Below are 144,179 nucleotides of genomic sequence, written 5' to 3'. Positions count from 1 at the left end.
CCACCTTATGAGGAAGTTGCCTGCTTCCCCTTCTCCTTACACCATGATTGTTAGTTTCCTGAGGTCTCTCAGCCATGTGGAACTGTGAGTCAATTAAACTTCTTTTCTTTGTAAGTTACCCAGTATCAGGTAGTATCTTTAATGGCAGTGTGAGAACAGAATAATAAAGAGAATTGGTACTAGCAGAGTGGGATACTGCTATAAAGATAAACTGAAAATGTGGAAGTAACTTTGGAACTGGGTAACAGGCACGGTTTGGAACAGTTTGGAAGGTTCAGAAGAAGACAGGAAGATGTGGGAAAGTTTGGAACTTTCTAGAGACTTGTAGAACAGTTTCGACCAAAATGCTGATAGTGATATGGACCATGAAGTCCAAGCTGACATGGTCTCTGATGTAGATGAGCAACTAATTGGGAACTGAAGTAAAAGTTACTCAAGCTATGCATTAGCAAAGAGACTGGCAGCATTTTGGCCCTGCCCTGGATGTCTGTGGAACTTTGAATTTGAGAGGGATGATTTAGGGTATCAGGTGGAGGAAATTTCTAAGCAGCAAAGCATTCAAGACATAACGTGACTTACTCTGAAAGCATCCAATTATTTGTGTTCACAAGGAGATGGCTTGAATTTGGAACACAGCAAAGCATAAAGGTTTGAAAAATTTTCAGCCTGACTATGTGGTAGAAAAGAAAAATCCATTTTCTGGGGAGGAATTCAAGTTTGCTGCAGAAGTTTGGATAAGTAACAACTTATCCAAAATTGGAATGAAATGGGGAAAATGTCTGCAACACATGACAAAGACCTTCACAGCAACCCCATCCATCACAGGCACAGAGGTCTATGAAGGACAAAGGGCTTCATGGGACAGGCCCAGGACCCCACTGCCTTGTGGAGCTTTGGGGCATGGTACCCAGTGTCCTAGCCACTCCAGCCCCATCCAGTGCTAAAAGGGGCCCAACTACAGCTTGGGCCATTGCTTCAAAAAGTGCAAGTCTCAAGCATTGGTGACTTCCACCTGGTGTTGTGCCTGCAGGTGTGCAGAAGACAAGAGTTGAGCTTTGGGAACCTCCATCTAGATTTCAGAGGATGTATGGACATGTCTGGATGTCCAGGCAGAAGTCTGCTGCAGGGAGAGAGCCCTCATGAAGAACATCTGCTAGGGCAATGCAGAAAGGAACTGTGGGTTTGGAGCCCCTACAGAGATTCCCCACTGGGGCACACCCTAGTGGAGCTGTGAGAAGAGGGCCACCCTCCTCCAAACACCAGAATGGTAGATCCACTGACAGCTTGCACCATGCACCTGCAAAAGCCACAGGCACTCAATTTCTGCCCATGAAAGCAGCGGTGGGTGCCCAAACCACCCCTTGCATCAGCATGGCCTGGATGTGAGACATGGAGTCATTAGGATTTAATGACTTGCATGCAGCCTGTGGCCCTTTGTTTTGGCTGACTTCTCCCATTTGAAATGGGAATATTTACCCAATGCTTGTACCCCCATTATATCTTGGAAGTAACTAACTTGTTTTTGATTTTGCAGTATCATAGGCCAAAGGGACTTGCTTTGTCTCAGGTAAGACTTTGGGCTTGATTTTTGGGGTAATGCTGAAATGAGTTAAGACTTTAGGGAACTGTTGGGAAGGCATGACTGGTTTTGAAATGTGAAAGGACATGAAATTTGGGAGGGGCTGGGGCATAATAATAAGCTTTGGCTCTGTGCCCCCATCCAAATCTCATCTCAAATTGTAATCCCCACATGTAGAGGGAGAGACCTGGTGGAAGGTAATTGAATAATGGAGGTGGTTTACCCCATGCTGTTCTCTTGATAAAAAATTCTCATGATATTTGATGGTTTTAAAAGTGGCAGTTTCCCCTGCAGGCTCTCTCTCTACTACCGTCTTGTGTGGAAGGTGCCTGCTTTCCTTTTGCCTTCCACCATGATTGTAAATTTCCTGAGGCCTCACAGCCATGCAGAACTGTGAGTCAATTAAACCTCTTTTCTTTATAAATTACCCAGTCTCAGGTAGTATCTTCATAGCAATGTGAGAATGAGCTAATACACTAGCAAACACCAGTCTATCCTTTGCTTCTAAGTTTGAACAATTTAGATAACTCCTATAAGTGTATCTAAGTGGTATAAGTGTATCTAAATACACTTATAGGAGGTATCTAAAATTGTCATACTCCTATAAGTATAATGGTTATACTCCTATAAGTGTATCTAAATCATGAAGAATTTGTCCTCCTCTGTCTTATTTAACTTAAAATAATGTCCCCCAGTGTCACTCATGTTGCAAATGTGTATATATGTACATACATATATACACATACATACATATATATACACACACAGTATATATATACACACACACATGCCACATTTTCCTTATTGATTTATCTGTAGATAAACATTTGGGTTGTTCTCATATTTTGTTATTATGAATAATGCTAAAATGAATATAGGAACACAGATATTTCTTTAAGATCTTGATTTTTTCTTTTTCTTTCAGATACGAATCTCCACAGTGTTTTTCATAGTGCTTGCACCATTTTACATTCCCACCAACAGTGTTTAAGAGTTCCAATTTCTTGTGCTTTTTATTCTGCACTCGACCAACATTTTCATTGTTTATGCCAAATTATGTTTAATTTAACTTACATAGTTACACAAATGCAAGACATAAAAATTGTATTAATGAGGCAATATGTGCCACAGATATTCAATTATTATTGGATCTTTTGGGTCATAAGGCCGAAGGAAGGGATAGTGGGCTCTACAGCATACACCTTTGCCACAGAGCCCTCTCCTGCTAGAACCCACTCAAAGTTTATTATGTGTTACTTAGTGAACAGGTCAGGGCAGTACACTGACATGTGGCCTATATTACTGCCAAAATCCAAAGAGGCTCAACAGGAGTTGTTCTTTGTGCATGGATGAGTTGCATATTACATAGAAATTTGCCTTTTACTTTAAAGAGTACTCTGGCATGCCCCAGACTTCCTGGACTCAAGGATCATGACAGATATGAACATCTTCCAAATTTTATGGAGTAATTTTTCTCTCATTCTCTAGCATTCATGTTGTACTAACCATTTGGGTACTACCTATTTCAGGATTACTAAATCCAATGGATCTGGGATGTAAATAAAATATAGAAAAACCAGCATATTGTCTAGTGCTACTCTAATGGAAAAAAAAAACAAAAACAAAAACAAAAAGTAAAAGGGGGATGTTATGGTGTTGACTTGACTACAACAGAAGGAGATCAGCAATGAGTTTGAAAATTTATTCTAATTGATTTCCTAAATAAGCCAGAATGAATATTGTCTAGTTTTCAATAAAAAAAATAACTTCAGCACTGATGAACTGGCTCCACTCAAATATTTTACCATTTTTCTAGACAATGGAAATCAGTAGATAATGCCTATAGCTAATTTACGTCTTTCAAATTTATGGTAGGTTGAAAAGAACTAAAGGCACATCTGATGGGTTGGTTCTGATCTAAGATACATTTATCTTACAATGTTTGGTAATTCTTAAATGTGTGACAATATTCCTTAGTAAGTTTTCCCCAGTTCTTCCCCTCAAGCAATGTGTAGCACAAATTAGTAGAATATGATGGAAACTTTAATTCAATAAATTAAATAAAATGTTGTACTTTCTTCCTTACTCTTTTCTTTTTTGAGGTCTTTGGGAGCTTTCTTAGTTCAAGCTGGCATGCAGTTCAAAGTCACCAGACTAATATTTCATAGTGCTATTTAGACTGTAAAAATATGGTTACAATTTCAATTACATTTTCATTATATGTGAAGTTTAACAATAAGCTCATTCTTTACCACTCATAAATTTGGATCTTAAAAACAGTTACAAAAAGGTGCTCTAACATATTTAAAATATACCATTATTTACATAAATTCATATCACCAATAGTGATTATTTTTGAAGTTAAAACTCAAAGTGGCTATTTTATTTTAGGGTAAGAAGTCTTACGATCTCATCTTCTCACTTAATCTACTTCTCTAAGAACAATATTCAGAATCACAAAAAAACCACATATGATTGTTGAAGGAGTCCAATAATGCTTATAATTAGGTGAGTTACAAAGATTTACTGGAAAACTGGCTCTCTTTTAAACGTATATATGTATATATACCTATTCAGGTATATAGGTATATATACCTATATACATACTATAAAATGGAGACTATATGTACATATAGTTATATGTATATACAGAATATACATATACACATATATGTATGTATTTAATGTATATGCTCCATTCATAGTTTTTCCAATACATATGAAGTATAAAATCCAATTAAATGAAGTAAATTATAGCTCCACTCACTGGATTCGAATGAGTAGCACTTTTATAAAATATAATCATTTCATCATAAACTAGAATCTAAAAATAACATGAAAAATCTGTCCAAATATATTTTTAATGTGATACATCATTTACATAAATACATACAAATAATTTAAATTTTTATAAATTATATCCTAATAAAACATAAAAATTTTAGAACATTTCTCAGGTAAATAAATATACTTCTATTAAATAGATGTAAGAGTAACTCATAGTATCCATGATGTGGATGTAAGGGTAACTCATGGTATCCATTTTGTAAACTAAATGTTGCAAGAAGCACATTTAATTATATATGTAGAATGTAATCTATAAAGAAAATAAGATTTAAAAAATTCAAATAAACTTTTCAACAAACAACCATGAACATTATGCAGGAATTGCCCATTCTGTTATTTTTTTTTTACCATTTTAACTTTTAGTTTGTGAGTTAGCAGGACTCTATTTTGAGCTGACCAAAGATATCTTTGAATTATATATAGAATAAGCAGGCATATGACTTAAATGAGATGTTTCTTCTCTATAGAATAAGCTGTGCCATTTATAGTACTTCATAAGATCAACTTCCTTTATATATTTAACAAAATTGTTGAACAAATATACAGATGAATCTAGAACACATAATAGCATATTAAAAAGGACATGTGAGGACAAAAATAACAACTGGAACAAAATATGTTTGTGGTGTCTTTAAAAACATTCCTCGAAAAGTGAATTTTACCAGGTAAGTTTGCAACATCAGGTTTGCCAATTAATCTACTGAATAATAATTAGTTTAGTTTTTCAATATGAAATCAAAGTATAAAATAAATTTTTTTGAGAAAACTATATAAAATTTTTAAAACTTAGAAAGTAAAAATATATAAACGTTTAGATAAATCTGAGACAGATTATCTTATACCATTAAAGTAATTAATTTGAAATAGTAAATATAAAGCTATTTTAAGCTTGATGAGAGCAGGGACTAGTTCTGTTTCACTTGCTTGTACATACTTATTGTCCCACGGAATACATGACATCTTGTGGGAGTTAAATAGATCTCAATATCACTTGCAATATTAACATCTCATACTTTAAGATGCCATAATATAGATATTAAAAAAACAACTTCCGACAAATAAATAAACAAAGGAAACTGAGATAAATCACCATCAATAATCTTCCATATAAAGAGTTTCCATGGGATGAACATCAGGAAGAAGGAAAATAGTCTAAGTAAATAAGATTTGGAAAGTACAATGATAAACACAGTTTTAGCATTCTGCATAAAATAATGATTATAATATCTAATTTAAAGAGTTAAAATAGAATTAAATGAAAAAATAGGGCCAGGTGCGGTGGCTCACGCCTGTAATCCCAGCACTTTGGGAGGCCGAGGCGGGCGGATCACAAGGTCAGGAGATCGAGACCACGGTGAAACCCCGTCTCTACTAAAAATACAAAAAAAAATTAGCCGGGCGCGGTTGTGGGCGCCTGTAGTCCCAGCTACTCAGGAGGCTGAGGCAGGAGAATGGCGTGAACCCGGGAGGCGGAGCTTGCAGTGAGCCGAGATCGCGCCACTGCACTCCAGCCTGGGCGACAGAGCGAGACTCCGTCTCAAAAAAAAAAAAAAAAAAAAAAAAGAAAAAATAGAATAGGTGTAAATGATATGATTAGAGGTAAATTACTCTAAAATCCTTATGTTGTTTCAGAGGACAATGATGTTGATTAAATTAAACTTTTTGAAGTTAAGCATGCATGTCAAAATTCTAGGTAACTTTTGAATAAATACTTCTAATATAGTACAAGGAAAATGAGGAAAACCCCCTATTTAAAACATTTGCTAACATTCAGCATTACTCCATAATAAAAGCCCTCAACAAACTAGGCAAAGAAGGAACATACCTCAGAATATGCCATCTATGACAAACCCATATTCAACATCATTCCAAATATGCAAATGTTGGAACCATTCCCCCTGAGAAATGGAAAAAGACAAGGATGCCCACTTTCACTATTCTTATTCACCATATTGCTGGAAGTACTAGCCAGAGCAATCATGCAACAGAAAGAAATAAAAAACATCCAAATTGGAAAAGAGGAAGTCGAATTATTGGTTAGCTCGTGACATGATCTTATACTTAGAAAACCATAAAGACTCCTCAAAAGACTCCTAGATTTGATAAATGAATTCAGTAATATTTTAAGATACAAAATCAACGTTCAGAAATAACAATCTATATACCAATAACAATCAAGATGAGAACAAAATCAGGACATCAATTCCATTTACAATAGCTACAAAAATTACCTAGAAGTATATTTAACCAAAAGGTAAAATATATTTACAAGGAAAACTACAAAACATTGATAAATGAAATTTTAGATGACACAACAAATGGAAACCTATCCCATGCTCATAGATTAGAGTAATCAATATGGTTAAAATGACCATACTATGCAAAGCAAACTAGAGACCCAATGCAATCCCTACTGAAATACCAACACCATTTTTCACAGAATTAGAAAAAGTAATCCTAAAATTCATACGGTAACAAAAAAGAACTCAAAGAGCCAAAGCACACTTAATCAAAAAGAACCAGAGCTGGAGGCATCACATTACTTGACTCTAAATTATACTACAAGACTACAATAACCAAAACATGACACTGATATAAAAATAAACATATGGGTCAATGGAACAGATGAGAGAACCCAGTAATAAAGACGCATATCTGCAGACAAATGATCTTTGACAAAGTCAACAAAAACATACACTAGGGAAAGGACACCCTTTTCAATAAATGCTTCTGGGAAAACTGAATTGCCATATGCAGAAGAATAAAACTGAACTCCTATCTTTCACTATATACAAAAATCTACTCCAGATGAAACAAAGACTTAAATGTAAGATCTGAAACTATAAAAATACCAAAAGAAAACCTAGGGGAAAGTCTTTTAGACCTTGCTTCAAACCAAGAATTTAGGACTAAGACCTCAAAAAAATAGAAACAAAAAATAGACAAATGGGATTTAAACTAAAAAACTTCTAATCAGCAAAAAGTAATAATAATAATCAATGGAGTGAACAGACAACCTGCAGAATGGGAGAAAATATTTGTAAGCTATGCGTTCAACAGGTGACTGATATCACTATACTACAAGGCTCTAGTAATCAGAATTTACAAGGAATTCAACCACCACCGCCACCACTACAAAGCAAATAACTTCATTAATAAGTGGACAAATGACATGAATAGACATTTCTCAAAAGAAAACATACAAATGGCCTATAAGTATATATAAAAATGCTCAACATTACCAATCATCAGAGAAATACAAATTAAAACCACAATGAGATATCATCCAGTCAGAGTGGCTATTATTAAAAAGTCAAAAAACAACAGATGTTGAGGACAATGTGGAGAAAAGGGAATGCTTATACACTGTTGGTGGGCATATAAATTAGTGCAACCTCTGTGGAAAACAGTATGAAGATTTCTCAAAGAACTAAAAATAAAACCACCATTTAATCCAACAAACCCTCTACTCTATAACTACCCAAAATAAAAGAAATACCTTTATCAAAAGATACCTACAGTTATACGTTTATTGCAGTATTATTCACAATAGCAAAGATATGAAATCAGGCTAGGTGTCCATCAGCGGGTGATTGTCTAAAGAAAATGTTATATATATATATCCCACAGGGGAATACTCATTCGACCTTAAAAAGACTGAATTCATGTCTTTTGCAGCAACAGAGGTTGAACTGGAGGCCATTATCATAAGTGAAACAACTCAGAAAATCAAATGCCATGTGTTCTCACTTAGAATTGGAAGCTAAATCATTTGTACATATGGACATAAAGAGAGTAATAAGTAGACACTGGAGACTCAGAATGGTGGGAGTGTGGGAGGGGGTTGATGAATGAGAAATTACTTAGTGAGTATATGTTATTTAAGTGATGGTTACACCAAAAACCCAGACTTCACCACTGTGTGATATATCGACATAACAAAATTGCACTTGTACACTTTAAATTTATACAAATAAAAAATTTAAAACACCATGGGACTGTCTGTGATCTCCAGTGAAAAATGTGTAGACAGAAAAGAGGAGAGAATTAAAACTGAACTCCACAATGTCAAGAGTTAAAGACAAGTAGGAAATGGCAAAGGCGATGAGAAGGATATTAGTGAGATAGGAAGAAAACCAATAAAATGTGTTGTTTCAAAGCCAATAGAAGCAAATATAATGGGAAGAAAAGAGTGATGAGTTGTGTTTATTGTTGCTAATAGGTCAAACAAAATGAGAACTGAGACTAAATCACTGGATTTGTCATCGTGGTCATTAGTGAACTACAAAAGAGCAGTTTCAGTAGAGTATTTGGGGATAACCTGATTGGAGTGGTTTTAAGAGACCAAGTAAATTGGAGACAGCAAGTATATACAAATGCTCTGGTAAGTTTTCCTGCAAAGGAGAAGAAGAGTGGCATGGGAGATAATAAGGCAAAAAATGCTCTCTGATAAAAGAAACAAAATATTTGTACACTGATTTACACAAAGTAGAAAAAATGATATTGGAAAGAGGAGGATTCCTGGTACAATGAAATCCAGTATATAACAGGAGATACGATTTAGTTCCAACAGAGTGGCTGTTTTTAAAGAGAATATCTATTTATATATTTATATTTTATATTTAAATATAATTTAATATATATTATACATATTATATATTTATATATTAACATATTAATATAGTAAACCTTAATTTAAAGCTTTATTGTTGAATGAAAGGCTGACTTAATATATTATTTTTGGACCTTATTTTTAAGTAATATTAAATAAAACTCTACACGACTTTGTAAATTAATGTCCACCCCCAAAATGTATGTGTTAAATTTTTATATATAAATATATTAATATTTATAATTTAGAGATAAATATAAATATATTTATATTTATAATTTAGAGATAAATGTAAATATATTTAATTTATAATTTAGAGATAAATGTAAATATATTTATATTTATAATTTAGAGATAAATATAAATATATATTATATATAATTTTTGTATATTTAAATATATATAATTCTTAGTGTTTCTATTTATATTAATATATATATATATATATAGTTGGTATGAATGTAGTAACATTGGTAAGTTAGCAGAGGTGGTAATGTCTTTCTGTGAAAGTTTGCTCTTGATTGCTACAATTTTTCCAATGAAGTATTCCAACTCATGAATTTAAAGTAAGACAAGTTAGTATAATTTTGCTTTTATTCCCAGCCTTATGTTGCATGGTATAAGCCTGGTATAGGATAATAATGTAATTAAATAAGATCTGTGTTTTATACAAAGGGAGTGAGATAAAAGTAGCTTAAAGGAAAGGGAGTAGAGAGGATATACAAGGATTAAAATCAGAGACTATGATTTTAAGCTCGATGTAAGAAAAACCATATCGGGAAGGTGAAGGACAGTGAAATAATGGCCATTGAATGGAGCAAACGTACTGGTTAGATTGAATAAGACTTGAAGTCTGGGCACTTGAGGTGATTTAAAAAAAAAAAAAAAAAAACAGGAAGATGAGCTTAGAGAGCAGACTACATGCATTAAAATTTGGAATGATTGGCCGGGCGCAGTGGCTCACGCCTGTAATCCCTGCACTTTGGGAGGCCGAGGCGGGCGGATCACGAGGTCAGTAGATCGAGACCATCCTGGCTAACACGGTGAAACCCTGTCTCTACTAAAATACAAAAAATTAGCCGGGCGCGGTGGCGGTCGCCTGTAGTCCCAGCTACTCCGGAGGCTGAGGCAGGAGAATGGCGCGAACCCGGGAGGCGGAGCTTGCAGTGAGCCGAGATGGTGCCACTGCACTCCAGCCTGGGTGACAGAGTGAAGACTCCGCCTCAAAAAAAAAAAAAAAAATTTGGAATGATTATAATTATGGACATAATTTCTAGGATATTTCCATGTAAATGAGTGGCTGAGGTAAGATGAAAGACAAGATCAATGGAGGAGAGGAGGTCAAAGTCAGAGATGCTAAGGTGTTGGAGATATTCTTTTTTTTTTTTTTATTGCTAAGGAAGAAGGCTTTTTTTTTATATATATACTTTAAGTTCTAGGGTACATGTGCATAACGTGCAGGTTTGTTACATATGTATACTTGTGCCATGTTGGTGTGCTGCAACCATCAACTCGTCAGCACCTATCAACTTGTCATTTACATCAGGTATAACTCCCAATGCCATCCCTCCCCCCTCCCCCCTCCCTATAATAGGCCCTGGTGTGTGATGTTCTCCTTCCCGAGTCCGAGTGATCTCATTGTTCAGTTCCCACCTATGAGTGAGAACATGCGGTGTTGGGTTTCCTGTTCTTGTGATACTTTGCTGAGAATGATGGTTTCCAGTTGCATCCATGTCCCTACAAAGGACACAAACTCATCCTTTTTTATGGCTGCATAGTATTCCATGGTGTATATGTGCCACATTTTCTTAATCCAGTCTCACTGATAGACATTTGGGTTGATTCCAAGTCTTTGCTATTGTGAATAATGCCGCAATGAACATACGTGTGCATGTGTCTTTATAGCAGCATGATTTATAATCCTTTTGGTATATACCCAGTAATGGGATGGCTGGGTCATATGGTACTTCTAGCTCTAGATCCTTGAGGAATCGCCATACTGTTTTCCATAATGGTTGAACTAGTTTACAATCCCACCAACAGTGTAAAAGTGTTCCTATTTCTCCACATCCTCTCCAGCACTTGTTGTTTCCTGACTTTTTAATGATTGCCATTCTAAATGGTGTGAGATGGTATCTCATTGTGGTTTTGATTTGCATTTCTCTGATGGCCAGTGATGATGAGCATTTTTTCATGTGTCTGTTGGCTGTATGCATGTCTTCTTTTGAGAAATGTCTGTTCATATCCTTTGGCCACTTTTGGATGGGGTTGTTTGTTTTTTTTCTTGTAAATTTGTTTGAGTTCTTTGTAGGTTCTGGATAGTAGCCCTTTGTCAGATGAGTAGATTGCAAAAATTTTGTCCCATTCGGTAGGTTGCCTGTTCACTCTGATGGTAGTTTCTTTTGCTGTGCAGAAGCTCTTTAGTTTAATGAGATCCCATTTGTCAATTTTGGCTTTTGTTGCCATTGCTTTTGGTGTTTTAGACATGAAGTCCTTGCCCATGCCTATGTCCTGAATGGTATTGCCTAGGTTTTCTTCTAGGGTTTTTATGGTATTAGGTCTAACATTTAAGTCTCTAATCCATCTTGAATTAATTTTCGTATAAGGAGTAAGGAAAGGATCCAGTTTCAGCTTTCTAGTTATGGCTAGCCAATTTTCCCAGCACCATTTATTAAATAGGGAATCCTTTCCCCATTTCTTGTTTTTCTCAGGTTTGTCAAAAATCAGATGGCTGTAGATGTGTGGTATTATTTCTGAGGACTCTGTTCTGTTCCATTGGTCTATATCTCTGTTTTGGTACCAGTACCATGCTGTTTTGGTTACTGTAGCCTTGTAGCATAGTTTGAAGTCAGGTAGCGTGATGCCTACAGCTTTTTTTTTTTTGACTTAGGATTGTCTTGGCAATGCAGGCTCTTTTTTGGTTCCATATGAACTTTAAAGCAGTTGTTTCCAATTCTGTGAAGAAACTCATTGGTAGCTTGATGGGGATGGCATTGAATCTATAAATAACCTTGGGCAGTATGGCCATTTTCATGATATTGATTCTTCCTATCTGTGAGCATGGTATGTTCTTCCATTTGTTTGTGTCCTCTTTTATTTCACTGAGCAGTGGTTTGTAGTTCTCCTTGAAGAGGTCCTTTATATCCCTTGTAAGTTGGATTCCTAGGTATTTTATCTCTTTGAAGCAATTGTGAATGGGAGTTCATTCATGATTTGACTCTCTGTTTGTCTATTACTGGTGTATAAGAATGCTTGTGATTTTTGCACATTAATTTTGTATCCTGAGACTTTGCTGAAGTTGCTTATCAGCTTAAGGAGATTTTGGGCTGAGATGATGGAGTTTTCTAAATATACAATCATGTCATCTGCAAAGAGGGACAATTTGACTTCTTCTTTTCCTAACTGAATACCCTTGATTTCTTTCTCTTGCCTGATTGCCCTAGCCAGAACTTCCAACACTATGTTGAATAGGAGTGGTGAGAGTGGGCATCCCATCTTGTGCCAGTTTTCAAAGGGAATGCTTCCAGTTTTTGCCCATTCAGTATGATATTGGCTGTGGGTTTGTCATAAATAACTCTTATTATTTTGAGATACGTTCCATCAATACTGAATTTATTGAGAGTTTTTAGCATTACATGTATATTTAAATTGCTCCAAGTTAAGTCACAAAAGAGGATCTGCGAAACAGGAGTTAACATTCTCGAGAAATAGGTGTCATCTCTACCATTACAGGTTCTATCTAATAAAGAAACTAGTTGATGTAAAATTTGTGTTTCCCAATTTTAGCTTAATTTAAAGCTTTACTGTTGAATGAAAGGCTGACTTAATAGATTATTTATGGACCTTATTTTTAAGTAATATTAAATAAAACTCTATGCAACTTCCACCCCCAAAAGGTATATGTTAAATTTATAGTAAGCATTGGGAACTGAAATGAAGCAGGAAGTCTCCATGTTATAAATGGAGCCAGAGGAGGGTGCTGTCATTTGAATATTTGCCCTCTGCAAAACTCATGTTGAAATTTAATTGCTACTGTAACAGCATTCTTAAATAGGTGACACCTATAAGAGGTGTTTAGTTCATGATGGCTCCACCCTTATGAATGGACTAATGAAACTATTGTGAGAGTGGGTTCACCCTCTCTTCCTCTCTCTCTCTTTGCCCTTCTGTCATGTGATACGTTTGCTCCTTGCCAAATGTTTGCACCTTGAGCTTGAACTTCCTAGCCTCTGGAAATATGAGAACAAAAATGTATATTCATTATAAATTACCTTGGCTTAGTTTATTGAGCATCACAAAATAAGCTAAGACAGCGGGAAAACTCTTTTCCAGTAGATGAGATCAGAGCATCTTCTCAAAAGACTGATAGATACACATATTTCAGGCAGTGATGTAACTAGGTATCAGATGTACCAATATAAGCAAGACAATTGTTAATTTATTTTCTTAGAGACAGGTCTCACTCTGTCACCCAGGCTAGAGGGCAGTGTCATAATCATAGCTCAATGCAGTCTCAAACACCTGGGCTCAAGGTCTCCTCTGACCTTAGCCTCCCTAGTACTTGGGATTACAGGCACAAGCAACAGCACCTGACTTATTAATTGTGAGAGTCTTAAACATATAGAGGTTCCCTTTAATGGTAATTAGTAAAGTTATATGACAGCATTCCACTAAGACAATAAAGTCAGAGAAGATAAAAAGGTGAGCTGAAAGAGAAAAATAGTGGCATGGAGAACCACGTGTGACCTCTCTTAGGAGCAGAAGAAAGTATGAGAATTATAGCAATGTAATTTGCTGATGTAACAATATGTGACAATCAGAATAACAAAATTAATGTACTCCAACAATATATTGTGATAAAAATGTTAACAAATTTTAAATCATTCAAGGTTACCCTGATCTGAATGTTCGTGTCAGCCCCAATATTCATATGTTGAAACCCTAACACCGCAGGCCATGGTATTCTTATATTAAGAGTTGGGGCCTTTGGGAGGTAATTAGGTCATGAAGGCAGAACCCTCATGAATGAGATTAGTGCCCTTTTAAAGGAGAACCTAGAGGGGTCTCTGGCTGCTTCCATCATGTGAGCTTGCAGTGAAAGGATGGTCGTCTAGGAATCAGGTCTTCAGCAGACACTGAATCTACTGATGTTTTGATTTTGAACTTCCCAGCCTCTAGCACTATGAAAAATACATTTCCATTGTTTATAAACCACCTAGTCTATGGTATTTTGTTATAGCAGCCTGAACAGACTAAGACAAGGGTCCACAGGGATTCTAGAGAGAAATAATGTGTGTTAGGTTAAGTAAGACTGGCTAGATTAGGCTTTGGTAACAATCTTCAAATTTTAGTAGACAAGACAATAAAAGTTTATTTCTTCCTCATACTCGATGTCCATTGCAGGGCAGCAGAGTGGATGTTCACTGTGGTTGCTCTAGGACCCAGGCTGATAGAGTCTTCATCCCACACTAGCACGATAACATCTAGAAGTTATACCTATCACATCTGTTCACAATTTGTTAGCCAAAGCAATAAAGAGAAAGAGAATATTTATGAATAGCCATAATGACCACAAGATGATAATAAAATAAACCAATTAAGTTGCAAAAAGGGTTTTGAAAAAATAAATATGCATAATAAGTATTTGAGAAGTAAAAAGACTTAATTCGGCTAAGTAGTTGAAAATCTATAACACTAGGTCATGACTTCACCCTCTGTAAAACCTAGAAACTTTTACCACATAGTTATACCCTTTAGCTCATAATTCTCAGGGGATGAATATCATCCCTTGTATAAAACTGATTGTAAATTCAACATATTGAGTCCTCCTAGTCGGGTGAGAGGGACAAAATTGGGCATCTAGGCCAGTGTTTTTCTTGGAAAAATTTTAGAAACATTCTCCCTGACCCTGCACTTCCATTTTTATTTTTTCTGTCATATGACTCTTAAAATTTCTTTTCAGATGTAATCTCATGGTTTCACAATTTGAGATACAGAACTTAAAAAGAAGTATCTAGTCACAGTGATAAGAACTAGATATGATTTCAGAAAGGAGAAACTGAGATCTTCCTGCAAAACATTCAAAATCTTCATTATTTTTCTGTGAGAAAGACTGTTTAGCTTTTGCTGTGTAAGGACAAACAAAAAGTGTACATGGAAGTATTTTGGTTATGCGTTACGCACAGCTGCACGCAGGCAAGGTTAGCAGAATGTTTTTATGAAGGAAGATAATGTGGGTCAACATTTCCAAAGAGTCATGATTACTTCTTTAGAAGGAAGTTTACTCCCAGAAGAGTTAATATATCACTAAAAGATTTTTGTTTTAAAGGGAGTGACAAGTAGAGTAGAAGAGAAGCCAGAAAGAAGAACCCAAAAGGTATTCCAGTGTCACACAGCTGAGGCACGCAATGCCAAGAGAGACAGAAAGTCAATTTCCAGTTGGATCTGCAAAGAACGGGAAGTTTGATGCCATAACCTCAGATATGTAAGGTAAATATAGCACTCTCTGCAAAGCTGTCAGGATGGCTCCAAAGAAATTATATTTCTTTCTTTTTTTTTTTTTTTTTTTTTTTTTTTTTTTGAGACGGAGTCTCACTCTGTTGCCAGGCTGGAGTGCAGTGGTGCAATCTTGGCTCACTGCAACCTCCACGTCCCGGGTTCAAGAGATTCTCCTGACTCAGCCTCCCAAGTAGCTGGGATTATAGGCATGTGCCACCACGCCCAGCTAATTTTTGTATTTTTAGTAGAGATGGGGTTTCACCATGTTGGCCAGGATCAATCTCTTGACCTCGTGATCCACCCTCCTCGGCCTCCCAAAGTGCTGGGATTACAGGTGTAAGCCACCGCACCCGGCTAGGAAGTGATATTTCTTAGAGTTCTGTTGGAGAAATTAGGAAAAACAGCAATATAGAGCGTGGAGAGTAATTCACAGAGACACACAAGGAAACATAAAGGGAAAATTATGTCGTAATATAAACTTTCTTTAGAAACTATATGATGGGCTGGGTGTGGTGGCTCACGCCTGTAATTCCAGCACTTTGGGAGGCTGAGGCAGGCAGATCACTTGAGGTCAGGAGTTCAAGACCAGCCTGGCCAACATGGTGAAACTCCGTCTCTACTAAAAGTACAAAACTTAGCCTGGCATGTGGTGCATGCCTGTAATTCCAGCTACCAAGGAGGCTGAAGCACGAGAATCACTTGAAACCTAGGAGGCAGGAGTTGCAGTGAGCCGAGATCATGCCACTGCACTCCAGTCTGGGTGACAGAGCAAAACCCTGTCTCAAAAGAAGAAATAAATAAAATAAAGTAAAATAAATAATAAAATAAAAACAAACTATATAATGTATGTAAAGGTAATATTTTCAGATTCATAGCATAAAAGTAGTTATTAACTATTGATGGCAATATAGGAGAATCTGTAGGATCATGATTCTTGAGTCATGCTATTTGAAATAAAACCCAGACTTTGCTATTTATATGCTATGTGAATTTTCACAGGTTAATTATCTTTCTGTGATTCAATTTCTTCATCTATAAAATGGGATAAAATTAGTAGGTTTATATTATTATTGTTAAATAAGTTAATATATGCAACTCATTTAGAAGATGGCATGGTAGACAGTAAGCACTCAATTAACTTCATTTATTACTGTTATTATTCACACGAAGAATATCTTATTTGAATAATATGCCCCCTACAGGAATCTGGTAGAGTATTAAAATAAACTGCAGTTAATGTTAAATTATTCTCAGTAAATTGATTATAAGGAGAAACTTGCTACTAACAGTAAAATACTTAAATGCATTCATTAGAAATATGGCCACTAGCACATCTTAAATTAACACCTGTATATAAAGCATATTATTTAAAAATAATTATCATGATATACCCATAGTTTGCTTTAAAATAAACTCCTTTTGAAATGAGTAGATATACACAGACACACACACTACAGACACACACACACATACACACACACACTTATAAGTAAATAGAACACTTAGGAAAAGTATTGAACAGAAAAGTGAAGAACACTTCAGAAAATCTATTCATGATGATTACCTCTGAGGAAGGGGACATTGTAAGTATGTAATGGGAAGAGACTTGATTTTTACTGTATCATCTTTCATGTTATAATTTTTTTAACTAGAGGTTCTAATAGCACTTCAGTATAATAATATATAAAAAGAGTTCCCTTTCCCATATAGAGTTATTTGTTTTGAATTATCATATGTATTTTCTGTTTCAATGAAATTGTTTTTTCTTGCTACAGCAAGCATAATTAGGAATAAGAAGACATGTTGAATTGTGTGTGAAAGTTAAGGGAGCTTTTTAATTTTGGCATTAGCTGCACTTTGTTGTGAGGTAGTGCAGGGAAGCACCCTATTCATTGACAACCTGCCAGAACAAGATGAAAATCAGTGCACTTTACCAAAAGGAGTATTCTCTATTTTAGATTATTTTAAAGTATATAGTTTTACAAATCAGAAAGCTATATTGGGAAGCCTTTACCATTTTATCTATGACATCAATGAGTCAAAGTATGTTTGGTACAAATGCAAGTGACTTATCACTAGGTTAAGGTAGCAGGGGACCTCAGAACAAAGAGTACAGTTTTATTCACAGGAGAAAGAAAACAAAAAATAGCAGTGTATTCTAGTGCCATTTCCAGGAAAGTTGTGAAATAGGTTTCTTTTTATGGTGTTAAAACTGTTGTCAATGTATATTTTAAAAACACACTTTTATCTTTTATTTTTAACATATTTGCATCAACCATTATCTAATTTTAAACTTGTCATGCAAAGTTTCTTCAGAGATAGCTATTTTAAATTGTTAGTGTTAGCACTAATAATGGGGGATATTTTTACTTTTAGTTGTCTTCTATAAAAAGTAGCTTAAGAAATATAAATTACTATTTTGTTAAATTCGTTATCCTAAATATTTTACAGAAACTGTGCAGAATTAATTGCTTTTTCTCTCTCAGACCATTCAAGCCATATTTGTTTATTAAAACTAAAGTAAATTATTTCAGTAATTTTATAACTATGCCAATGCTGGACAAAGATGCTCTCTTCTGATTGAACCAAAAATTAAATGGTCTAGTTCATATTTTTCTACACTTCTAAAGATATGAAATTTACTTTGAAATAAACTACTTTTTAATATTGTATTTTATTTTTAATTGACACACAATAATTGTAAATATGGGATACATATTGATGTTTCAATACTTATAATGGATAGTGTTCAGCTCAGGTGAATTGACATATCCGTCATCTCAAATATTCATCATTTATTTGTGTTGGGAACATTCCATATCCTCCCTCTAGCTATTTGAAGTTATGTAATATATTACTGTTAACTATCATCCAACAGTGGTAGAGAACATTAGAAGTTATTTCCCCTATCTAGATGTAATTTTGTGTTCTTTAACAAACCACTCCCTACCTTGACCTTCCCCTTCACTTCTCAGTCTCTAGTATTCTCTATTGTACTTTGTACTTCTATGAGATCAACTTTTTTATATACATATTTTAACATTTGCTTAAGAGTGAGAACATGTGGTATTTAACTTTCTGTTCCTGGCTTATTTCACTTAATACAATGTCCTCCAGTTCCATTCATGTTGTCACAAATGACAGGATTTCATTCTTTTTATGGCTGAATAGTATTCCATTATGTACATATACCATATTTTCTTCATTCATTAATCTGTTGGTACATACCTACACTGATTCCATATCTTGGCTATTGTGAAGAGTGCTACAATAAACATGGGAGTGCAGACATCTCTTTGACTTAATGATTTTCTTTCCTTTGAATAATTTCCCAGTAGTGGAATTGCCGAATCATATGTTAGTTCTATTTGTTGTATTTTCAGGAACATGCATACTGTTCTCCGTAGTGGTTGTACTAGTGTACATTGCTACCAACAGTGTCTAAGAGTGCCCTTTTCTCCACATTCTTACCAGCATTTGTTACTTTGTTTTGTTTTGCTTTTGATAACAGCCATCTTAACTTGAGTGAAATGATATCTTATTCTTGTTTTGACTTTCATTTCCCTGATGATTAATGACAAGCTACTTTCTAATATGTAAAATATAATGGGTCAGCTATAATATTTTCCTTCCTCTAAAAACTGTGGTCATGAATAACTCATATCTAACAATAGTATTTAAAATACAACTTCTAAAATATTATTTATTTAAACACTATCTTTTTCTAACATGGCAATGGTAGAATAATTATTAATAATATAAAGTGTAAAAATTTTATATCTTTTCATTTTCAGTTAGCTTTTAAATAAATTCTCTTTTCAAGGAATCAAAGTAAGACCTACTGTTGTATTATTTTTAATATGACAGAGGATTCAAAACAAAGTAATATAGACACACAGTTTTCAAAGCCAAGTAAATACAATTGGAATGGCAACATTATCTTTTTTATTCATCAGTAGTTCAGCACATGATCACCAAGAAAGCAGACTGTAATTCCCCATATATATGATAAATTATAATCAGTTGGATATTGGGAGAATGGGGTAAGGAATATTAGAAACTTAGGCTCCTTTAACTCCATTTACTGCCTCCTGCCTTTCTTCGCTTCATGAATTTTATTTCTCTATATGTTTTCAGTCTCACAAGGTATTACTTGCAATTTACTGATTAATTTTTTCAGGATTTGTTTTTTTTTTTTGAAACATCTTTATTTCACTTTTATATTTAAATGATATCCTAACTGATTATAAATATTCTAGGTTGACGGTTATTTGCTTTAAGCACTTTAAAGATATGATCCCATTGTCATTTGGCCTCCAATGTTACTGCTGAGAAATCAGCTGAATTTATAATTGTTCCTTATTTAAAAGCAATCTTTTTCTTTGGCTACTTTTAAAATGCTTTTTCATATAGGTTTTGGAGAAATTTTACAACGATATGCCTAGCCGTAGTTATATTTTTATTTACTCTGCCTGTGGTTGGTTAATAGAGCTTTTTGAATCTGTGGCTTGATATTTTTTATCAGTATAATGTTTCCAAAAATGTTTTCACAATTATCTCTTCAAATGTGATATCTACTTCCATTCTGTTTTTTTTTTTTCTCATTCTGATACTCTAAATTCAAGTATTTTAGATGTATTCCATGTATGTTTTCGTATCTTTTCTGTACTTTACGTCTTTTTATCTTAGTACTTTAGGCTAAATATTTTCTTCTACATTTCAGTTAATTCACTTTTCAACCATGTCTAAATCATTTAAACCCATCCATTGATATCTAAATTTCAATTATTATATTTTTATTACTAAGATTTTATTTTTGTTTTCCTTCATCTGATGAAAGTTTCATATCGTCACCTAAAAAGTCATTTTAAACTCTGTGGGTTAACTCCTATATCTAGTTCTTCTGTCTATCTGTTTTTTGATCTATTTTCCTCTTGATTTTCATTTAAGGCTTGTTCTTTCGCATGAGTTACATTGACTAAACGCTAAAATTAAAATTGTAGAAATAATTTGAAACTCTTGATGATGTCATGTTCTTTCAGAAAGGTTTTCTGTTTGTTTTTGGCAGTCACTTAGCGTGCAAAATATTTGAGGTGCCTTGTACCACATTATCTTGGACCACCTGACTTCAGTACAGCTGAGGTTTACAATTGCATATATAATGTCAGTATTCACTTTAACTATAAACATCAGCATTTTGGTGCCTCTTTACCTAAAATCTTTCTTCAATGCCATAGACACCTGCTCCAAAACTATGCATAGCCATGGTCTTGAACTGCAGTGGAAGTAGTGTTTTGGGGAATAATCTTTAATCAACAATGGATAGCTGTCAGTAAATAAATGCTCCAGCTTTCACATCATTCAGTAAGGGATAATTCTGAAGTAATTTTTGCATGGTTCCTCGGAGAATTACCTGTTGGTTTGAGACCCAATTGCCTTCAGTAGTAACGAGATCAATAAAATACTCCTTATTGATTTTTGCCTCCTCCTCTGATATTGTCTCTCCATTATCTCTTTCTGCTTCCAGAATAATGTCTAAAGCAGACTATTTACATCCAGATTTTTGTATCAATCTTTGCTTTTATATTAAACTAAGACAAGGTGGATCGTCTTAATCTAATCATGAATTGAATAGATTTGAAACTAGGCTTTAACCTTTGGAGAGCTACTCAATTTCCAGTTCACTCTTTTCTCTAGAATGAAGGTCTCTGGAAGACTAAAATTGCCTGAACTAGTTTCCCATTTTCCTAGCTGCTGCTTAGTGTTCAGCATCTCGACTTCTGCTCTTGAACTAATAAACTTCTCAGTTCCTCTCCAATGCCTTTAAATAGATGTATTTGTCTGTGTCTCTGTTTCCTCATCAGTAAAGTGGATTTACCTGTTTGCTATTGTTCAACCTTTCTAGTCTTACTGAGAAAGTTAGTGTAAATTTATTTCCACTTAAAAAAATTTATTCAAAGCTAATGTAGTTAAGTATGTTGCTCAGTATAGCTTCTTGAACCTGAATTGTATAAACTTTTCAATAGTATTTAAGAGTAACAAAATATTGATTATTTTTTGAAAACTATAATGCATAATCATAAGACAATATCATGATACATTTTCAAAGTCAACCCAAAATTTCCTTTACACCAATTATGGGATTTGTAGTACATATTACAATATATTTTCTAGGGATAGGAATTAAGTATCTTTAAAATCATAATATGTTAAAATTAGTACCATTTTGTATTGTACATGCTATTTTGTAGACTACAAGATATAAGGCATGAAATTATTATATGTTAAGGCCTCTGAACAATTGCTTCTAGATGAAAGTCATTGGTATTACACAAGAAATCTCACAGCACTGTGCAATGTAAGTTCACATTTAGCTCTGACTGCAAGCACATTTAATTCTTCTTTCCAAAAGAGGTTTAAATAACCCTTTAATCATCAGTGTCTTCATAATGCTGACCACTAGGGAGAAAATAATTATGTCAGAGGGGAAAAATAGTTACTAAGTGTTCTTATAAGATGTTGACATATTGTGCAGCCATTTGAGATAACAAGTAAAGTAATTACTATTTTTGCATAGACTATTGGAAGCATATCACACTTTTATAAAGTCTGTGAACTTTGAGCATTTGTTGCAAGAAAAACAGAAAAGGTACTAAATTTAGGGAAATAGCTCCTCCATGGTGTTCTGATTACCTTGTACATATCCATATAGCCAAAGACTTGATTCACAGCTTATTTGAGTCTTGGCAGAACATCTTATGATAATCGATAATCTTACAGTAGGGAGGGGAAAAGAGGCCTGAAAAGAGCTATTATGAGGCCATCATCTACTCATCTCCCTGTCTTCCCTGGGAGGCTGTCATGAGAAAGTTTCTCAGCACCGCTGTGTTTTGATAAGTTATGAAGCTTTCTGCCCCACTCCCTTCAGAATTAGAGTGTCAGAATATAAAAATACTTAGGTGCAGGCTATATTTTGTTGCAGGAAGTCAGGGACCCCAAACGGAGGGACTGGCTGAAGCCGTGGCAGAAGAACATAAATTGTGAAGATTTCGTGGACATTTATTCCTTCCCCAATCAATACTCTTGTGATTTCCTATGCCTGTCTTTACTTTAACCTCTTAATCCTGTCATCTTCATAAACTGAGGATGAATGTCACCTCAGGACCCTGTGATGATTGCATTAACTGCACAAATTGTTTGTAGAGCATGTGTATTTGAACAATATGAAATCTGGGCACCTTAAGAACAGGATAACGGCGATTTTCAGGGAACAAGGGAGATAACATTAAAGTCTGGTGCCCTGGGGGCTGGGCAGGACAGAGCTATATTTCTCTTATTACCAAAAACGGGTAAGAGATGTATTGCTGAATTCTTTCCCCAGTAAGGAATATTAATAATTAACAGCCATGAGAAAAGAATGCATTCCCAGAGGAGGCCTCTGAAATGGCCACTCTGGGGGTGTCTGCCTTATGCAGATGTAGATAGGGATGAAACACGCCCTAGTCTCCTGCAGTGTCCCCAGGATTGCTAGGATTAGGAAATTCCAGCCTGGTGAATTCTAGTCAGACCAGTTCTCTGCTCTTGAAACCTGACTATGTGTGCACAGTGGGACATGGAAGTTCATTAGTGATTCTAGTTTCGCCCTGACCTTCTGCCTTGTGATCTTCTGTCACCCTTGAAGCATGTGATCTCTGTGAACCACACCCTATTCATGGACTCCCTCTCCTTTGAAAATTGCTAATAAAAAGTTGCTGGTTTTACAACTTAGGGGGCATCACGGAACCTGCTGACATGTGATGTCTCCACTGGACACCCAGCTTCAAAATTTCTCTCTTTTGTACTCTTTCCCTTTATTTCTCAGACCAGCTGACATTTAGGGAAAATAGAAAAGGACTCACTTTGAATATCGGGAGTGGGTTTCCCCTGACAATATTTGGCTCCTTAGCAATGATGCATCCCACAGATGGCATTGCACTCATCTGGCTCCTGTTGTTTGAATTTAGCCTTTTCAGTGCATGGGACAAGAAACTGGTACCTTGGCCTAATCTTGTTTTCACTGACTATATAAGAAACAAACTGTCTAAATCTAAAAGTGTCTTATTGTATCTTTACCAAATAATTCGAGCCTTGGGTTTGGCCTTGCCTGTCTTGTATGTTTGCTTTAGTAACAGTATCTACAAATTGAGTGTGCTACATGAGATAGCATGGAGCATATAGAAAGAGTCCAGGAGACCTGAAACAATAAACAAATTAAGGTAGTTTGAATGGAGATCTGTTGGTGGTAATATAATCCATCTTAGTTGATTATAATCATTACTTTTAAATAATAAAATGGGAACTGAACAGATAATTAGAATATAATAGTATTATTATAGGAAAAAAATCATTAGTATATAATAGAGCTAAGCTAAAAATAGTTGTTTTGTGAAAGTTATATTTTGGTTATTTATACACATATCCCTCAGTATCAGTTAACTATATATGGTCACAATAATGTTGTATTTAAAAAATGAAAACATTGAATGTCAGCTACATAGAACCATAAGATTTTAATTAGCTCACAAGTTGGTGGGTAGTCTAGGATTTGTTCATTCCAGTCTACACTTAGCTGAGTCTCAACCAAACTCGCTGCCTCTGCTAATCTCAACTAGCTTTATTCAGTGGACTATCTGCAGTCAATTTGGCTGGCTGGGTTGGATTTGATCCACACATCTGTGATTCTCCTCCTGGGAACTGACCAGAGTGCTGGCCTTGCATGTTCTTCTCATGTCAATGTAGAGGCCAGGAAAGAAGACTCAATTACACAAATGCTTTTCAAGCCTTGGTTTACATTACACTTGCTAATATCTAGCCAAAGCAAGATCCTTTTAAACCTAGAACCAAGTGATGGAGAGATACAGTCATCCCAATAGTAGGAGGGCACCACAAAGATAGATGGCAAAGAGTGTGGATGTATAATCCTACTACTGGAGGGGGAGTAAAGAGTTGGAACAATAATGCACTCTGCCACATCCACCCTAGCTGAAGTCATTCCATCTGAAGACATGTTTCAATTGAGTGCAATCATGTGTACTCAAAAGTCTATATCCAAATCAAAAAGCAGGACAATGAATCTATATGTATGAGGAAGCAAAAACACTTAAATTGCCTGTGAGTCTGGAAAGAAAATCTAAAATTAACTTGTCATTACATATCAACTTTTCTTCCAACAGAATCATATTTTGTGCACCTATCATTTAAGTGTATTGTGTATTATGATTATTACCTTTCCTACATTATTACCTACATTATTAAGTAAAAAAAAATAGGTAAAAGGCTTTGAAGAAGGTAATTGAACTTAAAACCCCTAGAAAAGCCCATGTATTACAAAAGTTAAAAGTTATAAACTGTATATATAGAAGAAAGCACATAAAAGTTGTAAATTTAGATATACATATGAACAAGAAAATGAGCAAAAAATAATTTTTTTGTTTAAAAAATGTGTATTCAATTCTGGAAAGTTTTACCGTATTATCAAAGTACAATGTAATCTTTTAAAAATAACTAGAGAATACCTTGTGCCATAGATCAATGGCTATCAATTAGCATAGAATGCCATTAAGCATCAAGTTACTGTAACAGAATATGTTGAATATGTTAAAAAATCTGAAGAAGATAATAGAGAAGGGAGTTTAGTGGGTAAAGAATGTGAGTTTCAGTGGAAACACTGGATTGATAAAATGTTCTAAGAAATGTGCAAATGTATATAACTGGAATATCAGATAAAGTGTATTCCATGGATAGTGAGGCAGGGGAGATTTTTGCCAATGGATTGCAATAAACTTTGATAAAGTAGTTGTAGTGTAAAATTTATTTTAATGCTTGTTACTAAGGTACTCAGTCTACTTAATTTTCACTGTTGATATAAAGAACCAGCTATACTTGCTATCAAATCTTAAAGGAAAAAAATATTTTAAAGAGAAAATCATGCATTACCATGACATAACCTGGACACTTACTTTCAAAAATGCAATTACAGATACCTTCTATTTATCAAGACCTGCATCTAATGAGCAAAGGAGTCTTAACAAGAAATTTATTTTAAGTTTTGAAAATCATGTTCCTTTGCTAAGGTTTAATATGATGGCTGATACGTAGACATTCTCTTAAAAGAATTTTGAGACCCAGGAAAAAAGACTGTCCACCGGATTTTTGAATTCAGTCACAGACAAACCTCTGGCACTTACTATTTTTTCTAATTTTCTATTTTATTTTTATTATATTTTTTATTTACTATTTTTTTTACTATTACTTGCTCATTTACTAGCTCATTCTTGTTCACCACTCATCAGTGCCAATGATTAGAAGCTCTATCTCCATCCTCTCACCATCAAGCCCTACCTCCCCTCAATTGATAAGGAGCTGTAATTTTTAACTAGCCTTTAAAATTTTATTTTGCTAAATGTATTTATCTTCATTATGAATCTTTAAAATGCTATTTCATTAATCATTTATTTATTTATATTACATTATGCTATAAATCCTTTGCAGTAAAAAGGGATAATGTAATTTGTGCCTACTACCAGCTAGTACCATTGAATTTCTCCCCAAAATATACCTACAAATGACTTAATTAAATATTCTATAAATAATTAAATTTTAAATCATTGGTCTTTTAATTTTTTATATTATACAGAAACTCAGTAGAATTTTAAAAATTTATTTGAGTTGTTCTAATATAATATTTAGAAAAATTTTAAGGGATTTGAATAGCCTCCCATTATTTATATACAAATGCAAAGATAACAGAAACATTTGGTTTGTCAGAGTCAAGGAAGAGTGGAACACAAAGGTTTTCTAAAATATATTTCTCATGTAAGTTTAAAACCATATTTCCACTGAAAATTATGTAAGTCTGCATAATTCTTTAGCTTTCCTCACACACGTTAGGCACTAGATGACTAATAAATTATAAAAGTAAAGACTTCTGGCCAATTTTACGGAGTACCTCCATAAAGGCAAGGGGCCTTTGAGGTCCCTAACTATTCACATAACTATGCAATTGTACAATAGCCGTAACAAAATTGCTCTATTAACCTTGGAAATCACTCTATTTTTGTGATTTTTTACAAAAGAAATAAAGACAATTAAGGTTCATTTATCCATGTTTTCTCAAATGTCGTCTTCTTTGTAACCAAACTTTCACAGTCTACTCAGCTGCTTCCTAAAATCGCTTTTTACCAACTTGTTAAATGTTTCCAAATCTTTCGTCAGCCTAATACAGGGCATATATGGTGTTAGACTGACTTTAGGCTAAGGCTGCCTCCTTACATATTTAAAGCTTATCCTAAAGATTTATCCATACATAGTGAATCGAACTGGATGCATAAACAGACTTCAACCTACTCTTGTACCATCACCAAGTTTCTGCCAACCAAAGGTGGCCAACTGTTCGAACTGTGTTCAAATAAGGCAAATACTGAGTTGTAACCAGTCTCACTGTTTCTGTACCTTCCTTTCATCTTCTGCACCGTCACTTTCCTTTTTCTGTCCATAAATCTTCCTCTGACAAATGGCTGTACAGGAATCACTGAGCCTACTCTGGTTCAGAAGATTGGCTCATGCATGGATCATTCTTCACTCAATTAAACTCTTAAATTTAATTTGTCTAAGGTTTTTCTTTTAACAGTAGGTACCTAAAAGTAGAGTAAACACACTGGTATTTAGCAGGTATTTTAAAAATCCTACAAAGTACATAAAATTTACTCAGGATATAAAGTTCTTTTTCTGCTTTTGTTCAATAATTTGGAATTTGCGTGTTAGTTTCTTGCAGCTTGGTTAGGCTTTAGAAACTCGTGCTCATGCAGAAAGTAAAGATCTTCAATAGTCTGAGATTTAAATCAGTTCTAGCAGAATCTCAGCAATGGATAGCAATAGTTAAGGTGCAGAGATCAACAAGCACATTTTTTTTTTCTCTCTGGCTATGAAAAGAAGAAGCACTACTTTTTTCTCTCTGGCTATGAAAAGAAGTAACCTTAAAAATTGCTATGAATAAAAATTGCAAGCATCTGAAATATTCATTCACATTCCCCCAAGATAATTTCACTTAGAGCATAATTTGTACTTGACCATCTGCCTCTGAGGAGTTCTACTTATAGCTTACTCACTGATAATCAACTTGCAGCAAGCTGAAGGTATTGTGTGCCTTATTGGCAATTATTTCATTTTTAATAAATCCCTAATAAATATTTTTCTGTAGTTGAAGACATTGTTTAAACTCACCCAAGACTCAAGCTTATACAACAGAATTTTTCCGTATTTTATCTATTGATATATAGTTGATACCTAAAAAATTGCACACATTGATTGTGCAATTGATGAATTAGGACATATGCGTATACCCATGAAACCATGACCGTAACAAAGGTAGTAAATATATCTATCACCTCCAAAACTTTTCTGTGTCCTTTTGTGGGTTTTGTTTTTGCTTCTTTTTTTTTTTGTTTCTTTTTCAAAAGAATGAAACATGAGATCTACCATCTTAATATATTTTAAAATACACAATACTGTATTGTTAACTATAGATACTATGTTATTTACCAAATCTCTATAACTTATCCATGTTTGCAAAAGAAACTCTATACCCATTAAAAAAACAAAACAAAACAAACAAACAAAAAAAACCTCCATTTCTCTCTCATTCCCCACCAAGCCCCTGGCAGCCACCATCCTATCCTCTGCTTCTCTTGAGTTTGGCTATTTTAAATACCTCCTATAAGCGGATCATGTAGTATTGGTCCTTTTGTGACTGGTTTATTTCATTTAGCAAAATATTCTCCAGGTCCATTCATGTTGTCACAATGACAGAATTTCTTTCTTTTATAAAGCTGAGTAATATTCTTGTATGTATATAACACAGTTGCTTTATTCTTACATACATGGACATTTGCATTGTTTCCATATATTTACTAGTATGAATATTGCTCCAATGAACATGGGGTACAGATACTTCTTCAAGATCTTTATTTTAATTATTTCACAAGGGTATGAAACTAGAAACCAATAACAGGAGGAAAACTGGAAAATTCACAAATACGTGGAAATTAAACAACATACTCCTAAAGAAACAATGGGTCAAAAAGAAATCCAAAGAGAAATTAAGATGTATCTTGAGCCGACTGAAAATGAAAACATAACAGACCCAAACTTATGGGATATAGCAAAAGCAATACCAAGAAGGAAGTTTATGGCCATAAATGCTTACACTTAGAAAGAAGAAAAATTTTCAAATAAACAACTAAACATTATACGTCAAGGAACCAGAAAAAGAACAAACTAAGTCCAAAGCTAATAAAAGGAAGGAAATAAAGATTGGAACAGAAATAAATGAAATAGAGACTAGAAAAACAATAGAAAGTGTCAACAAAACTGGAATGTGGCTTTCTGAAAAGATAAAATTGGCAACCTTGTTTTTTTAGAAAAAAGAAAAGAGTTAAATAAATGAAATTGGAAATGAAACAGAAGACACTACAACTGATACCAGAGAAATACAAAGAATCATAAAAAATATCATGAATATTTATATATCAACAAACTGGATAACCTAGGAGATATTGATACATTCAAGAAACAAACCACCTACCAAGACTGTATTTTGAAGGAAAGGAAAATATGAACAGAACCAGTAATGAGTAAGGACATTAAATTGGTAATCAAAAACCTTCCAGCAAAGAAAAGCCCAGGACCAGATAACTTTAGTGGTGAATTCCAACAACAATTCAAATAATTAATGTCAATCCTTCTCAAATTTTTTATATGTAAGAATTTTAGATTTAAAGCTCATCTCCAATAAAAAAATCCAAAAGTTAGTCTTAAAATCATAGTTTATTTTAGGACTGTTTTAGAGGACCAAAAAAAATAAGTCCCATTCCTAGTTCAGAAATAACCTGTCCCCAAACTATATAGAAGCCAGTTATATATATTTATATATGTACATTTATATACATATTTATATATAGTAAATATATATATTTGTCTCTTATTTGCAAAAAGGTATTCACATTTCATCTCTCAAAGCACTCAAAAGATATGTATTTAAAGATATGTCTCCTTCATTTAAATAGAGGTAACTACTATAGTTGTAATATTCCATTAGTTAATGTAGTATATGCCAATGAGCTGTGCTATGTTGTTTTTCTGGCTGAATAAAGCTGGGCAGAATCAAACAAATGGTGTAGTGCTGTACACAGGTATTAATGCTTATAAAATTTATTGCAAATTCAATACCACAGAGAAGAAGACCTCTGTGTATACAGAATACTTACCAATAAACTGTTATTTTCTGTTCCACCAGAGAGAGCTAATGAAACAATCTGGATTGGAATTTGATTCTTCCCACTTTTTGCAGGGGATGACATTTTGCTTTCATCAACTTCAAAAAATAGAATATTCTTTCTTGAAGGATATACTAACTCTACACAATGTATCAGATAGCATATTCCATAATATATTGAAGTTATCCCTATCTGAGACAATAAGATGTTTGATTAGCCTCAGAACTTTGCACAGTGCTGGCCATAAGTAGCATTCAATGAATGTTAGTGAAACTGAAACTTATGCACTACAACATATCTCATTACATTTTTAGAGCAAGATCATGATATAGAAAAAAAACGGCAAGATTTAGAGTCAGCATGCCCAAGTTTGAGTGCAAACTCTGATATTTACCAGTGTGATGTTGTCAGAAAAGTCACTTAACCTCACTAAGTCTCAATTTTCTCTTATATAAAAGAAGAGTTAAAATAACTTTCTAACAAATTGTTGGGAGAATAAAAAATACAGAGAATATGAAGGTGTTTTGTAAAATGCAATATCCAAATACTCTTGAAACATAGATAAATAGAAATAAAACATCAAAAAAATTAACCCAGCAAGATGATGCAAAAATTCTAATTAGTGTTACTGTACCATAGATGTTTGTCATCTATTGTTCTCTGGAATAAGCATTACTTCAAATTAACAGTTTAACTTAGTTTAAATAACTGAGTAATACTGGCAAGGCAAGAATGCACCAAAATTAAATAACATAGAAATATTCCTAGATTAATCATTCATCCACTCACTGCAATTAATTCATTTGTTTCCCCTTTTTCTTATTGGCAATTCTTCTGTTCACTTTCATTTCTTGGACATTAATGTATATTAAGACAAAAGGTTTCCATTCGTTAATGAATATGTACTATTTTATGGTGATATCATGTTTTGATAATATTATGTTTAATTCTAATCTAATGTTGATCTTGTACATTTCCCTACCCATTGGAATGACAGGAGAATCTGACAGAAAAAAGAAAATGTTAATGCAACAATATGGAAAGATCCAAGGTTAGATAGCAAAGTGAAAATGAATAATAAATAAGATAAAAAGATTATGGGTAGTACTAATGTCATACAGCAGCAATAATACATGATAGCAATGTAACACATATTTTAATAATTATTATATCACATTCTACCTTTCAGGTAAATGTTTATAGAAGCAATTAATTAGGTTTGAACTAGCCACGCCTACTGTGTAGAATGAAGGACTGCTGGTTTCCTGAGAGTCTTTATCTAAAAGCCTATTGTTTGTAAATAAAACTAGGTGTGGAGCAATTGTGGCACTTCAAAAATCTCAAACAGTCCTTACATGTTGATCATATCTGAAGGCTATCTTAATGTATGATGTGTTTTCTAGAAATTACCTTTAAATACTGTTTATAAAATACTACATTTCCACTATATAGCAACAGGAAATAACACCTATAATTATAATCATCTTTGCATTTATTATGCTTCAATATATTCTTCAAAAAATCATGGCTTCAGATTACATATGGCTGGTCCCCCATTTTTAGTCTCTGCACTCCTGAACCTCTGCATTGATTCAATTCCAGGGTCTTACCAGTTCCACCTCCAGTATTTTTCTATTCATCCACTTAACTGGGCTCTCTGCTTCTGATTATATCACCTTCCCTAACCCAATGCATCCTCCAAAGTGCAGCTAAAGTAAAATATTGTCTCTTCTATCCACATCTGACTATCTCATTCCACCCTAAAGTTTTCCTGCAGCTGCCCACTGTCTTTAAGACTTTAAAACATACTAACGTGTAACCGAATTTGCGCTTCCTTCAAAGAATGTGTAGGGTCTCTCAAAATGGAAAAATCGCACTGTAGCAGAGTGTTGAAAATGAATGTTTTCAAGTACATACATTTCTTGTTTATTCCTTCATCTGTTTATTCTCCACATTTTCTCTAATTGTATCATAAGAACAAGAGTTATATCCATTTTATTCACTAATATACCTCCAGTTTCTCAAATAGTACATGCTGCTTGGCAAATATTCCCTAAATATCTATTAATATTATATGAATAAAGGAATGAATGAATGAAATATAACCCTAGGGATGTCCTGTCAACTGCTTCTCACTTTTTCACAGATCCCGTTCTTCTACAAATTGAGGGTCTAAGAGTAATTATCCAAGGGGCCAAACAGTGCTTAACAGACCAATCTCAACTATATGATGTTAGATACAGTTAAAGGATTGCCTGGTTCAAGTAATTATTATATCTATATATTAAGGAAAATGAATCTGGGATCAACAAGAAACACTGAATATTAGAAGATTGTGATCTTAGTATTGACTGTCCCTAGCAAGCTGTGAGATCATGAGCAGGTAACTCAATGAGCTGGATTTTGTATTTCCTCATCTGTAAGAGAAGTAGGGCTACAGAGTGTAACAAACCTGCACATTATGCACATGTACCCTAGAACTTAAAGTATAATAATAATAAAAAATTTAAAAAAAAGAAAAAAAAAAAAAAGAAAGTTGGTCTCTCAGATCACCCTGTCAATTTAACTTTGATGACTCTAGAAATTATATTGTTGATTTGTTTTCCTTTTCTAGAAGACTGGAATATATTTTTCTCTACTGGTTATCTACCCAGAGGAAAAGAAGTCTTTATATGAAAAACAACAACAACAACAACAAAAAAAAAAAACCTTTGCACACATCTGTTTATAGCAGCACAATTAACAATTGCAAAAATATGAAACCAGCCTAAATGCCCTTCAACCAAGGAGTGGATAAGAAAAACATGGTATTTATACACCATGGAATACTACTCAGCCATAATAAAGAATAAAATAATGGCATTCATAGCAATTTGGATGGAGTTGGAGACAATTATTTTAAGTGAAGTAACTCAGGAATGAAAACCAAATATCATATGTTCTCACTTATAAGTGGGAGCTAAGTTATGAGGACAAAAAGGCATCAGAATGGTATAATGGACTTTCGGGGCTTGAGGAGAAGGGTAGGAGGGCTATGATGGATAAAAAACTACAAATTGGGTACAATGTAAACTGCTCAGGTGACAGGTGCTCCAAAATCTCAGAAATTACCACTAAAGAATTTATCCATGTAACCAAAAACCACCTGTTCCCCAAAAAGCTACTGACATAAAATAGAGATTAAAAGCATAATAGAAATTTTCAAAGAAAGGAGAGTGGGATATTTTCATTTAGCCTATAATTTAACATATAAGTGCTTTATGAAATAATACTTATTTTTATCTTTATTTTTATTTATGGCATATAACAATAAAAATATATCATATGTAAATATAAAATATAGAAGTAGAAAATATTACTGTAGAAAATATGCCCTAAATGGAATTGCACTGACTGAAATAACTTTTCTTTTTTCCTGAGTATGAGTTTTAGGTGAATGTTTTTGTAATTTCCATCCAAAAAAAGTGCTCCGTAACCAAACTGCTCAAGACAGTCCAATTTACCTTAAAGATGAATTAAGTAGTGTTTATTATACAGCAAGGAATCAAGATATTTTCTATATACCTAAGGGAATTGAATAATACATTCATTTCTATGGGCAAAGAGTTTAATTCTTGTTATTAAATTGTTAAATTGCCAACATTTAAAGACCTTAGTATTCAGTTTTCTTAAACTAATTAAAAACACACAGAAGTTATTTTGTTTCCACAGTCTTTATAAAATTCCCCAGTTAACATGCCAGATGCCACTGCTCTTCAAGCCTGATGAAGGCTCCCCGGAGTTCGTGTCCTTTGATCAGCTGTTGCCAAAGAACTGAAGCAGATTGTGCAAGTCTGCATAATCATATGATTTCACTCCCATTGGGGAATTACTGCTATTAAGAAAAGTCAACTGCCTTGACAAAAAAATTTACAATTATAAAATATCCAGATAATGACAAATTTTAAATGCAGGTCAGTGATATGGTATTCCATGACATTCTAGTTATAAAGCCTCCATCTCAATTCCTTCTCATGCATTTTATTGTCATGGAAGTAAAATGCTTTACCACAGCCAGGCTGAAAGGAGAGATGCTTTGACTGGTACAGCTTGTGTTTGAGGATATTATTACATAAAAATGGAAGATAAGGAAAATTATAAATTGCTTGAGTCATCTTATTGTTTTATTTTTATTTTTATTTTTATTTTTGAGATAGGGTCTCACTTTGTCACCAGGCTGGAGTGCAGTGGTGCCAGCACGGTTCACTGTAGCCTTGAGCCCCCAGGCTCAAACAATCCTCTTGCCTCAGCCCCACAAATAGTTGGAACTATAGACATGTTCCACCACACCCAGCTAATTTTTGCATTTTTTGTAGAGACAACGTTTTACTAGGTTTCCCATGCTGGTCTGAAACTCCTGAGCTCAAGCGATCCGCCCTCCTTGACCTCCCAAAGTGTTGAGATTACAAGTATAAGCCACTATGCCCAGCAAGCCACTTTATTTTTAAATTTAATTCTCACATCCCTTTAGGTTACGTATTCACTAATTAAGGTTATCATAAACAATCATGGACATCAGTCAGTCAATGAAGCAGCACGTTTATACCTAAGTACAGACAGTTAGAGCAACCTATTACACTGTACCACTTGGACTGAAATGGACAACTGTAGACAATACTGTTAATTCCCTTGCAATATCTACTCTCTTTGTATTCTTTGCTAAGAGAATCATAATTTAAATTAGGGAAACACTGTGACCTCCTAGTGATGGATCATGATAATGAATCATGACCATGCCTTTCCTTGATTTCCCAGTATCCCTTGAAGTTGGGGTATCTATGACCACTGGTTCTGGTCAAAAAGACTTAAGAGAGAGTCTGCTGAAGGGGCTTCTGGGAAATCTTTTTGTTTCCCCAGTAAAAAGGGACATGTGTACCTAAGGACCATTATCCTTCTGCCATTATTTTGCGTCAATTTATTTTCTTCATTACAGCAAAAGATTTCCGAAAGAACTACAAAGGCACTTGTCCTTACAACTCATAGAACCAACTTCAGCCACCATCTAGTTATAGAACATTTGTTATGTGGAAAAAAAAGAAAAAAACAACCCTGATAATGTACCACTGCAAATAGGGCTTTCTACTACTTGCAGCCCAAGATCTTGCTAAAAATATATGGCAACTCTTCAGACTTCTATCCATCCTAACCATTCTTGTTAACAAACTAGCACTTCTTGTCTAGATTAGCCATCTGATTAGCTTTATTACCTCCAATTTAACCCATGTGCTATCAGATTATCTTTCTATAATCCAATACTCATCAATTAATATCCTCTTTAAAATCTTTCAGTGGCTCCCAAATCTGTCATAATAAAGTCACCTGGATAATGGGCACATCGATTGCCTCTTCAGCTTCATTAATTCATTTATTAATTTAAAGATTATTTATTCATTGTACATGTATAGAGGATTTAGTAAATATGGGGCCAACAGAATTCTATCTATAGTGTCATTTTCTTTTGAAAGAAACAAATGACCTATTATTTGAATGACAAGTATGAACCTTGCCCTTCATCCTATCTTAGAAACTTTATCAGTAAGCTGATTAAGCTCTAGTCTTAACTCATTATGTATAGAAAATAATAAAAAATAAATTATTGATCTTCTCTATCATGTAAGTCAAAATAATTTCAAAAAGACTTATTCTTGTTTTATAAATATTTCTATGACCTATAAAGATATTGAGATTTAATCTGTGGCTTATTGAACTTACACAAGTGAGTACTGAGGGCCAGTCTCCAAACCTCCATTCTCAGGCTTCTTACTTAAATCTAAATTTCTCTATAAGAAACCCAAAGGTTGCAAGTAGAATTATTCAGTAGTTTACTCACATAACTGTAAACGTAAGTTACAAAACTTTGTCAGTAAATGTAGCTGCTTTTAGAGCTGACATTAGGAAAGCAGTAGGACAAATAACACCAACAATATAGTCAGCTAAGAGGAACAATTGCAATTCTACTCTGATATCAACTGAATCAAAATAATTGTGATATTAATTGAAGCAAACCATTCACAAAATGCACATCATAATGCCTCAGCTAACATTAAGCATTAACAAAATAATATATATATTTAAAAAAATTGCATATAAGATAAAGCAACCAACATTGACATTAACACATGCTTTCAGCAATTTAAAATAACTATTTCATCCACATTCTTGTACTTCAGATGATGCATGGCGGTAACACATGACTTGAAGAATTTTTTTTCTCACAAAGCTTATATAGAAGTCAAAAATAGATTCTCAATGCAAAAAAATAAGTGCATGTAAGTGTCTTAGTCAGTTTGTACTGCTGTAACAAATATACCATAGACTGGATAACTTAAACAATAAACCTTTACTTTTCAAAGTTCTGGAAGATGGAAAGCCCAAGATCAAGGTGTCAGCAGATACAATGTCTGATGAGGGCCAAATTCCTGGTTAACAGATGGCTATATTCTCCTCGTATACTAACATGGAAGAAAGGAGAACAAGAATTACCTTTCTTCCACTTTGCATGTGGGTCACTAATGTCATCGTGGGGGCTCCATATTAATAATCTATCTCCCTAAAGTCCCACCACCTAACATCATCCCATTGAAGGTTAGGGTTTCAAAATATGAATTTTGATGGACACAAACATGCCATCCACAATAATCAGATCTATGGTATAGAAACATTTTTAAATCCATGCTCTCTTATAAAAATATATAGACTATTAAAAAATGTATTAAGACTTGTTTTGCATACAGAAGGATAAAACTCCACTCCTGTCCAGCAGCTTTATTCTTGAGCAAATGCATATTTAGCATCCACTGCAAGATCTATAAAAATTAGACCAAGTCTTAGATTCTACATGGTGCTTTACAGTTGTGAAAGCTTTGTTTGCTCTTGCTTTCTCATTTTATCCTCGCATCAAATCTGTCTACATATATATATACACACACATATATAAATGTATATATATGCACACATATAAATGTATATATAGACACACACACACACACACACACACACACACATATATATATAAATTTAGGATCAATTCCCCAAACATTTTAACATTTTAACAGAGGCTCCAATTAAACTGGAGATTAGTATCTCTACATTATGGACTTAAGTCTTTGATAGATTTATTTAGCAGCTTTGTGTAATATAAAATCACAGTCACTGGAATCAAACAGACCCATATTTGCATTCTGGCTGTAAAATGTTTTAGTTGCATAATGTCATCTAAGTAAAAAGGAATTTGCGAAGATTTGTTGACATTGTTGACAAGATTAAATTGGTTGCCATATGTAAAGTGCCTAGCACAAGGCCTGGAATATAGCAAGCACCCAATATGCTCCCTTGCAATTCCTCTTTCATCTTCTCTCTTCTTCCCTTCCTTCCTTAAAGTCATATGCATGGATTTAAGAGAAAGGAAAGCTGAAAAAATAAGATGACAAGTAGTTTCTACTTCAAAGAAAAATGGCAAGTCTGTGCAAGTTTTCCTGCATTTGCCTTAAGAATAGATTTTAGTTATTGAAAATTTATTGTACTGAATCCCTGGCCTAGTTTGTAAAACCAAAGGACAAAATTGAATACTTTGCAGACATTTTAGTTATCTACTGCTGTATAGCAAAAGACCCTCAAATTTAGCAGCTTAAATTAACAAACATTTATTATCTCACAAGACAATTGATGAGGGTCAGACATCAAACAGGGCTTAGCTGAGTGGTTCTGGCTCAGAATCCCTCATGAGTTGCAGTCAAGCCAGCCAGGGCTGCAGTAGTCTAAAGGGGCTGAAAATCCATGTCCAAGTTCACTGAAGTTCTTCCCTCCATGGGCCTCTCCACAGAGCTACCCAGACGACATGATGACTTTCACTAGAACAAGTGATTCAAGAGAGCCAGATATCAAGACGGAAGCTGCAGTCTTTTAGAACCTACTCTCGGAGTTACACAAGAAGACCACTTCTTTCATTTGCTCACACTTCTGCCATTTGATCATACAGACAATCCCCTGGCACAATGTCGGAGGGCACTACACAAACGTGTGTAAATACGACTAAGCTGGGGAACCCCCAAGTGTATCTAGACTTAAATAGACATGATACAAATAGAGTTTTGCTTAAATATTTATTTAATTGGTAATGTGTGAAAAGATTGGGGCAATACTGGCATTTTGTGGTATTCCACTCCTTCCACGTCACAACAGTGATGTTTTCAAATACCTGCTACTGTTTTGCTCTATAATCTTGGCTTAGCATAAAATCTACACTTCTAGAATTTTCTTCTTACTCAGCACACATTGCCTGGGTCAGCGGGATAAGTAGGGTTTAGTTTCACAAGGTGTATACTGGCAGTGCCTGTTTGATAGCCAACCTCCACAAGGGCACAAGGAAACATTTAAGCAAACTTCTTATACTGTCCCATGTCTGCTTAAGTCTAAATACTTTGGGGGTTCTCCAGTTTAGTCATACTTATCCTCTAAAAGAAACATCCTTTCCCTCCCTACCTTTGAAGGCTCTGAGCTACAGAATTCATTGCAGTTGTACAGCGAAATTTACAAATCAACCTGTGGAATTTTCATTTCAATGACATAATTTGATGTAACTCTCTAGCTCACATTTCTAAATAATATTATACTTATATTGTTTCAAATAATTGACAGTAATGGACACACAGTGATTGGTACATAATAGGTATTATAAATACTTATTGATAAAATACACTATTTTTTATCACTCTTTATGCAAAATGCCTGTGATATGTTAGATACTTGTGCAAATATTTCAAGGGTCAGTAGGCATTAGAGAAAACTAAAAATCCATGAATGTCCAAAATCTTAAGCACATATAAGAGAAGCAAAATATTTCTGCTAGACTGGAAAGTTGGATTTCCAAATGACAGTAATTTGAAGAAAAAAAAAATGAGAGTTTTTTGCATCTTTTCAAAAGGTCAAAAAGTATTCATAACAACAAAATCCTCTTGCCTTTATTATAGTATATGTATGTAGTTTCAATGAAAATTATATTAGGACTCAAAAACTGAAATTAGGGTAATTTAAAACCACTTCAAATATGTCATGAACTACCTCTTTTCCACTCTTGTCTCATAGGTACTTCTATACTATAATTTATAATTCATGATTCTGGCAAGAAAATGAGAAAGTGACTGAGAAATCATTTTAAAGGCAATTTTAAGCTGATAAATTGTTCTAAGATATGACTGAGGAACTTAAATATTGATAAACGTTCTCTATGCTTTATTTTTCTATGTTATAGTAACCTATACTTTAATAATAATCTGAGCTATCAAACACAATGAATAGAAAGCTAAGAGGGTGGTTAACTGATTTCTTTAAATATTAGTTTGTGAACTTATTGTATTTAAAATAATGGAAAGAGGGAAAGGAGGTTTGTTAAAAACATTGGTAGGTAATGGTTAAACTAAGTCTTTCCAGTTGCTAAACATTTATTTTAAAAATTAAAACATTATCTTTAGAACATAATTGCTACGAACAGTTTAAGTGGCCAGAACAATAAAGTTTCTCAAAATTTTTCATAATTTAAAACTAAAAAATAAAACCATTTTTGAAGTTAATTATTTCATTTACTCTGCTTTTCTCTTATTTATCTTCATAACAATTACCACCCCTTAACCTGTTACATATTTTTTGTTTTATTCGTGTGCTGTCTGTATCCTCCCGATAGAATATGAACTCCATGACAGGACCCTATAATATATGCTATTTTATATCTGGATCTTAGAACAGCCCCAGGTTCATACTAGGGGTTTTATAATATTTACTGAGTGAATAAATGAATGGTTATCATGTGCCATGAACTAGGTGCTGAAGATGCAGTAATGAACAATATAGACCTGGTCCCTACATGACAGAGTCTATAGTTAACTGAAGGCACAGGCAAGCAAGCAGAAAAGACCAATGTCACAAATACTGTGAGAGAGAGCAAAGCAGCAGTAGCTAATTCTGGAATTCAAAGAAAGCTTTCTGAAATTGAAACTCAGACCTGAAAGATGTCTGGAGATTAGCCAAGTTTTTGAGAGGCAAGCATAAAGGAATGAAAACTTCTCAACGTAAGGAGAACTGTATGTGCAAAGGCCCAGGAATGAGAGAAAGAATGTCCTGAAAGAAATTCTATGCAATTCTATTTTAGAGTTAAAAACGATGGAGGAGGGGTGTAAGTTGAGATGTTTTCAGGAGATATTTTCAGCACCACGTAACAGAAAATCACCTCTAAATCCTGAGCTGAGCTGGTTGTGCAAACACTCAGGCCAAGGCCTAGTTTATTCTTTCCTTTTCTCAGATCCATTTTTTAGCCACTGTATTCTTGGTATCCCAGCCTCCACAATGATGGTCTGAAAGTGACTGTCAGCAGCTTTCAGGCTTATTTCCTTCTCTTTCTCACCCAGCATAGGAAAAAAAAAAAAAAAAAAAAAAAAAAAAGGAAGATGATTCCTACTTATAGCAAAAAGTCTAAGATTTACTTCAAATGACTCAAAAACTACATGAAAGGTAGGTATTGGAATGGCCTAGCCCAGGTCTCCTGCTCAATCTCGTGAGCCTAGATGGAATTAGCTTTCCTGAAACCACGGGGAGCTAATAGAAACCAGGGACCCTTGGTAATGGGAAAAGGAAAAATAAATGCATGGTAACTGGACTGTTGTATTTGCCATGTAACCTTAGATTGTATCATAAAAGCAATGAGGAGTCATGGAATTAAGCAAAGGGATAACCCACTAAAACTTCTGTGTTAGAAATATTCTTTCCGCAATGTGAAAAACAGAGTCAGCAGAATCAATATTAGAAACAAGGAAACTGTTTAAGAGGCTGCTGCAAGTTGCTGACAGGATAGGTAGACTGAAAACAAATGATTCAAGGGATATTTAATGGTTACAGTTAGCGTAAACAGCCATTGGCAAAGATTCGGATTTAGAAAATGAAAGAAAGAGCAAAAGCAATGGTGATTCCTATGTGTTACGACTGGTCATGTATGGTTATATCACAGAAATCAAGGAGGAAAATACCCTGTGATTGGAAAAGAGGAATTGGTTCTGGATATGAATTTGATAAGTCTCCAGATTAATACCCTGAATTTGTTTCAGTCCTTAGGGTCTTTCCATTTCAAAAGATGTGAAAGATGTCATGTAATTCTAAAATAGAAGAAAAAATAGAAAATTAGACATAACATTTATAAATTATTAGCAAAGTACCAATTTTATTTGTGTGGTTAAACTTTATTTTTTTAATAATTGCTAAATCCTGATGCTATTTGACAAAGCCAAAGGTTAGAAAGTAAAACAAAGATACCAGGAGCATATAATAAATCTTGTGTGCTTTTCCTTAACAAGAAATATAAACACATATTAAATACCACCCACTATGGTGGTATGAAAATAGAATAAGAGTAAGATGCGTCCTGATTCAGTAAACAAAGAAGCAAGCATTGCATTGGATAACACCAAAGTCAAATAGTGACACACGCAGAGAGAAAATAGAACAAGATTATAAAAGACATCTATCAAGATAAAAAAAAAATAGTGCAACACATTTAGTCTAGATGCTTGTTAACAAGGTAGCATTTTTGTGTAGGATAATGCCTACCTGATACATCATTTGGAAGAGGGCTAGGCAATAAAATTAGCAGCTGCAGTATGAAACTGATTCAGCAGCAGATGTGAGACAAAACTTCTTGTTTCCAAATTTGCTAGAGGGATAGAACCTTATTAAGGAGGAAGCTGAATCCCAGTTATAAAATAATGAAGTAGATAAAAGGCATAGCTAAACTGTACTGCATAACAAATCAATGAGAATTTCATGGTGGAATAGTGGAGAATAAAAGGGGAGAAGAAAAGGGAAGAAGAAGAAGGGGAGAAAGAGAGGAAGAGGTAGAAGGAGGAGCGAAGAAGGGAGGGACAGGAAGACAGACAGAGACACACACACACAGAGAACATGTCAACAAGGTAACCAGAGGGTAACTTTCTTCTGTTCCAGTGGCTAAAGAGAATGCTTTAGAATAAGGAACATTTAATATTTAATTCTAAGTTATTTTTATTGGTATAATATTAACCTCTATTATCTCCCTACATTTTCAGGAGAGTCCGATACACTGAAATGTTATCCTATGATGATATTGAGAAGAAAAAGAAAAGGAGTGGTGACAAGATGTAGCGTCTTCCTTGTAATTCACTCTTTCCACCAATTTGAGTTCCTCTTCAGAATAACTTGGACAGGAGTTTCCAGTTCCATTTGTCATTACAGATTCCCTTGGGATTAGGTTTTATTAGAAACAATTTCAAAGTGAAACTATCTTTATATAACATTATTCATTCGTGTATTCAGTGAATGCAACCAATAGCAAACTGAAAGGTTGCCCAGAGCATAAACGAGAGTGTTTCAAGGAAGCACCTACAGCGTAGAACTGACCTAAGGGGCAAGCCTGACATTTTTGTTATACTAGAATATTTTCATACAAAATATACCAAGTTTTAAGAGCCATTTTTTCATCATTCACCAATATTTAACATATATTTTAAGGACATAGGACAAAGGTTCTAATCCTAACTCTACTATTCTGTGTTTTGAGCAAGTCATGTGATGTAGCGAGAGCTCAATTCCCTCACCTATCCCTTGGGGAGTTTTGATTGAATGATTGCTCAAGTTCTTCTTAGCCCAACAACCTGTGGTTCTGATGCCAATTATATTATAGCCTTTTTCTAATGTGTGGTATTTCAATTATGGTTGTGGCTTTTTAAAAGGATTTCTATTAAGTCATTTTTTAAAATAAGACAAAATTCAATATAAGATGTGCCAACCAACTAATGACCTTTCTGAAAAAAACAAACAAAGAACAAAAAAAAAGCTATGCAAGTTTCTTTCTAGAAAAGAAAGTCCAAAATGGCCTATTGAAAACAATGATCTTTGGCAGTCAATAATGTCTTTTGCGATCATCCTTCTCATTTATCAGATTCTTAGGATACTTTCCCAAATTTAAGTGTTCTATTAGACAAGTTGAGAAAATATAATTATTTCTAATTTCCATGACAAGTTTCTATGTGATATAGAATTATCATAAAATTACCCTTGGGAAATATATTAATTTACATTTATTATTAAATTACCGGGAGTAAGATCTGGTTTTAAGCCTGAGCATAAGCCTAACACACTCACTGAGTCAAGGGAGCTTATAAACAAGATCTAAACATCCAAATAATAGAAAATATTTTAAAGGAAAATGGCAGGCAAGCATAGAAAAAATAACAGGGCTATACTGATTGTATTATCACATCTCTATAAGGTGATAATAATACCTGGTATAGACAGTAGTTGTAGGCATCAAATAAGATAATGTTTGCAGAGCATTTGGCAGATACAATTTTTCAGTAAATTATTTCACTGAATCATCCCCATAAGACTACATATCCTAGTTTTATAGATGAGAAAACTGAGGCCAAAATCATAGAGCTAGCAAAAATGATGGAGTTGCTATTCAGACCCATCAATATGATTCCAGAGGCAGTAGACTTAACTCACATACTATAACACCTTCCACATCTACCATGCCTGTAACTTCTTGTGCATGGCAAAAAAAAAAAAAAAAAAGAGAGAGAGTTTTTATTAAATCTAAACTATTGGATGACACATGGAAAGAGAGTACAGACTTTGAACATATACATTGCTGAGTGATAGCGTAATGTCAGCACTACAGTGAACATGGTGATTTTAAATTCTTTGCAGCAGATGGTGAATCTTAAGGACTCATGCCTTATACCAGGTATGGAATGTAGGCACTTAGATGCCAAAAACAGGAAAGGAATTAGACATATTCAGTGAAGCAGGGCAAGCCCATTACAGGCAGTCATCAGAAGCACAGTCAAGCTGGTAGAGTATTCAAATAGTACAGATAGGTGGCAATTCAGGGAGGTAATGCCTATGTAAGAGGTAAGAACAGGCATCCTTAAAGGCAAGAAAAGAAACAGAAGCAGTAAGCCCAGTGGCAGGAAAAATGAAATAGTAACAGGAATTCGAATACAGCAAGTACAGTGAAAGTTCACCATACTTCTCTACATGAGATTCAAAAAACCTGTAGTATGTGCAGTTACAAAATAAATTAACAAAATCACTGGGATAAGGCTGCTACAGAGAATGGGAGCCAAATTGTTAATCACATTCTATCTAAATTTGCATTATTTCAAGGTACATTATCTCAGTGTTTCACTGTGCCAACCACACATCCAGAAAACCTCTAAGTGCTTTGTCTATTATGGTAACTTATTTAATCATCACCAATAACACTACAGGTAGTATTGTTATCCTCATTTGCACAAACAACTGAAGTACAATGAGATTAGTAATTTGCCCAAGATCAAACAACCAACACAAAGCAGAGTTAGAATAAAAGTCCATACTGCCCAGCTCTGAAGCCCAGCCTTATAACCACTAGGTAACCCTGCTATGGTTTGAAGGTTTGTGTCATCTCCAAAACTCATGTTGAAATGTAATCTTCAATGCAACACTATTAAGGGGTGTGGCCTTTGGAAGGTGGTGAGGTCATGAAAAGGATTAGAGACCTTTATATAAAAGGGCTGAAGAGAACTAGCTAGGCCCCTTTTTCACTGTTCTACTTTCCACTATGTGAGGGAATGTTATTTACCCTTTCTGTCATGTGAGAATGCAGCAACAAGGTGCCACCTTGGAAGCAGAGATAGGGCCCTCATGAGACACAAAACCTGCCGATGCCGTGATCTTGAACTTCCAGCCTCTAGAACTGTGAGAAATAAATTTCTGTTCCTTATAAAATATGCAGTCTCAGAGATTTTGTTACAGCAGCAGTAACAAACTAAGAGAAATTCTGTGTCTGCAAAGTCAGATGACAGCAGAGAATCTGGCAGTAGAAAGCAGGACTCATGTCACAAGTTTGGGATTTGAGATATGGGGTCAGAGGTCTCTTCTTTATGGCACAATAGATGTGAAGCAACTAGAACAGTGTCTGGCATATAATAAGCAACCAATAAATGTTAGTTACGAAAGTAATAACAATTGTTCTTGCTGTTGTGACAGGAAGAAGAGCTGGAAAGTGTTATGAGTTGAATGTAGTCCACCCAAAATTCATGTGTTGAACTCCTAACCCTCAGTACCTCAGGTGTGACTATATTTGCAGACAGGGTCTTTAAAGAGGTAAAGTTAAAATAAAGTCATTAGGGTGGACCCTAATCCAATATGACTGGTGTCCTTATAAGAAAAAAATATTAAAACACAGATGTTTACAGAGGGAAGACCATGTGAAGACACAGAAAAAAGATGGCCATCTGCAAGCCAAGGAAGAAGGCCTCAGAAGAAACTCATCCTGCCATCATTTTGGTCTCAGACCTCTAGCCTTTAGCATTGTTGTCAAATAAATGTCTGTGTTTAACCTATCCAGTCTTAAACTGGATACTTTGTTATGGCAGCCCTAGCTAACTAATACAAGGACCAAAAGGTGGGAAACCACAAGACCAGAAGATTTTATATAAGAATTATGTTAAATTTGATATAAAAGGAACCGGGGCAAGAGCTGAGACAGAGCCCCACACAATGGAGATAGATTCTTCGGAAGATCTCAATTATTGGATCTGGGGCAAAGATCAAAGCATGACTACTAGTAAAACCAGATACATGCTAAGTTGCTACTCAAAGGTTATAAAATATCCTCTGCTAAGGAGAGGACGGCAGCTCGAGGAAGGGACAGAATACCAGGGTTATGTTAAACATGTACAGATATAACTGAACAGGCATCAAAGTAGAGACCCACCTAATTCTCACACCTGCCAATGTCCGATGCAAAAAGGCAATCTTACTTTCTAAATCCTTATAAATTGAACCTCAATATATGTTAGGCCTAAACTAGGTCACAGTAGCTGAATTTTGTGTATAATTTTGCTTGTTTCTATGATAAACGCCTCAAAATAATGGAGAACATTTCCTAAAAATAATATAGTCCGGAAACCTGTAGGTCATATAGGCTTCCAATACCTGCTTAGAACTTTCTTGTCATCTAGTAATCTGCTTTAAATAGACACTAATTTTTTCTGCTATTCACTGATACTTATTTTTTTTTTTGTAAATGCCTATATATTTTTAACCATAGTTATGTCTAGATGTGGGTAACATGAATTGGGTTGAATTGATGAAATTATTCCAGAAGAATGGCATCAACAATAACAGTTTTCTTTACGGATTTAACTGCCACACACAAACCTACTGCATTTAAAAGCAATGGAACTCAAAAAGTAAGATCTGCTAATGAGATCATTGCTTTGCATTCTTCATTGATAATGTAGACCACATGCACATAGTGTCAAAATAGCTGAAATGAGCACAAATAAACTAAAAGTCAGTTAATGAGATTACAACCAGTTACAATTCCAAGATACAACAAAAGCATACAGCATAGAGCAATTGACAATTGCAAACATTTTAAATGTAGAGACTTTCTATCAGAATTCAATTAAAACAAGAAAAGTGGGCAAAAAGAGTTAAAGCAAACCCTCCCTCACCCTTTGGGTATAGTCTGCCTTTATCAGATCAGTCCGTGCATGATATTTTGATATTTTTCACAAGTTTGATGGTGAGACCCTGCAGAAACAAATCCTGTTCACCAAGTGTTCTCCATTCAGGACCAACAAAATCTGAAACAGATGAACATTATAACAATCCAAAGCATACGGGCAGTTACCACTACTTTAGGATTTCTAAGTAATGTATGCTTCAGGAGATTACTTTAAAAAAAAAAACAACTATGGTTTAAATGGTGATTTTAAATTAGTAGATCAGGAATTGCTATTTATTTGTCATCACTAACGAAGGAAATTGTAGCTGTTGTTCAACTATGTATCCTTGATAATGAAACTTTCATTTCACATCTGTTTACACTCCATTTTTCCTTAGAAAAGGAAACAAAATAGACACTCTAATATCCACCATACTATGCCAATTAGCCTGATGTTCATTTTCAGGTTGAATAATGGTGATACATTGAAGAAAATCATGACATCCTCTGGAGAGGACACTCAGCTAGAAAGAGCAAGTTTCACACTTATTATTGAAGTTGACAGCATCTTTGTGGGTAGCTGGGAATACAATGGAGATTATCAGACTCCTAAATTTATTTCAGAAGATCATGCTGACAGCTGCCATCCTAATCCAGTCGTATACAAGGTGAGAAACATGTGGCTGGAGTTTTGATTCAGTACTGTGCCTTTACATACCAATAGCATTTTAAATACAAAAAAAAAAAAAAAAGAGTACACATTTTGGTCATTTTCACCTCAAGTTCAAATAAGATTATATATTTTCTTTTATTCTCTTCTGGAATATGCTAAACCTCTGCAGAGCTATTTATAGCTTTTAGCTACCAAGGAATTATACATTTTTTCAAGCAGTGGTTATTATTTTAAAACAAAATATTCCAGAGACGGAAGGTTTTATATGTGTATAAAAGAATATTTTTATCCTCAAAGATTTTCCAAGGTAAGCTACAATATGAAAAGGAATTATCAGTATATTTATTTTAATATGAGTTAGAATCTCATAGATAAATTAAGCATACAGTATTTTACTGCTTGTTATAGGATATACATAACTTCCGAAAAAAAGATTATTTTTTACATGTTTCAAAATACTTGTTATGATTTCTCTAACTTTGAGCCTGAGAGTGCTTTTTTAAGTAGATGAAAGAAATGGAAACAACTACAAAGAAATTCACTGCTTAGGTCTTTTAATGGGAATCCAGATGTTCATCAGAATTCAAGTCCTCTACACACTTAGGGAAGATTAAAAATCCTAGGAACTACTATTCAGACCTTGGCAAGCTCTAAGATTAGGGTACGACCAATAAAACCAGTTAGTTTGACTATCTCAGTAAAATCAATCAAATTCTCCACAAATTTATTAAGTATCTATTGCGTGTAGACACGAAGCTAGATACTAGTGCCTGAAACTCCAGAGGTGCTATTCTGCAGGGAAGAAAGAAAACAAGAAAAAAGTACAGGAGATGAAATCTATATATTATCCAGCAGACCAACCAGACAGAGTCAGAATCTACCATTTCTAAAATTAACTTTTTAAATCATGATAGAGTCATAAACCATAAAATTAAATAATAAACTAAAGGTTTGCCAACAAAAAACAAACAAACAAACAAAAAACCACATTTTTTATTCAATGATTCATTCATTCATTCATTTTCTCAACAAATATATGTTAAGGGCATCTCTGAGTCAGACACTCATGTAAGCACTTAATATAATTTATCACATTAACACTTTAAAAAATCTTATGAGAAAATTGTGATATACAGATGCTACCCAACTTATGAGGAAAACATCAAAATTAGTAATTAGTTGAAGATGTTTTAAGTTGAAAATGCATTTAATATACACCTAACCTATAGAACATCATGGCTTAGCCTAGCCTACCTTAAACATGCTCAGAACACTTACATTAACCTACAGTTGGGCAAAATCATCTGGCGGCTCAGTAAATTGCTGAGTATTGACTGCTGGCACTCGAGATTGTGTGGCTGGCTGCGGCTGGCTGGTGCTGCCCAGCATTGCGAGAGAGTATCGTATGGCATACTGCTAGCCCAGAATGTTGATCTTTTGATTGCAAGATCAAAATTCAAAATTCGAAGTACGGTTTCTTCTGAATGTGTATCACTGTCACACCATTGAAAAGTCCAAAAATTGTATGTGGAACTAGAGTAAATTGTAGATCATCTGTATGCTTTAAATTTGAGGAAGAGGAACACCCAGAAGTTAAATTTCTGTTACAATTGACTAATTTGTCATGTTCGTGGCAGCCAAGTTCCAATCCACTCATGTTTCCAGTATTTATTCAGTATTTGGTAGTGGTAAACAGACTCATTCCTGTCCTCTTGGAGCTCATAGTAGACCAGTAACTCCCTTAGATCCAGGCAGTCTCTGCTCTTCACAGTGCCCTAAATATTGAAAGGCCGTCTTCAAAATTGTCAATCTCTTTCCTGTGCCTGGGAATAACTGAGACCAGCAGTACTATCCAAGAAGAGAGTCTCAGACTCAGACTGGGATTCCTGTGGCCCCTTTGCCTGTGTCTTTCTTGCAGGCACTTTCCAAATTTGAATCATGTGCATGGAGTTAAATAAAGGCTCCACAGATTCCAGGATTCATGTATATGAGGTCATCCTAGGACTCTGTGGCTGGGCCTTGCTTCCTAGAGGGTGACCTGGAGAGAGTTTCTCCCTTCAAGCCAGTGCCTTATTTGTTCACAACTACATACAATTAGTCTTTCAGAAAACCTGGCAACCTGGTTGTATGCGATGCTCACTCAGTTCAGGCACAGGGCGAGTTCAGGACTCTAGGCTACCATTAGCACACTGCCTACCATACGGCTTGGGCTCAGGTGTTGGGTCTTATGTTGAAATCATGTGTCAAATCTCATATATCTGTGTTCTGACCACAGTGCTGCCGCTGGTCTCCAGTATCTGAGGGTGATGAGAAGCAAACTTTCCTTTGTGAGCTCCCTATTACTTGCACCCCTTGTAGGCTCGAGGTCACATGAGAAGGACTGTTCTAGGGTAGTTGCACCCATCTCATCCAAAAGCTTTTGAGATTGTTGCACCAAAGAAACCACAGGGCCCTTCTGATCAATGCCCTTGTTTGCCTCTCATAAATATGGTGATGAATGATGTCATGCTCTTCCAGGTCAGTCTTAACCATGTTGAACAAGGGACAGAAACTCTTTGCTCAAGTGGTACCACTCTTCTCATTTTGCCCATGGCTCCTCTTCTAGTCTTCCTGCTGTTGGCAATATGGGAAAGGCAAGAGTATGCTCAACACTGAAAGATATCATATATCAGACTTAAATTAAGCTTAAAGAGTTTAAGAGAAGACATGGTTAGAAAGTGTGTTGTCTTACTTTTATGCTCTAAGACTCCTAATTTAATATTTTCAGAAAACAAATTATCTTTCACACTTTTCTGCATAATCTATGTAAGATCACCATTTGTGAATATCACTAGCAGAGCACAGTAACAACACCTAAAAGGGTCATTGGAAGCAAGTATTCACAGTAGCACAATGGATGATATATACAAAATATTCAGTGATGATCTACTTCACGTTAAATAAATGGTATTCGGAAATTGCAGAAGCAAGCTGATTTTGACCGGCCATTGCATTATGAGTAATGGCAGTGTTGCTATCTTATTCTCATGGCAAAAATTAAGAACGAGAAAAGATGGTGACTAGCCACTACAAAGAATTCCCACTTGTACTAAGGTTTGACAATAATGAATAAGCACTTTATTTCTACCCATTATTTTAAATTTTTTACTGATAAATCCCTGCATCACAAAAAGGCCCAAGACTTTTGTAATATATATTCTAACCAAAATGCTTACATAGGTTCAGGACTTACAAACTAAAACATTTTTCCAGAGTTCTGTACATTACAGATATGGTCTGGGTAGAGACAAATGCTTCTCACAAAGTAGATTACAATATTGTGATATATGATAAGAAGGAAAACCATAGAAGCATTAGAATTTTCTGGTATCTGCTGGAGTATGGGTCTCTGAATCATGTTTGACCTGAGAGTTGAAAGGTAAATGGGATTTTATCCAGCAAAGAAGAGAAAAAATGAGAACCATATATGCAATGCTGTAAATACAGGAGTGTGGAGAGGCCAGTGTGCATGAAAGGCAAGAAGTGAGAGAGAGAGAGTGATTTTGGCAGCTGGGCAGTGGCCAGGGCAGACAAGGACTTGAGGACCATGTTAAACAGTTAACACATATCCTAAGAGCAATACAAATCTACTGGAAGGTCAAATTTGTGTTTTTAAGATTTAAAAGATTCTGTTTTCAGATTGTAAAACAGATTGTACACAAGAAAGAATGTATTTAGGGAAGATGATTAAAAGGCTATTGGGAGTAACTGAGATAATAGATGATTGATGCTCAGATTGGAGTAGTTATGATATAGAGAGAATGGAACTTAGTTCTTATAATATAGAGAGAATGGAACTAAGATACATTTCGGTAACATTTGTTAATGGACTCCATAGCAGATGGGAAGGAAAGAAAGGCAATAGGGAAATTCCCAGATGTATAGTTTGTATATTTGGTTGGATTGTGATATCATTCATTGAGATATGAACACTGAAAGAGGAGTGGATTTCAGGTGAAGACCACGAGTTTAGTATTGGACAGTTTAAATTTGAGGAGTTTTAAGGTATCTAAGATATAAAAAAAGGCAATGGTATATATCACATAGTATGACTCCAAATCCTAGTATATCTGACTTGAAATTAAATGATTGTATTAATTTGTTCTCACACTGCTATAAATACCTGCCTGAGACTAGGTAATTTGTAATGGAAAGAGGTTTAATTGACTCACAGTTATGCATAGCTGGAGAGGCATAAGGAAACTTACAATCATGATGGAAGGGGAAGTAAACATGTCCTTCTTCACCTGGCAGCAGGAGAGAGACGTGCAGAGCAACGTGGGGAAAATCCCCATAAAAACCCATCGGATCTCATGGTAACTCACTCGCTATCATGAGAATGGTATGGGGGAACCACCCCCATGATCTAATCACCTCCCACAAGGTCCCTCTGCCAACACATGGGGATTATACTCAGATTCAGGATGAGATTTTGGGTGGGGACACAACTGAACTATATCATTCTCCCTTGGCCACTTCCAAATCTCATGTCCTCACATTTCAAAATACAATCACGCCTTTCCAACAGTCCCTCAAGCTCTTAACTCATTCCAGCATTAACCCAAAAATTTAAGTACAAAGTCTCATCTGAGAGGAGGCAAGTCCCTTCTTCCTATGAGCCTGTAAAATCGAAAGCAAGTTAGTTACTTCCTAGATACAGTGGGGGTACGGGCACTGGGTAAATATACCCAAAATGGGAGAAATGGACACAAACCAAGAGGCCATAGGCCCCATGTAAGTCTGAAATCCAATAGAACAGTCATTAAACTTTAAAGTTCCAAAATAATCTCCTTCAACTCCATGTATCACATCCAGGTCACACTGATGCAAGAGGTGGGCTCCCATGCCCTTGGGCAGTTCCGTCCCTATGGCTCTGCAGAGCATAGCCCCCACGACTGCTTTCATGGGCTGGCATTGAGTGCCTGTGACATTGGCAGATGCACAGTGCAAGTTATCAGTGGATCTACCATTCTGGGGTCTGGAGGATAGTACTCCTCTTCTCACAGTTCCACTAGGCAGTGCCCCAGTGGGGACTCTGTGTGGGGGCTCCAACCCCACATTTCCCCTCTGCACTGCCCTAGCAGAGGCTCTCCATGAGGCCTCTGCCCCTGCAGCAAACTTCTGTCTGGACATCCAGGCATTCCCATACATCTTCTGAAATTTAAGCAGAGATTTCCGAGCCTCAATTCTTGACTTCTGTGTACCCACAGGATCAACAACACGTGGAAGCCATGAAGGCTTGGGGTTTGCACCCTCTGAAGTAATGTCCTGAGCTCTACCTTGATCCCTTTTAGCCACAGCTGGAGTTGAAGCAGCTGGGATGCAGGGCACTATGTCCCGAGGCTGCACAGAGCAGGGGGAGCCCTGGGCCCAGCCCACAGAGTGATTTATTTCCTCCTAGGCTTGGCCTGTGATGGGAGGGACTGCTGTGAAAGTCTCTGATGTTCCCTGGAGACATTTCCCCCATTGTCTTGGTGATTAACATTTAGTTCCTTATTTCCTGTGGAAATTTCTGCAGCAGACTTGAATTTCTTCTTAGAAAATGGATTTTTCTTTTCTGCTGCATCATCAAATTTTCCAAACTTTTATGTTCTGCTTCCTCTTGAAGGCTTTGCCACTAAGAAATTTCTTCTTCCAGATACCCTAAATCATCTCTCTCAAGTTCAAAGTTCCACAGATCTCTAGGGCAGGGGCAAAATGCTACCAGTATCTTTTCATAGCAACGATGACCCTTACTCCAGTTCCCAACAAGTTCGTCATCTCAATCTGAGACTGCCTCATCCTGGACTTCATTGTCCATATGATGATCAGCATTTTGGCCAAAACCATTCAACAAGTCCAGGAAGTTTCAAACTTTCTCACATCTTCCTGTCTTCTTCTGAGCCCTCCAAACTGTTCCAATCTCTGCCCATTACCCAGTTCTAATGTTTCCACATTTTCAGGTACCTTTTCAACAGTACCCTACTCTACTCGGTACTGGTACCCAGCCTCCAATTTTGTGTATTAGTTCATTTTCATTCTGCTATAAAGGACTACCTGAGACTGGGTAATTTATAAAGGACAGACATTTAATTGATTCACAGTTTCACATGACTGGGAAAGCCTCAGGAAAGTTACAATCATGGTGGGAGGCGAAGGGGAAGCAAGGCATGTCTTACATGGCATCAAGGGGAGAGAGAGAGAGAGTGAAGAAGAAAGTACCACACTTTTAAACCATCAGATCTCCTGAGAACTTACATGGTATCATGAGCACAACAGGGGGAAACCACTCCCATGATCCAATCACCTCCGACCAAGTCTCTGCTCTGACACATGGGGATTACAATTTGACGTGAGATTTGGGTGGGGACACAGAACGCTGGGGTAGATGTTCTTGTAGTAAATCACTTTTGGTTCCATGTCACTTTCTTCAGGGAACTATTTTCCAAATAACTGTGGACTTTGTTTTTACAGAGGTTTTGGTGGCCAGAGTTAAAACACCGAAATAAAGTTACAGTTTTAAAGAAACTACATAGCAAATGTCATTCATTCACTCAACAAGTATTTCTTGAGCACTGAATATATGCCAAGCACTGTTTTAGGTGCCAAGGATAGAATAGTGAACAAAATAGACACATTCCTTCCTCCCATGAAGCTTTTATTTCAAGTCAGGGTCAGGGAATGGAGGGTGGAAATCAGAGATATCACACGTAAGTTAAACATTTAGTATTTTAAGACGGTACTTAAGAAAGTGGCAAGTAATAAGGAGAATGAAACAGAGAAGGGACACTTAGATGAGACTATGAAACTTAGGGTTAATACTGGAATAATTAAGACTTTGCGAGTTAGAGTAGAATGAATGTATTTTGCATGCAAGTAGGACATTAATTTGGAAAGAGCCAGGGGCAGAGTCCTATGGACTGAATGTGTCTTTCCCAAATCCGTATGTTAAAATCCAACCCATAATGTGAGGGTATTAGGAAATGGGGCCTTTGGGAGGTAATTAGGTCATGATGGTGGATCTCTCTTGAATTAGATTACTACCTTTATAAAAGAGACCGCAGATAATTTTCTTGCCCCTTTTTCCACCTTATAAAGACACAAGGAGAGGTAGGCAGTCTGCGACCTCACATGACCCTGACAATGCTGGCACACTGAGCTTGGATACCAGCCTCCGGAACTATAAGAAATACATTTATGTTATCTGTCAGCCACCAAGTCTATTGCGGTCTATGTTATTTATAAGCCACCCAGCCCAAACCAAGGCAGTCATCATGTCTCCATAGGCTCCTCTTGTTTGTGATGGGATTTCAAACATTCCTGTTTTTAGTGACCTTGATTTTGTGAGACTTTCCTTCTTTTGATGGCATTGACGGGTTTGAGGATTACCCTCCAATGGATTTGTTCATATTGTTTTCTCATAATTAGACTGTGGTTATGGATAGAAAATCATGGGGTTAAAGTGTCATTTTCATCACATTATAACAAAGGCATCTGATATCAACATGATTTGTCACTGTTGACATTGACCTTGATAACCTGATTAAAAAGTATTGTTTATAAGGCTTCTCACCATAAAGGTGCTATCTCCCAATCACTTTCTATATTGTACTCTTTTTAATGAAGTCACTATGCACAGCACATAGTTAAGGAGTATGGAATTATGTTCTACTTCTTAACGGCAGTGTTTTGAAAAAAATTACTTGGAATTCTTTTGCATGGAATATTAATGTCTTCTCCCTCCATTGTGGGTTTATTTAATTATTTATTTATATCAATATGAGCTTTTGTATATTTATTTCATACTTTGTGTTATAACTTATTACTACTTTATTTTGTTGTTGGCTTTGGCTATTGGTTGCCAAAACTTATTTTTTTTCTGGTTTTGGCTATTGGATGCACTTTCAGTTGACTTTTGTACCTCTTTGACATACCTATATTAAAATGGTTTTGTTTGTTTAGCACTTTCTGACTTTCTAAGCACTATAAGATGCTTCATGCTCATCTTATCTCTTCCTTGCTCCAGTCCTTGAATAAGCCATTCCTCCAAGGAGCTTAGCTCCTGGTGTTGGAGAATGGCATTAGAAACCAAGATCTGAATGCTAGGTGTGCTTCTTGCTACTGGATACCATTGATTTCAGACTCTCTAGCTGACACAGTGAGGAAATAGACATGTATATATTAAACCATGTATATGTACATATCTATACATGCTTTTATATGTGACCATATGCAACTATATTCTTATCTAATTAAACTCATCTCACTAAACAGGAGTTCATATTGATATCTCCAGTTCTAACCCATTCCCACATGGAATATCCTGGCCACTTCTCCTTGCTTTTCTGTAAACTCACACTCCAACAGGGAGAAATATGGCTCCCAGGGGTGGTGCTTTTTACTTAATCTCTGTGAAGGTAAATAAACTACACAATTTCTAGCTCTCCACTGTATACTATACATACCTACACTATACCTTATACCCCACACCTTTATACTCCAAATTCACCATTCTATATGACATATAGAATGGAATTCAGTGATGTAATCGTAGCTCCCCATGGGATGGTGATGTAATCATAGCGTCCCATCCACTTGGGATGCTAGGGCTGAGACTATACAAATTACATTTCCCAGATGCCTTTGTCAGTTGGATTTCTGTTAGGTTCTGCTATAAGGAGCAGTGAAAAGATGTTGAAAAGTGTGTGCAAGGGAGAACGACCTTGCACCACCTTTTATTCAATTTCATCAGCATTGCTTCAACAGCAGCAAGTTGATGGCTGTCACCTGGAGCTTATTTTTTTACTTCCAACATTAGCCTCACCACATTCACTCAGTGATTTGAATATAAACCTGGACTTGCTTCCTTCATGTGATGGGAGTAATAGGTATGGCTTTCTTACCCTTTGGGCTGTAAACTATCCAAGTATTTACAGCCCATGATTCCTTGATGGTCTGAACATCTTCCAGGTATTCCCCTTCCACAGAGGTCTAACACCAGCTGAGCAGAGCTTCCCCAGAGAAGTGCAAACTCCAGCACGAAAGGGTAACTCCTCCCATCTTCCATGATCTAACTCCATCTATGCCTTTTTTTTTTTCAGCTTTAGGAATGGTAGTTTCTGCCTGCCTTTATTTATTTTTTTTATATGTTCCTAGCATCTCCTGTTTGCTCTATCTGGCTTCCATTATCATTTTATTCTGTCTTTCATACTAAGTACACTCTATTTACAATACCTACTGGTTTTGATTTCCTGAATGGGTCTTGACACGCTTTCTCTCGCTCACTTTGTTATCTGTAAATTTCAGATTTTAATTAAGCCAACCTCAAAATGTTATTGTGAAGATTGTATTAATTATTTCATGTAAATCACTTAGCACAATGCATGACACTAAAAATGTACTCAGACAGCATTGGCTATTATTTTTCTCTTCAGCTAATCCAACAGAACAGGATTTAAAGGCACCCTCCACATCAGATGACCAATGTTCTAATACAGACATGGAGCCTGGCTGGTTTCGTAATTAAAGTCTAGTTTCTCTCATTACCTTCTTTTTTCTTTGGATGTGTCCAGAGCTGTATCAAATTAGTACGTACTAGCAGGGCTGTGCCATTTTGTTAATTCATTAGAATCTCACTGCATTAAACGGTAAATACCCTAGTACTGAGTTCTTAGTGCCTTCTCACTGCTCAAGCTATTTTTTTCCCTTCCCAGGACCCACTGAACCTCCTCAGTTACATGTCAGTTAAAAAAAAAAAAATGTTTCCAGCATTCTGCTGCTGTGCTAGGGTCAGTGTCTTTCCTAATTGGTTTACATGCAAACCAAACATACAGATATTTTGCGTATCACACTGAACACATGTATTGTTCCTCCTCTACTCAAGGATATTGCTGAAGTTACCTTTTTTTTTTTTTTTTTTTTTCACTGCAACCTGCCCTTCCCCATCTCAAGGGGTCTGCTCACTTCAGCCTCCTGAGTAGCTGGGAACACAGGTGCCTGCCACCATGCCCAGCTAATTTTTTTTTTTGTATTTTTGGTACAGAAGGGGTTCTGCTATGTTGCCCAGTCTGGTCTCGCACTCCTGGACTCAAAAATCTGCCTGCCTCGGCCTCTCAAAGTGCTGAGATTACAGGCTTGAGCCACCACCCCTGGCCAAAGTTAACATTTTTGAGGTGCTTACTGTGTGTCACACAAAAATATGGTGAGATATTTACTATTGTTATTTCCTTTCTTCTTTAGATAAAAAGCTAGTCACAGAGTAATTTTAAAACTTTCCTGAAGTCACACAGCTATTAAACAATGAAGCCAGGATTCACATCAGGTATTTTGACTCTAGAGCCTGGGTTCTTGATTGAGTTACTAGTCTGAGAACATGAAATAAGTTTAGTGTGGACAGGGAAGAAAAACATTTAAATTAAGCTTTTACCTGAATGTGAATCCAGGAGAAAGGATTACAGGAGATAATAAAAATTCAACCAGTAGGGCCAGGTGGGGTGGCTCACACCTGTAACCCCAGCACTTTGGGAGGTGGAGGTGGAAGGATCACTTGAGGTCAGGAGTTTGAGACTAGCCTGGGCAACATAGATAGACCCTGTCTCGACAAAAAAATTTTACACAAAATTAGGCAAGTGGTGGTTCATACCTTTAGTTCTAGTTATTTGGGAGGCTGAGGTGAGAAGATTCCCTGAGCCCAGCAGTTGGAAGCTGTAGGGAGCTATGATCACACCACTGCATTCCAGCCTGGGTGGCCAAGCAAGACCCTGTCTCAAATTAAAACAAACAAACAAACAAACAAAACCCTGAAAACTGAAAGAACATGGCTTATTTAAGCACATCTGACTCCTGTAATTGTGTGTTGCTCTCATTGTGTAATCTTACAATAAAACAGAGTGTTCTTAGAGAAAGCATAATCTTCGAAGTCAGACCTAGATTCACATGTCAGTTCTACTTATTATTAACTGTTTGATATTTGGTCAATCTGAACAAAGTATTTATTTATTATTTATTTATTTATTTAACTTTATATTTTTAATTGACAAATAATTATACATATTCATGGGGTACATATTGATGTTTCCATACATATAATGTATACTGATCAGATCAGGGTTAGAACCATATTCATCATTTCAAACATTTATAATTTCTTTGTGTGGGGAACATAGAATATCTTCCTTCTAGCTATTTGAAACTATATAATATTATTAACTGTAATCATCCTATAGTGGTATAGAACACTAGAACGCATTCCTCCTACCTAGCTGTAATTTTGTAACCTTTAACAAATATCTCCCTATTTCTCTGTTCCCCTTATCCTTCTCATCCTCTGGTATCCTCTGTTCTACTTTTCACTTCCCTGAGATAAACTCTTTTTAGCTCCCACATATGAATGAGAACACTAGTGTTTAATTATCTGTTCCTGGATTATTTCACTTAACATAATGGCCTCCAGTTCTATCAATACTGCTGTGATTGATAGGATTTCATTTCTTTTTATGGCCGAATAGTATTTCATTGTGTGTATACACTACATTTTCTTTATCCATTTATCCACTGATGGACACTTAGGTTGATTCTATATTTTGGGTACTGTGAATAATTTTGCAATGAACCGTAAGAAGTTAGCTATAAGTTTGTCAAATAGTGTGCCTTTATTATGTTAAGATACTTTCCCTATATACCTGATTTACTAAGAGTTTTTATCATAAAGAGATATTAAAGTTTATCAAAAAATTCCTGCAACCATTGAGATTATCATACGGTTTTTGTCCTTCATTCTATTGACTTGATATTTGATGCATATTGATTTGTGTATGTTAAACCATTATTGTGTTCTCATCATGAATCTTACTTGATCATGTGTATTATCTTTTTGATGTATTGTTGGATTTGGCTTGTTAGTATTTTGTTGAGGGCATTTGTTTATCACAGATATTGACCCATAGCTTTCCTTTTATTTTGTGTTTTTGTCTGGTTTGGGTATCAAGATTATGATAGCCTTTTAAAATGAGTTAGGAAAAGTTCGCTCTGCCTCAATGTTTTTGAATAGTTTCAGAAGAATTGGTGTCAATTTTTCTTTAACGATTTGATAGAATTCAGCAACGAATCTATCCAGTCCTGGACTTTTCTTTGTTGGAAGCTTTTTATCACTGATTCAATTTCATTATATATTAGTCTATTCAGATTTTCTATTTCTTCTTAGTTCAATCTGGGTAGGTTGCATGTGTCCAGGAATTAATCCATTTCCTCTAGGTTTTCAAATTTATTGGCATATAGTTCATAGTAGTCTCAAGTGATCCTTTGAATGACTGTATTATTAACTGTAATGTCTTCTCTATCATCTCTGATTTTATAAGGATCTTCTCTTTTTTCCTTAGTCTACCTAAAGGTTTGTCCATTTTGCCTCTTTTCAAAAAATAACATTTTGTTTTGTTTACCTTCTTATTTTTTTGTCTCTATTGGTTTTTGCTTTGATCTTTATTATTTCTTTTCTTCTACTAATTTGGGGTTTGATTTGTTCTTGCTTTTCTAATTCCTTGAGATGCATCATTAGGTTGTTTATTTGAAGTCATTCTACTTTTTTAATGTAGGCTTTTATTACTATAAACTTTTCTCTTAGCATTCTTTCGACTGTATCCTGTAGGTTTTGGTATGTTGTGTTTCCATTTTTATTTGTTTCAATAAATTTTTAAATTTTGTACTGAATTTTTTCATTGACCCAGTGGTCATTTAGTGGTATGTTTAATTACTATGTATTTAAACACTTTCCAAAGTTTTTCTTAGTATTGGTCTGAGAGGATACTGGATATGACTTTGATTTTAAAAAATCTGTTGACACTTATTTTGTGACTTGACATATGGTCTATCCTGGAGAATGTCCCATGTGCTGATGAGAAGAATGTGTATTCTGGAATTGTTGAATAGAATGTTCTGTAAATTTTTGTTGGGTCCATTTGGTCTAAAGTTCAGTTTAAATCCCAAATGAGTTTTCCAGGTGGTTTCTCAGGTTGGGGGCACATGTGTGCATATGGTGGGTCAGGCAATTTGGGGTCTGGCTCACTGAGGTTGGGTCTACAGTGTTGTTACTATGGCCAGGAGCACAGGCGCATGGTTGCTCATCTGGCCTGCGGACATGCCCACCTGAGATGATCCATGGGGCAGTTTCTCAGGCCCTTATTGGGGGGCATAGGGATGTTGTGAGTGTCAGAAACCAGGACTGTTCGCCTTATTGGGGGTACACATCTGTGGGGTCTTGGGATGCTGCGGGGTTCTTTCTCAGGTCCCAAATGTGAGTGTGCAACCACTTTGCCGGCAAGGGGGTGTAACAGCTTATTGGAAGCTCATGGGCTTCTCCTACTTGGGATAGGGCTTTCTGCAGTTTGGCCAACTCAAGGGCAGGTTCACCTTGTGCGAGACTGGCAGATTAGTCCTCCACCTATAGGTGCTGGGTTGGTTTCCCTGATGTACAGGACCGAGTCACAGTCAGTCCTGGGCCCAGGTACCACAAAGCTTGGGTTATGGCATTCAGTCACCCATGTGGGCTTGGTGTAATGAAGATGGAGTCCCAGTGCTGGAGAGGTGCAGTGGCTCCTGGCCCCCAGAGCAGGGTGAACTCCAGAGGTAGTTCTTATCTCAAGATACATCATGGTGAAGCAGCTCGGCTCACAGAGGGTGAGCTGGGGATGGGGAATGCACATCTCGTGCTCCTAATTTAGGACAATGTGTCTCTGTGAATTCCCAGCAGTTCACCTGGCCACGCAATGGGCTGCCTCAGGTGGGCACCAAACTGAATTTAGGATTTGTGAGGACTGTGTAATTCTCTTGTAAGAACTGAAGGTGCTTTTAATGGCAATGAGGGCTGGTGGGGATCTCCTACTTAACTTTTTCCCCTCAACAGGAAGTCCCTCCTACCTCCAGGTAGATCCCACCCAATTGGGGTGATGGGGCTGCAGAGGCTGCGTGCCTCCATGCTTCCCTCCTGGACTTCCAGTTACCACAGGTGCATCTCCTTTCCCACTGCACTCCAGCACTCTCCCTTTGACACTCCAGTAAAATCTTAGCTGCTCATTTATTGCCTTAGCCTTTATCTTGTGGGGGAAATTAATGCTAGGCATCTCTAATCAGTCATCTTGCTGACATCTGATCAATTTTGTAGATCTAGAAAACATTGATACCACTTCCCCATAACAACTTTTAGGATTAAACACTATTTATGTATAGTATCTGGCACTTACAATGACTTTTATGATTACAGATTCTCTGTTCTTCTCTTAGGTTTCTTGCTTTATAATTTAAAATATGTTTCTGCCTTCTAACGTTCGTGTTAATTGGGTAGGTCTGTTTACTTGCTGTCTACATCAATCATCAATTGTTTGAGAACTGAGCTTTTATTCAGCTCAGATGGCACCTAAAATTATTTTCAAATCTTTAAAACTTATAATTAACTCTCTCTTAATTTTCGACCTATCTAAAGAGCAGATCTTTTAGAATCCATTTTGTGTGATGTGAAGTAGCCCCTAGGTTATATAAATTGATCCAATAATACTCTTTTCCAATAATTTGTAATGGAAGAGGGACAGAGAGAATGAGAGATGTGGGCTGGGTGATAAATATCTGACAATATTTGATTCTATGATGTTTCTATAATGCATGTTTCTCGTTTTCACTGAAACAATACTGCATCCTGTCACTAAACCTCACTTTCCTATATAAGTTAGCCTATATTTTTACATTCACAAAAAAAGATTTCAAGATTCCTAAAAAAAAATTAAAAGGTGTCTAGACTAGGATTTTGATAAAAACAACAATAAAAATCTCCCCCTAAAAATTCTCCAAGTCCTGCCATCATACAAGTTTAGGATGTGGATTTCCACATTCTTCTTGGTATAGTATTTTTTAAAATCTCAGAAGTGCATGAAATAAGCAAATATATTCAAGTGAGGCTTCATAGGGTTTCCACAGGTAAATCTCTGATGAAAATAAGCATCATATGCAAATTTACATAATATATGAAGAAAAGAAAACATTGTGAGTGGGAGTCAGTGGAATCTATAACTATGTTAATTATATTCCTGAAAACCGGACACTAAAATTATTAGTTGGAAATTATTAAATATGTATTTTAAATAATCATACACATAACAATACTGTCAGAAGGAAATCTATAGAAAACAACACCAGGAAACTTTGGAAACAATCCAAAGATCTTGTAGAAATTGAAAATGCAGTAATTGACATAAAAAATAAATTTCAATGAGTTGATTAAATACTAGACTAGATATTGTTAAAGAGATAATTGGTAAAATGGAAGTTAGCAATGAAGAAATTATCTGGAATGTGGAAGCAGGAGATAAATGTTTTGTGAATAGACATTAAGAACTCTAAAAGATAGTTAAAGATATCAAGTGAAAAGCATGAAATGAGTAAAGGAGGGACAAATTTTTAAGGAAAAAATAGCTAACATATATAGAACTAATGAAGAATATCAAATATCAGATCACAAAGTTTAAATACAATTTATTGTTTTTGTTCTCTGAAATTGTTTATTGTTTATTGTTTATTGTTTATTGTTCTCTGAAATTTGTTTCAGAGAAAATGAAACAAAATCAAATTTATACTTTGACATATCATAATGAAACTGAAGAACGCTAAAGACAAGAAGTAACTAAAGAGAAAAGACAAATTACAAGAAAAAAATTGGTAACAATTGTATAGGTGACAGAATACAGCAGCAGCAAGAGAATTCAAAAGACAAATTGTACCTTCTGGTGATTGAAATAAAATAACAGTTAACCTAGAATTTTATAGCTAGCTAAATGATCATCAAAAAATAAGAATGAAATAGAGACATTTTCAGACACATGAGAATTGTGGAAGTTTACCTTCATCAGTTCACTCACTGAAAAAAATTATCTTTAGGAATGCATTGCAAGAAGAAAATTGATTTCACAAATAGGCAGATATGCAAGAAAGAAACTCTCTCTGCCTGGAGTCAGCTCTGATTCATAATGGGTGCTCACAAATTGTTTGTTAGAAAACGAATACAATATTTTTATATATAACTTAAAATATGGTTATTGGAGCACAAATTTTAGAATGAAAAGTGTATCACAATTTAAAAATAATTATCAGATTCTCATTTTTTTAGAAAAACTACAAATAAGACCAAATAAAATTTCTTTTTTTCATGCTGGTTAACCATGCTGGTTAAGAGTTTTCAGTTCCTTTATGTGGAGAAACTGGGGCTTAATATGGGAACTTGTTTTATATCTTCTTTGTATTTTCATCTCACATACACATGAAAAACAGTCTCCACATACTATCAATTCTTTTTAGTTTTAAGAACATTATCTGGCCACAATTTGTGTCAACATCAAATTCATAACATCTGAATGAATATTCCTATTTAGTGGGCAATAATAAACATTCAAATCAGAATTCTAGGAAGTTATAATATGTGTTAATTTATTTTATAATTAAAGAACAAGATACTTCTGAGCAACCTCTTCTATATTCCTGTCAAATTCATTGTCTAAATCACTAAACAGAACAGGATGGAGTCAATGCTTTTATGCCTTATATTTTCTGAATCTTTCCTATTCAACATGATTCCTCAAGGATTTGGTGCCTTCCTTCTGAAATCACCTCACTGCCCTAACATGATATTCAGCTAGAGAAGGCCAAGACACAACTCATTTGAGCAGCTAAACGAATTACTTCTCACATTTGCTGAATGGATTTTTTTCAGTTTGAAAGTAAGTAAAAAAAAGTGTCTTTATCTCGTGGATATTCATTAATACTCTTCCCTTGGCCAGCCCTAGGCCTAAAATTCTCTTTATCTTCTTAATGCAAATCTAAATATAATGGTCTTTCTAGATTTTCTGAACATTTTTGGAAGCATCAGCTCATTTAAGTTGTTATTCTTCCTGACACTATTCTTAAAATTTGTTCTTAAAACTTTATATAGACTAAAATTTTACCTCAAGAGAAATTTCATCTGTCCATTTATGCCTTACTTGGATCCTTTGTATAGTTCAAGTCTTATCAAGAAAATTCTCAGTGTGATATGCAAAATGACCCCCATAAAGATGTTCACGCCCTTTCACATTGCAAAAGGGACTTTCCAGACATAATTAAAGTTACATATCTCATAATAGGGGAATTACCATAGATGATCTATGTGTGCCCAATTTAATCACAGGAGCATTTAAAAGCAGAGGGTGTTTTCCTATATAAAAATGCGGCAAAAAAAAGAAGAAGAAGAAGAAGAAGAAGAAGAAGAAGAAGAAGAAGAAGAAGAAGAAGAAGAAGAAGAAGAAGAAGAAGTCGTCAGAGAGACTTCACGTTATGAGAGGGACTCAATTTGCTATTGCTGGAGAAAGCAAGATGGAAAGCAACAGAAGGAAGATAGACAAACTCTAGCAGCAAAGGACAACCCTCTCCTGGCTGATGGCTAAGAAAGAAATGGGGAACAGTCTTACAAACTCAAGGAAATGAATTTGGTCAACAACCTAAATGAGATCTAAATAATATCTTAGTCCAGAAGAAACATTAATTTTGGCCTTGTTAGGCCTTGAGCAGATAATTCAGTTTAGCCACACTGTGTCCAGACTTCTGAACCACAAAGCTGAGATAATAAATGGGCCTTGTTTGAAACCACTGATTATGTGGTAATTTGTTAGAGCAGAAATAGAAAATTAATACCACCCACAATTCTTCTCCCTTATAGAGCCCATCTCATGGAAGTGAACCTGTCTTTTCCTTTACTTTTATTAAGCTGGCCTTCAGAATATCTAAATTATATATCAGCACAGCCCAGCCATCCTCTTATCTCTTCTCTGATTTCCAAAATGGCATTATTTCTCTTCCTCGAGGCTTTCCATCTCTTCTGTTACACCAATTCTTTTCAGGAAAGGGTCAAAATTAGAATAGCAGTTTCTGTATTTGTTCTCCCTGTCTCCTGGGAGATGAAGTCATCAGCAAGGCAAGTCCAGAACTTGTCAGATACTCTGATTTTAGCCAACCAAGACTTCCAGCAGATGTCCAGAAAGTCTCTCATTTTGCCTCCGTGCCAGTTCTGTAGTTTGTGTCAGGAACACGTCATCCATTCCCTCCATCTGTTAGTCTGTCACCTTCAAATTTAAAAATTATAAAGAAGCAACATTTGTGTAGTTGGCTCTGGGATGATACTAATGTTACTTTGGTGCCTCTCTCTTTTTACATTCTCACAAATGTTGCCTTTGAAGTCATTTTTAAGTATATATACATATATATGGATTTTGATGTTTTGATATGTGTACACTGTGGAATGGTTAAGTCAATATGATTTACACATGCATTCCCTCAAAAAGATATTTTGTGTGTGTGATGAGAACACTTTAAAAATCTACTCTCTTAGCTATTAAATATATAAGACATTGTTATTAACTATAATCACCATTATCTACAACAGGTCTCTTGAAATTATTCCTCCTGTCTAACTAAAATTTTATATTCTTTGACCAACATCTCCCCAGTCCTACCACCCCTGCAGTCTCTGGTAACCACTATTGTACTCTCTGCTTTTATGAGTTCAACTTTTTTAAATTCTACATAGAAATGTCATCATGTGATATCTGTCTTTCTGTGCCTGGCTTATTTCACTTAACATAATGTCCATCCATGTTGTCTCAAATGACAAGATTTCCTTCTTTAAAAGTGAATACTATAATGGTGTTCCATTATGCATATATAGCATATTTTCTTTATTTGTTCATTAATGGACACTTAGGATGATATCATAGATTGGCTATTGTGAATTTAATGATGCATGAAACATCAGAGTTCAAGAATCTCTTCAAGATGCTGATTTTATTTCCTTTGGCTACATACTCAGAAGTGGGATTGCTGGATCATATAGCAGTGCTATTTTTAATTTTTTTGAAAAACTTTAATACTGGTTTTCATAACAGCTGTACTAATTTACATTTGCATCAGAAGTATACAAGGGTTACCTTTTCTTCATATCCTCATCAACCCTTATTATCTTTCTTTTTTTTTTTTAATTTAGACATTCTAACAGATGTGGAGTTATATCTTCCTGTGGTTTTGATTTGCATTTCCCTGAGGATTAGTTATATTAGATGTATATTTTCATATATCCGTTGGCCATTTGTAAGTCTTTTTATTAGAAATGTCTATTCAGGTCTTTTGCCCATTTCTAAATCAGGTTTTGTTTGTCTTCTTGCTAGTGAGTTATTTGAGTTCCTTATATATTTTAGATATTAACCACTTACAAGATGCACTATTTGCAAATATTATCCTCATTTCATGCATTGTTTCTTCACCCTGTGACTGTTTTCTTTGCTATGCAGAAGTTTTTAATTTGATTTAATCCTATGTGTCTATTTTTGCTTTTGTTAGCTGTGCTTTTGGGGTCAAATTAGAAAATGCCCAGACCAAAAATGAGTCTATTGCCTACATCAATGTCATCGAGTTTTCCCCATTGCTTTCTTATAGAAATTTTACAGTTTCAGGTCTTACATCGAACCCTTTTCCTGTATACCCTGACAATACTCACCAACAGTGCTTGCGGCTGCAATGTTTACCCAGAAATAACTTTGCCAAAAAATATCTTGCTTTGCCCATTATTATTTTTGCATTGTTCTATTATGTCGATTTTGGCAACAAAGAATATTATTCTGTTTATAGCATTCTATTTTCAGTAGTGGTATATCATTTACATAATATAGTAATTCTTGATTGCTGAAAATGTCAACTCCTAGAAAACATAGCTTTTCTATGCATGACGTTAACATTGTTCTCAAACAGTTGTTGGCCAAAGATTCATTTGATGAATCTGATTTTTCAAAAATAGACGATTCTGATGATTCTGACAATTCTAATGTTAGTTCTGTTTAGAAGTAACTCCAATAACAGTTTTTATATTTTATTTTCACATTGAAAATAAGTCAGATTTGCTTTGGCCTCAAAGAACATGTTTATATAAAATTAAATCGGCATTGGCAGTGAGCTGCACTTTGTTTTTCTAAGCGGGAAAAGGGTCTTTACTCCATTTTGAGTTGATTTTTCTATGTGCTGTGACATAAAGATTTAATTTTATTCTTCTGCATGTGGATATCCAGTTTTCCCAACACCGTTTATTGAAGTGACTGTCCTTTCCCTGTTTTGTTCTCTTGTTCCCTTTGTCAGAAATCAATTGATCTTATATATGTGGATTTATTTATGGGTTCTTTATCCTCTTCCACTGGCCAATGTATCTGTTTTCACGTCAGTACCATACTGTTTTGATTACCACAGCTTAGTTGATTTTGCAGTATGGTAGTTATGATTTTCTACTCCTATGAAAAATGTCATTGGAATTTTGATAGGAATTGCATTGAATTTACTGATTACTTTTGGTAGTTTAGACATTTTTAAAATATTAATTATTTTAATCAATCTATTTGAGCTTTTTTCAATTTTTTTATCAATGTTTTATGGTTTTCAGTGTACTGATATTTCACCTTCTTGGTTAAGTCTATTTCTAAGCATTTTATTTTTCTGTAGCTATTCTAAATGAATTGTTTTCTTGATTTCTTTTTCAGATAGTTTGTTGTTGGCGTGTAGAAATACTACTGATTTGTGTATGTTAATTCTGTATCCTACAACGTTACTGAATTTGTTCATTAGTTCAAGCAGTTATTTCACAGTCTTTGATGTTTTCTATAGTAAGACATAAGGAGACTTAATGCCTAAAAACAGCGACAATTTAATTTTTTTTTCTGACTTGGATGCCTTTTATTTGTTTTTCTTGCCTAATTGATCTACCAGGACTTTCAGTAACATGTTGAATAGGAGTGGCAAGAGTGGACATCCTTGTTTTGTTTCTGATCAAAGAGAAAAAGCCTAAAACTTTTTACCATTGAGTATGATATTAACTGTGAGATTGTCATACATGGCCTTTATTATATGAATTCACATTCCTTCTGTATCTAATACTTTAACAGTTTTTATCTTGAAAGACTGTTGAATTTTGTCAAAAGCTTTTTCTGCATATATTGAGATGATTATAGGGTTTTTGTCTTTCATTTTTTTTTTTTTTTTTGAGACGGAGTCTCGCTCTGTCACCCAGGCTGGAGTGCAGTGGCGCAATCTCGGCTCACTGCAAGCTCCGCCTCCCGGGTTCCCGCCATTCTCCGGCCTCAGCCTCCCGAGTAGCTGGGACTACAGGCGCCCGCCACTGCGCCCGGCTAATTTTTTTCTATTTTTAGTAGAGACGGGGTTTCACCATGGTCTCGATCTCCTGACCTTGTGATCTGCCCGCCTCGGCCTTCCAAAGTGCTGGGATTACAGGCGTGAGCCACCGCGCCCGGCCTGTCTTTCATTTTTAATGATGTAACACATTTATTCATTTGTGTATGTTGAATTCTCCTTGCAGCCCAGGGATAAATTCCACTTGATTATGGTGAATCATCCTTTAACTGTGCTGTTATATTCAGTTTACTGGTATTTTTATTGAGGATTTTGAAGTCATTTTAATGTTATTTTAGAGACCTAGAATTTGCTAGCTCATTAGCCTGCTTTTCTGGCTATGGGACCTCAATGCCTCTTCTGGGTTAACTTTGCTTTCCCTGATATTTCTAGGAGAATCCAAAGCTATCTCTAATACATTTAGGAATCTATCCTAATTACTTCTGACCATGATGCTTTGACTTTAATTTTAATTACCACTATTGACTCTCTGTTTAGACAGAATGATTATCTCTGCCGCTCTACTCATTTGCTGGCCAATTCCTAGAGCACTACAAAAGGCTTCCACAGCTTGACCACCTCTTCTGCAAAGTCTATAGCTAATATTGTAGTCTATAGTATATAGTAGTTTGTAGTCTAATCTAGAACCTAACAGACACACATATCTATTAAATTTAAATTTAAACACATTAAAATTCAAAATTCACTTCCTTAGATGTACTAACCACATTTCAGCTTCTCAACTCAATTATTGCCAGTGGCTACCACATTGCACAGCAGAGGGGAACACTCACAGTTTGTTGCAGTGAATTCTATTCAATAGTGTTGGTCTACAGAGAAGTATCCTCCTCCTCAACATTCTATTCCTTTACAGGGATCCCCAAAAAGCTATTATACAGATTAGAAAGTACAGAAGGGCTTAAATGTTTGCTTATGATTGCTAGCTTTCAAGTATTACAACAGAAAAAGGGAAGCAAATTTCATCCTATATACGGGAATTTTTGTAACTAGATAGTTCTTTATCTTTGCTGAAAATGTAAAAATCAAGCCATACTATTGACCAGTATTCACACTGTTGAGTGTGCTCCACCTCAAAATACATCATGAATCAAAAGGAAACTCTCATTAGCACCTGGCTGAGAATATTCTGCTTTATTAAATTTTTGTTTCTAAGCACAATATGTTGCTGGATAAAAGTAATTAAAACTTTTCTTTGCCTGGATATTAGGAAAAAGTCTGGCACTTCCCACAAATACCACATCTTTATTATGGAATAGGGAAGCTGCATCTTGTGTTGTATGCATCACACTCAAAGGACTTCTTGAAACCAAACCATATTTATCTGACTCTTCCAGCAATAGATTAAATGAATATGCAATTAGCCGAACCAAGGAACCATTTACATTGTGTCCTTGGAACTACATATACTCCAAAGAAGAAGTATACCTAAATTTGTGATAGCCTCCCATCCACCTAAGAATAAGTGTGGGAAATGGGAATCTGGGTTTTTAGTGCCATCTCTGCCTATGCTATTTGTCCACACTAATGAGTGTTTACCTTTTGTCTATTTTAAAATGTTTAATTTGATTTGGTTGAGTAAAGATAGTGAACTACTAAAATAGACTTGAAGATATTGACATTAACCCACAGAAGATAGTCTGTTTCAAGAAGTAATTTAGGTACTGCTGTAAAGCGATTTTGCTAAAATAATTAAGAACTCAAACCTTAAAATAAACAGATTAGGTCTGGGCAGCCTGGCCTAATTGCACGAATCCTTTAAAAGCAGAAAGTTTCCTTCAGCACACTGGAGAAGGGAAAGTCAAAGAAATTCCAAATAACAAAGATTCAGGACTTGAGAATTTTTGTTGCTGGAGGGGGCTATGTGTCAAGGAAGCTGGGTGGCCTCTAGGAGCTGAGAGTGACCCCTGACTGAAAGCTAGGAAAGGAGAAGGAGAAGTCAGTCATTTAACAACAAAGAATTTAAACAAGAATGAGAGTGAAAACGTATTTTTCCCCAGAGCCTCCAGAAAAGAAATCAACCTGGCTGACAACCTGATTTTAACCTGTGAAACGTGGAAGAGACAATTTGGCCGTGATGTGCCGCATTTCTGACCCCATGGAACTGTGAGTTAATAAATGGGTGTTGTTTTAAGGCACTAAGTTTGGGGTCATGTGTCATACTGCAATAGAAAATACAGTGAGATAATACTATTACTTCTATGTAGTCTCTGTCCTATCCAGAGTGCACAGATCGGTTTAGTTCAAGTAATAGCTACTGGCCTCCTCAAAAGTGTTCAATTCTCAATGAAGCTCACACTAAACAAGTCTTATTCTGCACGAAGCTTTACTGTCAACTCACAAAGGATGAAAGAAAGGAGCCACAATCAACACCAAACCAAAATCTTGGATGCCATGATCCAATCAGATTCAGGTTTCTAAAATAACTCCACTCTTTTTATTATTATTTGTGCAAATGTGTGAGTTATAAAAGAAATTTTTTACATGTATATCATGAGTAGTGATCAAGTCAGAGTATTTAGGGCATCCATCACCCAAAGCATGTATTGGTGTAAAAACAGAAACATAGACCAATGGAACAGAGTAGGGAACCCAAACCTAAAGCCACATATTTATAGCCATTTGATCTCTGACAAAGCCATCATGAACTTACATGGGGGAAAGGAGACCCTCATAAATAAATTGTGTTGGGAATATTGGATAGCTGTATGCAAAAGAATGATACTGGGCCTCTATCTCTACCATATGCACAAATGAACTCAAAATGGATCAACAACTTACATGTAAGACCTGAAACCATAAAAATACTAGAAGAAAATCTAGGGAAAACTCTCCTGTGCGTTGCTTTAGACAAATAACGTATGACTAAGCACTCAAAAGCACAGACAACAAAAACAAATATATACAAATGGGACTTAACAAAACTAAAATGCTTCTGCTCAACAAAAGAAATAATAGACAACCTACTGAATGGGAGAAAATGTTTGCAAAATATTCCTCCAATAGGGGACTAACATCCAGAATACACTTCCACTCTTGAATGCATTTTGAGTTCGATGGACCAGCACTATGTCCATTACAAATTTTACAGGAAAGCTACTTAGTTTGGGGTTCTTACCAATCATGTAGCTACAAAGATTATGCAATTAACTTCTATTCCCTAGGACAGATGTCTCTTAAATCCATAAAACTGTAGGCATATTTATAAATCCCAAACTTGGAGAAGACATTCATTTACTTCTTAGCTGGTTAATTCCATCAGTATATTCACAAGAAGATGTAGTCCAGTCAAAATTGCCCACCCTGAGGAAAATGGGAGAAACTGAGTTACAGACTCACTTTTCCTCTAGCTCCCAATTATAGTCAAAGCAACTGCTTTTCTTGGATGCTAAGATTTTTTTTCCTTTTAAAATAATTATTTTTCCAGAGTGAAACAGTCCATTCCACCTCTACCTCATTACAGTTTGGACTCTGACGCCTCTTTCTGCCACAGTTCACCTGTAATACCTTCATAGCCAAATCTACAAGCTAAGCACTGAAAAAGTCAAGGCTTATTTTGTTTTAATTTGTTTTGTCTTTGTTTTGTGGTGACCATTTGCTACAAAAACCTAGTCCCATGAAGATTAATGGATGTGAAGTATATACTCATATTAAAAGGAGAGTATACCCACATCCATGTATTAGTAACTGCCCTCATCAATTCAGGCATCCTGCATATGTTTCCATATGTCTTCTTGACGTTACTTCTTTTTTACTAGTCTTAATTGCTTATTTACATTCTGAATCCACTTCAACAACTCTTCAGAACATCAGTAATGTTGCATGTTATGCAATAATCTCATGTTTAGTTTATTTATTATCCATCTGCTAAAAATTGGTATATAATAGACATCAGAAACCACACGTTTTATTTTTTAGCCTCTTCTAAATAGTTTGTGTTTAATAGCCAGTCTTCCTATTTTTCATAGAATTCTTGAAGTAGTCAACATTTTTTTTTTAATCTTAGAATTTGGATCTCTCCTCTGTATTCAGTTTTGTGTATCTTTGGACAAGTCACGTAGTCTTCAGGCAAATAGAAAACATATTCTTCTTGGTTCTTATGAGGTGAGCTTATTTCTTAGTCAAATATTTGTGCAGCTGATAATATGGCAGATTCCAAATGTTCCTTTTCAGTGCTGTCTGAGATACCTGAATTTACTTAAAAACATCACTGTTCCCTTGCAGAACTTAAATTTTCTGTTCAATACCACATGACACAGTGTTCTAAGATTTTAGAAATTCCTCTTCTAGGAATATAACATGTCTTTATAAATTAGCGGCAACAAACTGCATACAGCCGATTAAGTTGAATAGCAGCAGATTGTAATCCCATATTAAACAAATACATCTCTCAATGAATCACATTAGGTCTATAATCCTCAGTACAGAGTCAAAGCCAACCCTCAGTTCTTTTCAGAACCCATACTAGATTCCTGGAAGCATTAGAATTCAGGGGATTTATTACACTATATCATTGTTTTTCCCAGAAATCTGACTTTTCTGTAATAGGACATGCTTATTGATTTCAGAGCTCCAGTAGAATAGTTTATTGCTCCACTTCCTGCTCATATCACTCTTCTAAACTGTGTAACTGTGTTAATTGTGTTTTGATTTCCAAATATTTATCATCCTTGTTTCACTTAGTATTTTCTCATCCTTATTTCACTTAGTATTTTCTCAACCTTGTCACCGTTGACACAACAAGTGTTATATGTATTAATTAGAAAGCTACAGTTTTTTTCTCCTTTTTATTCCTGAGTCACATCTCTAGTCTCTGAATGCTTGAAATGGATTTTTATATATTAAATTCCCTTAGACTCTCATTCAATTTCCTTTTTCTCTAGTGGTTACTTCACTGTATGGGAGCCATCATGTATGGCAGAAAAAACATTTACCTTAGGATCAAAACTACACAGGCCTGATATTTTGTACAAATGTGGCCCTGACCAAGTCATAGTGGTTTTGGTAATTTGTCTTAAAAAATGAAATAATAATTTCTCCACCTCAGAATTGTTGTGAGACAAAATAAGACAATGTATGTAATTTTTGAACCGTAACACAACGTAGAAATCTTTGGCATTCATAATTTAGTAACTTCTCATTCATTCATTTATATATTTAAATATATACATTAAATTCTATATAATTTTCTTTTCACTCTAGTGTAAGCAGGTATTCAGGACGCTGATACTTCTTTGTCTTATAAATTTTTGTTCATTGAAATATAAACAATTAAAAATAGTGTTTTTTGTATTTTAATTAATAGCCTATTTCATTAAAACTATTATGCTGTCAAAGAGCATAAAAATAAAAGAGGATATTTCCCAGAGACTAAAATAAAGTTGGAGACCAGAGGGGGAATTTCGTCCCTACATATCTGAGAGCAGTAGGCTGGGAGGTTGGTAAAACTCTGAAAGAAAAGTTTCTATTATACACCTAAAGAATTGGCACCTAGTGAGCTCCCACTGTTACTGACAATTTCTAATTTTTAAAGGTAATTTTCAAAAAGTAGAGGAACCCCTGTAGGCTGGAACAATAAGCAGTATACCTTAATAAACCTTTAAAGAAAGAGGGAATTTGGCACTCCACTGGGCTATGAAAACATCTATACCTTGGAGAAGAGAAAGTTCCAGTAATGACTGAGAAAGTGTGTCCATAACTCAGGAAGATAAGGGGTTAGACATAGATTCAGTTATTTAAAACTAAATGTAACTTCCTTTTCAATATACTATGTTTGTACTTATATCTTAATCAATCAAAAACTATTTTTGAGTTTGTAACTGATTAATATATATAGCACAACATAGCATATGTCCTATAACTCTAGACCTGTATTTTTGTCTGCCTAAGCCTTCACGGAGCTAGAGTATTCAAGTGACATTACATCATCTGACTGCTTTTGAGGATCATTCCTCCTGGATTCTACAATAAATTTCAGGATAAACTTCTAGTTGGGTTGGCTCTTTGCTCCTGTTTAATGCTTAAACAAATATATTCCACAACCATATGATAGAATACTGTAATTTCATGCAAAATAATACTTTTGAAAACAATTTGATGATAGAAAATGCTGAGGATTGATTTTTTAAATTTATTTTTAAATCTTTATTAGCTATTTAATCTCAGGTAATTAACTTCTTAATTATTATTTCAATAGGTTTTGAAGGAACAGATGGTGTTTGGTTACATGAATAAATTCTTTAGGGGAGATTACAGATATTTTGGTGCACCCATCTCCCAAACAGTGTACACTGTACCCAGTGTGTAGTCTCTTATCCCTCACACCCCTCTCACCCTTTCCCCGAAGTCTGCAAAGTCCATTATATTATCCTTATGCCGTTGCATCCTCATAGCTAAGCTCCTACTTGTTAGTAAGAACTTAAGATGTTTGATTTTTCCATTCCTGAGTTACTTTACTTAGAATAACGGTCCCTAAATCCATCCAGGTTGCTGAGAACACCATTATTTCATGCCTTTTTATGACTGAGTAGATATATACTGAGTAGTGTGTGTGTGTATATATATATATATAGGAATATATATATATATCTCTCTCACATTTTCTTTATATATACATATATAAAGGACATGAATAGACATAAATCTATATACTATACACATATATAAAGTACATAAATAGACATATATATATATATATATCACATTTCCACTCATTGATTGATGGGCATTTGGGCTGGTTCCATATTTTGGCAACTGTGAATTGTGCTGCTATAAACATACTCATGCAAGTATTTTTTGTAAAATTACTTCTTTTCCTCTGGATAGATAACCAGGAGTGGGATTGCTGGATCAAATGGTAGATCTACTTTTAGTTATTTAAGGACTCTCCACATTCTTTTCATAGTGGTTGTACTAGTTTGCATTCACATTAGCAATATAAAAGTGTTCCCTTTCACTATGTCAATGCAAAAATCTATTATTATTTTTTTTTTATTATGGCTATTCTTGCAGGAGTAAGGTGGTTTTTCATTGTGGTTTTGATTTGCATTTCCCTGATCAGGTTTGTTGGCCATTTGTATATCTTCTTTTGAGAATTGTCTATTCATGTCTGTAGCTGACTTTTTGATGGGATTGTTTGTTTTGTTCTCACTGATTTGTTTGAGTTCCTTGTAGATTATGGATATTAGTCCTTTGTCACATGTATAGGTTGTCAAGATTTTCTCCATTGCTTTGGGTTGTCTGTGTATTCTGCTGATTATTTATTTTGCTGTCCAGACTTAATTTAGTTTAAGTAAGTCCCAATTATTTATCTTTGTTTTTGTTGCATTTGCTTTTGGGTCCTTGGTCATGAAGTCTTTGCCTAAACCAATGCCTAGAAAGGTTTTTCTGATCTCATCTTCTACAATTTGTATGGTTTCAGGTCTTACATTTAAGTCTTTGATCCATCTTAATTTGATTTTTGTATACAGTAAGAGATAAGGTTCCAGGTTTATTCTTCTACATGTGGCTTGCCAATTATCCCAGTACCATTTGTTAAAGAGGGTATCCCTTCCCCACTTTGTGTTTTTGTTTGCTTTGTCAAAGATCAGTTGACTGTAAGCATTTGGCTTTATTTTGGGGTTCTCTATTTTGTTCCATTCATCTATGTGCCTATTTTCATACCAGTACAATGATGTTTTGGTAACTACGGCCTTATAGAATAGTTTGAAGTTGGGTAATGTGATGCTTACAGATTTGTTCTTTTTGCTTAGTCTTGCTTTAACTATGTGATCTCTCTTTGGTTCTATATAAATTTTAGGATTGTTGTTTCTAGTTCTGTGAAGAATGATGGTGGTATTTTGATGGGAATTGCGTTGAATTTGCAGATTGCTTTTGATAGTATGGTCATTTTCACAATATTGATTCTACCCATGCATGATCATGGGATGTGTTTCCATTTGTTTGTGTCATCTATGATGTCCTTTCAGCAGCATTTTGTAGTATTCCTCGTAAAGGTCTTTCACCTCCTTGGTTAGGTATATTCCTAAGTATTTAATATTTTTTAACAGCTATTGTAAAAGGGGTTAAGTTCTTGATTTGATTCTCACTTTGGTTGCTGTTGGTGTATAGCAGAGCTACTTATTTGGGAAAATTAATTTGGTATTCTGAAACTGCTGGATTCATTTATCAGTTCTAGCAGCTTTTTGAATGAGTATTTAGGGTTTTCTAGGTATACGATTATATCAACAGCAAACAGTGACAGTTTGACTTCCTCTATACTGATTTGGATGCCCTTTATTTTTTTCTCTTGTCTGATTGCTCTGGCTAGGACTTCTAGTAATATGTTGAAGAGGAGTGCTGAAAGTGGGCATCCTTGTCTTATTCCAGGTCCCAGAGGAAATGTTTTCAACTTTTCCCTGTTCAGTATAATGTTGGTTTTAGGTTTGTCATAGATGGCTTTATTACCTTAAGGTATATCCCTTCTATTCTGATTTTGCTGAGGATTCTAATCATAAAGAGATGCTGGATTTTGTCAAATGCTTTTCCTGCATCTATTGAGATGACCATGTGATTTTTTTAAAAATTCCATTTATGTGATGTATATTTATTGACTTGCATATGTCAAAACCATCCCTGCATCCCTGGCATGAAACCCACTTGATCATAGTGGATTACCTTTTTGATATGCTGTTGGATTCAATTAGCTACTAGTATTTAGTTGAGGATTTTTACACCTGTGTTCATCAGGGATATTGGTCTATAGTTTTCTTTTTTTCTTATTTCCTTTCCTGGTTTTGGTATTAGGATGATACTGGCTTTGTAGGATGATTCAGGGAGGATTCCCTCTTTGTGTATTTTTTTGGAATAATGTCAATACGATTGGTACCAGACATTCTTAGAATGTCTGATATAAAATTCAGCTGTGAATCCACCTGGTCCTGGACTTTTTTTTGTTGGCAATTTTTTTAAAATTATCATTTGAATCTCACTGCTTGTTATTGGTCTGTTCAGAGTTTCTGTATCTTCCTGGTTTAATATAGGAAGCTTGTATGTTTCCAGGAATTTATCTGTCGACTCTAGGTTTTCTAGTTTACATGCATAAAGGTGTTCTTAGTAGCTTTGAACTATCTTTTGTATTTCTGTGGTATCGGTTTTAGTATCTCTCATTTCATTTCTAATCAAGCTTATTTGGATCTTCTCCCTTCTTTTCTTGGTTAATCTCACTAATAGTCTATCAATTTTATTTATCTTTTAAAAATCCAAGCGTTTTGTTTTATTTATCTTTTGTATTGTTTGTTTGTTTCCGTTTGATTTAGCTCTGCTCTGATCTTGGTTATTTCTTTTCTTCTGCTGGGTTTGGGTTTGGTTTGTTCTTGTTTCTCTAGCTCATTGAGGTGTGACATTACATTGTCAAATGTGCTCTTTCAGACTTTTTGATGTAGGCATTTGATGCTATGAACTTTCCTCTTAGCACCACCTTTGCTGTTTCCCAGAGGTTTTGATAGGTTGTGTCACTATTATTGTTCACTTCAAATAATTTTTTAATTTCCATCTTGATTTCATTGTTGACCCAATGATCATTCAGGACCAGGTTATTTAATTTCCACGTATTCACATGGTTTTGAGGGTTTCTTTTGGAGTTGATTTCCAATTCTCTTCCACTGTGGTCTGAGAGAGTAATTAATATAACTTTGATTTTCTTGAATTTATTGAGGCTTATTTTTGTGGCGTGTCATATGATCTAACTAGAGAATGTTCCATGTGTTGATGAATAAAATGTATATTCTGCAGTTATTGGGTAGAATGTTCTGTAAAAATCTGCTCAGTGCATTTGTTCTAAGGTACACTTTAAGTCCATTGTTTCTTTGTTGACTTCCGTCTTGATGTCCTGTCTAGTGCTGTCAGTGGAGTATTGAGCGCCCCACTATTATTGTGTTGCTGTCTAGCTCATTTCTTAGGTCGAATAGTAATTGTTTTATAAATTTGGGAGCTCCATTGTTAGGTGCATATATGATATATTTAGAATAGTGATATTTTCCTGTTGGACAAGTCCTTTTATCATTATATAATGTCCCAGTTTTTTAACTACTTTTCCTTTAAAGTTTGTTTTGTCTGATATAAGAATAACTACTCCTACTCACTTCTGGTGTCGATTTGCGTGGAATATCTTTTTCCATCCCTTTACCTTAAGTTTATGTTTGTCCTTATGTGTTAGGTGAGTCTCCAGAAGACAGCAGATACTTGGTTAGTGAATTCTTATCTATTCCTGCATTCTGTATCTAATAATTGGAGCATTTAGGCAATTGGCATTCAACATTAGTATTAAGGTGTGAGATACTATTCTATTCATCATGCAATTTGTTGCCTGAATAACTTGGGTTTTTTTGTTTTTTTCATTGTGTTATTGGTTTATGGGTCCCGCAAGATTTATCCTTTAAGAAGTTTCTATTTCGGTGTATTCTGAGGATTTGTTTCAAGATTTAGAGCTCCTTCTAGCAGTTCTTGTAGTGCTGGCTTGGTAGTGGCGAATTCTCTCAGAATTTGTTTGGCTGAAAAAGGCTGTATCTTTCCTTCATTTATGAAGCTTCATTTCACTGTCTACAAAATTCTTGGCTGATGATTGAGGAGACTAAAGATAGAGCTCAATCCCTTCTAGCTAGTAAGGTTTCTACTGAGAAATCTGCTGTTAATCTGATAGGTTTTCCTTTATAGGTTACCTGATGCTTTTGCCTCAGAGCTCTTAATATTCTTGCCTTCATCTTGACTTTAGATAACCTGATGTGCCTAGGTGATTATCTTTTTGCAATGAATTTCCCTGGTGTTCTTTGTGCTTCCTGTATTTGGATGTCTAAATCTGTAGCAAGGCCAGGGCAGTTTTCCTCAATTATTCCCTCAAGCATTTTTCAAACTTTTAGATTTCTATTCTTTCTTGGGAACACCAATTATTCTTAGGTTTGGTCATTTAACATAATCCCAAAATTCATGGAGGCTCTGTTTATTTGTTGGATTCTTTTTTCTTTTTCATTGTTGGTTTGGGTTAACTAGAAAGCCTTGTCTTTGAGCTCTGAAGTTCTTTCTGTTACTTGTTTGATTCTATTGCTGAGACTTTCCAGTGCATTTTGCATTTCTCTAAGTGTGCCCTTCATTTCCAGAAGTTGTGATTGTTTTTTATTTATGCTACGTTTTTCATTGCAGTTTTTCCATTTATATCCTGTATCCTTTTTTAAATTTATTTAATTTGGATTTCATCTTTCTCTGGTGCCTCTTTGATTAACTTAATAATCAACCTTCTAAATTCCTCTTCTGGCAATTCAAAGATTTTTGTCTTGGTTTGGATCCCTTGCTGGTGAGTTAGTGTGAACTTTTGGAGCTGTTAAAGAACCTTGTTTTGTCATATTACCATAATTGTTTTTCTGGTTCCTTCTCATTTGGGGGTGGACTATGTCAGAGGGAAAATCTGGGGCTCAAGTGCTGCTGTTCAGATTTTGTCCCATAGGGTGCTCCCTTTTGTCATGCTTTCCCTCTTCCATAGGGATGGGGCTTCCTGAGAGCCAAAATGCAGTGATCGTTTTTTCCCTTCTGGGTCTGGCTACCCCGTGGAGCTACTGGGCTCTGGGTTGGTATGGGGGGATGTCTGCACAGAATCCTGTGATGTGACCCATCTTCAGGTCTCTCAGTTGTGGATGGCAGCACCTGCTCTGGTGGAGGTAGCAAGGGAGTGAAGTGGACTCTGTGAGGATCCTTGGTTGAAGTTTTGTTTATTGTGCTCATTTTGTGTCTTTATGGCCCTTGGCCAGGAGGTGGCACTTTCAAGAGATTGCCAGCTGTGGTAGTATAGGGAGGACACAAGCTTGCCCTAAGGTTGCCTAGATAAGTATTCAGGTTTCTCAGGTGGTGGACAGTGCTTAGAGAAAGACCATCAGGAGGGGGCAGGGTTAGGCAGGTCTGAGCTCAGACTCTCCTTGGCGGGGCTTGCTGCGACTGCTGTGGGGGACGGGAATGTGATTCTCAGGCCAATGAAGTTATGTTCCCAGGGGGATTGTGGCTGTCTCTACTGCTTCGTACAGGTCACCAGGGAAGTGGAGGAAAGCTGGCAGTGACAGGCCTCATCCAGCTCCTACATAGGCTGAAAGGCCAATCTCACTCCCACCATGCCCCCACCACCAGCACTGAGTTTATTTCCAGGCAGCTGGTGAGTAGGGCTCAGAACTTGCCCCAGGCTACAAGCCTCCCTGCGAGAGAACAAGCAGGGCTCTCAGGTTTCCTGCTTCCCTCCCTATGGTGGCTTCTGTGCTGGTGGTTCACCCTTCCCCGAGATTCTATCCAAGAAACTTCACATTTGGTGGAAATTGTTGTGAAGTTCAACTGAAAGTTTCCTTCTTGCTGTGATCTTTCCCCAATTCTATTGGCAGCCCTTCCAAGGACCCCTGTGAGACAAACTCAGAGATGGTTTCCCTGGGGACCAAGAGTGCCCACCAGGCTCTTCCACTGCTTCCTCTATCCATGTATTTCACTCAGCACTCTAAATTCATCTCAGCTCCAGGTAAGGTCAAATCCTTCTCCCATGATCTGCACCTTCAGTTTCCCCAGTGAGGATGTGTGCTCAGGGGCAGATGATCCCACTTTCACACTTTCACACTTTCACAGTTTGGGCACTCATAGTTTTTCAGCTGTCTCCCAGAGCCAACAACAGCAAATCACTTCCTTCAAAAGGTCTGTCAATTTTTAAAAGAAAAAATAGAATACAAATCTGGATAAGTAGAATGATGCTAAGTTTTTGTCAGTGGAAGTAGTGCCAGTGGTGGGTGTTGTGTGTTTGTTATGTGTTTGTTATATCACAATACATACCAATTGCTATGGTTTATGTCCCCTCTAATATCAGTGTTGAAACTTAATTCCCAATCCAACAATATTAAAAGGTACAGCCTTTGAAAGACGATTAGATCATAAAGGCAGAGCCCTCATCAATGGATTAATGCTTTTATAAAAGGGTTGGAGGAAACTAGTTAGGTACCCTTTTGCCCTTTCAACATTCTGCTTTGTGAGGACACAGCAACAAGGTATCATCTTGGAAGCACAGAGACTAGGCCTTTATTAGACATTGAACCTGCTGGCACCTTGACCTTGGACTTCCAGCCTTCGGAACTGTGAGAAAATCAATTTCTGTGTTTTATAAATTGCCAAGTCTCAGGTATCTTGTGATAGTGAAACAGACTAAGGACAGATAGATGAGAGATCTGAAATTCACTAAAATTATGCAAATAGTTTCCATGAATAGAAAGATTATGTTTAAATTCTTATTTTTTAATTTGTATTTTTTATATTTTTAAAATTTTCAGCAATGAACATCATATTTTATATTCAAGCAAAAACAATAAATGTTATTTTTGCAGTTCCCTTCTGACACATTTTCATGCTGTCTCCCTCTAGTCGTCAAGGAACAATTGGTTGCCAAATACCAGGAAATTAACAGCAATTATCACCAGCTGGCTAGCTGCTAGTAGTAGTCACTGGACTGTAATCCACCCAGCATGAAATAGAAAACCTTGAAGGAATAAAGTGAATGATTAATCATACTTGAAACATCAATTTCCTGGGATAGCATATATCAAGACGGATTACTCACTGAACATTAGACATCATTCCTGAGAATCCCATAATGGTTTCAGCAGCATCAGCCCTTTAAAACAGACTGCTAAAGTCCACCTTAGAGATCGGAGTTTTATTTATTTGAAATAACTTTTAAAATTCTAAATTCTAGCTGAAAATGAAGTGTCTTATTGGTTAGGAGGTGACCATTACACACACACATAGACACACACACACACATTTTTTGAGACAGAGTTTCCCTCTGTCACCCAGGCTTGAGTAAAGTGACACAATCACAGCTCACTGCAACCTCCACCTCCTGGTTTCAAGTGATCCTCACACTTCAGCCTCCTGAGTACCTGAAACCACAGGCACATCCCACAACACCTGGCTAATTTTTTGTATTTTTTGTAAGGACAGGGTTTTGCCATCTTGGCCAGGCTGATCTCAGACTCCTGAGTTCAAGTGATCCACCTGCCTCAGCCTCTCAAAGTGCTGGAATTACACACATGAATAACTGTGCCCAGCAAACAATATTTTTATATGATCTATTTTTTATTTAATCATAATTGGACTCAAGTAAACAAAGGACAGCACTTGACTTTACATTGTTATTGAACATATAATCCTTCTCTTAATGTCCTACAATCCAGGCAGATAAACTGACACGTGTGTTAATTGACCATATGAGAGCATCTATGTTCATTTTGAGGTTTTAAGACGATGAGGTAAATTGCACCCCAACTATTTTCTCAAATTCTGATCAATTAAAACACACATAAGATGTAAGCCAGGCAGAAAACCCAAATCAGGAAGAGCAGTTCTATTTGTGAGCAAGTAGGCCTCTCTTACACAGACTCAAAATTAGACAGACTTACCAACCTTGCTAAAGGTAGCCTTATTTTGCCCCTTTCAGAGGCTGCCACTGAGAAACCAGTCACAGTAGCATCAGCATCACCTGAGAATTTTTTAAAGATACAAATTTTTAGGCCTGCTCTAGACCTGCCAAATCAAATCTCTGTGCAAGGGGCCCAGCTATCTGTTTTAAGAACATCTCTAGGGAATTTGGACTCACATTGAAGTTTAAAAATCACTACATTTTTAGAGGGGGAGAGAGAGAGGAGCCAAGCTACGTATGCACGTTTCTGTTTCCTCAATTCATTCCATATTTGTGAAGAGAAGTGAGTAAGGAGGAATAGGAGAGAGGGTAGGACGGATACACCATTGAAACTTCCTCTAGATAGAAGGAACTATCAAGAATGGAGCAGAAGCATCCACTTATAATCTTTTTCAGCTATTGGTTCTCTTAATCCATTGAGTTTAAACATTAAGCCTATGGTTAAACAGAGACCTACCTGTCCCCTTTGATGTAAACTACAACAGAATCATGGTAATTCTGCTCCCTCTTTCGTGAGGCCATCCCTACCCCTTACTAGACTTTCCTTGTTTTAGTACCTTCCTGGGACCATTGGTGGACAGTGTAGACTTTGTGTCATGAAGTTTTTAAAATGACTTTGAATACCAATTAGTTAAATTTGTTGAGAAAATTTTGAGAATTATGACTGGCCTTTCCGAAATGAAGTTTAGAACTGTTACTGATAATTATGAAATGTACAGGGCTGCTTACAGAATGCTTTTAATGACAAGGAAAAGGATCTTTATACTTATCTCCAGAATTTTTAAAAACTTAACTCAGAGGATTTATCTAAAAGTCCCGTAGCCTAACATACAAATCAAGTTTCAAGAATCTGATTTCAGCTTGAAGAATTTTAGCTAATGAATTACTTGGCCAAGCAACTACTCCTTTTTTTTCTTTTAATTAAACCAGAGAAATTATCTGTGGTACAAAATACTTTTAACAGTCCAATAATTAAGGTGATGAGTGAAATTGTAAAACCCGGAGTTGTTTACATAACTGTATAAAACTGTGCCCTCTCCAAACTGACAGCACAGGACCATCAGAAGTTATATCTGAGGATTTTCTCCTTATTTACAAGCTAATTATCATGGAGGACTGATCATTTCCTGTTCCACTAGGAATTAACTGCAAGGCCTTTCTGTCCCTAAAGCCAATAGTACACTCTCATATGTTTCCTATTTCAAATTATATCCACTCGTGTTGTCCAATATAAACTATCTAAGATTCTGAAATAAGAGCAAAAGTCAAATTAGGATAGTCCAATACTAATATGTCAGCAGAAGATTTCCAAATCTGAAATATATCTTCTCTAATTTTTATATTGCAAGGAAGAACTTAAAATACAAAGATTAAATCCTGTTACAAACAAAAGGCTTCAAAATCCAAATGAACGTCTCAGATTCAACCATCAAGTGCTTTTTTTAAGCCTAAAAAAATAAAATTCTTCCCAAACATCTTATTACGCTCAGTCTTAGAGAGGATTCTTGCTGATTCTATGGAATTGGGTTTACTCCACAGCTACAGAATTGGGGTCTTCAAAGAAAGTGGGAGAGCTTTCCTAGGACCTCAGAACCATATCCCTCATAAGAACCACTTAAAAATTTCCAAAGAAATAACAAGGAAATCCTGCAGTGTGGCTGATAGATATCTGACAGGCTCTCCACTAAAAAAACGCAAACACTTCTAGATAAAACACTTTTTAGTACATTGTTAAATGGATAGGAATGAGGCTCGCATCGTGAATTTCAGCTCCAGATCCACTGCAAAAACAAACCAGGAATCCCTAGAGGACCTACAGACCCTCTGAAGGAAGTAGACTGCTCCTGCAGGACCCGGAAGATGCCCAAAATACTGTGATTGCCCCAACGGTGTAAGTGGGAAAAGAAGATCCAACCTTCCCAAACATACATCCCCACTGGAGAAACTGAAGTTCTGTTTGTCGGAGAAGATTCCGACCTTACCTGGAGCTGAGTCAATTTAGAGAACGGAGTGAAATACAGGGTAGAGGAAGCAGCAGGAAAGGCCCTGGGAGCTTGCTGGGTCCCCAAGTGGATCATTCCTGCCTGGCACCACAGGGATCCATCGGCAGCATGGCCAGAGGAGCAGAGGGTAAAACACTACAGGGAGAAGGAATTCTCTAGCTGACCTTTGTAACAATTTGAAGTGGGCAAGAAGCCTCCTGACAAGAACTCAGGTGAGAGCTGTGAATCCGGTGTGCAGACTCCACAGGTGGGAGAAGAACAAAGCGCTTTTCTTTCACACCTGGGAGGTGGGTAGCCAGGTTCCTCCACCTCCTGGAAACAGACTTGGGGCTTTTGAGGGGGCACGGTGGGAGTGAGACCAGCCCTTCAGTTTGAATGGCGGCTGGATAAGGTCTGTGACTGCTGGCTTTCCCCCACATCCCTGACATCCTGCATGACTCAGCACAGGCAGCCATAATCCTCCTAGGTACACAACTCCAGTGACCTGGGAACCTCACTGTCATCCCCCACAGCAGACGCAGCAAGACGCACCCAAGGAGAGTCTGAGCTCAGAAAAGCCTCACCCTGACCCCACCTGATGGGCCTTCCCTATCCAACCTAGTAGCTGAAGACAAAAGGCATATAATCTTGGCAGTTCTAGGGTCCCACCCACAGCCAGTTCCTCTCCATACTACAACAGCTAATGCTCTCTGGAAACGGCTACCTCCTGGCAGGAGGCCAAACAGCACAAAAATAGGGCATTAAGCCACCAAAGCTAAGAACACTTACCCTGCCACCTCCATCATAGACAACACAAACAAATAGAAACGCATCCCATGCTCATGGATAGGTAGAATCAATAGTGTGAAAAATGGCCACACTGCCAAAAGCAATCTATATGCAATTCCCATCAAAATACCGCCATCATTCTTCACGGAAATAGAAAAAACAATTCTAAAATTCATATAAAATCAAAAAAGAGCCTACATAGCCAAAGCAAGACTAGGCAAAAAGAACAAATCTGGAAGCATCACACTACCTGATTTCAAACTATACTATGAGGTCATATTCACCAAAACAGCATGGTACTGGTATAAAAGTAGGCACATAGACCAATGGAACAGAATAGTGAACCCAGAAATAAACCTAAATACTTACAGCCAAATGATCTTCAATAGAACAAACAAAAATATAAAGTGGAGAAAGGATACTCTTTTCAACAAATAGTGCTGGGATATTTGGCTAGCCACATGTGGGAGAATGAAAGTGAATCCTCTTGTCTCACCTTATGTAAAAATCAGCTCAGGATGGATTAAGGACTTAAATATAAGACCTGAAACCATAAAAATTCTAGAGGATACAACTGGAAAAACCCTTGTAGACATTGGCTTAGGCTAAGATTTCATGATCAAGAACCCAAAAGCAAATGCAATAAAAACAAAAATAGTTGGTACTTAATTAAACTAAAGAGGTTTTGCACAGCAAAAGGAAGAGTCAGCAGAGTAAACAGACAACACACAGAGTGGGAGAAAATCTTCACAATCTATAAATCTGACAAAGGAATAATATCCAGAGTGTACAATGAACTCAAACAAATCATTTAAAAAAAAAAAAAAAGTAATGCCATTAAAAAGTGGGCTGAGGAAATGAATAGACAATTTTCAAAAGAACATATACAAATGGCCAACAATCATATGAAAAGTGCTCAATCAACATCACTAATGATCAGGGAAATGCAAATCAAAACGACAATGAGATACCACCTAACTCCTGTAAGAATGGCCATAATCAAAAAATCAAAAATAAATAAATAAATAGTAGATGTTGGTGTGGATGCAGTGATCAAGGAACATTTCTACACTGCTGGTGGGAATGTAAGCTAGTCTAGCCACTATGGAAAACAGTTTGGAGCTTCCTTAAATAACTAAAAGTAGAACTACTTACCATTTGATCCAGCAATCCCACTACTGGGTATCTACCCAGAAGAAACGAAGTCATTATACAAAAAAGATACTTGGACACGCATGTTTATAGCAGCCCAGTTCACAATTTCTAAATCGTGGAACCAACACAAATGCCCATCAATCAACAAGTAAAGAAACTGTGATTATATATATATATACACACACATATACATATATATACACATATACATATATATGATGCAATACTACTCAGCCATAAAAAGGAATGAATTAATGGCATTTGCAGCAATCTAGATGAGATTGGAGACATTATTCTAGGTGAAGTAACTCAGGAATGGAAAACCAAACATTGTATGTTGTCACCGATATGTGAAGGCCAAGCTATAAGGATGCAAAGGCATAAGAACGATACAATGGACTTTGGGGACTTGGAAGAAGTGTGGGTGGAGGGGGGCGAGGGATAAAAGACTACGGTGTATACCGCTCGGGTGATGGGTGCACCAAAATCTCACAGATCACCACCAAAGAACTTACTCATGTAACCAAATACCACCTGTACCCCTATAACCTGTGGAAAATTTTTAAAAAGAAATAAAAATAAAAATAAAATCAATAAAATATGAGGTTATAATCAAAGATGACCAAATTCAGAAGAAATCAGCAGGAATAACAACAAAAGAACAACAAAAACATAATTAGACCTACTAAAACATTCTGTTTCGGTTTTGTTCTGTATTATTTTGTTTTTCAAATTCAGCCTGGATCCTACATTAAAAAAGAAAATGTAGAACAGAGCCACAAGTGATCTGAAGTGACCAGCATCTTTCAAAAAAAAAAAAAAAGAGAGAGACAGAGAGAAATGATATTTTCAAGCCACTAAGATGGTAGGGGAGTTTGATACAGCACAGACACCTTGTCTGACATATCACTCATCATTTATAAATAGGAAGGATGAGCATATTTCCTCCAAGTATGATAATCATATGATGCCAAAATTTGCCTTCTAATGTGGGAACTTTCCTTATTGGAGAAGAGATTCACAGTAGTAATAAATTTCAAACCGCTGGTATAAAATAAATAACATCTTAGTGAGACTAAATCATAGAAGCTTCTCTATTCTACCCTCCTTCACCCAAATAATGGACTCCTTCTCAATGATTTTGACAATATATAATTTTACCTGGAATAACTTTTGTTTAATGGGGAATAGCCACTTTTCTAAATACAATGGGCTTGAAAGCAGAGCTATACTTATGTATGTTTCACAAGATACTTGGACATTTGAAAAGTAGTCACTATTAAAGGGTCGGCATTCAATTTTTTTAACTTCTGAGGTTCCCCTGGGTGCAGCTGCTGAAGAAATCCTAAATTACACTAAACACAGGAAATCCCACTAGGGATAGAGAAAGAGAGAAGGATAAACTTCAGACATTAATTTCTTTGAAACTTAACAACCAGGGACAAGAACGTTTGATAATAGATTACAATTTCTTTGTATTTTTATGTTTAGTACTTCAACCTGTAAGAGGATTTAATTCAATTGATGTCAATTTCTCCTCAATAATTGATCGTGTGAGAGGAGCTTATGTTGAAATTGGGATATCTTTATATTGACAGTTTATTATTTGCATATTTTAGTGTTGCCATTTGATGTCACAAACTACAGATAGGTTATGTGAAACAGCATGGCTATAAACAACCTAAGAAGCTAAAGAGATATGGTAATGAATTTTCAGTGTTTGTACAAATACGATCTAAGTGTTAATTTAATACTGGATTTTTTTTTTTTTTTTGGCCTAATTTCAGAGAGTTTTGGCAACAAAATTATTCTGTCTATTGGTGGTTCCAGAAAAATACCCAAAGAAACAGTGGATTTATATTGGGGAAGTGGCCTCATGAAGGTAGAAGCAGGACTGTCTCAGTATGCTGCTTCTGTTTTCCTCGCAGGGGTACAACCACAACACTAGTAATCTATGGCTATATTAGTTAAACTCAGTTGGCTGTAAGAACAAGAAGAGCTAAAATGTAAGAGGACTGGACTCTGCTTCACACTCTTTTTTTTTTTTTTTTTTTTTTGAGACAGAGTCTCGCTCTGCCGCCCAGGCTGGAGTGCAGTGGCGTGATCTCAGCTCACTGCAAGCTCCGCCTCCCGGGTTTACGCCATTCTCCTGCCTCAGCCTCCCGAGTAGCTGGGACTACAGGCGCCCGCCACCTCGCCCGGCTAGTTTTTTTGTATTTTTTAGTAGAGACGGGGGTTTCACTGTGTCAGCCAGGATGGTCTCGATCTCCTGACCTCGTGATCCGCCCGTCTCGGCCTCCCAAAGTGCTGGGATTACAGGCTTGAGCCACCGCTCACACTCTTAATGTTTCTTTATACGTCACAGGAGCTCCAATATCATTGCATCTCTTCATTCACTCCACCCCCACAGATGTTCTATGAATTTGTGAGAAGTGATTGGGCACATTTAGCCCAGATATTTGCTCTTTTTTCTTGGCAGACAATGTGTTCCACTCTACTGTTCTATTCTATAAATTATACATAGGAGGTTCTGCCTCTACCAAAGAACTAGATAGGAATGTGTTTTAGTTATGTTGAGTTAGGCAACAATGAGGTAACAAAATCTCAGTGGTTTCACATATCAAAGTCTATTTTGGATCAGCAACTCTCCAGGGCTACTGACTTCTCAGCAATACTCAGAGAACCAGTAGTCTTATACCTTGTCATTGTACCTTTAAACAGGTAGCTTTCTGGTAACTATCTGGAAAGACAACCGGAGATTTGAAAGATAAATGAGATTTGGAATTTTAAATAGTGTGATAAACATTTTTACTGTGTCTCTATTCTATTTACTGTATCTCTATTTGCTGTATCAACAAATAACTTTTCTGCAACTATACCTCCTTAATGAAACAAAGACGAGAGATATGGAAACATTAATGAGTTAATTCAGAGGTTGTGAGAGTCTTTAAAGGTAGGTCCCCAAATGTAAGTTTTCTGGATTCTGTGTAATACAAAATCATTGTTTTTCATGATGGCTTAGAAACATTATGTTAAATAAGTGGGAGAGCCATGCAAATACAGACATATTTCACTGGACAATGTGAAAATATAAAGACCTTGAATGAAATTTGATATGCCATTGTTTACTAACAACATTCTAAAATGCTCAATCTGATCCATTGTAAGACTTACTCCTTACATGTACCTTCCGTAGAATATGATAGTGGAAGGCAAATATATATATAACTTTCACTTGGAAGTATGCAAAGAAAATAGAAGTTAGTTACTTTGAATGTCATGTTCTGCATTCACTGCCATAATAATAATCATTCTAGTAGGTTTTCCATAATACTTGGTAAATGCCAGTTTGTTTATTTGTTTTTCTTGAAAACTGGTATCAGATCATCATCTCACTTCATTTGGCTGCTGTGATTGTGTAAGTATGCCAAGTATTTTTAATCACAAGTCCAAGCCTATAAGATTCCAAACTTGGTATTCATTTATCTTTATAAGCATTAATCTGATATTTACAGGGAAAAAAAAATCAATGACTTTTTCTGCAGTGATTGATTATCTTCTAAATAAGAAGCTATAAAGTACTAAAATTCAATTAACAACATTAAGCTTCAATATGTGTATTATACAAAAAGTTAATTCCTTGATTAAATGTTTATTACATAGTGATTATTTTATAATAAGCAGAAATATGTTCAAGAAGCAACATAAATTTTGTTGTATAAGCATACAATTTTTAGGGTGATTTTCATCCTACCTATTATTTGTATTAAGGTTAAATATATACAACCTGTACTACTGTTTCACAGGATGGACTCAATATTACATTCACAAAGAACCAATTACCTCAGATCCCAATGCTGTGTCTGCACTAGTCCATGTTCAAATCTTTTAAATCTATATTAAAAAGGTTATTTTTCTAACTTCTTCATTAGAGAAAGCCTTTATATTGGTAAAACAGCAAGTGACAGAAAAGCAATTCAAACTAGCACAAATAAAATAAAGGAAGAAAAAGGGAAGAGAGGAAAAAAGTAAGGGAGGGAGGGAGGCAGAGAGGGAGGCAAAGAGAGAGAGAGAGAGAAGGAGAGAAGAAGGAAGGGAGAGAGAGCACTACTTAGGCAATAACTACATTGTCTAGGAGTAGATTTTTGCCCTTCAGGCATAGATGGTGTATTTGTCCTACTTTCTGTTTTTCCAGAGAAACACAACCAGTAGGCACACACACACACACACACACACACACAGACACACACACTCATATGTTTATAAAAAATAAGAATTGACCCATGCAATTATAGGAGCTGACAAATTCAGGAAAGCTGGTGGTGTAATTCAGTCTGAGTACAAATGCATAGGGGTGGTAGGGCATTGTTGTAAGCATTGGTCCAAGCCCAAAGTTAAAAATCAGGAGCACCAATGTCTACAGGCAGGAGAAGATGAATGTTCCATCCCAAACAGAGAGAACAAATTTTCCCTTCATCTGTCTTTTTTTGTTCTATGCAGGCCCCCAAAGGATTGGATAGTGCTTACCTGCATTAGTGAGGATGATCTTTTTCACTCAGCATACAGATTCAAATGTTAATCTCTTCTGGAAACATCCTCACAGACACACCCGGAAATAATATTTTACCAACTATCTGGGCAACCCAGTCCAGTTGGCACATAAAATTAACCATTTAACCATCACAGTTTAATTCAGATATTCAGATATCAGGTCTCTCTCTCTCTCTCTCTCTCCCCCTCCCTCCCTCCCCCTCATTGCTATTGCTGTCTATCTACCTACCTAGCTATTGATCTTTCTCTATCATCTTGGCTCTACTTGCAAGATAAACACTGGTGACACAGTACCTACTTTATCTTTAAAACTTGAATCTCAATTTAAGGAAAATAAAGTCCAAAAATAAGTCCACAGGAAGTTCTAATTGGCTCATCTTAGATCATATGTCCAAACAAATCCATGACTGCAACATGAAATTTGGGATCCTCTGATGGGCCAGAGTCAATATCACTCATTCCTATTACTAGATTTAACAGAAAAGTGGGAGTGAAGGAAACATGTCTTAAAAGAGAAAAATAATATGTAACATTAACATTTACTTAATGTCAGACCTATTTCTTAGTATAATCTCAAGTATTAAATAATACAATAAGCCTGATACATAAGTACTATTTTGTTTCACTTTTATAGATGAGGAAATCAAGGGATAGAGTAACGAGGGCCAAAGCCAAGACCAAATTCAGGTGATGTGACCTTATTGTACTGCCATTTAATAAATGTGGTAGACAGATAAAAATATTTTTTTACACAGCTTTCCACAAACTACTTTGTCCAAAAATAATAAGATTCCTATAAAATCTAAAATGCTAAGCCAAGCACAGTGGCTCATGCCAGCACTTTGGGAGACCAAGGTGGGTAACTCACCCCTGAAGTCAGGAGTTCAAGACCAGCCTGACCAATATGGTAAAACTCCATCTCTACTAAAAGTACAGAAATTAGAAGGGCATGGTGGCATGTGCCTGTAATCCCAGCTACTCTGGAGGCTGAGGCAGGAGAATTGCTTGAACCCAGGAGGCAGAGGTTGCAGTGAGCCATGATCATGCCACTGCACTCCAGTCTGGGTGACAGAGACTCTGTCTCAAAAAATTAAAAAAATAAAAAAATAAAACCCTAGAACTTAGATCTCCTACTATTGTCACCTATATTTCTTCTCTCCAAGGTATTACATGTATTAACTTCATGCTTTTCTGATATATCCGTATGATAAAACATATTACTCTCCTAATTTTAACCATAAGAATTACACGGGAAAAAATCTCACAAAACCTTTGTGATGACTTTGACGGGTTCAGTACTTCGGTGGAGGAAGTCCCTACAGAAATGGTGGAAATAGCAAGAGAGCTAGAATTCAAAATGGAGGCTGAAGATGTGACTGAATTGCTGCAATCTCATGATAAAACTGTAATGGCTTCTTATATGGTACAGAGGCTCTTTAGTTTATTTAGGTCGCATCTGTCAATTTGTGTTTTGTTGCAATTGCTTTCAGCTATCACCATGGAATACTATGCAGTCATAAAAGGAACAAAATCACATCCTTTGCAGCAAGATGGTTGGAGCTGGAGGCCATATCCTAAGCAAATTAAAACAGGAAAAGAAAACCAAATATCACATGCTCTCACTTTTAAGTGGGAGCTAAGCATCAAGAAACTGTGGGAAAAAAAAAAAGAACAACAGAGGGCAGGGCCTACTGGAGGGTGGAACATGAGAGGAGGGTGAGGATCAAAAATTACCTATCAAGTACTAGGCTTAGTACTAGGCTGGGTGATGAAATAATCTGTACAGTAAATGCCCATGGTATGCAATTTACCTATATAGCAAACCTGCACATGTACCCCTGAACCTAAAATAAGAGTTAAAAAAAAAAAAAAAAAAACTTGAATGGATGAGGAGTTGCCTCTTATGGATGAGCAAAGAGAGTGGTGTCTTGAGATTCAATCTCCTGGTGAAGATGCTATGAACATTGCTGAAATGTCAACCATGGATTTAGAATATTACATAAACTCAGTTTATAAAGCAGAAGCAGGATTTGAGATGATCAACTCCAACTTTGAAAGTTCTACTGTAAGTAAAATGCTGTAAAACAGCATTGCATGGCTACCAAGAACTCTTTCGTGAATGGAAGAGTTAATTGATGTGGCAAACTTCATTGTATTATTTTAAGAAATTACACAACCACCCCAACCTTCAGCCAGCACCACCCTAATCAGTCAGCAGCCATCAACATGGAGGCAAGAATCTCCACTAGCAAAAGGGTTGCAACACGATGAAGGTTCAGATGATTGTTAGCATTCTATTTTTAACAATAATGCATTTTTAAATTAAGGTATGTACTTTTTTTTTGACATACGCTATCACACACTTAATGGACTACAGTATATAGTGTAAACATAAATTTTACATGTACTGGAAAACCAAAAACTTTGCTTTTTTATGCTATTGTTTTGTTCAGGTGATCTGGAACCAAACCCAAAACATCTCTTTGGTATATATACATATATATACATATGCACCGAATATATATATACACACACACCCCAAATATATATATACACACACCAAATATATATGTGTATATATATATACCAAATGCCCTACATTCTATTTTAAGCTAATTGCATGCATAATTTCATTAACTTTCCCAATAACTTTTTAAGTTATATAGTATTATTATATCAATATCACATACTAAGTAATTGCTTACATTCACATAGCTCATATGTAGTGAAACCAGTATTTTAACTCACAAAAGATAGAAAACACGTAAGTTTAACAAACAATGGTCGAAAGAAAAAAAATGGTATAAATAAGGTATTCACCATCAAAATATATATTTAAAATTTTAAAAAAATTATAAAATGAGGCGTAGGGAAAAGATTTTTATGTGTGTTTTTGAGAGCCCAGCCGTAGATGTCACCTTGTAAATTAATTCATAATGGTAAAATTGGTGGTTAGATCTAATAACTATTGTGTTTCCCATTTCAGCACAAATGCAAGTGTTGAATATTAAATCAAAGGAAAACATTATCCTGCTAAATACCATGCCTTCTATTTTTAGTAGGTAAACAGATTTCTTCTGCATAATGTTAAAATGAACACAAGTTTCTTGCTTCACTTATTTGAAGAATATAATTTTAGACAGTCTGATTTCCTTTTTTACCATTGTATGAAAAAATAAATTCATTATTTTAAAAGCTCCTCTTCAGTGGAGTTCTCCAAATACGTAAACACATACATACACACACATTGCCCTTACGAAGGAGTATATAATGTTGAAAATCTATTTGCATTTATATTACAGGGAAAGGTTAACAATAAAATACTATATCATACATGAAAATTTCTGAAACATTGATGATGTCGATAGCACTCAAGTAGTTATACAATTAGTGAAATCCGTTGGTTAGTTATTTAAGTATGCTACACAAATTGTATGAGGCTTAATGATATGAAATACACTTAAAATTTGAATTTACATGTATTACTTAGCAATTGATTTCTTAAAATGTTAAGAAAATCAGATAAACATTTAAAGCATACCTATATTTATTTTAAACTAAAAATGGACAGATTTTCAAACAATTTGTTACCATGAAATGGAATTTCAGCTAGAATTAATTTTACTGTGTATATTAGAAAATTCAAAATAAAAGTACCTTTTTAAAAGACACAGAAAGCACACTAACCATAAAGAAAATTGGTAAATTAAACACTAACAACATTTTAAAACTTCTGCTTATGAAAATCCATTAAGAGAATAAACAGAAGAATTACAGATTGGGGAAAAATTTTTAATACCTTTATTTTACGTATTACTCACATCTAGAATATAGATACATATTTTTGAACATTTAAAAATGGAATTGTCTGTCTTTAAAAAATATTAAGAACAAAATTCTGATTTTTTTAAATGGGCAAAAAATATGAGCAGACACTTCAAACAAGAACAAACACAAAAGGCCAATACACATGAGAAATGTTCAACATTATTAGATATAGTTATAGGCAAATCAAAAACCACAAAAGATGCCAGTATACTTCCACTAATACAGTTGAAATTAAAAGTGTTAACAATGTCAAATGTTGGAAAGCCACCAGAACCCCCAACATTTCTGGTGAAAATGAAAAATAGTACCACTTTGGAAAGCTGCTTGGCAGTCTCTTTAAAACTTAAAGATTGACCTGAAGTTTTTTTTGTTGTTGTTGTTGTACTTCTCTGCCAGGTTTTGGTATCGGAATGATGCTGGCCTCATAAAATGAGTTCGGTAGGAGTCCATCCTTTTCAATGTTTTGGAATAGTTTCAGCAGAAATGGTACCAGCTCTTCTTTGTACCTCTGGTGAAATTCAGCTGTAAATCTGTCTGGTCTTGGGCTTTTTTGATTGGAAGGCTATTTATTACTGCCTCAATTTCAGAACTCATTATTGGTGTATTCAGGAATTTAGTTTCTTCCTGGTTCAGTCTTGGGAGGATGTTATGTGTCCAGGAAATTATCCATTTCTTCCAGATTTTCTATTTTATGTGCATAGAGGTGTTTATAGTATTCTCTGATGGTTGTTTGTATTTCTGTGGGGTCAGTGGTAATATCCTTCTTATCATTTCTGATTGTGTCTGTTTGATCAGAAATCAGTAAGCCAGGTGGGGAAAATCATTGGGAAGGGACAAGAGAAAACTTTCTTGGTTGATGGAAATGCTCTGTATCTTGATAGTGATATGGGTTACCTGAGTGTATACATTTGTCGAAACTGATCGCACTGTACACATAGGATCGCTGAATTTCATTGCATATACGTTATGTCTTAATATACAAAAAATTATTTAAACAGATTTCTCTTCCCTCTCTTTCTTATATAAGAGGATCCAGAGAAAACATGATGCAGAAATTTGCTTTCTCCAGGAAACTGATTCTAAGACAGAGTTTAGTGGGCAACGTGTTTATTTGGGATCTACACCTGTGGAAGGGAAAAGGAAGAAGCAGGATTGAACAACAGGAGAATCTGAATGTAGTGCAGGCTCAACAGCATCAGCTGACCCCACGGGGACCTCTCATGCTGAAATGTCCTATCAGTGTTGTCCCCAATTGAGTCTAAGTCGTCAAGTTTTTATATCTCTACCCCAATAAGTTGTGGGATATGGGATATCCCCAGAGACTTGCGGCCTTAGATGAGCTGACTCTATAACTGAAGCAATCTCTAAAAGGGCCAACAGCTGAGAGCATCTGCTGACAGCATTCTCAGCACCTGGGACAAGAAGTCTTTTATTGAAGAGGGATCCGGAAGGCATATCTAGGCATACCCATGTCCAACACAGTTACGATTGCCATTTTTAGCAAATAAAAATTTAATATGCCTAGTTAAATTTGCATTTCAGATACACTTTTGTATTCTAAGTATGAACATTTCTTATGCAATAATTATACCAAAAATTATTTGTTGATTATCTGAAATTTAAATTTAATGTAGTATTCTGTATTTTATCTGTCAACCCTAAACACAACCAACTCTTATGTTCTCATATCAACTTATATATATTTAGGAGTAACTCCTCCGGGATTTTAGGTGGTCTCTCTTCCTGAGGAGAATATATAAGGGGAAGGTAGTGGGAAGAACTACACATTACACCACTGATGCTGGTCTCATGACAGCAACCTCCCTCCCATCACCATCTGTTCTAGATCCCCCTTACCTTCATTAAGTATCTCTGCAAATCTAATGAGTTTATATGGTGGCACAGTCCAGACCTGACCCTCATCCAGAGAGACATGAGACCCTAATCATCAAAGTCCTTTTCAGTTTGGGGATGCTGAACGTGTCCATTTACCATTACAGTAGGCAAGAGAGTAACGAGAGGCACCTAACTGGAACACTTCACTGTCAAACATGTTCTTTGCCATGCTAGCATGCCATAATGGTAGCTTTAACTCTTCTTGATAATCAGAGTCAATAACCCCTAAAAGATAATAACTCCTCTTCTTGCCTGCTAGTCCTGAATACAAAACTTGCGAAGTGGCGGCCTTACCTTAAATTTTAATGTTTCTCTTGCTGTGATCCCTGATGAGTGTTCCCTCCTTAAAGACCAGAACCCATAATAATGTAGAACTCATAGTTGTGGGTGTAGGCAGGACAAATTTCTCAAACAGGTCGTTGAGAATTAGGTAAGTATAGCCAGTGCCAGATAAAGATCTTTGATTTATGGCATGTACTTTCCTGGAAGATGGTATTCCATCTTCAAAAGGTATCACCTCTGAGCTGCTGCTTCAAGTGGCCCTCCCCGAGTCCCTTCCAATGCTCTGAAATGCTCAGGTTTGTGTAGTATGTGATAAAACTAGTGGATCCCATGGTTATGGTCAATTTTTTGCAATAAAATGATACCCTTTGTCTGATGCAATGTTATGTGGGATCCTATATCAGAAGCCAAATACTCCATAAACTCTCAGTTAGTGGTATTGGTTAAGGCACTGAAAATTATACTCATTTATTTTTTTTATTCATGTGTTCATGGTATAGCACTGGAATTAACCAGTAACCAAGGCTCATACCAGCTGGCCAAGTCATTTCATCTACTTGGTGTTTACTTGTTTAATGTCCCATCCATAGTAGATGCTCTCTTACAGGGATAACATGTGATATAAAGATCTTTATTCTTTTTTTCCCACTCCCATATAATCATAGTTATGCCTCTACTACATTCCTTTTTTGTCTCTGATCCTCCTATTTGTCTCCTTTCGGGCCGTGACCAACTGGCCAGACCATTTTCTATTTCCCATGGATCTCTTGGGCTACACTAATATGCACCGTTCAAACCTCTGACAATTCAGATTTTTTTCTTGCAACTGCTTTTCAAAGCCACCCCTCAATGAGACTATTGTACAGTTATCTATTTCCTTTCTGGTACCCAAGATACCAAGCCAACCTATAAAGAAACTATGATCAGGAATGTTTTTTTCTTCTCTATCAGTTGCTTACAAAGGAGCCCCATAAACTCCATAGGTATGAGCTGGGGAAAGGATTAGACAACAGTGGTAGATAACGTGGAGGTCTGAACTACCTGCTCTTGCAGCTTATTCATGTCATCTGGTCCTGCTCATAGCCCTTCCATCTTCTGATATATTGGAACTAGTCTTACCTGACTTTATAACTTAGTAGATTTCATATGTCTCATGATGGGCAATTCTAGATGACAGTCATTTGATGTCTTAAGGTCAGACACTCTACTTTTATCAGGGCTCATATACATTTTAGAAATTTATCTTTCAAAGGCATATAGTTATCCACTGCAGGTGGCATGACCTTCTTCTAAAACTCTAGGAATCTGTATCATGTTTCTCCCATAGGTTTAACAAGACATCTTTCCCCAATATTCATGTTCTTGATATCATAGAGCCTGATTGTTACACGTGTTCTTGCTGTCTTATTTCTTCACATTAGTTCCTCTTGTTTAAGTTGAATTGTGCTAGGAATTATATTTGAAAAATTGTCATTAGAAATAATTTGGATCCTAAAAAAAAAAAAAATCTTTCTTTCTCCAGGCAAGATTTAAGTGTACTATTTCTAGTCTCCTGTGGCACAGGCACAATGGGATTACCTTAACCCATCTTCAGAGACTAAGATAATTCAATGCAAGCTGAACTTCCTGAAAGACCTCTTTGCTTCTACTTCATCCTTACATGTACAGTAAAGCCCTAAGAATTTCTAATGTGTATATAAGTATGCCCAGGACTCTAATATCTGTCTCAATCTCTCTGTAAAGTTGCTAAAAGCTCCACTAGCACCTCTAACACCCCACACATCATAGTATATACTTAATAAGCATTTATTAAGTGAGTAAATGCATGAATGACTAAATGGTGGACATTAAAGTACCAATAGTGATAACTGTAATTGATAAGCATCACTGACAACAAGGCAACAAATGTGTATGTGTGTGTGCATGTGTGTGTGTGTGTGTGTGTGTGTGTTACATGAATTGTAGAACTATAACCATTTTCTCTGGGATGTGCATTTTCTGAATAACCGCTGCTTAGCCCTTATTACATCCAAAGGCACAAGCCTCTTGTACCATAAAACAAATTTACATTTCAGTATGAGATCTTAATAGTAAAATAATAAAAATAGTACCCATTGGAATATTTGTATAATTATCAGTAAATATTGATTTAAACCACTGTAAACATTCACTGCAAACATGAATACACCAAAAAAGTGACATTATGTTTTTATCTCAAAATAAGAAATGATTGAGAGAAGCTGTAATATACTTCAAAGAAAATAATATTAACACTTTTTATCTATTTCTTTATTTTAAATATTTCCATCTTTTATTTTAGATTCAGAGGGTATATGTACAGGTTTGTTACTTAGGTATATTGTGTGATGCAGAGGTTTGGGACGTGAATGGTCCTATCACCTAGGTAGTGAGAATGGTGCCCAGTAGATAGTTTTTCAGCCCATACCACCCTCCCTCCCTGCTCTAGTCATCCCCAGTGTCTCTTGTTCCCCTTTTTGTGTCCATGTGTACTCAATGTTTAGCTCACACTCATAAGTAAGAACATGCAGTATTTGGTTTTCTGTCGCTGTGCTAATTTACTTAGGATTATAGCCTCCAAATGCATCCATATTGCTACAAAGGACATGATTTTGTTCCTTTTTAAGGCTGCATAGTATTCCATGGTGTATATGTACCAGATTTTCTTTATCCAATCCACTGCCAATGGGCACCTAAGTTGATTCCATGTCTTTTCTATCAGGAAAAATGCTGTGCTGAACATGTGAATGCATGCGTCTTTTTGGTAGAATGATTTATTTTCTCTTGGGTTTACACCCAGTAACAGGATTGCTGGGTTGGATGGTAGTTATGTTTTTAGTTCTTTGAGATCTGTTCAAACTGCTTTCCACAGTGGCTGAACTAATGTACATTCCCACCAGCAGTGTATGAGTGTTCTATCACCAGCATCTGTTATTTTTCAACTTTTTAAGAATAACTATTCTGCCTGATATGAGTGGGTATCTCATTGTGGCTTTGATTTGCATTTCTCTGATGATTAGTGACCATGAACATTTTCTCATATGTTTATTGGTCACTTTTATGTTTCTTTTGAAAACCGTCCATATCCTTTGCCCATTTTACAATGGGGTTGTTTTTTGTTTGTTGATTTGTTCCTTATAGATTCTGGATATTAGATCTTTGTTGGATGTGTAGTTTGTGAATATTTTCTCGCATTTTATAGGTTGTCTGTTTTCTCTGTTCATGATTTCTTTTGCTGTGTAGAAACTCTTTACTCAGGTGCCACTTGTCACCATTTCATGCTCATGGATTGGAAGAATCAACATCATTAAAATGGCCATACTGCTGTTCAATGTTATTCCTATCAAATGACCGATATAATTTTACACAGAATTAGAAAAAAATGGGCAAAATGACCAACTAGATGCAGCCAGGAAGAACATTAGCCACCAAAGGAACAGGACATGGGAAATACTGACACACTTCTAGCAGATCTTCAGAAGGAAGGCATTGAGATTGGATGGAAGGAAGACACAGATGCTGGGCTGTTGAGGAAGAAAGCTAGTAACCCTGTTCAGGGCTACCACATACAAGGATTTATTCTTGGCCCCCAACAACTCATGCAAAAGGGGAGAGTGGAGCAACCAGCTCTTGCCACGGGCCTCTGGAATTCCAGCCAAGAGGAGATCCCATGACCGCCATGGACACTTGAGTTGGCAGGCAAGGCTGCATAGAGAAGTGGTAGGAGCAGAACTCCAACCAGTGCAGAGCTCAGAGGGTTTGGTGCAGGAGCATCTTTAGTGGTGTATGGCCAGGGACACCCATTTCTGTGGGGTCAACTTGCTCCCATAGGAGACTTTATCTTTAGGGGAAATATCAGACCTGAACCCTGCGCAATCTTGCCCATGAAACAGGGTCAGTCAGATCCTGAGCACCCTTCAGTCTGCTGGCCTCTCCCAGGGCCCCAGGCTGGTGGTTCCAGTTTGCAGTGCAGCCTTGGGTGGCTGGCGGGGACAGGGTGGGTACCTCCTGGGAGCCTGCATCATATTTCCTGCACTGGAAGACAGCACCTTACCAGAGCACTCCAGCAGAGCTCTCCCCTCCCCTACTGCAGCCTCCCCCATGCCACTTTATCTGCATGCATTTACCCACTGCCACCCCCAACATTGCTTTACCTCCTTGTGTGTTCGTGGGAGGACCTTACTTTGTCCTTTCCTATCAGCAAGCATGTACACATGCACCCTTCCATGCCACTGGGGTCTGTGTGAGTCCACCCTTCTCCCCCTCCCACCGCTGCATCACCGTTGCTGTCCAAGCATCGGTGGTCACAGAGCTCACCAACTCTGCCCCTGCCAGCATTCTGCCCCTGCACCAACACTGCCACCAGCATGAAACTAGGTATGAAAAACAATGAACCTGCCCCCACCCTGAGCAGCCACTGCCACCCACATGAATGCACACAGAGGAAACATAAAGTCCTCCACTCACCAGTGCTCCACCCACATGCTAACACAAACACTGGCTCAAATGTGTGCCTAGTCACTGATGGAGGCCCTGTCCACTCCTGCCACCACCACTGCTGCAAATGCTGGCATGGAAACTGGCACTTAGGCACCTGCTACCATCCTGCTGCAGCCAACAAGCATGCACCCTGCCATGCTGCCACCACTGCTGGCATGTGCCAACTAGGATTGATCCCACTACCACCACCCTATGAAGGGCTTTGGCTGGCACCACCCATTGGAGTGTTTTGACCAGCAGCTCAGGAGTACCTCAGCTCCTCCAGTGCAGCAAGTACCTAACCTTGAGAAGCCAAAGAAAAAAGCTGTGGCCAATATCAGTCCCCAAGCATTAGAGCACACAGTCCAGAAGTGCTGAGCTGAGCCTTGGCCCCCTAAAATCTTCCAGAAGCAAATTCAGTAAGTTGAACCCATCTTTTATCACAATCAAATCCCCAAGGTCATCAAATAGGATAAAGGGAAAATAAACTCATCCCCAAAATAGCAACCTCAAAGATTAAAGGAACATAAGCGCACAAAGGTAGAAAGAATAAGCACAAGAACTCTGACAACTCAAAAAGCCAGAGTGCCTTCTTTCGTCCAAATGACCATACTAACTCTCCAGCAAGTGTTCTTAATCAGGCTGAGATGCCTGAAATGATAGAAATAAAATTTAGAATATGGATAGAAAGGAAGATCATTGAGGTTCAGAAGAATATTGAAACCCAATCTAAGGAGGCTAAGAATCACAGTGAAACAACAAAGGAGATGACAGATGAGATAGCCAGTGTAGAAAAGAATGTAACTGACCTGGTAGAGCTAAAAAACACACTACAAGAATTTCATAATGCAATCACAAGTATTAACAGCAGAATAGATCAAGCAGAGGAAAGAATCTCAGAGCTTGAAGACTGGATGTCTGAAATGAGACAGTCAGACAAGAATAAAGAAAAAAAGAATGAAAAGGAACAAACAAAACCTCCAAGAAATATGAGATTATGTAAAAAGACCATAATCTATGACTTGTTGGCATCCATGAAAGAGATAGGGAAAATGGAACCAACCTGGAAAACATATTTCAGGATATTATTCAGGAGAACTTCCCCAATCTAGCTAGAGAGGCCAACATTCAAATTCAGGAAATACAGAGAACCCCAGCAAGATACTTCACAAGAAGATCATCCCCAAGACATATAATCATCAGATTCTCCAAGGTCGAAGTGAAAGAAAAAAATGTTAAAAGCAACAAAAGAGGAAAGACAGATCACCTACAAAGGGAAGTCCATCAGATTAATAGTGGACCTGTCAGCAGCAGCCCTCCAAGTCAGAAGAGAATGGAAGCCTATATACAACATTCTTAAAGAAAAGAAATTTCAACCAAGAATTTCATATCCAGCCAAACTAAGCTTCATAAGTAAAAGAGAAATAAGATCCCTTTCAGATAAGAAATGCTGAAGGAAATCATTGCTACCGGACCTGCCTTACAAGGACACCTGAAAGAAGGACTAAATGTGGAATGGAAAGATTGTTACCAGCCACTACAAAAACACACTTAAGTACACAGACCAGTGACACTGTAAAGCTACCACACAAACAAGTTGGCATAATAATGACATGATGATGACACGATGATAGGATCAAATCCACAAAAATCAACACTAACCTTGCATGTAAACAAGCTAAATTTCCAAATTAAAAGGCACAGAGTGGCAAGCTGGATAGAGAAGCAAGACCAAATTGCATGCTGTCTTCAAGAGTTCCATCTCACATGCAATGACACTTATAGGCTCAAAATAAAGGAATGAAGAAAAATCTATCAAGTAAATAGAAAATGGAAAAAACCATAGGTTACAATACTAATTTCAGATGAAACAGACATTTAACCAATGGAGATTTGAAAACAGAAAGACAAAGAAGAAAATTGCATAATGATAAAGGGTACAATTCAACAAGAATATCTGACTATCCTGAATATATATGCAACCAACATGGGAGCTTGCAGATTAATAAGGAAAGTTCTCAGAGACTGTCAAAGAAACTTAGACACCCACACAATAATAGTAGGAAACTTCAACACACTACTCACCTACTGACAATAACAGACAGATCATCAAGGCAGAAAATTAGCAAAGACATACAGGATCTGAGCTCAACCCCGGACCAAATTAACCAGATAGACATCTATAGAAATCTCCACCCAAAACCAACACAATATGCATTCTTCTCATTGACATGCAACATATGCTCTAAAATCGACCACATGATTGGACATAAAACAATCCTCAGCAAATGCAAAAGAATAGAAATTATAACAACCACTCTATTGGACCACAGAGTAATAAAAATAGAAATCAAGACTAAGAAAATTGTTCAGAACCATACAACTGCATGGCAATTAAACAACCTGCTCCTGAATGACTTTTGGATAAATAATGAAGTTAAGGCAGAAATCAAGAAGTTCCTTGAAACTAATGAGAACAAATATACAGGATACCAGAATCTCAGGGACATAGCTAAAAGCAGTGTTAAGAGGGAAATTCTTACCACTAAATGTACACATTAAAAAGTTAGAAATACATCAAATTAACAACCTATCACAACTAAAAGAACTAGACAGCAAGAATGAACCAACTCCAAAGCTAGTGGAAGACAAGAAATAACCAAGACGAGAGCTGAACTAAAGGAGACTGAGACACACACACAAAAGTCATTCAAAAGATCAATGAAGCCAAGAGCTGTTTTTTGTTTGTTGGTTGGTTTTTTTTTTTTTTTTGAAAAAATAAAAAAAAAAAAAGATAGACTGCTAGCTAATCTAATGAAGAGGCAAAAAGAGAAGATCCAAATAAACACAATTAGAGAAAACAAAGATGTTATCACTGAGGCCACAGAAATGCAAATAACCATCAGAGACTCCCATAAACATCTCTGTTCACATAAACTAGAAAATCTAGAAGAAATAGATAAATCCCTGGACACACACACGCTCCTAAGACTGAACTAGGAAGAAACTGAATCCCTGAACAGACCAATAATGAGCTCCAAAATTGAATTAGTAATAAATAGCGTACCAAACAAAAAAAGCCCAGGATCAAATAGATTCTCAGCTGAATTCTACCAGATACACGAAGAAGAGCTGGTACCATTTCTACTGAAACTAGTCCAAAAAATTTAGGAGAAGGGACGCTTCCCCAACTCATTCTATGAGGCCAGCATGAACCTGACAGCAAAATTTGGCAGAGATACAACAACAACAATAAAAAACTTCAGGCCAATATCCTTGATGAACTTTGATGCAAATATCCTAATACTAGCAAACCGAATCTGGCAGCTTATCAAAAAGCTAATCCACCATGATCAAGTAGGCTTTATCCCTGGCATGCAAGCTTGGTTCAACATATGCAAATGAGTAAATGTGATTCATCATATAAAGAGAACTAAGGACAAAAAGCACATGATTATTACAATAGATGCCGCAAAGACTTTCGATAAAATTCAACATCTTTTCATGTTAAAAACTCTCAATGAACTAAGAATTGAAGGAACACAACTCAATATAAAAGGAGCCATCTATGACAAACCCACAGCCAATATCATACTGAATGCGCAAAAGCTGAAAACATTTCCCTTGAAAACTGGCACCAGACAAGGATGCTGTCTCTCATCTCTTCTATTCAACATAGTATTGGAAATCTTGCCAGAGCAATTAGGTAAGAGAAAAAAATAAACGGCATCCAAATAGGAAGAGAGCAAGTCAAACTATCCTGGTTGGCAGATGACATGATTCTATATCTAGAAAACCCCACAGTCTTGGCCCAAAAGCTCCTTAAGCTGATAAACAAATTCAGCAACGTTTCAGAATACAAAACCAATATATAAAAATCACTACCATTCCTATACACATACAGTAGCCAAGCTGAGAAACAAATCAGAAAGGCAATCCCATTCACAATTGCCATAAAATGAATAAAATACCTAGGAATACAGCTAACCAGATAGTTGAAAGACCTCTAAAATGAGAATTATAAAACACTGCTCAAAAATGTCAAAGATGACACAAATGAAAAAACTTTCCATGCTCATGGATGGGAAGAATCAGTATTGTTAAAATGGCCATACTGCCTGAATCAATTTACAGATTCAATGCTATTCCTGTCAAGCTACCAAAGACGTTCTCCACAGAACTAGAAAAAACTGTTTTAAAATTCATATGGAACCAAAAAAGAGCCCAAAGAGCCAAGTCTATACTAAGGAAAAGAAACAAAGCTGGAGGCATCATGCTGCCTGACTTCAAACTATACTACAGGGCTACAGTAACCCAAACAGCATGATATTGGTACAAAAACAGAGACATAGACCAATGCAACAGAATAGAGAGCCCAGAAACAAAGCCACCCAGATACAACCATCTGATCCTTGACAGAGCAGACAAAAACAAACAATGGGAAAAGTACTATCTATTAAATAACTGGTGCTGGGACAACCAGCTAGCCACATGCAGAAGATTGAAACTGTACTTCTTTACACCGTATACAAAAACCAACTCAAGATGGATTAAAACCCCAAACTATAAAAACCCTTGAGACAACCTAAGCAATACCATTCTGAACATAGGAATTGGCAAAGATTTCATGATGAAGACATCAAAAGCAATCGCAACGAAAGGAAAAATTGACAAATGGGATCTAATTAAAATAAATAGCTTCTGCACAACAAAAGAAACTATCAGCAGAGTAAACAGTCAACCGATAGAATGGGAGAAAATATTTGCAAACTATGCATTTAACAAAGGTCTAATATCCAGAATCTATAAGAAACTTAAAAAATATACAGGCAAACAACAACTGAATTAAAAAGTGGGCAATGGACATGAACAGTTTTCAAAAGAAGACATACATGTGGTCCACAGACATATGAAAAAAAACCTCAATATCACTGATTGTTAGAGAAATGCAAATCAAAACCACAATGAGATACCATCTCATGCAAGTCAGAATGGCTGTTATGAAAAAGCAAAAAAATAACAGATGCTAATGAGGTTGCAGATTAAAGAGGATGCTTATACATTGTTGGTGAGAGTGTAAATTAGCTCAACAACTGTAGAAAGCAGTGTAGTGCTTCCTCAAAGAGCTAAAAATAGAACTATCATTTGACCCAGCAATATCATTACTGGGTATATACCCACAGGAATAGAAATCATTCTATCATAAAGACACCTGCATGTGTATGTTCACTGCAGCACTATTCACAATAGGAAAGACATGGAATCAACCTAAATACCCATCAATGGTAGACTGGATAAAGAAAATGTGGTACATATACACCATGGAGCCATAAAAAAAAGTAAGATCATGCTTTCTGCAGGAACATGGATGAAACTGGAGGCCATCATTCTGAGAAAATTAATGCAGGAAGAGATAACCAAATACTGCATGTTCTCATTTATAAGTAAGAGCAAAATATTGATAACACATGGACACAAAGAGGGGAACAACAGATACTGAGGCCTGCTTGACAGTGGAGGGTGGAAGGAGGGAGAAGATCAGGAAAAAAATATGACTATTGGGTACTAGGCTTAGTACCTGGTTGACAAAATAATCTATACAGCAAACCCTCATGACACGAGTGTACTTATATAACAAACCTGTACATGTTTCCCTGAACCTAAAATAAGTTTTTTGTAAAGAAAAAACTATTCTAAATTTCAAATGGAATCAAGAGCCCAGATAGCCACTACAATTCTAATCAAAAAGAACAAAGTAGGAGGTATCAAATTACCTGACTTCAAACTATACTGTAAGGCTACAATAACCAAAACAGCATGGTACTAGTACCAAAACAGACACATAAACCAAGGGTACAGAATAGAGAACCCAAAAATAAGGTTACACACCTTCTGATCTTCAACAAAGTTGACAAAAATAAACAGTGGAGAAAGGACTCCCTATTCAATAAATGGTGCTAGGATAACTGACTAGCCATATGCAGAAGAATGAAGCTGGACCTCTTCCTTACACCATATGCAAAAATTACTCAAGATGAATTAGAGATTTAAATGTAAGACCTCAAACTATAAAAATCCAAAAACAAAGCCTACAAAATACCCTGCTCAAGATCAGTCTAAGCAAAAAATTCATGGCTACATTGTATTAACACTTTTTAATCTAATTGCCCTGAAATTTAGTGATCAAATATGAGAATCATAATATGAATATCTGATTTATAACATGCAATGATTTAAGCAGAAATTAATCAAAATAATAAAATTATCAACATTTAAAAAGTTGCTATTTCAAGATAAGTTTCAATTTTCTATAAAATGATAACCTTAGCCAATGAACTTTGCATATATCTGAAATTGATCAGTGCTATCTGACAAAATATAACTATTAAATAACTTTTATCTCAGATCAGATCTATCCAGCATTGAAGCTAATGTTTCTAGATGTTTTTATATTCTCATCGTAATGATTAGAAAATCAAACAAGTTTCAACGTCTTTCATTTAATTTCTGTATGGTTGAAAGTAATATGCAGTACACTTGAGGAGGCCTCATCAAAACATATTTGACAAAATATTATGCTACCCATGTCTGCCTGAAATATATGCTGAACCTAATTGAGTCACTTCATCTCTTAGGGTTTCAATTTTTTCACCTCTAATGTACATGTTTAGATTAACGTCTGTCGGAGGCTCAGGTACAGGTCTGTTACTGACTTGCTTTAAGAGAATCAACTAAAAATGTTGATTAACAATTCAAACTCAAGACCTACTTCATGATGTGCTGAATTAGAATCTCAAAGGCTGGGGTTTAGGGAGTTTTCTGGTTGATACTCTTATGCAGTCAAGTTTATAAATCACTGAACTAAATGAACTTGAAGGCCTTTCTCACAGATCTAATATTCAGTGACTCTGACTCTCTGTCTTAGAGAATATTATGTCCAAATTAATTTTCATGTTATTTGCAAGATAAGAAATTTGGTCTATCTTCACATATACGTATGATGTGGTATGATGAAACTCAGTTATGTTAGAAAAGAGTGAATTCACATAACCAAAGAGTTTAGGGTTCAAAGAAAGCACAGAAACTGGGAGCAGTTTTAATTATTGTTTCTCTCATTTTCTTTCTTTCCCCGCAGTCTCCTCTCTCCCTCCCTTAGCTTATTAACTTAGCATTAGCACGGTATTAACTAATCATAGCTACCCAATAAATATTTGTTGATTAGATAAAATTAACCTTCTAGTAAATTCAATAGAGTGCAATGCATAGCTTTACCTAGACAAAACACAAATATCTTATTGGGGAAAATTCATAAAGAACAAAACAGTGGTAGAATTAATCATTCTAATATTTTCACAGCTTTGTGTGGATATCCATAGCCTTTTAATTAGCTATGGGCCATTTACCTTTACCAAAGTAAGACAATGAAAAGACTAGAAGGAAATACAATGTAGTTCCAACCCCAGATCTGTCACCTTATTGTCATAGGCCTTACACAAGCTAGTTCCTTCTCTGAGACTAATTTTCCTCATTTATAAATGCAAAAAATAGGCCAGGCACCATGGCTCATGCCTGTAATCCCAACATTTTGGAAGGCGAAGGCAGGTGGATCATTTGAGGCCATGAGTTTGAGACCAGCCTGGCCAATACGGCAAAACCCTCTCTCTACTAAAAATATGAAAATTAACCATGTACCTGTGATTCCAGCTGTTCCATAAGCTGAGGTATAAGAATCACTTGAACCCAGGAGGCAGAGGCTGCAGTGAGGTGAGATTGTGCCACTGCACTCCACCTTGGGTGATAGAGCAAGACTCTGTCTCCAAAAATGACAGATAGATAGATAGATAGATAGATAGATAGATAGATAGATAGATAGATGGATAGATAGATAGATAAAACACAGAAGATAACAGTAGTTCCTCACAGAATTGCTATGGTCATTAAATCAGGTGCACATTTAAAATGTTTAGAATAATGCCTGGCACATATAAAGTACTTGATGCCGGTTGTCATACATTCTTCACTAGTTTTAATGAGAATTCAATAGATTCTATTTTAAAAATCCCTTTAAACTACAGAGTAACTTATTAATTTGATTAGAAAACTACTTTTTTTCAGGTTTTCCAATGTCAGAACGTATAATGTAATATTTATAATTTCAAATTTTCATTTCAATTTGTTCTTTCCAAATGTAAGATGTTGCATGGCCATTAGTCTTTTCAGGCCATAATATATCAAAACATTCTTATTTAGGAGAATCCTAAAATTAAAAATATAAAAGGCAACATAACTGCCTGTAGTCAAAATGGCCATTGGTTATTTAGTGACTTCATTTTCTCACCTCCAAAAGTGGACGTTTAGATTTGCCTGTTACTGACTTGTCTAAAAAAATTAACTGGAAAATTTGACTAAAATTCAGACTCACAGACGTTCTCTAGACATGCTGAATCAGACTTTTAAAGCTTGGGGTTTAGGAAGCTCTCTTATTGATTTTGTTTTGCAGTTACGTTTGAAAATTATTGGAGTGAGTGATGGCAACCAGAGAAGATGCTCCTATCATTGGGATCATGACGGCACCTTGTCTCTGTTGACTCTGGCCATACATACCAGTTATATCCCACTGTTAAAGATTCTGGATCTTGGAAGAGTGTAAGTGTCCAGGAAATTATCCATTTCTTCTAGATTTTCTAGTTTATTTGCGTAGAGGTGTTTATAGTATTCTCTGATGGTAGTTTGTATTTCTGTGGGGTCGGTGGTGATATCCCCTTTATCATTTTTTATTGCGTCAATTTGATTCTTCTCTCTTTTCTTCTTTATTAGTCTTGCTAGCAGTCTGTCAATTTTGTTGATCTTTTCAAAAAAACCAACTCCTGGATTCATTGATTTTTTGGAGAGTTTTTTGTGTCTCTATCTCCTTCAGTTCTGCTCTGATCTTAGTTATTTCTTGCCTTCTGCTAGCTTTTGAATGTGCTTGCTCTTGCTTCTCTAGTTCTTTTAATTGTGATGTTAGAGTGTCAATTTTAGATCTTTCCTGCTTTCTCTTGTGGGCATTTAGTGCTATAAATTTCCCTCTACACACTGCTTTAAATGTGTCCCAGAGATTCTGGTATGTTGTATCTTTGTTCTCATTGGTTTCAAAGAACATCTTTATTTCTGCCTTCATTTCGTTATGTACCCAGTAGTCATTCAGGAGCAGGTTGTTCAGTTTCCATGTAGTTGAGCGGTTTTGATTGAGTTTCTTAGTCCTGAGTTCTAGTTTGATTGCACTGTGGTCTGAGAGACAGTTTGTTACAATTTCTGTTCTTGTACATTTGCTGAGGAGTGCTTTACTTCCAATTATGTGGTCAATTTTGGAATAAGTACGTTGTGGTGCTGAGAAGAATGTATATTCTGTTGATTTGGGGTGGAGAGTTCTATAGATGTCTATTAGGTCTGCCTGCTGCAGAGCTGAGTTCAATTCCTGGATATCCTTGTTAACTTTCTGTCTTGTTGATCTGTCTAATGTTGACAGTGGAGTGTTGAAGTCTCCCATTATTATTGTATGGGAATCTAAGCCTCTTACACTCTTCCAAGACTAAACCAGGAAGAAGTTGAATCCCTGAATAGACCAATAGCAGGCTCTGAAATTGAGGCAATAATTAATAGCCTACCAACCAAACAAAGTCCAGGACCAGATGGATTCACAGCTGAATTCTACCAGAGGTACAAGGAGGAGCTGGTACCATTCCTTCTGAAACTATTCCAATCAATAGAAAAAGAGGGAATCCCCCCTAACTCATTTTATGAGGCCAACATCATCCTGATACCAAAGCCTGGCAGAGACACAACAAAAAAAGAGAATTTTAGACCAATATCCCTGATGAACATCGATGCAAAAATCCTCAATAAAATACTGGCAAACCGGATTCAGCAACACATCAAAAAGCTTATCCACCATGATCAAGTGGGCTTCATCCCTGGGATGCAAGGCTGGTTCAACATTCGCAAATCAATAAACATAATCCAGCAAATAAACAGAACCAAAGACAAGAACCACACGATTATCTCAATAGATGCAGAAAAGGCTTTTGACAAAATTCAACAGCCCTTCATGCTAAAAACGCTCAATAAATTCGGTATTGATGGAACGTACCTCAAAATAATAAGAGCTATTTATGACAAACCCACAGCCAATATCATACTGAATGGGCAAAAACTGGAAAAATTCCCTTTGAAAACTGGCACAAGACAGGGATGCCCTCTCTCACCACTCCTATTCAACATAGTGTTGGAAGTTCTGGCTAGGGCAATTAGGCAAGAGAAAGAAATCAAGGGTATTCAGTTAGGAAAAGAAGAAGTCAAATTGTCCCTGTTTGCAGATGACATGATTGTATATTTAGAAAACCCCATTGCTCAGCCCAAAATCTCCTTAAGCTGATAAGCAACTTCAGCAAAGTCTCAGGATACAAAATTAATGTGCAAAAATCACAAGCATTCTTATACACCAGTAACAGACAAACAGAGAGCCAAATCGTGAATGAACTTCCATTCACAATTGCTTCAAAGAGAATCAAATACCTAGGAATCCAACTGACAAGGGATGTAAAGGACCTCTTCAAGGAGAACTACAAACCACTGCTCAGTGAAATAAAAGAGGACACAAACAAATGGAAGAACATACCATGCTCATGGATAGGAAGAATCAATATCGTGAAAATGGCCATACTGCCCAAAGTTATTTATAGATTCAATGCCATCCCCATCAAGCTACCAATGAGTTTCTTCACAGAATTGGAAAAAACTGCTTTACAGTTCAGATGGAACCAAAAAAGAGCCCGCATCTCCAAGACAATCCTAAGTCAAAAGAACAAAGCTGGAGGCATCACGCTACCTGACTTCAAACTATACTACAAGGCTACAGTAACCAAAACAGCATGGTACTGGTACCAAAACAGAGATATAGACCAATGGAACAGAACAGAGTCCTCAGAAATAATACCACACATCTACAGCCAGCTGATCTTTGACAAACCTGAGAGAAACAAGAAATGGGGAAAGGATTCCCTATTTAATAAATGGTGCTGGGAAAATTGGCTAGCCATAAGTAGAAAGCTGAAACTGGATCCTTTCCTTACTCCTTATATGAAAATTAATTCAAGATGGATTAGAGACTTAAATGTTAGACCTAATACCATAAAAACCCTAGAGGAAAACCTAGGTAGTACCATTCAGGACATAGGCATGGGCAAAGACTTCATGTCTAAAACACCAAAAGCAACGGCAGCAAAAGCCAAAATTGACAAATGGGATCTCATTAAACTAAAGAGCTTCTGCACAGCAAAAGAAACTACCATCAGAGTGAACAGGCAACCTACAGAATGGGAGAAAATTTTTGCAATCTACTCATCTGACAAAGGGCTAATATCCAGAACCTACAAAGAACTCAAACAAATTTACAAGAAAAAAACAAACAGCCCCATCAAAAAGTGGGCAAAGGATATGAACAGACATTTCTCAAAAGAAGACATTCATACAGCCAACAGACACATGAAAAAATGCTCATCATCACTGGCCATCAGAGAAATGCAAATCAAAACCACAATGAGATACCATCTCACACCAGTTAGAATGGCGATCATTAAAAAGTCAGGAAACAACAGGTGCTGGAGAGGATGTGGAGAAATAGGAACACTTTTACACTGTTGGTGGGATTGTAAACTAGTTCAACCATTATGGAAAACAGTATGGCGACTCCTCAAGGATCTAGAACTAGATGTACCATATGACCCAGCCATCCCATTACTGGGTATATACCCAAAGGATTATTAATCATGTTGCTATAAAGACACATGCACACGTATGTTTATTGTGGCACTATTCACAATAGCAAAGACTTGGAATCAACCCAAATGTCCATCAGTGACAGACTAGATTAAGAAAATGTGGCACATATACACCATGGAATACTATGCAGCCATAAAAAAGGATGAGTTTGTGTCCTTTGTAGGGACATGGATGCAGCTGGAAACCATCATTCTCAGCAAACTATCACAAGAACAGACAACCAAACACCGCATGTTCTCACTCATAGGTGGGAACTGAACAATGAGATCACTTGGACTCGGGAAGGGGAACATCACACACCGGGGCCTATCATGGGGAGGAGGGATGGGGGAGGGGGGAGGGATTGCATTGGGAGTTATACCTGATGTAAATGACGAGTTGATGGGTGCTGACGAGTTGATGGGTGCAGCACACCAACATGGCACAAGTATACATATGTAACAAACCTGCACGTTATGCACATGTACCCTAGAACTTAAAGTATAATAATAATAATAAATAAATAAAATTTTTAAAAAATCTGAAAATACAAAAAAAAAAAAAAAGATTCTGGATCCATACTTCTTAAGTTACAATTCAGACTTTCCTGCTTACTTGCGCAAGGTACTTAAAGTGTCTGAGATTCTACCTCAGATACTTTTACCTTTTTTATTACTGATATGACAACATCAACATTGGTACTTTGAATTCTGTCAGTACTTGAAGGGTCAAGGTGGTGTTATTTTCTAGACAGAGATGGCAGGGAAGACACTCACCTTAATTCATTTATGTGCTTTTTTCAGATGAGCTATAAAGTAGCACTGCTTTTCCCCAGAGTTCTATAAATTATCTCAAGAAGTCAGCTCCTTTAGTCTCTTTATCTAATTGTTCCCTTCCATAGAATCTCAACATCTGTCTACCAGGCTATGAAAAGGAACAAAGTACTGATACAGGCTATGGCATGGAAACCTCAAAAACATTATGTTCAAGGAAAGAAGTAAGATATAAAAGATCACACGCTGCCTGATTCCATATATATGAAATGTCCAGAAAAGAAAATTTAGTGATTGCCTATGACAGGGATTACAAAGGAGAGTAACTGTAAATAGGTACAGGGTTTCTTTTAGAAGTGATGGAAGTGTTCTAAAATTAGATTGTTGCATAGCTCTGTATATATATGAAAATCACTGAATTGCACACTTAAAATGGGTAAATGATATAGTATGTAAATTATACCTTAATAAAGTTGTTTAAAAAAAAAGAAAAGAAAAAACAAAACATAATCCGAGAAGCTCATTTTGTCAAAAATCCATGGAAAAATACCCCAACAGTTGCAATGGTAAGTGACCTTCAGTTACCTATATGGAGAATTCAGAAATAGGGGAAGCCTTTGTAACAGAGCAAGCAAATGTTTCCCCAAGCAAGAAACACTTGAGAGTTACCCATATAAGTTGCCCAGAAATAATTTTGAGTAGATATTGATAAAGTTGTATGTCGTGAGTAACAACATGGATATAAGAGCAGAAAATTTCAATTACTGTTTCTAGCTTTGTGAAATTCATTGATTTCCAACCTCTCTTCTTCGGTAATATATACATTTAAAACTACAAAATTCCCTGTAAGAAATGCTTAACAGTATCCCATACGTGCCCAAGTTTTGGTATGTTGTACCTTCATTATCACTTAGTTAAAATTATTTTTTCACTGTCATGTTATTTTATAACATCTCATTAGCCAAAGCAAGGCACACGGCCATCCCTGAGTTCAATGGAGTGGGTAAGTAGACTCCTCCCATAGAGGTTAAAGGGTCATCAGTGAATATTTCCTGAATGACAGTCTAATTGGCTGTATTTCCAAATGGCAAAAATAGAAGGAATTCCAGACAGAAAGAAGGGAGTGTACAAAACTACAAAACGATGTTGTTTGGTAAAATTATAATACTTCAAAATGACTGAAAGTGACTGGGAGAAGAGTGGTGGAGGTAAGCAAGGACATTTGTCCTTTCAAGTACTTTTAGTATATTGGTAGCAATTGCTTTTCATCCATTTTCTCAAAGAATTAGAAATAGGATTACATTATTGAAATGTCTGAGTACACGTGGACACAAAGAAGGGAAAAAGAGACACCAGTACCTACTTGAGGGTGAGAGGTGGGAGGAAAGTGAGAATCAAAAACAACCTATCAGGTAGTACACTTATTAGTAACAAAATAATCTGTATACAAAATAAACTGCATACAATCCCCGGCCACCCGACATACAGTTTACATAAATAACACACATGCACATGTAACCATGAACCCAAAAGTTTTTTCTTTAAAAAGTCCATGTTAGCAGAATTTTTTTTGCATCAAAAAGCTGGAATGTTCCTCAGTAAATTTTAAGACAACTTAACATGTCAGGTAAAAAAATAACAGACCAAATAATTTCCCTTCCTTCCCTCCTTCCCTCCTTCCCTCCTTCTTTTCTCCTTTCCTTTTCCCTTCCCCTCCCTTCCCCTTCCCTTCCCCTTCCCTTCCCCTTCCCTTCCCCTTCCCTTCCCCTTCCCTTCCCCTTCCCTTCCCCTTCCCTTCCGTTGTTATGGAGAGTCTCCCTCTGTCGCCAGGCTGGAGTGCAGTGGCATTATCTGGGCTCACTGCAACCTCTGTCTCCCGGGTTCAAGCAAATCTCCTGCCTCAGTCTCCCAAGTGGCTGGGACTACAGGTGCGCACCACCACGCCCAGCTAATTTTTGTAGTTTTAGTAGAGACGGGGTTTCACCATGTTGGCCAGGATAGTCTCCATCCCTTGACCTCATGATCCACCCACCTCAGCCTCCCAAAGTGTTGGTATTACAGGCTTGAGCCACTGCGCCCAGCCCAGACCAAATAATTTTTAAAGTATTTTTTCATTTGCATGCTTATTTTTTTCGAGTTTCCAATAATATCATATCTGGTACTGTTATAATGAGGCTGCCATAAAGAACTGAATTGCTTGTGGGCACCTGGGAGTTCAGTACTTTCTACATATAGGGTTGTCAGGCTTGCTCCAAATACCTGATAGAATAACCTAGAACGTTTTTGTTTTGCAAAGATACCGTATACGTGCAATCCTATATTATATTTCACTAGAATGTGGTATTTATAAAGAAACACTCAAAAAGAATTCTAAGTTTTTTTTCTTAATTGCTGATATGACGAAAAGTACAATAAACAAAACAAGAAAGAACTTTTTAGTTAGAGTTTTCTCTGAATTTCTGAAATTGTTAAGTTTCTGGGCGAACCTTCTTTAGTTTCTCTTAAACTAAAAGAGAAGACCCAATCTACCCTTCACAAAAACTGATTGCTACTATCTTGCTAGGTCTGTTTTGCTGTAAGATCATTTCATTTAAATATTTCCAAATCTTAAGCATTTTCACTCCCCTCCAAATCTTGGAACATCTGCCTTTTTACTCATTTATTAAATAAACTTTTGCAGACTTTGTGAAAAAAGATTTCTGGAGGAATTCAAAGAGTTATAATTCTGGGTATATGTAATTCTAGTCAGTTTTTTGGGTTTTTGTTTGTTTGTTTGTTTGTTTTTTGAGACAGGGTCTCACTCTGTTGCCCAGGCTGGAGTGCCAGTGGAACAATTTCAGCTCGCAGCAACCTCCGCCTCCCGGGTTCCAGCAATTCCCATCCCTCAGCCTCCAGAGTAGCTGGGATTACAGGTGTGTACCACCACGCCTGGCTAATTTTTGTATTTTTAGTAGAGATGGGATTTCCCCAAGTTGGCCAGGCTGGTCTTGAAATCCTGGCCTCAAGTGATCTGCTTGCCTGGCCCTCACAAAGTGCTGGATTACAGTCATGAGCCACGGCACCCGGCCTAATTCAAAATAGTTTTTATTTAACATGCACATTTTTTCATTTAACTCAAGTATATTTCAAGGCTGTGACACTGTTAACTTATTCACCACCTTTGTGCAAAATACAAAAACATACTTTTTCCTCCAGGAAGACACAGTCAGAATTTCAGTACCAATTTCACTGCTCATTTGGCTTCAGCAAACAACCTAAACAACAGTATGCTTTTATCCTTTGGGAAAAAGTAATTATTTTCTTCCTCAATTGTTTATATTTAATGCCAATCTCAAATAGGCTACTTTGCTTAATACCAAAAGCAAAGAGATGTTAATGCTTAACTAAAACTGTTTTCTGTATTATGAAGTGATGAGTTATGTTTTAAATTCCTTTTTTCTAAAAGTAAAAATTCATTAAATCAATATGAAATGAATATTTGATGGAAGTTAGAACAGAACAGAATGGGCACGTATATCAAGGAAGAAACTCTTAAAATACACTTAATAGGAGGCTTTACATAAGCCTAAATTTGATGAGTTAATGTAAATTTTAATGGACCTGGGCATGAGTATGGCCAATCCCCACTTCGTTGCTAGAGAGTTCCAAGAACCTCATTCCAATAACTTTACCTTCTGTATTTAATTTTCCTAATCTATAAAATGAGAATTTCTACCTAGTTGATTTCTTATATTCCCTCTAGTTCTCAGATTATTTGATTTTTATTAAGGGAACATAAAAGTGTCTATTTTTGATAATATATTTGAATCCTAGAGAATTAGCATTTTGAGTTTAAAATCAACCAAGTATAAATAACAACTAGCAAACTAAATTTTAAAGATGTGTGGGTGTTTCATTACTTAGTGTGGAAAAATCTTACATATTTTGCAAATCAAAGACAAAATGACATTTGCATGGATCAGGGAGTCAAAATGATGATTTTATTTTCTGAATGATACAATATTATGAGAAGAAAGGATACGTGATCCTTCTTAGAAAAAAAAAGAATGTTTTTCTCATTACTTAGTTATTTTAGGTAAAATTCCTGTTTTCAATTGACTAGAAATGTAATTATTATGCAGGAAATGGCACTTGTTAGAAATGTATAAAAGAAACTGAATTTTAATATACATTTTCTTTAAAGCAAACATTCCCAAATATTAATTTAAAGTAAACTTGTTTTTTTAAATGAAAAATTTGTAGTTTTGTCATATTATGTTCAGAGAATGAATACAAAATCATGTAACTTTCTAATGGAAGATTAACTTTAATGATTTGTCAGCATTTAAATGATACAATTATGTTCACATAGATGATCATATGCCACTTTTCTCTTTCAGCTTATGACTACAATTTGGATCTTTTGTTCTGGTTACAAGTAATTCTACACAATAGGATAATATAATCCAAGCCCAAATTTGTGTATAAAGATAGGAAAAAAGTCCTATCACTTTTATTTTGCATTCTTTACATTGTAGGCAGGAGAAAAGACGCAAAATATATGTACCTACTTTTTTGTGTGTTTGCTATCAATAAATAGTTGTCCTTGGACATTCTCCATTCTTTATCTGATTTAAATATCTCAGTGAACTTAAAACTCCAAAACACCATCAAACAAAATACCAAGAAAATGCTCACCCTCACAGAAGGAAGAGGCGATCTTCCTAGATTTGTCCTCCTTTTCCTAATAATTTAAAAGTATCATTCATTCCTTCATTCACTCATTTATACACAAAACTTATTGAAAACTGGCAAAAACTGATACATGCTCACTCATTTCCTCCTCCTCTTGGATACATAGCTAAGTATCTCCCAGATCCTCTTGTGTTTAGATGTGACCATATGACTTGAGTTCTGATGATTGGCATATGGGCAGAAGTGATGTAGTCCACGCCCAGGCTTAGAAAATTAAAACCTTCCATATATGATCCCATTTTTCTTTCTCAACCCAAGGACCAACTAGAGAGAAATCTGCAGACATAGAAGAAACAGGAGTCTCAAATTTCAAGGCAAATGATCACATGGAAGGTCATACAGATAGGAATGCTAACTATAATCTAAGACCTGAATGAGAAATAAACTTTTTTTTTTTTTTTTTTTTTTTACTTTATGTTCTAGGGTACATGTGCACCACGTGCAGGTTTGTTACGTATGTATACAAGTGCCATGTTGGTGTGCCGCACCCATTAACTCATCATTTACATTAGGTATATCTCCTAATGCTATCCCTTCCCCCTCTCCCCACCCCACAACAGGCCCCAGTGTGTGATGTTCCCCTTCCTGTGTCCAAGTGATCTCATTGTTCAATTCCCACCGATGAGTGAGAATATGCGGCGTTTGGTTTTCTGTTCTTGTGATAGTTTGCTGAGAATGATGGTTTCCAACTGAAATAAACTTTTAATGTGTTAAGAAAGAGATGTCAGGGTTTAGTTGGTAGAGCAACTACCTATTGCCTTTCCTAATACAAGAAACTTTTCTCCAACTGTGGAGAAATTTTGAGGTCTAGGGAAAGAGAAACATGAGAATTATTATTTATTAATTCAAAACACAATTTAATATGTATAATTTGAGAGATGTTGAAGGACTGAAAATTTTTCCACAGTCCTCCGGTGACCTTAGTCCTCAACTGTCCTCACTCTCCCCTCTTGCTAAACTCATTACCCAACTAATGATATTAAACCAAAAGAATAATTTCTCTCTCCTTCAAGAACCATTTTTGACCACATGTTCTGGAAGTTACTGGAATGTTGACTGACAGTTTTTGTTAACAATCCATAAAAACTATGTTTTTCTACTCCCAAAGAGTACACTTCTTGGAGTATTTCTGATGTTCCAGCATTCTGAGTAAGAGCTTATGCTTAAGGGTGTTCTGAACGACTTCCTTCTACACAGTGCTGTAATCATTGTGCTATGTTAGAGGTAAAATAGATAAGAGATAGTCACTGTCCTCAAGATGCTTATAATCTACTGGGTACACAGACTGTTCAGTGTAATTTCTCCTACAATCCAGTTATGCATAAATTGTCACAGAATCATAAATACGTGGGCAATTAGTTCCCTAGAGCTCCCAATTAAAGGTATAGGAGACAATTAGTTCTGGTGAGGGAAAGGTCTTTTGCAAAGAAAAAACTGCATGTACAATAGCAAGCAGCCACCAGAAATGGAAGTGTCTCTGAGACAACTCAAAATTAGTGAATGGAAAACAAACTTATTTCTCTAGACTCAATATGACTCAGTAAACATCACCTAGAACTGTACGAGCCAGGAATCAAGGAGTCATCTTTAGCCCTATTTTATCCTTCACTGACCTCTACAACAAGCCATGCCCTCCAAATACATCTCAAAAGTATCTACCTGTCTACATATCCCCTGCCACCATCATAGTCCAAGCTACTATCATCTCTCACTGAAGTAATTTTAAGAAACTTACTGCCGATCTCACTTAACATCTTTCTCCCCATCCTCCGTGCTTCCCAATTAGTTATCCATACAGGAGAGAGAAGGAATTTTTAATGCCAATCATATGGTATGACTGTGTCCCCACCAAAATCTCATCTTGAGTTGTAGCTCCCATAATTCCCACGTGTTGTGGGAGGGACCCAGTGGGAGGTAATTGAATCATGGGGGCGGTTTCTATCATACTGTTCTTGTGGTAGTGAATAAGTCTCACAAGATCTGACAGTTTTATAAGAGGAAACCCCTTTTGCTTGGTTCCCATACTCTCTCTTTGCCTGCTGCCATCCATGGAAGATGTGACACGCTCTTCCTTGCCTTCTGCCATGACTCTGAGGCCTCCCCAGCCATGTGGAACTGTGAGTCCATTAAACCTATTGTTCTTTTTTTTTTTTAATTTATTTATTTTTATTATACTTTAAGTTGTAGGGCACATGTGCATAACGTGCAGGTTTGTTACATATGTATACTTGTGCCATGTTGCTGTGCTGCACCCATCAACTCATCATTTACATCAGGTATAACTCCCAATGCAATCCCTCCCCCCTCCCCCCTCCCCCCTCCCCATGATAGGCCCCGGTGTGTGATGTTCCCCTTCCTGAGTCCAAGTGATCTCATTGTTCACTTCCCACCTATGAGTGAGAACATGCGGTGTTTGGTTTTCTGTTCTTGTGATAGTTTGCTAAGAATGATGGTTTCCAGCTGCATCCATGTCCCTACAAAGGACACAAACTCATCCTTTTTTATGGCTGCATAGTATTCCATGGTGTATATGTGCCACATTTTCTTAATCCAATCTGTCACTGATGGACATTTGGGTTGATTCCAAGTCTTTGCTATTGTGAATAGTGCCGCAATAAACATACGTGTGCATGTGTCTTTATAGCAGCATAATTTATAATCCTTTGGGTATATACCCAGTAATGGGATGGCTGGGTCATATGGTACATCTAGTTCTAGATCCTTGAGGAATCGCCATACTGTTTTCCATAATGGTTGAACTAGTTTACAATCCCACCAACAGTGTAAAAGTGTTCCTATTTCTCCACATCCTCTCCAGCATCTGTTGTTTCCTGACTTTTTAATGATCGCCATTCTAACTGGTGTGAGATGGTATCTCATTGTGGTTTTGATTTGCATTTCTCTGATGGCCAGTGATGATGAGCATTTTTTCATGTGTCTGTTGGCTGTATGAATGTCTTCTTTTGAGAAATGTCTGTTCATATCCTTTGCCCACATTTTGATGGGGTTGTTTGTTTTTTTCTGGTAAATTTGTTTGAGTTCTTTGTAAGTTCTGGATATTAGCCCTTTGTCAGATGAGTAGATTGCAAAAATTTTCTCCCATTCTGTAGGTTGCCTGTTCACTCTGATGGTAGTTTCTTTTGCTGTGCAGAAGCTCTTTAGTTTAATGAGATCCCATTTGTCAATTTTGGCTTTTGCTGCTGTTGCTTTTGGTGTTTTAGACATGAAGTCTTTGCCCATGCCTATGTCCTGAATGGTACTACCTAGGTTTTCCTCTAGGGTTTTTATGGTATTAGGTCTAACATTTAAGTCTCTAATCCATCTTGAATTAATTTTCATATAAGGAGTAAGGAAAGGATCCAGTTTCAGCTTTCTACTTATGGCTAGCCAATTTTCCCAGCACCATTTATTAAATAGGGAATCCTTTCCCCATTTCTTGTTTCTCTCAGGTTTGTCAAAGATCAGCTGGCTGTAGATGTGTGGTATTATTTCTGAGGACTCTGTTCTGTTCCATTGGTCTATATCTCTGTTTTGGTACCAGTACCATGCTGTTTTGGTTACTGTAGCCATGTAGTATAGTTTGAAGTCAGGTAGCGTGATGCCTCCAGCTTTGTTCTTTTGACTTAGGATTGTCTTGGAGATGCGGGCTCTTTTTTGGTTCCATCTGAACTGTAAAGCAGTTTTTTCCAATTCTGTGAAGAAACTCATTGGTAGCTTGATGGGGATGGCATTGAATCTATAAATAACTTTGGGCAGTATGGCCATTTTCACGATATTGATTCTTCCTATCCATGAGCATGGTATGTTCTTCCATTTGTTTGTGTCCTCTTTTATTTCACTGAGCAGTGGTTTGTAGTTCTCCTTGAAGAGGTCCTTTACATCCCTTGTCAGTTGGATTCCTAGGTATTTGATTCTCTTTGAAGCAATTGTGAATGGAAGTTCATTCACGATTTGGCTCTCTGTTTGTCTGTTACTGGTGTATAAGAATGCTTGTGATTTTTGCACATTAATTTTGTATCCTGAGACTTTGCTGAAGTTGCTTATCAGCTTAAGGAGATTTTGGGCTGAGCAATGGGGTTTTCTAAATATACAATCATGTCATCTGCAAACAGGGACAATTTGACTTCTTCTTTTCCTAACTGAATACCCTTGATTTCTTTCTCTTGCCTAATTGCCCTAGCCAGAACTTCCAACACTATGTTGAATAGGAGTGGTGAGAGAGGGCATCTCTGTCTTGTGCCAGTTTTCAAAGGGAATTTTTCCAGTTTTTGCCCATTCAGTATGATATTGGCTGTGGGTTTGTCATAAATAGCTCTTATTATTTTGAGGTACATTCCATCAATACCGAATTTATTGAGCGTTTTTAGCATGAAGGGCTGTTGAATTTTGTCAAAAGCCTTTTCTGCATCTATTGAGATAATCGTGTGGTTCTTGTCTTTGGTTCTGTTTATTTGCTGGATTATGTTTATTGATTTGCGAATGTTGAACCAGCCTTGCATCCCAGGGATGAAGCCCACTTGATCATGGTGGATAAGCTTTTTGATGTGTTGCTGAATCCGGTTTGCCAGTATTTTATTGAGGATTTTTGCATCGATGTTCATCAGGGATATTGGTCTAAAATTCTCTTTTTTTGTTGTGTCTCTGCCAGGCTTTGGTATCAGGATGATGTTGGCCTCATAAAATGAGTTAGGGGGGATTCCCTCTTTTTCTATTGATTGGAATAGTTTCAGAAGGAATGGTACCAGCTCCTCCTTGTACCTCTGGTAGAATTCAGCTGTGAATCCATCTGGTCCTGGACTTTGTTTGGTTGGTAGGCTATTAATTATTGCCTCAATTTCAGAGCCTGCTATTGGTCTATTCAGGGATTCAACTTCTTCCTGGTTTAGTCTTGGAAGAGTGTAAGTGTCCAGGAAATTATTCATTTCTTCTAGATTTTCCAGTTTATTTGCGTAGATGTGTTTATAGTATCCTCTGATGGTAGTTTGTATTTCTGTGGGATCGGTGGTGATATCCCCTTTATCATTTTTAATTGAGTCGATTTGATTCTTCTCTCTTTTCTTCTTTATTAGTCTTGCTAGTGGTCTGTCAATTTTGTTGATCTTTTCAAAAAACCAACTCCTGGATTCATTGATTTTTTGGAGAGTTTTTTGTGTCTCTATCTCCTTCAGTTCTGCTCTGATCTTAGGTATTTCTTGCCTTCTGCTAGCTTTCGAATGTGTTTGCTCTTGCTTCTCTAGTTCTTTTAATTGCAATGTTAGAGTGTCAATTTTATATCTTTCCTGCTTTCTCTTGTGGGCATTCAGTGCTATAAATTTCCCTCTACACACTGCTTTAAATGTGTCCCAGAGATTCTGGTATGTTGTATCTTTGTTCTCATTGGTTTCCAAGAACATCTTTATTTCTGCCTTCATTTCGTTATGTACCCAGTAGTCATTCAGGAGCAGGTTGTTCAGTTTCCATGTAGTTGAGCGGTTTTGATTGAGTTTCTTGGTCCTGAGTTCTAGTTTGATTGCACTGTGGTCTGAGAGACAGTTTGTTATAATTTCTGTTCTTGTACATTTGCTGAGGAGTGCTTTACCTCCAATTACGTGGTCAATTTTGGAGTAAGTACGATGTGGTGCTGAGAAGAATGTATATTCTGTGGTGCATATATATTTAGGATAGTTAGCTCTTCCTGTTGAATTGATCCCTTTACCATTATGTAATGGCCTTCTTTGTCTCTTTTGATCTTTGATGGTTTAAAGTCTGTTTTATCAGAGACTAGTATTGCAACCCCCGCTTTTTTTTGTTCTCCATTTGCTTGGTAAATCTTCCTCCATCCCTTTATTTTGAGCCTATGTATGTCTCTGCGTGTGAGATGCGTCTCCTGAATACAGCAGACTGATGGGTCTTGACTCTTTATCCAGTTTGCCAGTCTGTGTCTTTTAATTGGAGCATTTAGTCCATTTACATTTAAGGTTAAGATTGTTATGTGTGAACTTGATCCTGCCATTGTGATATTAACTGGTTATTTTGCTCGTTAGTTGATGCAGTTTCTTCCTAGCATCAATGGTCTTTACATTTTGGCATGTTTTTGCAATGGCTGGTACCGGTTGTTCCTTTCCATGTTGAGTGCTTCCTTCAGGGTCTCTTGTAAGGCAGGCCTAGTGGTGACAAAATCTCTAAGCATTTGCTTATCTGTAAAGGATTTTATTTCTCCTTCACTTATGAAACTTACTTTGGCTGGATATGAAATTCTGGGTTTAAAATTCTTTTCTTTAAGAATGTTGAATATTGGCCCCCACTCTCTTCTGGCTTGGAGAGTTTCTGCTGAGAGATCTGCTGTTAGTCTGATGGGCTTCCCTTTGTGGGTAACCCGACCTTTCTCTCTGGCTGCCCTTAAGATTTTTTCCTTCATTTCAACTTTGGTGAATCTGGCAATTATGTGTCTTGGAGTTGCTCTTCTCGAGGAGTATCTTTGTGGCGTTCTCTGTATTTCCTGGATTTGAATGTTGGCCTGCCCTACTAGGTTGGGGAAGTTCTCCTGGATGATATCCTGAAGAGTGTTTTCCAACTTGGTTCCATTTTCCCCCTCACTTTCAGGCACCCCAATCAGACATAGATTTGGTCTTTTTACATAATCCCATACTTCTTGCAGGCTTTGTTCATTTCTTTTTCTTCTTTTTTCTTTTGGTTTCTCTTCTCACTTCATTTCATTCATTTGATCCTCAATCGCAGATACTCTTTCTTCCAGTTGATCAAGTTGGTTACTGAAGCTTGTGCATTTGTCACGTATTTCTCGTGTCATGGTTTTCATCTCTTTCATTTCATTTATGACCTTCTCTGCATTAATTACTCTAGCCATCAGTTCTTCCACTTTTTTTTCAAGATTTTTAGTTTCTTTGCGCTGGGTACGTAATTCCTCCTTTAGCTCTGAGAAATTTGATGGACTGAAGCCTTCTTCTCTCATCTCGTCAAAGTCATTCTCCGTCCAGCTTTGATCCGTTGCTGGCGATGAGCTGCGCTCCTTTGCCGGGGGAGATGCACTCTTATTTTTTGAATTTCCAGCTTTTCTGCCCTGCTTTTTCCCCATCTTTGTGGTTTTATCTGCCTCTGGTCTTTGATGATGGTGATGTACTGATGGGGTTTTGGTGTAGGTGTCCTTCCTGTTTGATAGTTTTCCTTCTAACAGTCAGGACCCTCAGCTGTAGGTCTGTTGGAGATTGCTTGAGGTCCACTCCAGACCCTGTTTGCCTGGGTATCAGCAGCAGAGGCTGCAGAAGATAGAATATTTCTGAACAGCGAGTGTACCTGTCTGATTCTTGCTTTGGAAGCTTCCTCTCAGGGGTGTACTCCACCCTGTGAGGTGTGGGGTGTCAGACTACCCCTAGTGGGGGATGTCTCCCAGTTAGGCTACTCAGGGGTCAGGGACCCACTTGAGCAGGGAGTCTGTCCCTTCTCAGATCTCAACCTCCGTGTTGGGAGATCCACTGCTCTCTTCAAAGCTGTCAGACAGAGTCGTTTGCATCTGCTGAGGTTTCAGCTGTGTTTGTTATTGTTTACTGTGCCCTGTCCTCAGAGGTGGAGTCTACAGAGACAGGCAGGTTTCCTTGAGCTGCTGTGAGCTCCACCCAGTTCGAGATTCCCAGCAGCTTTGTTTACCTACTTAAGCCTCAGCAATGGCAGGCGCCCCTCCCCCAGCCTCGCTGCTGCCTTGCCGGTAGATCACAGACTGCTGTGCTAGCAATGAGGGAGGCTCCGTGGGTGTGGGACCCTCCCAGCCAGGTGTGGGATATGATCTCCTGGTGTGCCTGTTTGCTTAAAGTGCAGTATTGGGGTGGGAGTTACCCGATTTTCCAGGTGTTGTGTGTCTCAGTTCCCCTGGCTAGGAAAAGGGATTCCCTTCCCCCTTGTGCTTCCCAGGTGAGGCAATGCCTCGCCCTGCTTCAGCTCTCGCTGGTCGGGCTGCAGCAGCTGACCAGCACCAATCGTCTGGCACTCCCCAGTGAGATGAACCCAGTAACTCAGTTGAAAATGCAGAAATCACCGGTCTTCTGTGTCGCTCGCGCTGGGAGTTGGAGACTGGAGCTGTTCCTATTCAGCCATCTTGCTCCGCCCCCAAACCTATTGTTCTTTATAAATCACCCCATCTCAGGTATGTCGTTACCAGCAGCATGAAAATGGACTAATACAGTCAATATAGGCATGAAATGTCCCGCCTTGGAACTTTCTAACAGTTTTCTATTGTGTTTAGCTTAAAGAATAAAGTTCTTACAATGAGTTACAAGGCTCTACAGGATATGATTTTTTCTAACTGCCAAGCATCAACTCATACATGATCCACAACACACCCCACTCCTGCTTCCTTTGCTTTCTAAGTTATAACAATATTGGATTTGTTTCATGCTTTGAAAAGGCCAGGCTATCTCCTACCCCTTTACACATGCTGTTCCCTCACTTTGAGCAGTCTCTCTCAGCCCCACCATCACCACCACACTCCTTATTTAACTAATTTCTACATGTCTTGCACCAAAGTAAAGGGTGGGTGCCAGGGGAGCAATATTCCCCAGGTATAGGCAATAAGGGGTGCTTTGATTATAAAGAATTTAAAAATAGCAAGAAAATAGTTTAAAAGTTGCTCTTTTTTTTTTTTTTTTTTAAATTAAAACTGTGTTCTGACAGTTATATACAACTTTATAATAGACTTCTTCTCCTAACCAGGGAGACCACTTCCACCAACTCATACTATATGTTTTTAAGAAATGCAGTAATATAGACAAAGAAATCGATCAATTGTTAAAAAATTAGAGAGAGCAAAAGTAGACAAGTACAAGAATGACAAAGAACATATACAATCGTCACATATAAAGAAGAGATAAAATTATGAGTGAATACTTCATGTAAGTATAACAAATTTCAAATTCAAATCAATCATTTCCTTTAAAAAATAAACACACACATATATATCTTTATTCTTGCTATACATGTATTAGCATCATTAACATTTATTCATTATCTTTCCATAAATGCAAATTTAAGCTGACTGAAGGCTGGTACTTAATGTGTCTTGCCCACTGCAGATTTTCTTGTTATTAGACCTGTGCCTAGCACAAAGTAGGCATATAATGAAGTTTTTACCAAATCTATGAAAATATATCCCTTGTTTATGTTTTCTAGCGCATTTAAAAAAATCTGTGTTCTTTCCTATGAAGTTACAGACCCTAGAAAAAACCTCATGAGTAATTTAAAAGCCTTGATTTTGCAAAAACAACATCCAAAATGAGGCACTGATGAAAATTAAGAATAGATTTCCTCAATTCCTAAAGAAAGGTTAAAATCATATCTTACTTTAATTTTTCTTCCCATCTGTAATGTAAGTGCACTTTTCCACAAAGACTGAGGAAAGCTGCTACCATCCTAAATTACAGAATTGTGCTTATTTAGGAGAAGAAACCCTATTAACTGAGAAAATTAGTATTGTAAGGTTCATTTCTTCCCAGATAAAAATAGAACTACTATGAAAGTCTCATAGAAAGCATATCCCTAATAAGAATTCTACCGACATTGCCTTCAAAAAAAATTCAAGGAAGTATCTTGACATGGCCTTCATTATAAATAATTATGAGTTCTCTATTCAGCATCCTAATGAGTTGTTTGTAATATCTTCTTTCAAAGAATTGCATCACTTAACTTCCTGAAAAAAGATATCATTTAAAATAGTTTTATCCCCTATTACAACGTGTAAAATTTACTTTCTTTCAGAATATCTAAAAATAAAATAACCCAGGCAGACAACTTAATAGAGAGTACTCATTTTGTGTTTATGCAAACTGAAAGTAGTCATATTTTTTTCTAAACGAAAGATAAGATGGCTATTATAATATTTTAATGCTCTGTTCATCAATTGCAATCTCTCTATTTTACCTCTTTCAAGCCCAGCAGGTTCTAGTGCCTGGGGATGGTGAGCAAGGCCTTGGGCGCTGATGGGTACTGGAAGAAGAAAGATGGTATGAACAAGAGGCAAGCTGAGAGAGTAGAGAACTGAACTGAGAATCCAAACCACCATTTGACTGTAAAGACAGCCTGGCCTGAAGAGGGCTGCACCTAGTAATAGAAATGTTTGTTCCTCAGAGGGCAAGCTAGTTTCCAGAAGAACTCAGGAGAAGCCAAATGGATGAGTTGAGTTCTCTCTTTATTATTGTAGCTGAAAGTATACCACTTTTTGAGAAGACTAGGGAACAAGCAGGAAACAAATAATTGCTTACCAGCGAACCACTAACCCGTGAAGGCAGCAACCCCTATGCCTCTGAAGTATCAGTGAAGCTTAAAGCCTTCCCATTGCTTGAAACTGAAAAGTCACACTGTTTGCAGACAGACAAAACAAGCTGATGCTTAAGTAAACCAAATTATTGGAGGATGAAAGTATTATCTTAGATCCCCCTCCTCCCCACTACACACACTCCTCCCAAAAATAATTTTTGGAAATGAAAGTTCAATTCACAAAAAATTTTTGGAAAAACAAAGCTTGTAACAATTTCCATTCAACATTGTACTATTGGATATAACCAGTGAACTAAGGTAAGAAAAGTAATTGCAAAATATAAAGAATAAAAAAAAAGAAAAAATAACCTAACATGCAGATAACATGGTTGTGTTTTTAGAAATTCCACAAGAGTCTACAGAACTTTTTTTAATGTAGAGGTAAATTTAGCAAGATGCTGGACACAAAATCATTTAAAAAGTCATTGTGTTTCTATGTGCCATCATCACATCTATGTGCCATTATCAAACTTTGCAAAATAATTTTTAATCATACTACTTACATCAGCATCAAAAATCAAATACGCCCACAGACTGTACAACATTGAGATCGAATCCTCATGTGAGCTATGGACTTTGAGTGATAATGATGTGTCCATGTAGATTCATTGATTGTAACAAATGTACTACTCTGGTGAGATATATTTATAGTGGGGGAGACTGTAGAAGTATGGGGGCAAGGATTGTATGATAATTCAATGTACTTTCTGCTCAACTTTATTGTGAACTGAAAACTGCTCTAAAAACAAATATATTTTAAAAATTCAAATATGTAGAATAGTGTCAGTCCAATTGAATGTCCATAAAAAGGCAATACTTAATCTTTCCCTACTTGTCAGATATACAGAAATTAATTTTAAGTGAAGTGTACTTGTAAATAACTTTTCTAGAATAAAAGTAAAAGAGAATTTTTAAAAATAGGGTTGGAAAAGACTTTTTAAACGGGGGGAGCATAAGCAATGAAAAAAAATGTGTCACATCAATGACAAAAGGCTTGTATCTAAAATAGGTAAAAAGCTTTTACAAAATCGATAAAAAGTAAGACAATTCAGAAATACAACAAACAATAGGTAACAAACAGAACATTAGTCATCAGGGCAAGGCAAACTAAATGAGATACAACTGCACAAATGCTTGTCTGAGTAAAATTGGAAAGACTGACAATACCATGTATTGGCAAAGCTATACAGCAAGAGGAGCTCTTACACTCTGCTGGTAAGAGTGTATTTTGGTGCAAACATATTGGAAAACTATTTGGCTGTATGTGATATAGTTTAACATAGGCATATCCTCTGATGCTGATATTTCACTACTGAATATATACCCAAAAGAAATTCATATATATATGCATCAAGAGACATGACATGTATAAGATATGTATGTTCATTAAAATATTATTTTTAAGAGTCCTAAACTGGAAACAACTCAAATATCCAACAATAGTAGAATGAATAAATTTTAGTGAATTTGTTTAATGGAATCCTAGACAGCAATAAAAGTAAACTAACAGAAAAATTGTATAACAAAATATTAAAAGAAGTTAAAAACAATAAAGTATGTTTTATAATATATGAGTACACCTAAAATATTATCTAGTTACATACAGATATTTCATACTGTATACAATATTTTCTGTTATTGTACAAGATTATTGTCTATGTTTAACAATTACAATTGCATCCATTGCAAAGAGAGGCAGGAATAATTCCTCATTTGAGAAGCTAGAATAATGATTTCATTTTAAGATAAGGAGGGAGTTATTGAGTGAGAAAGAGTAATAGATGGGCTTCTGGGATTTGGATAATGTTCTAGATCTTGAATTGGGTAATAGGAAATGGGTGCATTCTTGTGTGATTATTCAGCAAGCTACACATATTTTATTTGTGTGACATTCTGTACTGTGTTATGTTTAATGAGTGAAATTATACTTCAATATTTTAATATTTGGGTGATTTCACAGAGATAATTAGACAAAATACAAGCATGTAAGATAATTGAATAATAAATAATAAATAAAATTATATAATGCATGCACAAATACACAATATTTTAAAAAATTGATCATAGACTGTTCATAACATTTTAATATTACTATATTTTTAAATATTTACATGTGCATATTTTATATTAATGTAAATGTTTTATGTTTGTATGTATATGTTATATATAGATAACATACAAATATATATACATATATATGTGTATATATACACATAGACAGCGAGAGACAGAAAGAGAGAGCAACAAATATAAAAAAACACCAAAATGTGTGGGGTGTAACCAAAAGTCATGTTCAAGCAAAAATGTATAGACTAAAAAGCACTTGTTATTAAAAAGAAAATCTAAATTTAAGCAATTCAATATTTATTTTGATAAATTAAGAGAAAAATAAAAGACAAAGATAAATATGAAAGCTAAAATTAATAAAACATAATGTGTGATAATTATTTTTAAATTGGAGAAAACCTTATTAAAGATCATATGGAAAATAAATGCTAAAGCATATGCAAGGAATTATTAAATAGCAATAATAAGAGAAGAATAGCCTGACCTGCATCAAAAAGATTATAATGCCTTATCAAATATTAAATAATCAAAACTATGTGGTACTTGCATTAGATTATGCAAATAAATGAGTGAAACAAAATATAGATCCCAAAACATTGTTTACATGCACATAGAGTGTCATAATTCAGGGAGAAATAAGATAGGTTATTTAATTAGTGGTATTCACACAATTGGCTTTTTGCCTTGGCATCCCAAATCACAAGAGTTAAAAAGCAAAAAATAAAAAATAAATAAAATAAAATAACCCCAGGTGGATTAAATACTTAACTATGAAAAGAATAAAAAATATTAAGTTCAAATTTAAGATCATATTTCAAATCTAGTGTTTGAAAAAACTTTCATAACCACAATAGGAAATGAATATCTTATAGCTTGATACCAAAAATATTGAAAAGAAAAATGATAATAAAATATATGATTAGACTGGAATTTCTCAAGATCAACACTATTGACATCAACACTATTGACATCTGGTCCAACTGTGGACCAGATACATCTTTGTAAATGGAGCCCATCTTGAGCATTGTAGGATTATGAGCAGCATCCTTGTTCTCTACCAACTAGATGCCAGAAGCACTGCCTCTCCACTCTCTTCAGTGACAGTAATTTAAAATATTTCTAAATATTGCCAAATATGCGCCATTGTCATAAACATATGTCATAGAATATTATCTAATCTCAAAAAAATGCATTAGCTTCTATAATCATTTTCACATCTAGCTCAGATGGATTATCATTGTACAAAAGTGCTGTGTACTCTAACATGAGATAATATGAAAAAAGTACATAATAGAGTTATGTTTTTGTATCAGAAAAGAAAAACTATTGTGTGTATCTGTGGGTTTGTGGTGTTCTTTCTTTATGTTTATATGTTTTTCAGTATAAAAATAGTTAATTATTTAAGTAAATATTGAGTTCTTAGGTTTTAAAACATAAAGCATAATATGGGATGTCCAATGGAAGTTTTTTATTTTTTTATTCTTTAGGAAGTTGAAAAAAGATGTTTTGTTTTGGGTTTTTATTTTTATTTTTTAAAGTTCAGTTTAAAGTAAGAAAGTTAAGCAGGCTCAGAGAAAATTCTAGGTAGATTCTGTAATCATTGTTTTCTTTTTGATCACTCATATTTGTCAGTAAATATTTTATATCCTGGAGTGTCCACAATTGTCCTAATTCCATTAAGTTGTATTTATTTAGAACAAAGGATATTTAATTACCAAGTGTTTTGAAACTTAAAAACATTTTAATAAATAAATTCACCATTTACAGAAAGTATATCCTTTATCAATTCATGATGCCCATTTTGAACCAAAAACAGTGATTGTCTGTAGTAATTTTAAATATTTGCAGAAATTCTATAAGAAAGACATCAAAACATCTGCCACTATAACTGAAGAAAAGATGCTCTTAAATGCAATTATTATTTAAAATTGCTAACATTTTTACAGTGTCTACTGTATCTCATGACTTTCCAGGACAGCCTCCAAGTTTTAGATGAAAGAATTAAAACTAATGAATGTTAAACTACTTGTATAAGAATACATGCTTAATAAGTAGTGGGATTGTAATATCGACTGAGTTCTATCCAATTCTAATGTAAAAGTAATTTTATTAAACTAAATCTTAGGGAGAAAAGCCTACCAGTTAGATCATCTGTTCTGTCCTTGTAGAGATAAAGCCATGTGCAAGAAGAAGGCTTCATAAAAGAGAGGTTCTGACATCCTCAGGAATCACTTGCTGTAATGGATTATTTCATTCTTCCATTCCACTATCCCACAAACCAACAATTTATTTTGGAGAAGTATCTCAGATTCTAATTACTTCATTAAAAAAATGACCACAGAAGAAGCTATTCAGAATGTCAGAAGAAATTTTCAAAATCCACCCCTCTATTAAAACAATGAGGAAACTGGCAAAAGAAAAAAAAAAAAAAGTCAAAATCTGATTTTTCAGAACTCTGGAAATTAACCAAAGCCTTGCAATAATTTAAGGAGCATTTACTCCAGAAAAAGCGTTGAATCTCTGTAAGAATTAGAAAGTTGGCAGATTTGATTCCAGAGCCAGTTCTTTTGAAAATCAGGTTGTTCTACAGGGGTCACCCTTAAGCTCTTGGAACAATGATGTCAGTCAATAATACATTCAACATGTTTCCAATCCACATTCTTTCTTCCAAGTGTGATTCAAAATTCTTGAGAATCAATGTTCTTATATGTATATGTGGGTTACCATGTAAAAAGAAGAAAGGGAAAGAAAAGAAAAAAAGGAAGGAAACAAGGAGAGAGAGAGAGGAAAGTAAAAAGGAGAAGAAAACAGTTAAAAACATCGAAACTCATTGAGGTCAGAACATACTATAATGAGATACCATAGATTTTTGGGAGGCAAAATGAACTCCATATGGAGGAGACTGTCTAAACATGGCCACTGCCAGAGAAATATAACAGAAGCGTCTCATTCCAGTTTTGCAATGTACTAAGTGGAATGGAGCTCAAATAGCCACCAGTGACAAAAAATAATCTACTTGTTTCACTATAAAATGATGTTTTGCAAATTCAAGAGATTGTGTTTTGGGGAGTCAGTTACTGTAGATTATTTTACCATTCCTTCACTATTGATAAAATTCTCCAAATATTAATTTCTACTAAAGTGTTTATCATTTATCATATGTAATGGATACAATTATTCATTAAATGATTTATTTTCATTAATCTTACCTCCCCTGACTAGGAATGGTTTTGAGAAGGTGAAACTATTTGGCTATGTATCCATATAAAAGCTGCAACTCATTGTGATAGATTGTTACATCAGCCACCCTCAATGAGTAACACTTTCCAAATTCATAAGGTCCCCTCCCCCGTTGACTCTGGGCTGGGTCATATGACTTGCTTTAGCCCATGGAATATCAGCAAATGTGACACAAACAGAGGCTTATTAAGTGCTTATGTGTGGAACTTTCTCTCTTGGAATATTGCCTCTATCATGCAGAGAGAGGATCAGCCTTGAATTAATCCTCAGATGAATGCACCTGTATTAGTGAGCCCATAAGAAACTAGGAAAAGAACCATCCAGCTGAACCACAGAATCATAAATATAATAAATTACAATATAAAGCCACCAAAATTTGAAGTCATTTATATGAAGCAAAGATTACTGATAGAAAATTAGGTACTGGAAATTGGGAAAATTGAGAACATGTGATAGTTTTGAGACTCAGCCATGGGCAAAGGCTGCAAAGGTAATACGATTGTGGTAGCATAAAAAGAACAAAAGGAAACCAATGCTAAAGACTAAAAACAAAACATGGTAACCTGTATTTTACAGTAGTAAAACAATGAGCAAAGCCATTGCCTATAGTAACTCTAATACACAAAATGCTCTAATGAACTTGAAGATTTAGGTTGATTGTACAAGCAGAATGTAGTGCCCATTTTAACTACATTGCAAGCATGGAATTTTGAAGGCTACACAAATAGAATTTTAGGCCCCATATTCTCCTGATGTCAGGCTTGTAGTTAAAAATTCTTAAGGCATAGTTTTTCACATTCCACCAGAAAAAATTCCATGGTAGGCAACTGTTGTCATTGCACCTTTATGTGATATGTTCTTTGTTTGTTTCTAGTTCACCCAATGAAGGTGTGTCATCTTTTGGAATCCTGGCTTTATGAAGGGCTTTTCCTGTCTAACACCTGCCTGTGTTTCTCTTTCCACTCAGGCTACAGAGGATGGATAGATGTTACCAAAATGAATTCTATTTCAATGATACCTTAATTTTCTGGATTCACAGCTTACCCTTATATATTATCTCTGAGGTTTTTGTCTTACTTTCTCATTCATTCATCTATGAATTTATGAAGGCAAGAATCACTTTGTAGGACCTGAATCTTAAATAGTTTGGGGGAGACTCTTTAAGAAAAAGAATACAAAATAATAAATGCAAACTTGCCGGGACTTTGGAAGGAGCCCTAAAACTTAAACTTCTATTAGCTTTGGGGTAAATCTCCCTCTGGCCTCTGGTCTACATTCTTTTTTTTTTTTTTTAAACTTTTATTTTAGTTTTTGGGGTACATGTGAAGGTTCATTGCATAGTGATATGGTTCGACTCTGTGTCTCCACCCAAATCTCAACTTGTAGCTCCCATAATTCCCATGTAAGAGGAAATCTGGTGACAGATGATTGAATCATGGGGGCAGGTCTTTTCCATGCTGTTCTTGTGATAGTGAATAAGTCTCACGAAATTTGATGGTTATATAAAAACAGGAGTTGCCCTGCACACACTGTCTTCTCTAGTCTGCCACCATGTGAGACATGCTTTTCACCTTCCACCATGATTGTGAAGCTTCCCCAGCCATGTGGAAATGGAAGTTCAATAAACCTCTTTCTTTTGTATATTGCCCAGTCTTGGGTATGTCTTTATTAGCAGTGTAAAAATGAACTAATACAGTAAATTGGAACCAGTAGAGTGGGGAACTGCTGAAAAGATACGCAAAAATTTGGAAGCAACTTTGGAACTGGGTAGCAGGCAGAGGTTGAAACAGTTTGGAGGGCTCAGAAGAAGAGAGAATAATATGGGAAAGTTTGGAATTTCCCAGAGACTTGTTGAATGAGTTTGACCAAAATGCTGATAATGATATGGACAATGAAATCCAGGCTGAGGTCATCTCAGATGGAGATGAGGAACTTGTTGAGAACTGGAGTAAAGGTGACTCTTGTTAAGTTTTTGCAAAGAGACTAGCAACATTTTACCCTTGCCCTAGAGATCTGCAGAACTTTGAACTTGAGAGAGAGGATTTAGGGTATCTGGTGGAAGAAATTTCTAAGCAGCAAAGCATTCAACAGATGACTTGGGTGCTGTTAAAGGGACTCGGTTTTGTAAGGAAATCAAAGCATAAAAGTTCAGAAAATGTTCAGCCTGACAATGCCATAGAAAAGAAAATCCCATTTTCTGAGGAAAACTTCAAGCCAGCTGCAGAAATTTGCATAAGTAACAAGGAGCAGAATGTTAATCCCCAAGACAATGGGGAAAATGTCTCCAGGGCATGTCAGAGGTCTTCACAGCAACTCCTTCCATCACAGACCCAAAGGTCTAGGAGGAAAAAGTGATTTCATGGACTGGACAGAGGGCCCCTGTGCTGTGTGCAGCCTAGGGAATTGGTTTCCTGTGTCCTAGTTACTCTAGCCTTGGCTGAAAGGGTCCAATGTAGAACTCAGCCCATGGCTTCAGAGGTGCAAGCCCCAAGCCTTGGCAGCTTACACGTAGTGTTGAGCCTGCAGATGCACAGAGGTCATGAATTAAGGTTTGGGAACCTCCACCTAGATTTTAGAGGATGTATGGAAATGCCTGGATGTCCAGAAAGAAGTTTGCCACAGGGGCAGGGCTCTCACAGAGAACCTCTGCTAGGGCAGTATGGAAGGGAAATGTGGGGTTGGAGCCCCCACACTGAGGGGACCTACAGAGTCCCTACTGGGGCACTGCCTAGTGAAGCTGTAAGAAGAAGGCCACCATCCTCCAGATCCCAGAATGGTAGATCCACTGGCAGCTTGCACCATGTGCCTGGAAAAACAACAGGGACTCAATGCCAGCCCATGAAGGCATCTAGGAGAGAGGCTGTACCCTTCAAAGCCACAGCGGCAGAGCTGCCCAAGACCATGGGAACCCACCTCTTGCATCACTGTAACCTGGATGCAAGACATAGAGTCAAAGGAGATCACTTGAGAGCTTTAAGATTTGACTGCTCCACTGGATTTCGGACTTGCATGGGGCCTGTAACCCTTTATTTTGACCAATTTCTCCCATTTGGAATGGCTGTATTTACTGACAGCCTGTACCCCCATTGTATTTAGGAAGTAACTAACTTGTTTTTTATTTTACGGGCTCATAGCTGGAAGAAACTTGCCTTGCCTTGGGTGAGACTTTGGACTGTGGACTTTTAAGTTAATGCTGAAATGAGTTGAGACTTTGGGGGACTGTTGGAAAGGGATGATCGGTTTTGAAATGTGAATGTATGAAATTTGAGAGGGGCCAGGGTGGAATAATATGGCTTAACTCTGTGTCCCCACTCAAATCTCCTCTTGTAGCTCCCACAATTCCCACGTGTTGTGGGAGGGACCTGGTGGGAAATGATTGACTCATGGGGCGGGTCTTTTCCGTGCTGTTCTCATGATAGTGAATAAGTCTCACAAGATTTGATGGTTATATAAAAATAGGAGTTTCTCTTGACTAGCTGTCTTCTCTTGTCTGATGCCATGTGCGATCTGCCTTTCACCCTCCACCATGATTGTGAGGCTTCCCCAGTCATGTGGAACTGTAAGTCCAAAAGACCTCGTTCTTTTGTATATTGCCCAGTCTCGGGTATGTCTTTATCATTCAGCAGCATGAAAACAGACTAATACACATAGGTAAACACATGTCACAGAGGTTTGTTGTACAGATTTTTTTCATTGCTCATGTATTAATCCCAGTACCTAACAGTTATCTTTACTGCTCCTCTCCCTCCTCCCACCTTCCACCCTCAAGTAGTAGACCCCAGTGTCTGTTGTTTCCTTCTTAGTTTTCAGAAGTTTTTATAATGTAGCCCCCACTTATAAGTTAGAACCTGTGGCATTTGATTTTCTGTTACTGTGTTAGTTTGATAAGGATAATGGCCTCCAGCTCCATCCATGTTCCCGTAAAAGAAATGGTCTTGTTCATTTTTATGGTTGCATAATATTCAATGGTGTATATGTACCATATTTTCTTTATCCAATAGACCATGCCAAAGGTCTACATTCTTTAAAATATTTTATTTCTAAATTTTAGGTTGCATATGAAGATGATTTCTCTAGGCATCTGAGATATCATATTGCTGGAAATGGAAGTGTGGTTGCTGTTCAGTGTGTATTTTCCCCACTTGGTTTTAGCTACATGAGCACAACTGGGCTGTCTGGTTCACTGCTATATGCTCAGCACTGCAAATTGGAAGCTCAGTAAATGATGAATGAATGATTGAATTGTCATATTGATTAGATTTATTCCATTAGTCAGATATTTCTAGACAAAAAAATGAAATGGAAAATAAGGGAGAAAGATTTTTAACCAGCATAGGAATAAGTGAGCAAAGGTGAAAATTAATGTCAACAACCCAAATGTAAAATATTATTATCTGCCAGCTGGAAAATTGACAGATCCACGTACAGAGGCAGTTCTTTTGAAAATCAGATTGTTCTATAGGAAACATCCTTAAGTTCTTGGAATGATGAAATCAGTCAATAATATACTTAACATGTTTCTAACCCATATTCTTTCTTCCATGTTATGACTCAGAGCTCTTGAGAGTCAGTAAGAATACGCAAAGTTATTTTGTAGAGGAAAATTGACTCTGTAGACATGTCTGCTACCCACATCCATGATGAGTGAGTTGGCTCTTTGTTCAAGTAAGAATATAAATTCAGGTTTCAGAATTATAGGAGAATGATAGTTTTTCCCTGTCACATGTGATGGCTAAAGTTGTCAAGGGCACTTGTTAAAGACTCTCTTAAAATATGGATATATGAGAATCAGAGTTTCATAAGATGGTAAGGATTATTCATCTGGATTTGGTAGATTCTATCTCTGTAATAATTTAGACATGAGTTACATGAACAGCTATATTATTCAAGGCCCCACAGGAATGACTTAACTGAGTATTTGCTATGCCCTGTAATTCAATACTCTGTCCTCAACTTTTAAATAGGCAAAAATATATATTTTTATCTGAACAGCAGTTCCCCACTTTGGTACAAACAAAACTGAAGACATTATGAACTGTACAGGCTGCTCCCTTAAATGTAGATCTACATAATATATGTCTCACTAAATTTATATCCAAGAAATAATTTGCCCCTGCAGGGGAATTTTTATGCCTCTTATATCAAGTATGAATATTACTTAGCTCAGTATGATTCTTTTTTTGCCTCAGCTGCCAGAAAACTAAGCCAAATTGTGTGCCCAGCAGTAGAAATGAGGTCGTATGAGAAATCTATTGGCACAAACTCCTCATGTTTCTCTAAGGCTTATCTATTCTTTTTTATTCTCTTATTGAATTTAACATAATTTAAAACTGTGTATTCCATATCTAAGGAATTCCAAAGTAGGTGAGGTTGAAATAAGAAAATAAACCATATACATTTTAAAGAGCTATATTAGGCATTATGTCTTTCCATAAACATAAATTAGATTGAATGCCATCTATCAATTAAAATTTCCTAATGTAATTCAACTAGACAATTCATATTTTTATATATTCACCTATTCATTATTTCTAAAATATTTAATGAGTACATACATAAGACCTATTTAAGACAGACTATGTCAGATATTGTGGTGGGAAAGAAAGTATAAAGATACTATGCAATCCTTTAAACTAAAACTCTAGTTGGACAAATGGTCATCTAAAATATAAGTAACAACAGGTATATAACTATCAATGAAAGCTTCAAGTGTTACGGAAAATGAGAGCATTAATTCAATCAGTTCTACAAGGGGTCATTATTACATAATACCCTTTGAGATGTATTCCTGACAGTTTAATTTATCCTCTAATTAACAGATGAGGATTCTACTGGTGTATGGTTTTATCTTTTCAGTATGTTTTAGAATTGTTCAAATGATAGAGCCAGTTAGGACTAGGGCACCAGCCTAATCAACCTTTCAAAAAACAAAAAAATAAGATATAAGATTTTAGTTGTCAGAAAAGAAAAAGAAAAGGAGCACAGCAGACTAAACAAACCAAATGCATTGAAAGGGGCTACTCAAGTTGAGGAAAACATAATATAGGACATTGGCTGTCAGTAAGGGAGAATACAGATAGACTTCTATTTGCTCAGCCATGTAGTGCTTTAATCAGTGTATAACAAACCATCTCAATACCAAGCAGCACATGATACAATATGCTTATATATGACAATGTTGTTTTATCAGATTCCACCACTAGAAACATAAACAAGGTATTTTTCCCAGTCTTGTTCACCATAGTATCCTTAGTACCTAGAACAGTTTCAGACACATAGTTGATAAACATCATTCATGGAAAGAATAATTATATAATAAATGATTGATACAAAGAGTAAATGACGCAGCAGTCTAGAAGAAAAGAGGATCTTTCTGTGCTGAAGTGTTGACTTAAACCCATTTATGCCTGATGTAGAGGACTACGTGCTCACAAACAGGGTGTTCCCGATAAGTCCTGCTCTTGCAAATGAAGCAGGGCGTTCCCAATAAGTCCTGCTCTTGCAAACGAAGTCAGGGAAAGGTCAGAAAAACAACAATGTGTCTTGTGACTTGGTAACATTCCACAAACAACTGTATAAAATAAAGCAGAGCGCGCAATTCGAGGCAGCCGCCATGTTTGTCTTGTCTTGTGTTGTCTTGTGTGTTCATTCCTTTGTTTAGGAAACACGTGGACCCCAACATCTGGTGCAGCAAGCAGGGTCCGTGGCTCCACCAGAGCAAGGAACCGGAGGGAGAACACCCCGGGCAGGTAAAGAAAGAAAGGGGGACCCATGGGAAAATTATGGGGAATTCCACCTCTCTGGCCTCTGAATATTTGTGGTTACTGCAAGGACTGTTGATGTCAATAGGAGTAGAAGTTAGTTAAGGAACATAAGACTTTGAAGTGATTGTTTGCCCATGTTGAACAACATTGTTATTGGTTTCAATATCAAACCAAAGTGCAGTTAAATCAAAAGGAATGGTTACAAGTGGTTAAAGTACTGCGTCGAGCTCATCAGCGAGGGCAAATGATGCCTCTGACTTTGTGGACTTTGTGTGTAGTTCCATTACTCAGGCATTAGAGTTACTTGAAACTGACTCAGAGCATGGCGATACTGCCACAGGAGGTGAGGCATCTGAAGCTTTAGAGAGGAATGATCTTAGAGAGGAACATGTTTATGCCCCGGTTGTTGAGGACAAGGAATTGGAAAAAGAGCTAATGCCTCCTTCATCTGAAGGAAATTCTGATTTGCAACACATTTTAGAGATGTTACAACAGTTGTTAAAATTGCAAGATACCGCTGCTCCTGTTTCTCCTATCTCTCCACCATGAGCCTTCCCTGTTACCTTCCCTTCTGCTAAAAGGATTTCCCAGGTTTGTATTGTTTAAATATTCCTAGAGATTTTTCTTTTTTAATCTTTCCTCTTTGAATGTTCCAGGGTAGTCACACATTTGACAAACTCAAGATTTAATTATTCTGAGGGCTGGAGTCACCATTTTCATTTCCCTATCTCATAAGTTTTGAAATCTCCATATAAACATGCAGAAATCTTTGCCTGTTCCCTGAAATCTGTGGGACAAAATTGCTTAACCTGGCAGAGTGACAAAGGACAAGAACCTTAAAGGCCACAGCAAGTAACTTCTAAATGTAAAATCTATTTCCATAATCACTTTTTCTCTTCTTTAAAGGTTAGGAAATTGCTTTTGTTGGATTACCTATTTAGTAGTTATAATAAGCTAAGCCCATATTGATTTTCTTTCTGAAATGATATATTATAGAATACTTCCCAGTTTGTAACATGTAATTTACATGCATCAATTTTATAAATCTAAAATTTAAAAAAAGTTAAAATGAAACCAGAATAATGCCACCCTTACTACAAAATTACCTATGTTTAACACTTCCATCAACAAGTCTTATGCTTCCTTTACATATTTATATCTTTTTTCTTCTTCTTTATAACACTTCATGTTACTCAACAGCTATTCATTGGCAAATACAATGTACCAGGGACTGTGCTTGGGACTGGGATAAGAAAGTGAGAACCCAAGTCCTGCTTCGAAAGATTTCATGTACTCACCGAAGGTACACACAAGTAAATATTTGATTATAATATCCAACTGTGATTGGCAAACTAAAGACTGGCCACAGACATCTATGTCCTAATACCTGGAACTTGTGAATATGTGAGGTTACATGCATAAGAGGAAATAAGATTGTAAATAGTATTAAGTTTGCTAATAAACTGACCTTAAAATAGAGAGAATAGCCAGGATTACCCAGATAGGTCCAGTGTAATCACAAGGGCCTTAAAGTGGGGGAAAGAGGCCATAGATAACCGTCAGAGGAAGATGTGACTGAAAAAGGCATGGAGAGAAGCAAAGATGGAGGAAAGGGGCCTGAATCCAAAGAATAACAATGACCTTGATATGGTTAGGCCTTGTGTTTCCACCCACATCTCCTCTCCAATTGTAATTGCAATCTGCCTGTGTGGATTGCACAGGCAGAGGGAGGGAGGGACCTGGTGAGAAGTGATTGGATCATGGGAGTCCACTTCCCTCATACTGTTCTCATGTTAGTGAGTGAGTTCTCACGAGATCTGGATGTTTGGTAAGTGTCTGGTGCTTTTCCCTTCTCTCTCTTTTCTCCCACCACCTTGTGAATGTTAGACCTAATACCATAAAAACCCTAGAAGAAAACCTAGGTAATACCATTCAGGACATAGGCATGGGCAAGGACTTCATGTCTAAAACACCAAAAGCAACGGCAACAAAAGCCAAAATTGACAAATGGGATCTCATTAAACTAAAGAGCTTCTGCACAGCAAAAGAAACTACCATCAGAATGAACAGGCAACCTACAGAATGGGACAAAATTTTTGCAATCTACTCATCTGACAAAGGGCTAATATCCAGAACTTACAAAGAACTCAAACAAATTTACAAGAAAAAAACAAACAACCCCATCAAAAAGTGGGCAAGGGATATGAATAGACATTTCTCAAAAGAGGACATTCATACAGCCAACAGACACATGAAAAAATGCTCATCATCACTGGCCATCAGAGAAATGCAAATCAAAACCACAACGAGATACCATCTCACACCAGAATGGCAATCATTAAAAAGTCAGGAAACAACAAGTGCTGGAGAGGATGTGGAGAAATAGGAACACTTTTACACTGTTGGTGGGATTGTAAACTAGTTCAACCATTATGGAAAATAGTATGGCGATTCCTCACGGATCTAGAACTAGAAGTACCATATGACCCAGTCATCCCATTGCTGGGTATATACCCAAAGGATTATAAATCATGCTGCTATAAAGACACATGCACACGTATGTTCATTGCAGCACTATTCACAATAGTAAAGACTTGGAATCAACCCAAATGTCCATCAGTGACAGACTGGATTAAGAAAATGTGGCACATATACACCATGAAATACTATGCAGCCATAAAAAAGGATGAGTTTGTGTCCTTTGTAGGGACAT

Source organism: Macaca nemestrina, chromosome 10 (assembly GCF_043159975.1).
Source record: "Macaca nemestrina isolate mMacNem1 chromosome 10, mMacNem.hap1, whole genome shotgun sequence".
In the NCBI taxonomy this organism is placed as follows: domain Eukaryota; kingdom Metazoa; phylum Chordata; class Mammalia; order Primates; family Cercopithecidae; genus Macaca; species Macaca nemestrina.
Note: the sequence above shows the minus strand (reverse complement) of the source record.